The sequence below is a fragment of the Athene noctua genome, chromosome Z (genome assembly GCF_965140245.1).
Source record: "Athene noctua chromosome Z, bAthNoc1.hap1.1, whole genome shotgun sequence".
NCBI lineage: Eukaryota > Metazoa > Chordata > Aves > Strigiformes > Strigidae > Athene > Athene noctua.
Window position 1 is genome coordinate 31076043 of NC_134077.1, and position 121709 is coordinate 31197751.

General features: G+C 39.8%; 1 protein-coding gene across 3 annotated transcripts; it reads left to right on the plus strand.

Annotated features, from left to right (window-relative positions):
• The first annotated feature begins 85447 nt into the window (after positions 1-85447).
• On the plus strand, positions 85448-117743 carry SNX2 (sorting nexin 2). 3 transcript variants are annotated; one of them, XM_074931770.1, is made up of 15 exons: positions 85448-85581; positions 93585-93702; positions 101963-102126; positions 103327-103393; positions 103611-103654; positions 103744-103885; positions 106083-106161; positions 108896-108971; positions 110252-110365; positions 110593-110686; positions 112448-112653; positions 113667-113810; positions 116513-116593; positions 116701-116772; positions 117580-117743. In XM_074931770.1, exons 1-15 carry the CDS (start codon positions 85474-85476, stop codon positions 117628-117630), a joined length of 1560 nt encoding a protein of 519 aa, XP_074787871.1. In that variant the 5' UTR covers positions 85448-85473; the 3' UTR covers positions 117631-117743. The 3 variants fall into 3 exon arrangements, with proteins under 3 accessions (XP_074787871.1, XP_074787872.1, XP_074787873.1); XM_074931771.1 differs by lacking the exon at positions 116701-116772; XM_074931772.1 differs by lacking the exons at positions 116513-116593; positions 116701-116772; positions 117580-117743 and adding an exon at positions 114303-114416.
• Positions 117744-121709: the final 3966 nt, after the last annotated feature.

The following is a 121709-nucleotide window of genomic DNA, read 5'->3' on the forward strand; positions in this document are numbered from 1 at the left end:
ATGCAATTAAAGCTGCCCCATGTTACCAGAATTTTCATTACTACTGATGTATATTAATCTTGATATATGTGAAAGCAATAGTTTTGTTCCTAGCATAAGCTTTGTCTGTAATGAAAGCTTACTATACCTTTAAATGTGAAAAAAAGTACTGCTTTTCTGAAACATGAGTTTATATTCACTAATTCTGTGTTGTCTTTTCCACCCCTGATTTTCCACATCTCTTCATTCCATCTACTTGCTTCCCAGGACACATACAAATTAGGTTAAGTATATTATATGACAGAACAACTAGTTTTGGATCATATTATATAATGATATAATAATTTTGCATGATGTTTATCTTGAGGCACAGTTTTACTCCCTATGTATTTTAATAATTGTCTCCTAAATTTATATCCTATCTTTTTGACTTTATGTGTCTGTGCCTGTCTGATACTTCCAGAGTGGTGGTGGTGTGTGACAACCCTACCCTGCACCTTGTTTTCTGAAGAGCGTATCCTCTGCCAGAGCATCTCCTATGCTGGCCACAGATCTCCTTCATATCCAACACTTTAAAAAGCCCTGTAAGTCAGTTTCCACTGTTTCCATGCAGGGTCAAAGTAAAAGGATTGCAGGAAAGGTAACAAAGGGCTGTGTTTTAAGGTGTAATCAAACCCTCCCATACCAAAACCAGCAGTGAGGTGTGTTTAATTGCTTTTATTTGTTTTTCTAGGAATGGTTTATTAAAGTACCATAGTACGCAAGTCCATACCACTCAAGTATATTTTATTCAAACACATTTTTCAAAAGGGGAGAAAAGGTATGACAGACAAAACATGTGATTGCTAACAAGAGCTCATACAACTTTCAAAATACGACGTGGCAGGCATCTCTTCACACTCTGGGCAAATGGCACACGGTACCAGGAGACATTAGGTTTTTAGAAGTGAAGTTAAACTGATAAATTAGACCTCATTTATTGAACAACAGTTACAGCCAATTGCCCAGGGAGTCATTTGACACCTTTGAAGACCCTGCTAACTTAATTGGTGATAGTTTGGGGGCTGAAGGAAACATTTAAGCCTGTAGCAGCAGGGCACTGTGCAGCATGAAAATGGAGAAGACAGGCATTCTCACTGACAAGGGGAGTCATATATAGATTTTTGTGTCCATTGTTTTCGCTTATTTGTGTGTGTGCTTTAGTCAGTCAATCAAATATAATTGACACCACTGGGTTCTGTTGTTTTGTGGATGACAGGAGCTAATGCAAGGGAAAAAAGCTGGAAGTAAACTTCCCCCTGAAAGGCTGTGTAAAGGTTTTTCCACTGGGCTTGTGACATTTTTTACTCAATTGTATTAATTGATGTAGTGACAAGGCAGTTGGAAAGATGATGGATACTGATGACTACACTTTTTTTTTTTTTTTTTTTGAGGTATCTGCACATTAACATAAACTCTGCTTTTGTGTAGGCGGTAGAAATGCAGCCAGTAAGAACGTAAGATGAAGCTTTAAGCACCTGCACACCGAGTTTATGGGACTCAACAGTCACAGCTGGTGATTACTACAGAATGAGCAAGGAACGTTGTCTTGGGACAGACTTTTGCTCAGAGCACCCATGTCCCCACCTTGACTTTTCTGTTCCATTTTTCCTTGTTGTTTTGGAGCTCTCCAGGTATACCAGTTCCTTGCATCAGTTCAAAGGGTATATTTAATTAATCTGTCTCTTCCCTAGATTTTAAGTATCTCCAAATTCAAGCTGGAAACATAATTGCCCGAATGAGGTGACAGAGGAGGTCACTAGATTTTGGTTCCTACAGGTAGTTTACTACAGGTGGCTGACTTCCAGCTCTTTAAAGTACAAATGTGGATCCTTGGATTCAGGGTACAATGCAGTAACTACCCTGTGCCTTTGTGCAAGGATGCTGGCAAAATCATACACATACATTTATTATTCTGCCTAACACCTTCCCACAGAGGACACCATAGTCCAGGCACAAAAGAAATGTCCCCATGTGCAAGTGACCAAAAGCAGAGACAGTGGGAATGTGGTAACACTAGCAGAGCTTTGCCTTTGAATGCTTGATCTTGGCTAACACAGACATCAGTCAGTCAGTTTCTTACAGGACATAATCTCTGGAGTTGGCACTGTATCTAAATTGCATAATCATAACCTTAGTTTTTCTGAAAAGACACCATGTCGGTTCCTTGTTTCTGGACTTCATTCACAGGATGTGGCTAACAAGGGAGTTAGTAAGAGTCCAGACTTCTAGAGGAGAGAGTCTGAGGCCTTGGCACAAAAATGTAAGTACACCTTAAGTGAACTAACGTTAGGGGGAGCATAGGTATCATCTGTGAACACACAGGTTGAGTAAATATTGAACCATCCATACTCTTCTATTTACTCATTGCCCATGGCTCTGCTTATTAGGCGGGGGTGAAGGATGTGTTGATCTTCTAATCAGAAGCTTGGCTTTAAATGTCCCACCATCTTCTTCTGAATTCTGTTACTGGCTTAAGACCTACAGGTAAGAGGGGGCACTGTCTAGAGAAAGCAGTCCCCAAAGATCTCATTCAGATACAATGTTTCATGAAGAAAACAGGTAAATTCAGAAAGCCAAGGCATTTTTTTTTCCATAAATAATATTCCCATGGGTGACTCTGTTCCATAATATCTGCTATAGTAACTTGAAATAGAAGTTGCACTCACAGTTTAAGTGATCCGCATCCACTTCCTCCTCTACCACTGATATTGTGTATGATGGTGGCAATTTCAGGTGAGAGCCACAAAAGGACTTAATAATTTTCTCCTTCTGGAAATCCTCAGTACAAAGCAAAGCACTATTTTCCTCCCACAATGCAGAAAGCCCCATAAGAATAGGATATCCACAAAAAGGCAGACTGGGTAGGAGGAGTCCAAGTTAATCAAAAGGAATTACGTGGAGGAGAGAGACTCAGATCTGGTCTTCTCTGTGAGTCAGGGAAAGGGGGATACCTCTTTTAGACAAAACTGCAGCCAGGTACAACCTCCTTTCTCTAGATTTCTGACCCAGCTCTTCTCACAAAACATGCTTCAGTGGTACATTGGCTCACAAGACACAGTGCCTAGTTATGGGTTCACTGTCCTTTTTTCTGATGTGGAGCAATGTTTTATACCTGGACTTGGAGAAGCATCATGACCCAAGTCTGTAGGACACCAGCTGGAGGGTGTCCCACTGGCTTTTGCTGGAGCTGTTTCAGGAGGGTGGATCTGACCAGCATGGAGCCTGACTTTTGCTGGTGGTGGCTGTGGGAAGACATTCTCCTCTCTGAGCAGTGAACAGGTTGGTGCCAGGTCTTATTGTCTTGTACAGCAGCAAAAGCGAGTTAAGAGTTTTACTGGTGAACATGTGAGAGTCTGGAGACTGTCTCTTTTTGTGTTTTCAGACTGAAAAATTATGTTACCTGTATTTCCACAAGTCCCCAGGAAAAGTGCAACAAAGGGAATCCATTGTTTCCCTCTGATTTCAAGCTTCACAGATTTTTTCCCTTTGGATGCCTTGGTGTGCCTGATGATAATGCATAGTGTGCAATATGTGAAACAGTTGGGCCTCCTGGAAGGGCAAATATCTCTAGAAAAAAGGTGGAAACATTTGCAGATCAAGTGGTAGATAAACAAAAGCAGATGCTAAAACAAATTAAACAACGTCAGTGTAGAATTATCTTAATAGTTCAGCCAAAGCATAAATTGTTGTTATTATTTATTTGGTACCTATTGTTGTTGTTTGCTCATTTGGAACATGGAGATCCATCAACACAAACCTGCAGTCACTTCAAAGTGTTTGACTGTTTTAATTTCTGGTTTCTGTCAAAAGCCAGTAGTAGGCTGCATACAGTTAGACTGTTTGTATTGTGTACTTTTGGTGTAGAAGCTGATGGGAAACAAAGACCCAGAGATGCATTCCTGTTTGGAGAATGACAAGTAGCTCTCAGAGGCAGAGCCATGAGTTTCACACTTCATTGAAGGATAGGGTTGTCTACCAACCAGTGAAGACTCCTGGTATAAAAATTGATATGTTTGTATACCTATAGGAAGGAAAACCTTTGATTTTATTAGGATGACTAATGTCATGTAAGAGGTTTAAAGACATCATGTTTCAGCAAGTAAGGAAGGGAGGAGGGAGGGAACAGCAGGTCATCTGAATGAGATGCTCTTTTGATATAACAGTCTAAGCAGATTTGCTGTTTTTGTTGATTCTTCAGCTCTGTCCTTGTATGTGTAAGTGTTCTGCCTGGTTTTAGATTTTATAGACAAATACTGTACATAGCCTGCTTCAACTGTTGGCTTAAAGGGAACTGGAAAACAACACAATGTGCCTCACCCAAGAATGTGGTGAGGCTATGAAGTGGGGCTCAGGGACGCCTGAAATGTTTTAGATCCTCAGCACATCCTCCACATTCTAGCCAAAGGGTATCAGACATCTCTTTTGGGCTGCATGGGCCATGGGAGAGTGGGCATCACAGGGATCAAAGGAGGTAGAAGTTTCCCAGTGACTGCTGATGACACTGAAAGCTCTCTGCATGCACTAAAATACTAGGCTATAAGTTTGAGCCTGATGGCTCACAGAAGGAGAGGTGTCACATTTGGAGATTTGCTCACTCATGTAGGAACTCATAAAATTATGAGGAGGCTAAAACTCAGTATCTTGAAGGAAGACATAAAAGGTAAAATATTCACCCGATTAAACAGAAACTGACTGATAAGACTTCCAATTCTGATATCAACTTCGTCTAAAGCATTTGAATTCCATTAATTTCAATAAACTTTCAGTCACACTCTTGTAATGTTTAAGAATATACAACATATCTTCCACATTCAGATGGAGTATGACACAGGGAGGTGTTTTCCCTGGTCCAACATACACAGCAAACTGCTGAATCAAATCTGGAACTCACTTTTTCTGGAACCCGCGTAAAGCCTTGTGCTTTGCAATGTACTTTTACTTCAAGTGGCTGATCCTACTAGAGAATTAGTATATTACTGTCCTTGTAATTTAGTAAATAATTTCTAAAATGTGTAAAGAGAACCAGCCACTTTCTGCTGCCAGGGAAAGCATCACATAGCTGGAATTGTGGATTTCTTGCAAGATGCCATGAAACTGGTAACACATGTTGTGAAATCCCTTGGAGATCCAGCAGTACTGGTCTGGCAAAGACAAGGACCTACACAGCAAGGATCATTTGACCATGCACAGGTGAAATGGGGTTTAGAACAATTTTTATTATTTTTTACCCTTTAGATCCCTTTCAGATACTTCTGGTGTCATGATGTCACCCTGGTGTCGACCTTACTAATTAATCCTTCGGAAGTTTGATCATATATGTATCGATTTATGTTTCTGTCGTGTTGAGTCATTATACAAAGTAGGAGCGTGGCCTGGAATCACTGAAAAAATCTGTCAGTGGATGTTTTTGTGAATGTTCCATTTCAGTAGGACATTTTTGTTCCATACAGCCCTTGTATGTATGAACAGAGAGGGAGTTATTTTCAGACATTCCTGAAACTGAAATAACTCCACAGTGTTAATACAAACAGTGTGAAACAAATGTACAGACACTTCCCCTTGCAGATGTTTTTAATTTGCTGGTTAATTCTCCCAATGTAATTATGACAGTGTGGGAAACATTGGCAACAATGGATGAGTCTTTAGTTAACATCCTTTCTGTGTTTCATTATGAAGTTGAAAATACTCCTCTGTGCTAGAAAGATAAAATACAAAACCTGGAACTGTGGCTCTAAAATCTATTCATAGTGGATTGGGTTCCACTTTCAATCAAAAGCCAAGAAAACAAAAAAGGTAAATAGTGGTATTTCTTGTTGAGGTGGTGAACATCCTAACTTAAACTTCATTACAACAATTCTTTCAGTTATTCTTTCCTTGTCTGCATGGTAATTACTGGATCCTTAAGACACACAACAAGTGGAAATCCTTATGCTAAAAATAGGAAGGAAGACTGAATTAATTCACAGCAAAATGTTTCCTGGAGTACTCCATAAGCTGTCATTTGTGGGAACTGTGATGCCTTTAGAAAAGCTCACTAATGCATGGTACAGCTCATCATTCAATTCACCATCCATCTATTGAAAAAAATCCATGCAATCTTATTTATTATTCTTCTTGAATTATACTGATTGCTTCACAGAAGACATGGAAAAACATGACATTTATTCAAAGGGGCTTTCAGTGTATGGTTCAACTGTATCACAATAATTGTGACGAAAATAGAGGCAGCAGTAGATGTATCCCAGTATAAAAAATGTGTGTGATTCTTCACTGTAGTACTGAGGAATACAGTTTGATACTGCTGACAGTGCCTTCATGCTTAGTCATATATCCTATCACTTCTTATCAAACAACGTTTTTTATTTGCAAACCATCATCTGCATACTCCTTGATAAGTATGCATCCTTTGCATGCATACAATATGTATGTCATACCAACACGCAGATGGATGATGGTGCATGTTAGATAACTACAAATCTATCTACAATTGTATTTCAATGTGACTTTATCTGATGCAACTGTGTGTTTGGTGTCTGTGCAAAGCCAGATTTGTCCATTTATCCTCTAGTTGGATTTGCAGGAATGGAAAAGCTGTAGTTCTCTTTTAGACAAATTTGTATGTGTGTGACGTATGCAGAGACCAGCTCTTCCAAGTGCAGAGATGCACCTAATCTATGTGCACCTGCCAAATGAACTCATGATGTTTTGTGCTACTCCTTTTAGGTCTTCGATAGGTAAATTTTGTCTTAAGATACACAGAGATCCCGGCTAAAGCCCACTGAAATTGTGGATGTAAAAGAAACAGAGGGTTTATGTCAAATAGAGGAGGCTGAACCAGCTGTACCATAGCTGTCCATCAGGTCATTAAGGCCATGTGGCATACCTTCAGGTTATGTCATGAAGCCACCACTGCATCACTTCTTCAGTTTCTCACCCACAGCACAGCTGAATGCAGTCCTAGACTTGACTCTCCTGCTGTAAATGGCATGGAGCTGGCTTTTTAAAAATACCCACTATTGAGGTGCTTGTGTAATTAGTCTCTTCTAATAGAGTTTATCAGTAAACAGTGCCCTTTCCTACTTCATAATTAGCATTTAAATTATGCACATTAGCTCAAGATTTTAATAAGGCCTCAAAGAATAATACGTCAAGGAAGTAATAAATATTTTAAGGAGTAGCATATAGAAAACATTATGTGCATGTGGAGATTATAATGGAAGTGCATTACTTTTTATAATGTTGGGTTAAATATTCTGAAATCAGCATACCTGCAGTATAAAATTCTGGGTTTTGTAGAATTTAAAGACTACAGCCCATTAAAACACTTCACTTCTGCTTTTTCACTCATAGTCAAGGCAGGTGTTTGGATGTATATGCAAATATGTTGAAGTTAATGGGCCTTATATGAATGTAACAGCTGCTACCACTGACAGTATAATCAGAACCTTCTTTAATAAATAAGGAACAGCTTTTGTACAGATCTCTTGACACCTTTTTAATAAACATACTCTAAAAAACAAAGTAATGTAGGCAGAACAATGAAATTTAGTAACATCATAAAAACAGAGAAGTGTCAAGAAACATACAACGAAGTTTAGCCTTTCAGTGGGTTTTCTTACCCTTTTGTTTTTGCTGAGTCTCTGCCGATGTCATATGGGTCTAAACTTTGTCTAATCACCATGTTCGTGTGTATGCTTGAATTTGCCAAGCAGGATGACTTTTTTAGCTGATTCAAACCTGCTTATTGGATGATCGTTGTTAGTGTTTTACATCAGGGGAGAATGCTGCCTACAGTATGCAGTTGGCATGCTAAAAGAAAAAGCTAGGGTTTTTCTGAACTCTCTACCTTGCTTGCCACAACGAGAAGCAGAAACGTAGAGCACATCTTCCTTAACACGTTCATAGGTGAATGAAAGTGTGGTGTGCAAAAAATACTTGACACTAGATGCCGTTGGATTCATGTAATAGATACAATATTTGCAGGGTTCTCTCTAGCTTTTGACACCTGCTCTTCACTGATCAAGTCTGATTGTGCTTGCACATTGCAATGAAGCTGACAGAATACTTGCAGGCCCTCCAGGGGCTTGTGTTTTTACTTCTCACAGTAATAGATGAAAAATGAGCAGACCAGACTGTTGGTGTGCTTATCCAAAGTTCATTTTCTCTTTCTGTTTATTGTCCTGCAATTGCTTCTTTAACCCACTCTATTGATCTAGGGAGGCTTAGTGCTGTGCCACAGTCATCTGCTCCTTGGGGAAAGAATAAACAATCCCAGAAAAAGAAGGGGAAGAAAGGAAGAAAAAAAACCCAAACCTGAAGATTGACTGCAGGCCCTAGTGGATTCCTTCTTACACCAGAGCATCATTTAAGTCTATGTTCTTCCATCTACCTTGTTTGCAGTAAATAGCTGCCCATTATGTCAGGTCAGGCAAGCGCTGTGGCGTCACAGCTCAGCAGCCGTGATCAGCTTGCCAAGCGTGCAGGGGACAACCTCCAGGGAGCAGACGCATGTGTCAAGTTCTTGAGCTGTCAAGGCTCAAAGCGACAGTTTATCTGGAGGGTTTAAAACATCCTTGCAAAGTTTCCCCTTCTTCCCTTCCCCCCTTCTCTTGTTGACAATGTGCTTGAAAGAAGACAGATGCTGAAGCAGTTTTCTTTAGACTCGTTTAATTCCACAAGGTGCAATGCACCAAATACAATTCTGTCTGTCTTTTAAAAGGCCAAGTTGAGGAGGCAGACACATTGTTAGGGGGCGGGCAAGGGGTCCTTTATGCTAACACAAATATTTCCAGATTAATTTGGTGCTGTCATTGTACCTTCCTTAGGTTCTTTGCCCACAGTATACAAACTACATTAAAGTTCCTAGAGCAACCAAAGAATTGTGTCTCGGTTGACATTTTTCAAACCACCTTTCAACTGCATTTAGCTGAGTATTTTATAGCTCTTTAACACAGCACCAAGTTATCAATATGACATATTTTTCCCTTGCATCATTTCAGTCTTAGAACACAATAGGGTTGTCTCTGGATGCGTTTGCATGAAAATAAGATTTATCTTGTAAACAGAGCTGAATCACTTATGAAAGCATATCTTACAATGCCAGTTTCATATCACCACCACCTTTGCATGCTGATCCTTTTCATGCTACAAAACCAGAACCATTTGTCCTAGACATTATGTCCGGTAAAGTATGCTTTAAAAATATAACCTCTCAAAAAAAAGATAAATTATTCTGTACTCTGTAGTTTGCCATCCTCTGATCACAAGGATGGACATCTTCACTCAGGACAAACCTTTTTCTGCTTCTGAGTGCCTTTTGCCACACACAAAAGATAATTTCTATACTTGTTTCCTAAGTTGCACCTGCATCAGGAGGAGGGAATGCATACCCTTTCAAGATATCTTCTCTCTTTTTACTGTGTTTCCTTTCTGTCTTCTACAAACATAATCCAGGCAGCCAGTAATAGAAAACCTCCCTTTGAGACATCCTACCATTGCCCATCTGCATAGAACAAGAAAAGTGATAAAAGTAGTGAAGAAAAGCTGAAACATTCCTTCCTCATGACTGTCTTTGACATGTGTGATGTCCTTGAATAACTGCCTTTCTCCGTTAGAAGTTAGAGAGTTTAGAAGTGCTCCCAGCAGGGAGAGGCATAGTTTAAACCAGGGAGCAGACAGAGAGGTGCACCAGGTTTATTCTCATGCTTTCTTCATTCTCCAGGCAGGTTAGGGAGGCCCTCGAGCTGTCTGCAGACTCTAGTGACCAAATGCTTTGGAATTTTGCATGTATATCCTCAAACTCAGGGGCCAGCAAACTGGCCTGCATGTCATTCTCATTTCTCTGTATGTTTTCCTAGTACATAACATGATGCATATGCACACAGCACTGAATGAAAAAGCACTCACTCAGGTGTGGAGTTAGTATCACGACCCTGTGGTAGCTGTATTTGATTTGCATCTTCCAAAAGTCTGTCTGAAAACCTCTTCTCACAGAAGCCATATGACTAACCAGAGACGTCTGTTATAACATCCATCCATCTATCCTTTGGTATCTATTTATTCAGAAAGGGAATGCTTACAGTTAGCATATTTGCAAAAGACATCAGCTAATGTCTGGACCTCTTCTTAGAGGTTTTGTGCTAAATGCCCTTAGGTGGCTTTATTCTTTTCAGCTGATTCCTATAATTTTCTTGATTTCTACCCAAATTCAGATAAAAGAATTCTATACTGACCCTGATAGCACTAGCAATGACATCAAGTCCATTTCTCTCTTCTAGACAATTTCCTGTGCCTCTCCCAATTTTCTTAAATGTACAATATTATTGCATCCAAACATGAATTGACAGTTTAGTTACTGTCAGTAGGGCACTGTTAATCTCACTCAGATATAGCACAGAATTCCTTAGTAGCACTAAGCTTTACATGCATGGCCTGTACCATGCTGAACTTGTAGCATGCACAGCCTGGAATTGAAGAAAGCTCAGTCACTCTGGTACAAGTAATTTTTCTTTTCCCATACTATCAGCAGGCTGCTAAAATAATTTCTGAAGAATAAACCAGTGTTGTAGATCAGTTGTCACAGGTTACTTATCATTTGGTTGCTCTGCAAATCTTTTTGAGTTACCCATTCTACTTTTGCCAATCAGCTTACCAGTCACTGGATGAGCATCTTGGGGTCTTTCAGATCTGTAAACTGAGCCTGGATGTCATGGCACAGAGGTGTCACAGTATAAGTTCTCTGAGCAAGTTTCCACAGGGAAAAAAAAAAAAAAAAAGAAAAAGAAAAAAAAAAAAAAAAAGAAAGCAGGAAAGCTTCTACAGCAACAGAATTTTACTAGCAATGCAAGTATATACAGTAACTTTTAGGCTCCTCAAGCATGCTTAGCACAGCACAGGCTCAGTGGAGTACTGAGTCACAAAGTGAAGAGTTGGAGTTACATCTGGGTATGTGATATCCAGCTGGTGCTCTGTGCTGCTTGGGCAATCTCATTCCTCTGTGCAGCTGCTTCACAAGGACAGCGGAAGCTCACCGTCCAGAGCTAAACCTACATTATTTTCAGACCCAGCCATCCCTCTCTTATCTATCCTACTGCATAATGAGGTGTCAATGACTATTCTTCCTGTATGTTGTATCCAACATCCTTAATCTTTTCTTCCACTAAGTGAGTTCACATTGTGTGAGAAAGACTGAAGGAAATTGAGCAAATGCAACACTCCATGTTAGAGGTTCTTTACATCCTCTGCATAAACTGGCAAGGGGCACAGAAAAGCTCATGAGGCAATTAACCATCTTTTAATGCAATGGAAGGTGTGAAGGATATATCCTAAGCATAGGGCTATGCTCTGAAAAATTAAGAGAAAATAAAATATTGAACATGCTTTTTTTCTCTATATTGAATAATAAAATAAACCTATGAAGAATATACAATCATAATGCATATAACTGCTTGGACAACCTCATGGCTGGCATAAACAGACTTTTGAGAGCATGATGCACTATGCAAACATGATGTTATTTCAACAAAGTTTTTTGTCTGCAATACAGAAACTGAGTAGATTGTAATGATGATATTTTTTTCTTAAATGACTTTCATATTTATCTCCGTGGAGAGCAATGTTTGTTCATATCACATTGGAAAGCGGGAGTAAGATTATAGAAATTGCCAAATACTACAGTGATTGATGAATGCATATTTTAAAATTATTTTTTCCTATTACACCGAAATCAATAACCTCGATACATCTCCTAATGATTAACATGATCCCAAAATCACAATTTTTCTGTCTTTTCTATGTCTTCCAGTAAATTGAGAAAGTGATAAGCATAGCCATTTTATGTGGCATTTAGATTTCTTTTTGACATAGGCCTATGAACAGTGACCTTGTTCACAGTAACTCATGACTATGCCTTTTGAAAGAGCTCTTCTATGTTGTTTTGTGACAGCTTTGAAGGTTATATCACCATTGTCAGAAAGACTTTCTGAACTTTGAACGATGTTTTTAAAAAGGTGTACTTGATCTTAAATAGCAAAACTGTATGGATTTGGTTTTCTCCACTAAAATTCAAAATTTCAGACATGGTAAGAGAATTGAGGATGGCACTGTTAGGATTCTGTCAGTGTCCTACTGGTTATATGGTGCAGTGGAAACTTACTAAGCAATCCTTTAGGATACTAAGTCTCTATCCCTTTCAGGAATGCTCAGAATTATAACAAGGGAGCACTTCAATTCATAAAAACCAGGCTGCAATCAGGAAAAGAGGCTTTACCAGAATTAAGTTTTTAAGTGCGTTTTTTCCTGTTAAAATACATTAAATTGAATAATTGAGCTTTATTATTGCTATTCAAGAAAAATTTACCTAGTGATTAGAAAATGTCATTAAAAGGAAAATGATTGGTTGTAAAAGTCTTTCCCTCATAAAAAGTGTTGACCTAAATCATATTCTTCAAAGGTAAGTCAGAGTGTTATGTGATGTTCTCTTATCGATTGTTGATTCTATGTGTACCTCTGGGAACAGAAACCACGAAGAAATGTTTTGAAAGGAAAAGAGTGACCTTTTCTATGGAGGCATTTTAATACTATGTGATGCTGAAATAAATAACTGAAAGTATAACAAAGGGGAAAAAAAATCTTTGTGAAAAAGTGGGCATTTTTATATATTCAGGATGAAATCACAATTATAATACTGCAACTGCTATCTACATGGAAAGCGAGAATTTCAAACCAGTACTTTACATTCATGCATTCAATAATGGAGAGGTAAGGTAAAGTAGCAATCTTTTTCACAGAAAGCATGAAAGCCCCATCTAGAATGATGTGTTGCATCAGTGTCATAATCAAGAAACAGAAGTTTCTACAGTAATTGTTTTGCAATCCTCTTCCATCAAAAAAATATTTTCTGGGTTTTTTTGGTTGTTCAAAATTGTAGTCAAAGATAGTGGCATTGTTTTAGTAGCCAAGCCAACTCTCATATACTTAAAAGGTTTAGTAGATGCTATAACAGTAGAAAGAAACTAAACTACTTTCATGTAACTGAAATAACTTGAAGACCGTAATTACTTTTGGTGCAATATTTAAATCGTGTTACTGGAAAGCTTATTTCTGACCATCTGTCAGGCTGACATATATTCTGAGTTATATACAAGCCTTACAGGGAGCACCATGTGACTTACTCTTCATCAGTTTCTTTATGGTCTAAAGAGAACTAAACAATCCATCCTAAGCCTAATGTATTCCAAATCCCGAGAGGAGGAAGGAGGGTAAGTGTGGATCTATAGAGGGTTATGACCTTTAAGAGAACTCCAATTACAGGTACTGTGGGTAATTTCTCTTGGATCTTTACATGCCTCGAGCCTAAGTAGTTACTATTCTCGTGTTCAAGATATGGCTATATAAACTAACATATATCATGAAAGTATTCCTAAACATTGTAGATTGAATATATTTTGGACATGGTATTAATGAATCATAGGAACAGTTTAAAGCTGAAAATCAAACACAGCAGAATGAAAATAACAAGACATTTATATTAGAAGGTTTTGTACCATAGTGCAAATATAAATATATTTTGTTTAGACAGAATATTCCATCTGTGTTTTGTATCTTGTTATTGCTAAATTAGAGTAGTCATAAAACTGAGCAAACTGAGATGAGTAGCTGGTATTAAGAACTAAATCTAAAGGTGGGACACTAGGTCTTGACAGAGGGATGGAGTAGAGGTTTAAATCTTCACCTTTCCTTCCAACTAAAAACAAAATTTTATTTTTTTATTTTTTTTTTGGCCATAGGAAGAAAACTGGATAAATTGTTTCCAGGTACTTACATTTTTCTGCATTTTAAAAATTCTAGCTAGAATTAGAAATAAAGTATAGAAAAAATGCACAATATTGCCAATCTGTCCTTGGATAGGAAAACAGACCAGGCAAGAACAGGCTTCCAAGTATTTGGTGGAAGCTTTGTAGCTTCCTTGCTGTGGTATCAAAGGCATGCACAAATGTGTTTCTCCCCTCCAAATTTGGACAACAGAATTTGATCACTTTATATTCATCATTTGTGTAAATTTACCCACTCTTTAGTTTACCTCTGCTTCTCACCAGCATTTGAAATCAGGGGAACTATGTCACTCTGCCATAACCTGGAATTATGTCTTTTTCTTTGGGGCAAAGTCTTTCCAAACTCAGAAGCTATGTGATGATAATTTATGCTCTTCTACTTCATGACACAAAAATTGATCTCCCTGTGACTGAAGATGTTTAAATTTGAATATGCAGGGATGGGACGACAAAAACATTGTACAACAGTGCGTTGTGGTTCAGTTCATGTATTCCAGGAAAGGAGAGGAGGGAAGGAGCAAAAATCCCCAGGGCAGAAGCTTTCTGGACATCTGCCTGCCCAGCAAATCAGTTTGGCCCACAAGTTAAGAGTAAGCCAGAGCCCACCAGTACTCAACAAGGCAAATGCTTCAACAGAGGAGGAAGGTGAGAAAGGAGATACTCTCCTTGTCTGTTGGAGAAGCTGCCTGCAGGCAAGTAGGAGGAATGCCTGGCAAAGGAGAATACTGCAGACCAAAGCAGTGTTTTGATTCTAGTCAGGGATTTTCCCAGAATCTCCAGGGCTTTCTTGGGCTGAAGAGATGGATCAGGCCAGCAATATGACACCTAGCCAGTTCTTGTTCAATCACACCAGCCTTATGCCTGCTCTGTCACTAGTGCCCCCTTCAGATGGTTACTGTGCAACTCCCCCCCCCCCCCCCCAGGCTGCTCAGTGCTTGGTGCAATTTCCCCTCCCTGAGCCACATGCCAACCCCAGATGGATTAGGAAAGGCAGTGGACCAGAACATTAAGGCACCCCCTTAGCACATCTGGTTCCTGCCCCATCTCCAACCATTTGAGAACCATAATAACAAAGGCAGTGGACCAGAGCATTAAGGCACTCCCTTAGGACACCTGGTTTCTGTCCCCTCCCCTATCATTTCAGAACAATAATGACAATCAATACCTCCTGAAAGGCTAGTATATCTGTACTTGGGTTGCAGCCCAAAGGGGGTGGTACCAGAACTTAAAAATCTAGCAAGTTCTGGGCCTGTGCAACTGCTGGAAAGTATCCGAATATTCCATCATCTGGGCTGGGCTGAAATGGAAAGTCAGTTATCTCAGACCCTATAAATAGCAATTCTAAGCAAGACCCTTTGAGCTCTCCTGGATCGCAGCGGGCTGTGACCAGCATCTCCTCTGAGGTCGGGTGCCTCTCAGGCGCAGACTCCTTGAGGTCTGAAAATTGTTTGCCCACAATGCTGACAACAGGCCAGGGTGAAGTCAGACATCTTGAGGCTCAGTTATTGCCCATTGGGGAACATTGATGGATTGTGCATATTAGTTCTAAATTCAAGAAGAGGAACATTTTAACTATAGACTAGTCTCTTCCATCCACCTCCCTACTTATCTATGTGCTTGAATATGCACACTCGCCTTCACAAGTGTGGATGTCTATATATTTCACTGTATATCCAAGTATTTCCACACCATCTTGTGTGAGTGTATATTTTGAGTTTAGACATATATAGATATATATACTTTGATTTAGAATACCTTGTAATAAGTTAGTGTGAATCTTGTAATTCTCAAATCTGTAATTGTCACTGTTTTAATTGCAACATATTATACCAAAATCACCTTATTAATCTTTAAATTGGTCAACCATTAAGTGCTGCTAAAATTCAACCTTCTGATCTACCTCACACCATTAATAAACCTTGAAATTCTACTATATCACAACCATGACAAATATTTTTATCTGTGACAGCTATCCATGTTAGCCCACTTAGTCACTCACCTAAGCTCCAGCACCCTTCCTCAGAAGCCACTTGTCTGCTCCCTGCACAGCAGTATGTCTCTCACCCCCTGTCACATCGCAGTGGCCAGAGCTGCCTGAGCAAGAGGTTATCTGGTACCCTGCCAGCTGTAGCAGCCACCCTCCAGCCACAGGGCCTGTGTGTCACCCTCCAGCCCTTGCACCTTGCCCTCAGCCCTCTCTGCTCTTACTGGGGCAGTTGTTTCCTGCAGAAGCAGTTTTGGTAGTTGTTGCCATGTTCAGTGGTGGTCACTGTCTCAAGTGCCAATAGAAATTTGTATTGATATGCACATTTTGGTTTACTTCCTAAGTTTAATCTTCCTTTTATGGTACCATGAATGTTACCACCTGTGTTTTCTCAATACTAAATATTTACCCTGTGAGAATTGTCACTACCTACACAGTTGCTTGCTTTTAAAATTTTTTTAGTGTTTTATGGCTTTGTTCAATATTTTATGCAGCTTTGCTGCTGTTATTTTCATTTAATGTTTGGACATTTTTTTTAACTGTCATTGACTTTATTTGCTTTTCCAGTTTGCTCATGCAATCTGTTTGTCTTTGATTTCTATTCTTATCCCTCTTTGCGTTTGATATCATTGTTTGCACAATTCATATCAATTAAATGTTTCTGGTTCACTGAACTATTTGCACAAGCAGCCTGCCTTCCAGGTGGGAGGCTCAGGCATGAAGCAGTAGGATAGCATTAAGATCTGTGCAGAGCCCATTACCTGCCATATACAACCAGTCACACTGGGAGGGAAAAGATTGAAGGAAAAGAAATGACAAAAGAATAAGACAAGAGCAGATGGGAGATGGTGTTGGGAGAAACACAGAAAGAAGGAGCTCCAAACTCAGAAAATATGAAATGCCAAACACTTCAAGTTCCCTACAAAACAATGACTGACTTTTCTGGCTTTCATAAGCAGCAGAAGAAGTAAAATGTGTCCCACCATTCCCCCTTGAGTGTACAGCAAAATACAGCAAAACCCAAATATTTCATTGACTAAGAGTCACCCTTGAACGAGATCCAAATAGGCTTCTGCCTTTCCTTTAGGACCACCAAACACACCTTACAATGTCATGTGGAAGTCACCGAGGCAGTAACTGAGGTCCCATGGTAAGGTATCTCGATGCTTGTGAATGGTTTCGTGAAGCAGGAGGCACACAAATGTGGTGTTGCCACACATAGGTTAACTTCACAGCTCTGTTAATGTCCAGAACTCCTGTGGCTATTACAGGCAGGCCTGGCTGAGCTCAGCCTAACTAGAGCTGCAGGACACATGGGTGTTGTGCAGCTGCCCATGCTACCTGTCACTGATGATGGTCACATACCAGTGAAGATATACCATGGTCTGAAAACACAACAGTACAGTACATTTCTGGCTGAGAAAGACCTATATAGCACACAGGAGAGCAAACAGAATCAGCATCCTGTTCAAACCTCTGGTGCAGCCTTTAAAGCCCATGCACAAAATGCTCCTTGCTTTGGTACATGCATCAAATCAAGACAGTGTGGACTGTGAACATGCAAAGTGTTCTCACAGACTGCTAGGAGGACTGATGACCTTGCTACTCCAAACAGGTCAGGAAGAAAGTTGGAGCTGCCAGATGCAGTTGGCAAATGACTAGGACAGGATTTTTTTCCCTTGAAAGTAAGGGAATAGTGCGTTCATTCACTGATGCAACATACAAAGGCCAAGTTCAGAAGTGAGCCCTGCAAATACTGTCTCCCTGCCTGTGAACATCAACACCTTTTCATGGTCGTCCCCACTTTGTATCCTGAACTACAGTCACCACACCTTCCTGTTTCACGTATACAGACATGGTGTGGCAGGAGAGGGTCTGGGGAGTCATATTACCTGCTGATGGGTGTGACTGTTGCAATCCACTGGCAGCAGCATTGTGAGTAGAACATCTATACTTGAGAAAAAAAACATATCTAATCAAATAATTTCCTAGAGATCAAACAGGCTACCAAGTAAGCCAGAGTAGAAGACTAAGAACAAGAGACTACACCAACTGGTAAGGTCACCTTCCACAGCTTTCCTTGGGGAATGAAGGTGTTTTGAGTGGCATGCTCAACAATGGCACTGAAACCTACCCTGTGCTGCTAATTTCATATAGATCACACTCAACCTGGTCACGTCTTAAACTGATCCATCAAATGATCCAGTGTAATTCATCATGAAACCTCAACCTTCTCAACAGATGTGTCCTGGCTGTAGTTCTGCCCTGGCAGTAGTTCTGCCCTGGCAGTTCTAGCCAATTGGAAAACAACACTCCATATGAAGGCCTTTCCTACTAGTGACTGTTTCCCAGAGAAAGAATTAGGTTTTGGAACTGAATTTTCCAAACTTTATAAAGGAGGCTATGAGATTGTCCCAAGGCTGGTTAGTGTAAGCCCTTAATACCCTCAGGTACCTTTGCTTCAGGTTAGCAAAAGCCAGTGATGTTTTAGAAGACACTGATATTTCATGTTCCTTAAGTTAATATTAGTAATGTATTTAAAGTAGGCATCACAAACTAAGAAATATGACTTTGGGTATAGTGAAGACTTAGCAGTTGTGACTGTGAGTACCCTATAGTATATGCACATTGTACAAGATACTGTCAATGGAGAAATTTGACTGATCCCTTTATGCAGACCAGAACAACAGGTTTGTGATGAGACTTAGCTGGATAACCACAATGAACACAGTTGTTGGTGTTCAGAATTTGTATGTAAAGGGATCAGAGATCTGTTGGCAAAACATGGTTCCCTCCAACATACACTTCGTCTATGTTCATTGTCTTTGAGAATGGTCTCAACTATTTAAAGTAAAAGTGTTAGCATGGGTTAAAACCTCATTTATCCAGATTTGATCTTCTCTAAGTAACACCAGTAGAAAGGCCATTCTGAAAGGCATGGATTAACATATGTTATTAATCAGATATATTGAGCTATAGGATAATTTATAGATGAACAGACTTTCTTTAAAAAGCTGTTTTACAAAAGCTGTGTTTATTCCTTTACTTTTATATTGTGTGGCCTGGATCTTTTTTTAAAGTTCTTTCTTCAGTTATCTACCAGGCTTTCGTACATTTTAAAATCTGATATTTTCCTATGAAACTGTTGAACATTTCTAACAATAGATGCTCCATTAGCCTCCTCTTCTGAGCTTTGTTCTAATCTGTAGAAGCAATTTGCACAGTCACCTTACACCAAAATAAACTGACTCCCTGTACTGAAAGTCAGTGAAGTTACAAAAAGCTTTAATATAGAGGAATAAGGTCTGCAGATGGCTAGAAATGTAAACTTATTTTTTAGTTAATATTAATCAGATTGTTTTGGCATAGAAAGACCAGAAGGAGGGGGAGAGTAGGTGGAAGGAAGCTTCATTGTGTATTATATTTTTTCAGTCACAACAGAGAGCACAATCTCATGCTAATACTGTTCTTTAAACCTACAGGCAGTCTTCAGCAGCCAGTGGACTAGAGTCCATGCCTTGAGGAAGATAAACACAGTGTAGTGTTGCCATACAGATCTCTCTCCCTTTTTATTTTTTCTGGAGTTGTAACTAATGTTTGGGTACATCTTGATAACATCTCTCCCATGTAAGTTCTAGATTGCACAAGATCAGGATATTTTTCAGAGTCACATTTTTGCCTTACAGCAAAATGTTGATACAATCAAGACTGGCTAGATTACAGGCAATCACAATTTTTAAAAGTCGTGTTTCGTATTAACACAATAAATCTATCACCTGAGCAGATAAAATTATACACCCGATAATATCTTGTAGTTTATTTGTTTACAAAACTGCCAGGATGATTTTTAGGACCTTATTTCACTGTATCCATGTAGACACAACTGATATAAGCACTGGTTAAGATTACAGTTTTGTTCTGCTGCCAAGAAAATGTACAGTATTTTTCCTTTGTTGGGGGAAGTTGACATGGCTTAGTTTTTCTCTGAACGTACCCAGGCTGTAGACTTTCAGGCAACCAGGAGCAGCCATAAAACTATTTTAATGTGCTCATTCTTTTTAAGGTGTAGGTACTTACCCTGCACAGGGGAGGGGTGTGGGGAGGAAGACAGGTTGGGGGACAGAGTAGAATAAGCCTGTGGGACAGACAAAACTGTCATGTGGACGACGAAGGAGTAACAACATCCTCTCATCTCAGGTTGTGTTTGTTTTCACAGTGACTCACAGTGGATGGATGAGTGAGCACTTCTCATTGCAATACCTTTTGGTGAGAGAAGGCCGCTGCACAGTGTCTGGCACTGAGGACCAGGAGGCTTGTTTAGACCAAATTCTTTGGAAATCACGGGAACAAAGGCATGCAGCAGACAGTGCCTAACCATGCCTTTCTCCTCGGTGACATGACCTGTTGGCTGTCATGTTAGTCTGTCAGGCAGAGGGTTGATGCTTTTGTTTTATGGGGTTGGGTACTGGCCCTGACCAAGGGAGCTCAGCACCCAGGTTTGTTCTGGTCATGGCCCATTCTCCTCTCACATAAAAGGAACCCATTACATGGAGGTGAGCGACAGAAATACGTTGTCCATGGCTTTGGAAGCATCACAAGGGACAGCTGCATGTGCCACAGGGAAATGTCCCTAAGGTGGCTGCAGCGAAGTCTGTGAGGTCAAAGCATACCAGTGGCACCCACAGAAGGAAACCCCACCATGAGTACCTTTTTGACCTGCAAAAACCAGAGGCTGTAGCAGCGCATGCACTGATATGGATATCTGGCCAACAGGTATGTGGTAGAATTTGGGGTATATTTTCTTCCTTGGAAAAGAAAATACAGGCCAGAATATTTTAAAACCATTAAAGATAAAAAGCTTTGGATTGTTTTATTCTATGTTGAACGCTTACTCTGTATTCTGAACCAGAGGAAACATATCTACCATATAGTAGGCACAGGCCTGTATTGGTAATATCAGTAGTAATCTGAACTAACAGAAGTTTTCTTCAGTAATTGATTATTGCAGGTAAATAGGTACTTATTTAGCGCTTTTTTTTCCCATTGTAGATCTACATGAAATATGTCTTTGGGATTTTTAATTGAAAGTGTTACCAGATGACCCATTTTGCAGTTGTTCAGTACAATAGTGAAAAGACTTTGAGATTGGATTTGTACTCTTCTGCCCTTAGTCTGTATATGTTCCTATTGATTTAGGTAATGCATCCATTAGGGAAATAAAAATGTTAGGCCTTATTTAATTAAACTAAATTACTTTTGTGGCTTTTACATAGTTTTGCTTATTTTTTCCCTTCTGGGAATCCTATTAACATGTGTTGAGCTTTGCATTTTATTTGTAACCAAAAATAAGAGCAGGAAGTAACTTCTGTAAATTGAAGTTATATGTAACCTATCAGACAGCACAAATCAAAGACCATTAAGTGAACATCCTTTAAATTAACATTTAACTTTAGAAAATAAACAGATAGCTGGAGGATCTAAAATTACTTGGCTTGAATCCCCGTTGCCATATTCCTTTTGATACAAAACTCTTCATATGTTCAGAACTGCAGCTGACTGCAAAGCAAGTTCCAGATATAAAAGCTCTTAACTGGAGATGAGGAATGGGTAAACATCTGTAGATAATACAACACAATATAACTGTCAGTAGTAGTGTAATCTCATTGACCAAAGCATATGCAATCTGCAGGGATGAAGGAAAGGCTTCAGAAAATGTATTGTGGAAGACCCAGGCTTGCCACTTGTAAAAGGAATTAATAAAATTCTGTTATTACTCTTGCAAATCCATTCATGATTGTGTGAAAAGGGCTTGCTTCAATATGCATGTCTCTATGCACCTATGTGATTATAAAATAGGGGAACGTAAGTGTCAAACCTTCATGTTCTTTTGTTACCACCATTCTGTCACAGTTTTAATATTTCTGTGTCTTACATTTGCCTGGAATTGCCACAAGCAGATTTACAAGGAGCTCTAAGTAAAAGCAATGCTAAAGAAACCAATGTCTTTACTCTAGTGAGCAGTTTTTATAATATTAATAATTAGATCATCAGCCAAAATAACTCCTATCTAAATTAGAGTTTTCTTTCCTCTGCAAATGTTCCAAACTATGCAACAAAGAGTAACCTCTTTTGCCTGGGGAGTTTGTTTCAATAGTCTATTCTGAAACATAGTTTCCTGAGGGGGAAAAATAAGGAAGTCTCAAAGAGACAAATATTGAGTATCTTATAATAGCTGACAACCCTCTAATTTCTGCTTGTTTTTATTTTCATGACAACTTATAATGAATACATCAGTTACCCAAGAGGACAGTAATTACATGAAAGCGTTAATTTATTTTCAATAAGAATGTATCTGTAAATAGCTAGACAAGTACAGAGTGAAAATTTTACCATCAGTAGTTATGCAACAGCTTCCTAAGCATCCTGAGAACGTTGTAGGCTCTTTCTGATTACAGCGGGCTTTCATTTTCCTACTTGCAAATTTGGTATTACACAGAATTTCTGAACTAAATAAATATTTTTCCACACTATTTGCTAGATGATGTAACACTGAAAAACAAGCTGGGCCTCTGGGTTTAAAAACAGAGTAATTAACCCTCTTAAGTCTTTATTCCCCACATGCAACATATCTGCAGTAACAAATATACTGTTCAGATATTACTTTCATTAGTTAAGCTAAGTGAGGATATAATAATAATAGAGGCTTTAGTCATTGAAGTATATTCTGAGAAAATGTCCCCCATTAATGCCACAAGAACAAGGAGCATCTCCCCACAGATGTTAAGGAAAAGTAATAACTCTACCTCTGTCTGTTGAAGAGAAACTTATGTTTCCTGGGATGATTAATGCTCTTCATGAGTGAAAGCGCTTTTTCTTTTTGACCAGATTCCTGTTAAGACTTGTCTTAACCCTTGGCACTTTAAAAGAGTATCAAGGCCTACAAGTGAGTAGGATGGGATAGAACAGCCAGGCAAGTCACAGGAGAGTACGACACAAAATGGAAAGTGGTTCAGCACACCACTGTTGGGAGTGTGCCAGCACCACATGTAACCCAAAGAGATTGTAATCCCTATCAGACATAGTGCAGTAATGGAAAACCATCAGATTCATTCAGTATTCAAGGTGGGCAGCTGTATAACAATTTGTTTCACAACAAAAAGTTGACAGAACAAATCCAAAACAACTCTGTGTGCATGTTTACATGGGAAGCTATTGGCATCAGCAGTGCATTTGAAGGTGTGCTTCAAGTCCCTTATGCTTTTTGTAACATTTTCAAATTCATTGCTGTCTTCAAGATGACAGGAAATTCAGGTCTGCCTTCCTCCTGGGAGATCTTTATTCACAGACAAGTCAAAAACCCTTGACAAAAGGCAACCAGGGGAACTTGCTGACCTTTTAGCTGCCTGTCTAACATCAGTGCAAGTATTGCTTCCTGATAAAATGAGAAATTCAATTTAAGGGAAAACATAGCAGGCATTTGAGTAGGCTCTCATTTTATTTTACTTCTTGGGCTGTCTCTCAAACAGAAAACAAATGTAAATAAACAGGACTCCATCCTTCACTCCTGTGCAGTTACCAGAGCTAACAATGCCGTACACAAGGGTAACATCATTCTTGCACCATTGTCCAACTCTCTGTCTGCTCTCTCATTCACTCACTGATGTTTATCTCCCCAAAATAAAACCGTCATTTAGAAATCCTGCCTTTATGTTATCCCACTAATTTTTGTCCTTAATTTTAGGAAAGAGGTCTCCTTCATTGAAAACCCATCAGTACTACCTCAGTTCTTTGAAAATTACTGTTTCCTCAACAATGGTTAACCACAGTAACTTCCATAGTTTGCATAAAGCTTGCTGGGTTATAAGAGTAGTCTAACTTTGTGTCCCAACACATCCAGCACCTTTTCTGTATGAACCTCTTTTTATCTTCCTCACTTGCCCCAAATGAACTATTGGTTTCTAATACGATCAGCCTGAAAGCCTTGAGCTTTCACATGGAAAGTCTTGACTGATGAATGCATCAGGGCCTGGAGCATCTCTCCTATGAAGAAAAGCTGAGAGAGCTGGGACTGGTCAGCCTGCAGAACAGAATGCTCAGGGGGACCTTATCAGTGTATATAAATATGTGAAGGGAGGGTGCAAAGAAGACCAAGCCGGGGTCTTTTGAGTGGTGCCCGGAGACAGGACCAGAGGCAATGAGCACACATTGAAACAAAGATTCCCTCTAAATGTAATACTTTTTAACTGTGAGGGTGACAGAGCACTGGCGGAGGTTTCCCAGGGAGGTGGTGAAGTCTCCATTCTTGCAGGTATTCAAAATCCATCCAGACATGGTTTTGGACAACTGGCTCTGGGTTGCTGTTCTTGAGCAGGGAAGTTGGACCAGATGACCTCTGGAGGTCTGTTCCAGCCAGAACTCTTCTGTGATTATGTGATGCATGCAGAACATTTGAAGCCAATAGGTAAACTGGGTTCTTCAAAGGAGAAGAGATGTCTTTTTATGTATAGGAAGAAAATGGAAGGAACACTGGTCTCCAATCATGAGAAAGATAGAGTATTACATTAAAAATGCTTGCATTAAAATATTATAATTTTGAAGTATCTCCTCATTGTCAACCAAATTTTTTGTCTTCAGTGTACTAACAGTTAAAAACTGTTTCCATACACAAAGCTACCTTCTCTGTTTTGGTATTTTCATAAGAATGTATTATCATTTTTATGTATGACACAAACTACGGGAAAGCTTCAAAAATAAATTCTCTGATACTTGTAGAAACTAACGCACCAGTCTAAGAGTAAGTTGTGGTCTGTTATGAAAAGTAAATCCCAAAATGTAGAAATGTTTAAGTACAAAGTTTAATCTTAGAGATTTACACATCAGACTAGATTTGTACATATTTATAGCATACCTTTGATATCACAAGTTTAGATTTGCTAAGTTGGTCAATACAGCTGGATTTGGAAGCTATTTGAGAGTTTGTTCCCATCTTAAGGTTACAACAGAAAAAATACCCGTAGTTAAGAGACAAACAGAAAAGCAGAAAAAGTCTGTTACTAGATTTATAAAAACCTTTCATAGTAGTATCTTTTGGGGTTTTGTTATTTATAGTTAACATCCCTGTTGTAAATGGTGCTTTTAGGAACAGTTATCTTCTAGCTTAGCTAGATATTGTAGTATGTATGTACCTTGGTGTTTCTTCTGGTTTCAGCCTACTGCAAGTAGCTAAAATACACTTGTCAGCTAATTGCCTCCCTTCAAGAAATCTGTAAAATATGCATCTAATGAATGGACCAAAACAGGGATTCTTATTTCCTGTATTAAATCTCCAGGAATAAACACATGGCTTGAGAGCTATCCGCTTTCTTAATAACCCTTGCTATTTATATGAACAGCACTGTATTCAAGCACATGGGAAACATCCCCTAGCACTGGAGCACAATTATCTGTAATAGTAACTTGCTAAAATTCCCTGACACCATGCAGACCTGCCAGCCAGCACCCTGCAAAGCATGTAGAGCATTGCTGGGTCTGTTCCCTACAGGCAGTTCATGTGCATCCAGATTGTTTTGGACTTAAAGAGCATTTATATAGTTGTGGGCTGTTCTATGCAATTTAATCTTAGTTGACCCCATTTAATGTATTAGCATAGATTCAGCCTCTTATCTGGGCTCAGGCATGGCTGCTGCTTAACCATGGAAAGGGCAGTTATAGCAGAACTTGTGCATCGGCATAGCAGTTTTTGCAACACTCTCCATTTCACTATGTTCTTCTAGATGCTCTACATCTAAGATTCTCACTGCAGTTGAACAATACAAACAATTAGTAATATTTTTCTTCAGGTAATTATTAATATTAATATCTGCTGTAAAAATGCATGTAGAAATTGAGGTGACCAGCACTGTGAGACCAAAGTCTAAGAAAGTCTCTGGTCTTCTTTATGTTCTCCCCTCTCAGTAAAGCTGCAGTTACAGTGGATGTTCATACATGAGTCCCAGAACTGTTCCCCATGACACCACCAGCACAATTAAATCTGTTAGGAGGTATTTTTCCCTCATGAATACCCATGGTGACAAACATTACCGTACATATACTATATGTGCACGTCTGCAATGCTCATTTCCAGTCCTTCTGACTGAGCTGTGAAGATATTTTCTCATTAGTATTTTAGCTATGCATTACTGCCCTCCCTGCTTGGGCAGTAGGAAAGAAAACTATTTATCTGAAGTGACTGTATAAGAGGTAGGAAAAGGACAAGAAATTATGAACTAGAAATAGCAGAACTACCTCATTTCTCCTGACCTCTCAAAAGATCCAGGTAAATGCTGCAGAGATACCACAGAAATAGCATTTCAGATTGACACCATAGAGCCCTCTAGTATCCCTCCTAATTATTACATATAACTCCATATGACCGACAGTTTTCAATATGTCATTATCAAGAATCTTGGATTGCTGATGACTTTGACAACTAGAATTTGGTGATTGAAATGCTGTCTGCACGCTCCATCAAAATGCAAAAAGGCTTCTCACTGGAAACTAAAACCCACTTCCCTATGTAATACTGTCTGTTCTGCATTGCTTCAGTTGATGATGTATATATATATTTTTTTTTAAGTGACTGTCCCAGTATACTGAAGATACACTAAGGACACACAACAATCATATCTTACCAGCTGTTTCATATTCAGCCCACACATCCTGCTAGGCATGGAAACTGCCCTTTTAGAATGGCCTTAGCTTCTGTGTGGACAAAAAAAAAGGCAAAACAACATCATAAATGACAAAAATGAGCCAGCTGCCTTTTCAGGGCAAGCTGCCTCTTCAATTTACATTTGCTAAAATGGCCCACCTTGTGCACTACAGGGCATTCTCCTCCACAGATATGTATGTTCTAGTACTGTCCATTAGTATGCTTAAACTTTACTGAAGTTATGAGTACAGAGAACAGGGACTTTACTGGTGGGATAACGGATCAGTTTGTCAAACTCACATACCTGCTAGCCCTACTGCCATGGATCATCACTGAATCCCAGAAACCAAGTTTCTAAAACATTCAGGAAAATCAGTTTCTTCACATGTCAAGCTGGAAACAGAAATGCAGAAGTAATTAAGTTTTTTGATACCTCTCCAAGGTTTTTGCACTTCTTTGCAGAAGAACTTTGCTCTCTGTTCTGAATGAAATTTTGCTGCTACAGGAAACCTTGATAGTTCAGGTTACAGGAACCACAAACACATGAACTAAAATGTGGAGCTTCTGACACCTGTCTACCTATTATTTTCCTAACATGTATAGCCTCTCTAACATGGAGAGCACCAGTCAAGGTTAACAGCACAGAATCCCACACCAGGGTTTAGGAAACACAAATAATCACTTCCTTAATTCTCACTGGTGATCACTTCCTTAATTTTCACTTTGGCTGAAAACCAGGGTCATATTTACATTAAAAATTATGTTGTTTATATTTGAATTCAACTATTATGCACTACCATAGTGCTGCAACACATTAGGGCTCTGTAAGGAACAAAGCAGTGTTAGCTAAAACAACAAAACCAACAACAAAGTCAGATTAAATTACTGCACAAGATCACATACAGCCATGTATTTGATCGCTTTTTTTTTTCCAGATTCTATTTGCATACAGCAGGAATGGAAACGGGTTTTTCATGCAGATGTGCATATCATCTTTCAATAAATTCATTTGTGCAGATTAATGTTTTAAGTACTTGGTACCAACATTTTAGCTAAGCAGCATAAACTCCTACATAACATTGCCTTCAGCTATCTGTGATTATGCTGTTTATGGTAGCTCCATAGGAAAATCTGAAGGAAAGCCTTTCCCAAGGGTGAGGTGAAGGACCCTCCTCAAACCTGTAATGGTTGCTATCACTCCAGCATTCCTGAGTTCTGAATCACTGGTGCAGGAGCAGTTCAGGGGCCACCAAAGAGAGTATTCTGTACTCTCTGGGGCTGCAGCAGGTCACAGCAGTGCCCATGGTTTTTGGAAAAAGAATAATTGTACCTCTACCCCCCAAACCCCAGACATTTCCATGTGGAGGAAAGATGTAAAGTATAGAAAAGTTCCCTTGAAGCTTTTCTGTCATGCCAGAAAAGAAGGTCATACTATAAATCTTATTCTTGCCATGTCCCATTCTGCAATTAAGATATAGTAACAGTGTCATTACACAATCTGAACTATGTTAAGATAAACTGTTTTTTAAACTTCACTGTGGCATTCACTGTCTGAAAGTGTTCAGAGGTACTATATAAAACGTGGCCTCAGAAAGAAGATGTCACACAGCAGTCTCTTGGTGACATTAACTACCAGGGATGCAAGACATGGATGTGTAAACTGGAATAAGGAGAGAATAGAAGGACTAGAGGGCAGATATAGTGATAACATACTCCACATTTACTGGAGTGTCTGAGACACACTTATTAGCAGTTCATGGTGGCAAAGATGGCATTCTGCTTCTTGCAGCTTTGTTGCAGGACCCAGGAGATGCTGGCCTATTCTGCATTTTAAAACAAGGATCCTTTTGGGTTACTCTGTCTTCTTTCTTAACCACATGTGCCACATTGCTACTTTGGTCGCACCTGGCTGCCAGGCACCCAACAAATACAACCACTCCAAAGCCATTTTCTCTTTTTTTTCACAGCTGTTTCACCAAACCTGGGAGCACTGCAAACTGCTGAGTGGATGAGGAATGTAACACTGGGAGGAGATTTCTGAAGTAAGATTTGTTCAGCACAACCTGTCTGAAGTGAGTTGCCAGGTCCATTAGGTGTCATCTTTGTCTCAGCAGTGACCTCTATGAAGTATGAAACACCTAAGCATGGCAGTGTATTTCTTAAATTAGGAGGAACTTATGTAAGCATGTCTGTTTGTTATGGCTTTAGAAGAAAAATTTCTCCCATGTCTTGCTACAGTCCCTGAGTGTTGAGTAATAGGTGAGATGCAAGGCTTGCCCCTTTAAAACAAAGAGCACTGCTCTACAGCATAGAAAGAAAAGAAAGAAAAAGCACATCCCAGGCTCCCTGACACACATGTTTTCCATGCCCTCATAGCTCTTGTGCCAGGGGGCAGGACCTGTCATGGAACCAGCACTGAGATTGTCTAGTTTTTGAGACAAAAAATTTCGGTAGATCTAAAGCCAGCAGACACAATGTATCTGACAAGTCTCCTGCTGTAAAGGATGTTTTGGGTTGCAGGTAGACTGAAATGAGTCTGTTCAGGAAACATTTATCTGGCTGCTGATCCTATAGACCACTTTATTTTCAGTCTGGGCCAAGGCTGAGGATGCTGTGGCTTGAGACAAGGGAAGCAAAGCATATCCCTCAGGCTTCAGTTCTTCCCCCAGCTGTGGTGGTTTTAACCCTGCCCGGACCAGAGACCACGCTGCTGTTGCCCCTCCCCCACCCTCAGCCGGTCGGGCTGGCAGTAAGGCACAAACCCGGGTTAAAATAAGGAGAAATTTAATACAACAGTGTGATAAACAATCTGAACAACAACAGCAGCAATGATAACAACAATAAACAGCAATAACAGTGACCAAGACAGAAGATATACAGAGAAATACCGCAATGGTTGCAGAGAGCCCGCTGTGTGCTCCCCGTGACCAAAGCCACAAAGGAAAAAGTTCCCGCGCTGCCGCACTCAGACCTGACATCAGCATGTATGAATAACCCAGCTGGAGATCCCTTCCCCCTCTCTCTGCTGGGGAAACAACCCTATCCTAGCTGAACCAGGACATAATCCACCCATTTATTCTATACCATCTGCATCATGTCCAGGGGCCATTTATCAGTTAACAATAACAAAATAACAATTTACAAAGGCACAGCATAATTAACAGCACGTTTTCACCCAGAATCAAGTCCCCCTGTGGTACGCATTGGACCTCTCCATTGTCCTGCATCACCCACCGGGTGCACCCAGGTCCCTGGGCAAAAGCAATCCCGTGGATGGGTTTGCCTTTACCTTTGCCTGGCACAGGACTAAACCAGACCATTTTTCCCAATATATTCCTCATGCGCACCACAGGGACTTTATCGCCATCTACAGCACGTGGAAGTTTTGACTGAGCCGGGCCAGCTCGACTGGCAGATCCTCTTGTGTTGACTAGCCAGGTGGCCTTTGCTAGATGCATGTCCCAGACTTTGAAGGTCCCACCTCCCAGTGCTTTCAATGTGGTTTTTAACAGTCCATTGTAGTGCTCGATCTTCGCAGAGGCTGGTGCGTGGTAGGGGATATGGTAGACTCACTCAATGCCATGTCCTTCTGCCCAGGCATTTATGAGGTTGTTTCAGAAGTGGGTCCCATTGTCTGACTCAGTTCTCTCTGGGGTGCCGTGTCGCCACAGGACTTGGGTTTCAAGGCCCAGGATGGTGTTTCGGGCAGTGGCGTGGGGCGCTGTGTGAGTTTCCAGCCATCCAGTGGTTACTTCCACCATTGTGAGCACGTGGCGCTTCCTGTGGCGGGTCTGTGGCAGTGTGATGTAGTCGATCTGCCAGGCCTCTCCATATCTATATTTCAGCCATCGCTCTCCATTCCGCTGGGGCTTCACCCGCTTGGCATGTTTGATTGCAGCACACGTCTCACATCCGTGGATGATCTCTGCAATGGTGTCAGTGGTGAGGTCCACCCCTCGATCTCGAGCCCACCTGTATGTTGCATCTCTACCTTGGTGGCCCGAGGTCTCATGGGCCCACCGGGCTATGAACAGTTCACCTTTGCGCTGCCAGTCCAAGTCCACCTGAGCCACTCTAATCTTAGCAGCTTGGTCTGCCTGCTGGTTGTGTCGATGTTCATCAGTGGCCCGACTCTTGGGTACATGGGCATCCACATGGCACACCTTCACAACGAGGTTTTCCACACGGGCTGCAATGTCCTGCCATACTTCAGCAGCCCAGACAGTTTTACCCTTACGTTGCCAGTTGTTCTGCTTCCATTGCTGCAGCCATTTCCACAGGGTGTTTGCCACTGCCCACGAGTCGGTGTAGAGGTAGAGCTTTGGCCACTTTTCCCGCTCAGCAATATCCAAAGCCAGCTGCATGGCTTTCACCTCTGCAAACTGGCTCGACACACCCTGTCCCTCAGCAGCTTCAGTGACCCGTCGTGTGGGACTCCACACAGCAGCCTTCCACCGTCGATGTTTTCCCACAATGCGACAAGACCCATCAGTGAACAGGGCATATCGCTTCTCCTCATCCGGCAGCTCGTTATATGGTGGGGCCTCCTTAGCACGTGTCACCTCCTGTTCTGGTGACATCCCGGAATCTTTGCTCTCTGGCCAGTTTGTAATCACCTCTAGTATCCCTGGGCGGCTGGGGTTCCCTATTCAAGCCCGTTGTGTTATCAACACAACTCATTTACTCCACGTGGCATCAGTTGCATGGTGCGTGGAGGAGGCCTTTCCTTTGAACATCCACCCCAGCACCGGCAGTCGGGGTGCCAGGAGCAGCTGTGTTTCAGTGCCGACCACTTCTGAGGCAGCCCGAACTCCTTCGTACGCTGCCAGTATCTCCTTCTCAGTTGGTGTGTAATTAGCTTCAGAGCCTTTGTATCCCCGGCTCCAAAAGCCTAGAGGTCGGCCTCGGGTCTCCCCAGGTGCTCTCTGCCAGAGGCTCCAGGTAGGGCCGTTCTCCCCGGCTGCGGTGTAGAGCATGTTCTTAACCTCCTGCCCTTCCTGGACTGGCCCGAGGGCTACTGCTTGGGCAATCTTCTGCTTAATTTGTTCAAAGGATTGTTGTTGCTCAGGGCCCCATTCAAAATCGTTCTTCTTACGGGTTACGTGGTAGAGAGGGCTCACAATCAGGCTGTAGTTCGGGATGTGCATCCTCCAGAACCCCACAGCGCCCAGGAAAGACTGAGTCTCCTTTTTAGAGGTTGGTGGGGCCATGGCTGTTATCTTGTTTATCACCTCCATTGGGATGTGGCGACGCCCATCTTGCCATTTTATTCCTAGGAACTGAATTTCCCTTGCAGGCCCCTTAACTTTCTTTTGCTTAATGGCAAAGCCAGCCTTCAGGAGGATTTCAATTATCTTCTTCCCTTTCTCAAAGACTTCCTCGGCTGTGTCCCCCCATACAATGATGTCACCAATGTACTGCAGGTGTTCTGGAGCCCCACCTTTCTCCAGTGCAGTATGGACCAGTCCGTGGCAAATAGTGGAGCTGTGGTTCCACCCCTGGGGCAATCGATTCCAGGTGTACTGGATGCCTCTCCAAGTGAACGCAAACTGTGGCCTGCACTCTGGCGCTATCGGAATGGAGAAGAACGCGTTAGCAATGTCAGTCGTGGCGTACCACTTGGCTGCCTTCGACTCCAGTTCATACTGGAGCTCCAGCATGTCCGGCACTGCAGCACTCATTGCTGGCGTAACTTCATTCAGGCCACGGTAGCCCCCAGTTAGCCTCCATTTGCCATTGGGCTTTCTCACTGGCCATATAGGACTGCTGAAGGGTGAGTGAGTTTTGCTGATCACCTTCTGGCTTTCTAGTTGACGGATCAGCTGATGGATGGGGACCAGGGAACCTCGGTTGGTGCGGTACTGCCGCCGGTGCACTGTCCTGGTAGCAATCGGCACTCGCTGCTCCTCAACCTTAAGCCGCCCCACCACTGAGGGATCCTCTGAGAGGCCGGGTAAGGTGGACAACTGTTCAACCTCCTCCAGGGCAGCTACTCCAAAAGCCCACCGGTACCCTTTTGGGTCTCTGAAGTACCCTCTCCTGAGATAGTCTATGCCCAGGATGCACGGGGCTTCTGGGCCAGTCACAGTGGGGTGCTTATGCCAGTCCTTCCCAGTCAGGCTCACTTCAGCTTCCAGTAGGGTCAGCTGTTGGGATCCCCCTTTCACTCCGGAGATGCAGATGGATTCAAGCCCACTGCAGCTCGATGGCATCAGGGTGCACTGTGCGCCAGTGTCCACCAGAGCCTTATACTCTTGTGGGTCTGACGTGCCAGGCCATCGGATCCAGACTGTCCAGTAAATCCGATTATCCCTTTCCTCCACCTGGCTGGAGGCAGGGCCCCTCTAATCCTGCTCATCACCCCTCACTTCTTATAAGAACGATTTACTGGTCCCCTCAAGAGGGTCAGACATAACGTTGGCCATTCTATTCTGTCTGGGGGATTTCTGACTGGACACTGGAGCTGCACTCTTCTTGGAGGACTCCCCTTTTGTGATGGTCTTCCCTTGCAGCTGCTCTACTCGTGCAGCTAGGGCGGCAGTGGGCTGTCCATCCCATCTCCTCATGTTTTCTCCATGGTCACAGAGACAAAACCACAGGGTGCCTCATGGTGTGTACCTTCTGCTGCCTTTCTCTTGGGTGGGGAAACGTTTACTTCTAATGGCTGAGACATCAGCCCGTGCAGGTGGAATGCAGGACATGTCCTCTTCCATTTTCTGGATCCTCTGAGACAGTTCCTCCACAGCTGAGGCCCAGGAATGTTGAGATGAAGGGAGATTTCCCTCCTATTGCTGGAGCTTGCCAACCACTCCATCCACTGTCAGAGTGTGGGTGTCTGTCCACCAGGACACTATTGCCAATGCTTTCGAGTGTGCTTCTGGTGCACTCTTCAGGAACTTTCACCACATCAGGTGTGTGCAAGGGGCCTGATCTGGGTCCATGGGTGACTGCTCATCATTCAGATCACCACAGATCATCTCAAACACAGCCAGTTCCCTGAGATTCTGGATGCCTTTCTTAATGCTGATCCATTTGCCTAGCTGACATAGGATATCCTTGTAGGGGTGCCTCTCCCTTACACTGAGCAGGAGTCGCTTCTAAAGGCTGAGGGTTTGAGTCTGTTTCCCTATTTCCCTGTCAATGCCAGCATCCTTGGCCAAAGACCCCAGCTGCTTGGCCTCTCCTCCATCTCAAAAGCACTGGCTCCATTGTCCCAGTATCGGAGCAGCCAGGTGCAAATCTGCTCGCCTCTCAGGCGGCCGAAATCTCTCTGCATATCTGGCAGCTCAGTTTGGGATAGAGATCGGACGATCACCTCTGGCCCTTCCTCCTGTTCCCCTGATGGGCCTGGCTCATCCTCATCTCTCGCTCTGCGAACTGACTTTCTGGTATATTTTGTTTTCTGTATCGGGGCGACTGATACCGGCACTGGCTGGCTCTCTGGTTCAGTCGCTGTGCTGGTGGAGGCGACTGATACTGGCTCTGCCTGTCCCCTTGGTTCAGATATTGTTTCAGCTTCTGTGGCCTTTTCTTCCCCTTGAGGGCAGTGGGTAGTATTAAAGAGGACACAGTATGCATGGGCATGTCCCCAACACATTGCAGCGATTTGTGTCTCCTGGGTTTTACCAGATTGGTAACACACCCTTTCTAAGCACTCCATCAGCTTCTCAGGGCTCTGTATTTGTCTGGGAGTGAAACTCCAAAGCACTGGAGGTGCCCACTGACTCAGGCCTTTGCCCATCTTTTCCCACACCCCTTGCCACTCACTATTATCTGACCTCGGGGCAGGTTTCCAGGCACTGCTATTGTTAGAGAAGTGCCACATGGCCAAAATCGAAATCAGGCAGGCATTCAGAAAGCATTGTGCCACAATCACACTGGCCTGCAGGCTCCAAGGATAATTGAAACTCCCCAAAGCCGAGAGGTTCCCTTTCTTCCCCTGGCTCACCCACAGAGGGGGTGAGACCCCTAACAACAACCCAAACGGCAAACAGGTACCGGCCCACCCCCCCCCCCCAGCAATACAAAGGCAGCATAAGCGTTCAATAGCCCATATAACAACATAAGACCCTTTATGCATTTTCCACCGACAACAAACAGCAGCACTGGGAACACTCAGTGGATATAAGGAATAATCCAGCCCCACCACGCAAGCAAATGGGCCAGCATTTCAAACATTATTACACAGTACAAATACAAACAGAAAAATTACACCCAACAGATTGCTCTAACACACTCTGGTCAGGGTCTGTCCCTTTTTGATTCTTATTTCAACCCAATTTGTGCCCCACGTTGGGCGCCAATTTTGGCTGTGGTTGTTTAGGCCCTGCCGGGACCGGAGAGCATGTTGGCGTTGTCCCTCCCCAACCCTCAGCCGGTCGGGCTGGCAGTGAGGCACAAACCTGGGTTAAAATAAGGAGAAATTTAGTGCAAGAGTGTGATAAACAATCTGAACAACGATCGTAGCAATGCTAACAGCGATGAACAGCAATAACAGTGAACAAGACAGAAGATATACAGAAAAATACTGCAATGGTTACGGAACAAGCCCGCCGTGCGCTCCCTGCCACCAAAGCCACAAAGGAAAATGTTCCCGCGCTCCCGCGGACCTAACATCAGCATGGTATGAATAACCCTCCTGGAGATCCCTTCCCCCTTCTCTGCTGGGGAAACTTAACCCTATCCTAGCTGAACCAGGACACCAGCCCTCCCTTTCTCTGCTGTGTGCAGAAAGGATGAGGGAATATCCTGGAGAAAATTTACAGTCCAGTCATCCATGCAACCTACAGGATTCAAACTGAATTTAGAGATAATTCAAGGGCAATCCAGTGGGTTTTTGAAAGTTTATCCCTGTTAAGATTGTCATGCCCTCAGTATATTTATTGCTCCTGAGTCTGGTTCTGACAATGGCTATCAATGAAGCGGACAGATTTATTATTTAGTTTTAAATCATATTTGATAGAATTTACTGGTTAATATTTTATGTGTACTAACAGTTCATCTAGAAATAATATTTTTGTCCTAATTTTTCCAGACACTTTGAAGATCTCTGCCCCTGGCATAAAGAAAACATGCCGTCTGTGTGCCTGCATGAAATCTGCTTTCTGGCAGTTCCTCCAGCTGAAGTGCAGGTTCTCAGGAGACCATGGAGGAGACCAGACCACTACAAACTATTGATCACAAATGAATGGGCTGCAGTAACAAATCCTAGAGATAGCTCACCATTTTTTTTCTGAAGACCTTTTCAAACCTTTGTCTAATCACTGGGTAGAAAGAAGTAAATTAAAGCAGCAAGTTCAGGTTTTGGAAACACTTAGCAGGCAGGGTGCAGCAGGAGAACGTGTACAAATTTGAATTATTGTATACTGCAACCTTCCACGTTTATATTTGAGTCATAAGTTATGGAAGAGAGCATAAATAAGAACTAAATATCTGCAAAGTCTTTTTTTCTTCCATCCTTTGATTACAGCTTTATTTTATTTATGACTCCCAGAAGAGAGGCAAACTTCTATTATGTGACATTTCTTCTGTAAATTGTTAAAGAATCAAAAAAATGAAATACCTCACAGCAGGTTTTCCTTCTATTGCTACCAGCCTGTGGTATTGGCTTGGTCCCTGTCCCAACCCCCTCTTTAGTAGGTGACTTTTTTTTCTAGTAGGGAAGGAACTCATTATAGTTTGCCTGCCTCTTTCTGTAATTTTCTCTAAAGCTGTGTGATTTAGATGTAGTAAAGGTATTTGATGCTTCTGTTACGTTCTATAGTGGTTTAATATTTTTACTGTTAGTACCTGAAATATTAGGTTTAAATTAAATAAAATTTAAAAAAAAAAAAAAAAAAAAGAAAGAATCCTTGCATGATCATATGGAAAGTTGTGCATTGAACAAAGTTAGAGACTATATAGGTTTTCATGTTGCTGGTCAAAGCAGTGTTTTCTTGCCTCCATCGCACCTCTGGGCCATTTTTCTGGACCTCCCTTCTCTGACAGAAATGCTCCTCCGAATTTCAGCCTCAGTTTATTTATTGCTAGGTCATATTTATTTTTCCTTGTATCTACACTCTCCTTAGATAACTCTTCTCCCTCAAAGGTATTCATACCTAGTTATATATATAGAATAGTCCTTTCTACCCTTAGCTTTCATTTTGCTAGACTACACATTCCTAAAGATGTAAGAAATGCTGCAATGGAGGGCATAAATCTGAAAGTATCATTTCTAAAACTTTATAGGCTACTATACCAGCTTTTACCATTATTTATTTCATTCTTCCCCAAGCAGAGTACCCCCTTAAGTGCTGCAAGCATGATTACAGTCCAGCCCATTTCTATTATTTCTATAATACTTGGTTCCGTCTCTTCCATTGGTAATGGCTATTCTTGCAGCATGCTATCTGAGCTTCTTGTACCAGTATAAAAACATTTCAGCTATTTGTCTCTGGCCACACACAAATTCTTTGATGAATTATATTCAGACTTTTGTTGCTTTTATTTGCAAGACTTCTTTTATCCATATTAGTCTTCATTTTTCTTATTATCCTTCTTTCTCTGCTCCCTTTTTGTCTGCTGTTTTGCTCTTCCATACCTGAATTTTTTGAATTAAAACTAGATTTGGAGGATACATAACTGCTTCCCCTTGTTTTAAAATTCCTATCAGTCATGGCAGCATCCATTCCTAAAATACAGTGCCTCGGGGCCCAAGGAGAGTCCATCTGTCAAATAGGGCCACTTCTCAAGAAAACATCTGTGCATTTGACTTCCTCACCATGTCATCCTTTCCTCTAGGACAAGATGCCATTTATGAGCATCTTCCCTTTTCATTCCTGATCTTTTCCCAGAGGATCTTGTACTGTCATTTTTCCTGGTAGGAAAAGTAGCATTAGATCAAGATTATCTTCTTACCTTATATGTGATCCTACATCCCATTCTTTCTCCTGACTGTCAGTGACTCTTTCCTAGAGCTGCTCAAGTGCCAGCCTGAATTGTTCTGCTCAAGGAGTCCTTGAGCTGCAGGTCAGCCACTGCCTGCTAGTGCCAGCACAACATTTCTGCCTCCATCCTTGTAGTGCTTGTCACTGGTCAGAGGCCAGTACTCCTTACTGTCACAGCATTAAACCCTGGGCTGTTGGCCATCTTTGTTATCCTGCATTTCCCAGGGATAACAAAGGATCTTCCCTCTCCACTTTTTCCAAGAAGTAGGAGCTCAGAAGTGCCGGCAGTGAGTGGCTGCCTGGAGCAGGCAATGGGGTGCTGCCTGCAATTCCCACAGCACTGCAGTTCACACACAGCAGTGCTGGTTGCCTGTGGGCATAAGCTGGATACTTGTTCAGAGGCTTCTTGCAAATCTAAAATGAACATAACAAAATCTATAGAGGGAGATGGTGTGTTTCATCCACAGAGCAAGACTCAGATTTGCAGCACAGTGATTAAGCTGACTTGGTTTTTATTTTTAAAAAAATTGCTAACAAAAAGTCTCTGCTTAAGACAGTTTTCACTCTTCTGACAGCAAGGACTCTGTTGACTATCTGAGTAGAAGCATCTGCCTTTTCATAATTCTATCTAGGTCGTTTGATCAACCAAGTAGAGTGACTCAATGACGAGCTTTAGTAATTTTTATTTTTATATAGCTTTTGTAGTAATTTTAGTTTAATTAATTTACATGTTTATTGTTTCAGTATCCTTTTGAGAAGAGATTTATCCAATGAGTAAAGGAAAACCATGCTTAGGCAATGTTCCCAAGACCCAAACAAAAAGTAACTGCTTTATTTAATCCTGAAAATAAAATATATATTAAGAAAAATAATACAGACTGGGCTTTATAAAACCTCTCTTTCACTATTTCCTACATTCTGTCTGCTTCTGACAAAATTTCCTTCTGACCTGTGTTATAACTGAGGTTTGATCCTGCAAATCGTTAATACCAGGAATGAAGCTAATGTTTGCCCAGGCTTATTTTGAGGATCTGGCCAGGTTGCAATGGTCAAAAGGCAAACTGCTGCTTGAGCCTATAGTTGCACCTTTTCAATCCTCTCTCTTTTGTAGTAAATCATGTATACAGTGTTATGTAAAAAACTATTACTTAATAATAGTGCATATGCAGACCATACATTTTGTTAAGAACTGCTGTCTTCAGCATACAGCATTGACAGGAGATGACAGAAAAGATAACTTACCCTCTGACACCTTATATCCTCATTCTCAGTCCATTATCCTAAATGCTGGAAGAGTTTGAACTGAGACCTCTTTGCCATCTGGCTGTCCTTCAATGTTTTCTCCTACAACACCTATCTCCATTCTATTTATGGACTAAAAGGCATATATGGAGCTGGATCACCACCCCACAAACCTTTCTTGTATCTGTGTCAGCATGTGGAAACAGCGATATCTCACCACAGACTCTTGTGTACACATGACAACAGTAATACTAGCAATACTTTTAATATGTGTTTGCAAAAAAGTGAAATCTAGAGAGATCCTTTCAATCTAGAGTACCTGTTGTAACCAAATGCACAAGACAACGTGCAGCAGAGATCAATTCACCGCACGAGCCCAAGCAGTAAAGGCAAAAAAAATCCCAGTATACAGACACAGTTTGAGTTAAGCTGCACAGAATGGAGTTATTTCTACCTTCATTCATTAGTAGTATGTTATCAGTAAACTCACAAATAAGAGTATATCACACAGTCATCAGCCTTTTCTTAATGTACTTTGAAACTATTCATCTTCTAAATCTGTTTGTCTCTCAAGCCCAGCTCTGGATGTGAATCAAAAAAATTAAACAGAGTTCTCCCATCTTGGGCTTTATCATAACAGACTGACAGTGACGCTCCCTCTTCTTCCTGTCTCTTGCTCTTAAATGTTTTCATAAGTTAATTTATTGTTATTAGTTCTCATTAGCACTGCCAATTTGCAGAAACACATTGCTCCTGTTAAGATGTAGACTGTCCGAATGTTCCTTTCTGGGACTGATGTAACGGGTTTTCATAAGGATTGTGTCAGTGAAAGGAAGAGAAGAGACTATCAACATTCCTCTTTTCTTGGCCAAGAAATTTCCCCAAGATTTCTTCTGTGTGCAGGTTGAAAAAAATGGCTGTAATGCAGCTGTTGCATCAGGAATATGTTGTCTTCTCACAATGGATGTTCTGTGTCTAGATATTCTGTGCTTCCATTTTAGACTAGCCTAATCACACATTGTACAAATCTCATCAGCCTTCCAAGTGTCCAAAGTCTACAAGTGCTCTCTACATTTGCCTTCTTTTTCACATTAAAGACATATTGTCTATGCAAAATATTTATTTGCCTGTGCAGCAATGTGTTGGAGTCAAATAATTTTTGTTTGCGAATTATTATGCTGCTTTCATACATTTTTTGTCTCTCAGAAAAATAAATTTTAACCATTTTTATGCCATAGTGATATTTACTATTCTCAATGTCTGTGTTCAGCATTGTGTCATGTAAATTACTCCATATTGCTACATAATATCGTCCTCTGACAGAATCATCGTATTTTCTCTCACTTTAAGTAGATAATTGAAAGCTGCATTTTTCCATGAGCCTTTTCTGTGAATTTCTTTTATTTTTAAAGAAATTAAATTAATGTGATAGGACTCAGAAACTAAACTCCAATTCTTAAACTGAAAAAATTTATATCTTAGAACACTGATTTGTTAATTCAAGTTTTCTGTCATTATTAGAAAAGTGGTTCATTAAATACAACAGGGAGAAAGGAAGTCCATATTTTTAAAGGAATATTCTTAACAAGGATTTAAGAAAATTAACTGAGGGTTATGCATACTTTTGGGGAAACACAGGGATTTTTAAAGAAGTAAAAGAAGCAAATATTCTTGATTTCTAATGGTATGTCAGAATACTTTAAACAATAATCAGATTCAATTAGGTGACAAGGTAAATTATTATTTTATTGCTTTTTGAGTGTTCAACACTTAGGTAATGTTATACATCAGAGAACTTTTGTTATAGTCACAGCAAAGACTACATCATATCGGTTAAAAATCCAGTCCTTGGTAACCAGGAAATTCAGATTTGGGATGGGCACCCACAAAGCATTACCTCTCATCCCTGGTATTGACACTGGCCAATTTTACACACACCCACCAGCACTGGCCAGTGAATAGCTGTGTTACAGAGAGGGGAGGGTAAGATGGACCAGTTTGGCACAGTGGTGATATACAGCTAGTACAACCTGAGTATTGTAATCTGCCCAGGAGACTGCCAGTTGTAGGTTAAGCATGTATGTCCTGTGTTAACAGCAAATAAATGAATCACGGAGTAAGCCAGAAGCATTCAAAGCTACCGCCTTGCAAAATACAGGAGATATGGTGTTCTTGCCCGTGGAGTAATGAAGCAAGAAGCTCTCATACAGTCAGGCACCTCTCAAATCCCCCCTTACTTGGTCGGCATTTCTTAGCAAAGCTTAGCACTTCCTTCAGCAAACAGGTAGTGGACATGATGAACCAGCAATGGCATGTTAAACCACTGAGATCCTCTTGGAATGTCTTGTTGCTGTGATTTAATTCCCTGGGTGTGTCCAATGCTGGTGGCATCTCTTGACCTTAAAAATGTTTTCTTTAGGAGCTATGTTCCAGGAAACTCTGTCTCAAATGGTTTCAGTTTGTCTTACTGAATGTATCAGGAAATCTACCACGCAGCCTAAGGAAGTATCAGAAGAATGAGATTTTACACTGAAAATTCAAGTTAAATGTAATTTAGTAGTCATGAAAAATGGTGTACACTCTTAAGGGTCTAATCCCTCATTGTTCTGTACATATTTCACCCATTTTTGACCAGAACTCAGAAAGTGTAAAATGCTACCTAACTTGTTTGCGCTGCTCTTGAGTGAATGCTAATATATTGGAAACTAAGTGGTTCATATTCTATGTACACAGGTTTGAGACCTGACCCACTCATACGCTGAAGCTGAAATGTCTTGCTCTCAGCCATGAGGAGTAACAGCACCCTTTTCCACTGTTCGCCGCTTTGTGATTACCCCTGGCTGTTGTTCTGGCTGCTCTTCGCACACTCCTTTTTCCTCTCCTGGAAATCAAACTGGTTATTTAGCCAACAAATCTTCCTGCTTTCATGTAATCAAACACCTACACCTCTAAGGATTTAAACCATATTCATATAGCTATTGAATTGAGCAAGAGTTGAGTCTGAAATCTGAAAGGCACAGACTCTTTCCATGTTTTTCTCCCTATCTGAGCAATATCAAGAATTTTTCACTCTATGCCTCTGATGAATGACATGATCTGAATGTCTGAAGAGCAAACCGCTCCATCCCTAGTGCTGCAACAAAGCTCTTATGAAGAGATATTGTAATATCAGCCAGTTGAGACACTGAGAATGCTGGCATCCTTAGTGCTTTTAACATCCCTGTTGTGACATAAGACCCTGTACTAGTCTACAAGCATCTGTCTGCTGGGGGAAAATGTGCAGACATCCTAAGAGATTAGATATACCCATCTGAGCTTCAGAGAAATGGAAAATAAATGTGATTGAAACATGTCAAAGTCTTCAGCTTCTGTTCCTTTTCAGGGGACTCATCCCATACATGGGAACTGGCATTTCAGACGGCTTAAGCCGTGGGGACACCACTGCAAGGAGAAGCCTCTCCATCTGCCTTCCCCCATCATCCTATGCGGCACTGCTGACCCAGAGGCCTGGCTTCCCTGCACAGCGGCACTGTTCAGGGCATGAGGTGGTGCTGGGCCCACAGGGAGATAGGGGCTGATGGATGGCATGGATGGCCTAGGGGACAAGATAACAGCCTGTGACCTACCCAGCAAGTATGCAGTGGGAGGAGTTTCTCCCTGCTACTGCCATAGCTCTATCTCCCACCCCTGTTGGGGAAGGAGGTGAGGACCTGACCCTGTGTTTATTGTTACAAGAGCATTTACACCTTCCTGAATGGAAAATCTTACCTGACAAAAAGTTTGGGAAGTGAGATCATACCTTCAAAAGCCTTTACCAGGCTTCCCAACCCATGTATTTCCCCATCACACTCTGCTGGTTCCTGCTTGCTCAAGCACAATGTCCCTGATGACCACGTGTGTTTGGTAGGTAATTCCCCTGCCTTGCTGCCACTGCACACATGTCTAATTTCACCTCTTCTTGGTATTGTGATGCAGGAAAGTATCCCATCCTTTGACTGATGTTTTATAATGACATCTTTAAGAGAAGCCATTGGCTCTCAGTGTTTCATAATATCTAAAGTCATTCTTGCAACTGGCAAAATTTGGTATAACCCATCAGGAGAAAAAATGTTCTGTAATTATTTTTTAAAAAATAGTTCAAAAGTAGATTTCCACAGTCGTGTTTTCACTGGTTTTAATTACACAATTCTATCTGCTGCATTAAAAAAACCCAACCAACCAACCAACAAACCAACCAAAAAAAAACAAACAACAAAAACCCCACAACCAAAACAAAACAAAAACAACTTTCCCAGATATGGGAGTAATTCTTTGGATCTTACAATACTAATAGTTTGTTAATATTGCTGCTGTCACAAAGATATCTGTGGAGACGAGAGCTTGTTTTTTTCAAATTAAGTTAAAAAACAGGTGTTTTTAAAAATGTGAGGGCATGGAATGTGAGAAATTAAGAGCAGATCAAATTTATTGTTCTTTGAAGAGACTTTTAACATTATCAAGTAAAGCTGGTTGATGGTCTCTTTTCAGGAGTGAGGTCTCTGCAGCAAATGAGTATTTAATAATCCTCATGCTCTCATTTTTTAATCATTTCAGTCTGATATTAAATACAACTTGTTCAGATGTCTCTCTGATACAAGGTATGTGTGTCAGAGTTTGGACAGAGAATAATTGAATTCATATCTCTGTTATGCTTTCAAATTGCTAGGTCAGACTTGGGTCTCTGGCTGTAAATTCTTCAATTCTATTCTAAGTCAAAGGAATGTGACAGATTTAATACCTAGAATAAGTTATTAACTGCAATGATGCATAAACCAGTGGTACTTTCAGAAACAGTAGTCTATGCTGCTTCTGTTTTCTAAACAAAAAAATAAAATGTAATCTTATTTGTTTCTTGCAGTTTTAATAAACATTTTTCTTGATTAATCTATGAAAAACTTGAAACTGATGTGACCATAAATATAGTCTTCTGTTACTTTTTTATTGCAGTAATAATTTCTGTTGGGATTAGTTCTCCTTTCAGAATTTAAAAGTGAGAGGAATTTATACACACACAGAGCATTAAAGCATCTCTAGCTATAAACAGAAAGTGCCTGTTCCTACCATGAACTGTTTATGAAAGACTAATATAGAATTATAGGCTGTCTGAAAAGAAACCAAGAAACATTGGGAGAGTAGGGAACTTGTAATCCTGTGCATGTGTTCAGTTGAAAAATAGATAGAGTGACCTGTTGACTTTGTAAGACTGAAAATACTTGGATTTACTTCTCCTACAGGCCAGTTAGTTATGGTGTGCTTCATGCTTTATACACCAGCCTGTTTTACCCTTGCTGTTGCAGTCACTTTGGAATGGACCTCTGAGATGGAAGCTGTGGTTCCTACCCACAATTTTGCCACCAGTCCCTTGGGCTTGTGACCTGAGGGATATCTTTTTCTAACTCTCTAACTGCCATTGTTCACTTCCCTCTTTAGGCAACAGATGATCATTGGTGGTGATTATTGAAAGCTTAGGAGAATGTAACCTACTGTTTGCCAACAAATATGCTTTGTTTTCAATATACTGTCACAGGGAATTTGTCCCTGTGAAACAGTCTAAAGGATCACTGGATAACTCTGACTGTCTGTATTTGAAGGAAGGTCTCTGGGATAATGTTGTAATATTTTAATACATAAGCTGATACAACCAGAAATAAAGAATAGAGTAGCACTCCCGACCACAACCAGATCTGGGAATTTTGATACATGAAGTGTAGCTGTATCTCTCCACTGCTGATATTTGCTTAATATAAAGTAAAAACCAACCACCTTACATCACATTTCACATCCTGATATCCTCAAAAACTGGCTAGAGCACTACGCATATCATTACAGTCAGATATCTGTGTTCGCTTTCCAGCTATTTGCATGAATAACTTCAGAAACAAGCCTTCTTTTTTTTTCTTTTTTTTTTTTTTTTTTAAACAAATCATGTATTTTTTCAACCAGGACAATATTATCTTCTGTTGTTGTCAAAATGGTGGAACTAGTCATCTAAGTTACTGCAAGGTGTGGACTTGAATTTAGGGCTCCCATGTCCCAGAAGAACAGCATAATTTCAGAATTATGTCTCATTTTGAATGTAAAATTTATCCTAGAACTGAAAAACTGATGTTTTTGTAAAAAGTTTTCATCTTGATGTCTGCTTTCAGAAAAAGCTTTTACTTAAATATTGTGAATTAGCCCTAATTAGAATACAGAATAGAGTATATAGCACAGAGCAATTTTAGAAGAAACTGACTTTAATTAGTGTTATATCCTTTCTACTACAACCGTGGACTGCCTACTAGGTTAGAACCCAGAGAATTTATAAAGCTGTCATGAAAGCCTCTGAGAACCAGCACAGTTTACCTGAAAAGGACACTTTTGCTTATTAATTAGCATAATAATCACAAGACATGATGATAGTATATTGTCATTTTAGGAGTGCTCTCATGACAGTCTTCATCTTCCCATTCAGAAGCCATGTTAAATAACTATTAAATATATTTTCCCTGAGGTAGTCAATACTGGTAAATCTAACAGCTCTTAGATACTAACAGCTAAACACTAGTGATGAGGGTAAATGATTGGAAGACACTACTTTATATTTTTATGATCATGGTAATATCTTGATAACCCTTTAATGTTGCTTTTCTTTTTTTTTTTATTATGCAAAGCAATTTAATGTATATGACATCATCATGGCTAAGTGCTTGGTCTGAAGTGATAAATTATAGGAAATCTTGAAGGTCAGACTGCTGTGCTATCTTTAACTCACGATGTTGTGTCTAGTTAAAGCTGGGACCCTGAAGCAGTGGGGAACATTCTGTACCTATAAATCATGACCAGTCATGTGCACACTTATGTCCTCAGTCTTATTTTTTATGAGAATGACTTTCTGCTTTTTTAGGTACCCCTGGCATTTCTGGTGGTTTATGAATAGTTACTTTTATAGCAAATATATATACTCTGATGGAACAGTGCAATCAGAGACATTTTGTCTTCTACACATTATAACAGATTGTTGCACAGGGCACGATTTATTACTGGTGTCAATAGCGCCCTACTACTGACAGCCAGTATGAACGTAGGAAGTACACAGGACAATGGAAACAAATGTGAAAGAGTTTCACAGCATCATCTTGGTTGGAAAACACTCTCAAGATCATCTAGTCCAATCATTAACCTAACACTGACAGTTCCCAACTACACCATATCCCTCTGCACTGTGTCGACCCGACTCTTAAACACCTCCAGGGATGGGGACTCCACCACCTCCCTGGGCAGCCCATTCCAACACACAACAACCCCTTCTGGAAAGAAATGCTTCCTAATATCTAGTCTAACCTTCCCTGGAGCAATTTGAGGCCATTCCCTCTTGTCCTGTCGCTTGTTACTTGGTTAAAGAGACTCATCCACAGCTCTCTGCAACTTTCTTTCAACCTCAGCCTCCTCTTCTCCAGACTAAACACCCCCAGTTCCCTCAGCCGCTCCCCGTACGACCTGTGCTCCAGACCCTGCACCAGCTTCGTTGCCCTTCTCTGGACACGCTCGAGTCATTCAATGTCCTTTGTGTAGTGAGGGGCCCAAAACTGAACACAGGAATCGAGGGGCGGCCTCAGCAGTGCCGAGTACAGGGGTCAGATCCCTTCCCTGTCCCTGCTGGCCGCGCTATTGCTGACACAAGCCAGGATGCCATTGGCCTTCTTGGCCACCTGGGCACACTGCTGGCTCCTGTTCAGCCAGCTGTCAATCAACACCCCCAGGTCCCTCTCTGACTGGCAGCTCTCCAACCACTCCTCCCCAAGCCTGTAGCGCTGCTGGGGGTTGTTGTGGCCCAAGGGCAGCCCCCGGCATTTGGCCTTATGGAAACTCCTCCAGTTGGCCTCAGCCCATGGCTCCAGCCTGTCCAGGTCTCTCTGCAGAGCCTCCCCGCCCTCGAGCAGATCAACACTCCCACCCAACTTGGGGTCATCTGCAAACTGACTGAGGGTGCACTCGATCCCCTCGTCTAGATCATCAATAAAGATGTTAAACAGGAGTGGCCCCAAAACCGAGCCCTGGGGGACACCACTCGTGACCGGCCACCAACTGGATTTAACTCTGTTCACCACGACTCTTTGGGCCCAGTCATCCAGACAGTTTTTTACCCAGCAAAGCGTGTGCCCATCCAAGCTGCAAGCAGATGGTTTCGTCAGGAGAATGCTGTGGGAAACGGTGTCAAAGGCCTTACTGAAGTCAAGGTAAACAACATCCACAGCCTTTCCCTCATCCAATAAGCAGGTTGCGCTGTTGTAGAAGGAGATCAGGTTTGTCAGGCAGGACCTGCCTTTCATAAACCCATGCTGACTGGGCCTGAGCATCTGGTTGTCCCCCATGTGTTGTGTGATGGCACTCAGGATGAGCTGCTCCATCAGCTTCCCGCTCACCGAAGTCAAACTGACAGGCCTGTAATTTCCCAGATCATCCTCAAATCTGTCAGGGCCTCCCCAATTTAGAGTTGATGAGAACTGTTTTAATTTTTTGCATAACCAAAAACTGTAGCTGCTGTAGGGAGGCAATAGGAGGAATGGAGTCCATAAGGAATGATAAAATCGCTCAGTGAGTTGATTTAGACATAAGGGTCCACAAAATGCAAGAATAAGAATCAGCATGAAAGAAAAGGGAGTGCACTGTTCAGAAAACTCTGACTAAAATTATTCAATTGCTCCTTTGTACTACATGCAAAGGTATTGTGGTGAACTCGATGATTTGAAAGTTCTTGTGGGATTCTTTTTTAAAGAGCAGGAAAAAAATCCAGTAATTTAGGAGGTATGGTCAACTGAATTGAAATTAATTCAGTAAGTACTGAGGTTCCAAATTTTGTTTTTTAGATAAAAGTAGTAAATAACAAGCCATATCTTGGAAAAAATGTTGAAACAGTCTTTCATTTCATACTTTTTTTGATGTATTGAAGGTAGTTTTCATGATGTCATCCAGATAGTTTAAATAAACTGTTTGCATATAAGGTTAACAAGCTGCAGTGGTAGCAGGGTCTGTGTGGGATTATATTAGAATTAATTTGATCAATTACTTTTAGTTCTAGAGGTCTCCAGATGAGACAGAAGCCAGCATATACAGTTTGGCAGATGAAGAATCAGTGCAGTCAACACATGCCGTGAAGGTAATGAACATTCTTTCAAACTTCATTTTTCATCCTCAGCAGAGAAGACAACTAACCAAGACACTGCTGCTCAGAGCAGCCAAAATGATAACCATAAATAATCATAATAGAAAGCCCATGGTTTAAATGCAATTCAGAAGGATAAAATCAGTATTTTGCCATTAAAATGATGTTGTTAAATCTGGAATTTTCATTATGATTTGCCATGGAGCACATGGAGGTTCTTCTACCTTGAGATGCATCTTCTGAATTAAAAGATTGCTGAGCATTTTCTCTTGATAAACTGCTTGCAAGAAGCAGCTGGCATAAACAATATTTAGTCAAATCAGGGGAAATCTCTGTGACAGTGTATTTAATTTCTACAGCTGAACTGAAACTCAGTAGGATTGATTCTGCTGGCCAGCTCTTGTGGAAGACAGTGGGAAGCACACCTGTGAAAGGATGCCATGGACTCAGCACTGTCCAGCGCTCATGCTCTCATACACACAAACTCCAGAGGATTCATTAGGAGTTTTTAACTGGCATAGAACTATAAAGTAGGATCACAGATTTACAACATTCAAAACCAGCAGCAAGCTGTCTGCTGTCCATACCCTGAATCTGTTTCATGCTAATGAGTGAAATTTGTTACTGGCTTGAAATTTGTTAGAATCCGAGTGTAACTAAAATGATACTTCAGCAGAAATTCAAAATTGTGACAAGAAATGCAAAACTGTAATGTCATGCATTGCATCATACATATATATACTCTAGTTTCTACCATCTCTATTCTCTTTCTTTTCCTGACTCTCACTATTCTGTGAATGAGCAAGCTTGATGTACCTACAAGTCATTATCCATAGGCCCATGAATACCAAACAGTTTGATTTTTTTTAAACAAATATAATAAGGTTGCAAGGCTGTTATATATTTAAATGTCTAAGTGTAGATTTAGAATGTTATACTTTATTTATATGGGAATCTGCTATAAATATTAATTTCATTGTAGGTGCACAGATTCACATTAAGTTGAAATTGTCAGGTGGCTTGTACGTGTTAAAAATGTGAATGTTCGGGATTCATGTTTCTTATTATGTAAGATTAGGATAGAAACTATACAATTTTAGAAATCTGTCTTCATTATAAATCTGATGTATCTGTTGGAAAGAGAAATATTCTATTTCAACGCAACTTTTTAAAATACCCCATTTAAAAGTAAGATGATGCAGAAATTAAGAACATTAGCTTTGCTCAAAATTTTGCTCATCAGAATTGCTCATACCTTCAACTTCTCCTTTCCAAAAAATCTGTGATAGCAGTTTTTGCAACCTGGTAATTTTTTATTTAAACATATTTAGATAACTTCCTCTTTTATCGAAATATCACAAATAATTAAATTCATCGCCAGTCATCCTGGTTTTTGATTTTTAAATTCTGAGGTTTACAATCTGGCAGTATTTTTGCATTACCTGCACAAAAGAAAATTTAAATCATCCAAGTTCTGATGGCCAGATGTCCTGTTTCTCTCATTCCTCAGTACTCTGGTCATCTATATGCAGCTATTACCAAGTGATTCTCTTCACCTTCATGACTTGGCATTTCTCAGTCACGAAACCATTGCACTTTTTTTACCTTTGAACAGAGATTCTGGGAAGAAATCCTGCAGTTCACCTGGCACTTTGGTTACTGTTACATAAGTTTTAATCTGCACTGTAAGAGTAAAGATGGTTTTATTAGAGATTGTATTATCCCTGCCTTCTTTCTTCATATCTCCCACTGTTTTTTCAATAGCTCAAATAAATGGTCTTTCAGCCTCTTCCATTTGCAGCTCCTTGAAGAAGCAGCAAGCTGTACACAGCGCAAGTGTACCCAGCAGCAGGTGGCCATCAGGAATACAGCAAGCCAGGTCATTAAGATCTGCGGTTTTCAAGGACAGCAGGGAACTTGGCATGTGTAATCAACACCCACGGTTCATTAAATGCCTCTCGGTTGTCATAGGTGATGTTGCCTGTCAAGTAGTATCAACACACTGCAGCCAATTTTGATAACATTATTTCTGTATCAAAAATTTGGCTATCACAGATATAATGAAATGTTGACAGTAGGTGGTTTTAAATGTTTTCAGTGTTCAGGTACCAGATGATACCACTCACAATAGACAGTTGTTTTCACAATAGCTTTTGCTAGATAGGAAGTTCTACTTTTACCCTGCATGTAATGTGCTCCTTTAGGCTGTCTTGCTTGCTCTGTTTTATTTGGATACATAAGAATGCACATGTGAAGAAATGTTTATTGACTTCAGTGAGATTTAGAGTTTATATGTGTGGGAATACTCAAGAAAACTAATTCAAATTAACTAAAGGTGCGAATTTAAAGTTGTGATTACTTTAACTGCATTATGTGCACATTCTCATTCAAAATTAAAGTGGCCCTGATTTGATTTAACTACATTTACTTCCAAAGTAAATTAATACATTCTAAATGAGAGTTGGCTACACAGAAATTTAATGTGGTTTAGCCAATCCATTTTAAAAGTTAATTCAGATTGATTTTTCTGCATGTTCCAGACAAAACCATCAGCTCTTAAATCAGCTCTGCAATGGAATGTGAAATTCTATTTCATTTAGGTGTGTAGTCTAAAATGTTACTCCCTCGCTCTCCTAAGGATTATTCTGCATGTCTGCAGTCTATGCATTATATCTAGGGATATTTTTTAAAGAATAAAAATACTATTTTTGTCACCTAAAGAGTTTCTACATTACAATTCCTTTGTAATAGAGGATTCCTACAGGAATGCTACTCAGTCTCTCTGGAATTTAGATCAGTAATTATTGAGAGCTTTTAAAATGTGTTTTCATGTCAGGTTTTGTGAGCTGTTATAAGTCTTCAGCAGGAAGAGAAATTAACAAATTATTATTATTATTATATCATGAACCAGGGTAGAACAGAACTCAGGGCCATACAGAGTATGTACGTAAAAGAAGGCATACTTGGCTGACTTAGAGAAGTTATTCTAAAGTTAATACAGCATGCATACACACAAATTCAATCTCTCCATAAGATAAAAAGCAATTTATGTCTGGCTCTCATAAAACCAGAATGAAATGTAGCAAGAAACATGATTACAGATGGTTCTTGATAACAGCTACCCCTATTAATACAAAAGTAGTTAACAGTATTAGGGCATGGTATCATGTAGTATGTTTTACCTGGTTATCATATTCAGAGCAGGAGAGGAACTATTATATTTTCCAAAGCTGAAGTATGCTTTATTCTTCCAGAGAGAACCATGAGTATACCATTAGTCCATCCTTAGCTGAAACAACCCCATCTGTTGATTGACTGGTAGATGGACAAAACCCCAATATTTATAATATGTACAACTTGTAAAGATAAGTTAGAGGAAGACTTATGAAGTGCCCCAATGAGTTAGTATAACAAATTTTACTAACAGTCAATAAAGATTTGTGCTCCTAACCTTCTTGGTGATTTTGATGAGAAAGTAAAGATATGTCTGCCAAGGAAAATGCAGTTGTACCACATCTTAGTGTACTGCTTCTAATTTAATTAAGGGCCCCTGGAGAGTTTCCTTTCTGATAGCACACACTAAGACTGTGCTGCTGCAATGACTTATTGTTATCAGTGCTTGCCCTATGAAGTTGGTGTGGATAAACTATCACATTACAGTCACTTTGTTGAAGACGACAAAGCCTCTTTGAAAATCGATTACTATCTAAATTAGGTAACAAAAATTTGGGGACTGTGAAAATGAGAGGCAGGAAGAACTTTAGGTTTTTTAAAGTTTGAGTTATGAAATGTGGAACAGATTGTTCTTCTGGTATGAAATATGGAACAGATTGTTCTGGTGTTTATCTTGTATGAATACTTGATTTCACTTGCAACTGGAATAATTTAAATACCTACATTCAGTTTACAGGTATGGATTTATTCATGCTTAATATTTTCACAATTTTAATATTTGGTCTTCAAATCTTATCTTTTTCTTTCAGATCAGTTGGCATTTCAAATCTTCCAAAATCAAATATAAAATATCTAGAAAAGTGCCACATATTTAGATATAAAGCAATCTAAATCTTATCTTTCAGCACAGGTCTGTCTAGGAGCCATACAAAAATTTAGTCTCTGTGTTGTCTGTAACACAACCAGTTCTTCTGGTTTCAGCACTGCATTTTCATACTCATTTGTGGCTATTTACGGAAGGGATGTTCAATATGGAAGGATGGTCAATATTTATGGAAGACATGTTTAATATATAAGGAACTTCCTATCACCCCTTCCAAAGTCTCCTGGGAATAGGAAAAATGAAATTATCTTTGAAAAAGAATATACAGATGATAAACCTGTTATTCACATGTCATGTTTTGTGTCCTATCCCAATGAACCTCATGGTATATATGCCTTCTCCATAATTTGTTTTTTGTTGATAAAATGAAGATAATTTGATACACAATAAAACACATTGAACAAATTAAAAAGCTTACTATGGAGTAAATTGATTCAATTTTCTATTTGGTACAGACTATTTAATATTCCTCCTTGAACGTACAAAGATTTTTTTGGGACTACTGAAGCACAATAGTAATAAGTATGGCACATTTACTGAAATGCCTAAACAGCACTACCAGCTCCACGACACAGGTTTGTTTAAAGTATTGTTGGTTACTTGATCTGCTAAGGGTATTCCCATATGAGCAGTCAGCATGTTCTGGTACAAATACCTTTGCAAGCCTTATATCTAACATATACTGTATGTGTGTAAGCTGTAGTTAAGCTGCAGAAAAGCTGTACATAAAGAGATTAAAATTACACCTCCATTTGTGAAAACAAATTTTCAGTTCTGGCTGTGACAGTGAAAAGTGTTCAGGGCTGGCAGACCTCTGGCAAGCTCCAGTCCCTTGCACAGGCAGCTGGCAGCTCAGCAGTGGCAAAAAGGGCTCCCTGAGCACTCCCTGAAGTGTTTTACTGTCTTAGTGTCTAGACCCTGCTTCAGTGCAAGGGTGTTAGCTTACTACCAAATACAGTGATTTATCAGATTAGTCTATCATGGGACTGAGCTCAAACTTATGCTGCGGCTGCATAATTAGCACTGTCTGTGAGGGACAGGAATGAATGTATCTCTAATACAGTGATGGCATGGAGTAAAATTATCTTATGTGACATGTGAAGTGTAACTACAGCTAAGTCATTAGCAATGACAAAATTAAAAATGAGGAACCCATTCCTATTAGGATCAGTGGAAAAAATGTATAGATACAGAACTTTGAACTTCTCGATTTTGCTGCTTAGCCTATTATAACAAAGGAAACAAGACACGTTAATTCCTCCTATCTCTGACATCCATGAATAAAACTTAGGCCTAATTACCACTCTTCTTCGAAGATGATTAATCAGTGGGATAAAGCTTGTTTACATCCACTTGTACTGCAAGCAGCCACTTGCTCTATCTGTGGCATCTTAAACACTGAACTCAAAAATTTCCTACTTGAGTGAGTTTTGTAATTTTTGAATCATAAGTGAATTTAGGGGAAACTCCATGAAACAAGCGATTTTTTTATGGTTACTCCTTCCTTAGTCATCTGGGAGGCATGCATATACATTATACCATCAAGTAGTATTCCTTAATAGCAACTGTAGGCGCTTGCAGCTTGCTGGCTCTTGGCCCCATGTAAAGTCTGGCCCTTCCTGGCAGGATTTAACCACATTTCACCGCTGCTGCTGCTGCAGCTGCTCTCAGCTCCTGGCCCACTCATGGAAGAGGATTGAGGATCTTCCCCTCTAAACTTCAAAAGCACATTATATTTTGTAGCTCCTATGGGACACGGCAAGTAGTTTCTGATGTGTCCACTTGCTCCTCAGCATGCTCCTTCATGCCAACCCTCCTTCCTCTGTCATGTGCGTACATCCCAAGTTCTTCTCCAGTATAGCCAAAATTTTTAAAAATCTTCAAGAGGATATTTCGAGATTGCTCTACAACACCTAGCCTCTCTAAGAACATTTTATTAAGGAGTCTCTCTGCAGGCTGATACCTTATTCTGTGTCAGAGGGTTTCACTACCATGCTAAACAATAGAAATGCAAGCGCAGCATAATAGGTTCTTCTCCTCCAGTGGAAATCACAGCATCTATACATGTTTTCTTGCTGTATTTCAAGCTCATTTTTCATATCCTAAAGTGGGCAGCATACTAGTTTTCATTATACTTTTACTATTTTTCAGGATGGAAGGAGTCATTACCATAATGTAGTAAAGCAGTCCCTCTAATAGCAAGTTCTGTAACAGCCAGGTATCTTCTATATGGATCAGCAAATCTTCCACAAAGGTATCTTACAGTATTTTGATTGCCCAGTGACAGATAACAAGTCACAGCTTTTTTGGCACTGAATAAGCGCATACAGCACAGAAAGATATCCACTGCCATTAGACATTTATAGTTTAAAAATCACAAGTAAAAATAGGTAGTTTAAACAAATGGAAAAGGCTAATGAAATGGTACAGTAAACCTGGTAGACATGAAACATTAAAACAGAAATAGAAACATTAAAAACTGTTTTTCTGAAGGTCTTTGTGACATCAAAACCACCTCTGGATGGTGTCAAGGGGCTAGTGTTGCTATAGACATAATTCCTGGCTAAAGAAATTGTAAAGGGTCAGCTCTGAGGAAGAGTAGACTTTATTAAACCTGAGGATTTGTTTAAGGTATTGTAGCTGTATTCTTCACTTTCCCTTCTATTAGGAAGACTGATTTGTTGTCTACATCCCCTCAGTTATTCACACACAGACACAAATTCTTACACACCGAGAACCAAAAATTCCCTGCTTTTAGTATGATTCAAAACTCATTCAATGTTTCTATACAAACAAACAGAATTAAATAATAGTCCCTAGCAGTTGTGTTTTGAATATACACAGAATTTTTTTAATGATAACTCTAGTGAACAAAGTAGAATTTTATCTGAACATTTAAGTAGACTACTGGTGTTTTAAAGATGTTCCTATGCTAGATGTACATTTTCTGACTTCCTAGGCTTCAGTGTTAGAGCTGGTAGGAAAAAACATTGAAGTGTTTCCTCTACAGTAGCAGCAGAAATACAATTTTATTGTATTCTCCTTAAAAGTGCACACATTGATTTTGTTAAACTTTCAAGAAAAACTGACTATTCATAAGAGAACAGCATATTTCAGCCTAACAGGTAAGAATTTGATATTGTTACAGGGGTAAATAGCTCTCCAATTCAGGTATTTATACCATCCAATAAAGGCTGTTAAGGAGTTTATTTGTTTTAGAAGAATTCCTGCTCCAAGATATTTGCAGAGGAGTACATATTTGCATCTTTTATATACAGCACAGGCTTGGAAGGTTACCTATGTCAGGTTTAAATCTTCAACGGTGGCTGAAGACCATATCCACTGGTTCAAAGGAGCTGGTGGTCTCATTAAGGTGGCTTCTCCACTTTCATGTTTTGGACGAGGCACCTAACAGTCTTCTCTCCTGCTATTTTTTGAAGATGAATTAGCTCTTAGCAACCTTAGGGATGAATACAGTAGCCAAAGGTTGTGGGCACAAACAATGGCCATCCTTGTGTGCCAGGAGTCAGCCAGAATCTGACACCAGAAGTGCTCTGCTGGCTCTGTGCTGCCAAATGGTGCTTACACTGGATCACTCCACTTGTGACAGACAAATCTGCCTTTAGGAAGCCATCTGCACTAGGAGTGGAGCAATAAGGACATCTACTGTAAAGGGAAAATGAGACTTGTCTTAAATGCTCTTTATATTCTGGGGCAGAGTTATGCAGCAAGTACCAGGATGCGTAGAGTTACATTGGAAGTTGACAGCCTCAGAAAAAGCCCTCTCTGGCTCAGCCTTGCTCACTTAGACTATAAGACCTTTTGAATGGAACCAAAACATACACTGTTGGTACAGGACCTAACTCAGTGGGCTCCCAGTTGACAACATGGGCTCATATATGCTATTGCATCACAAAATACTAAGAAGTTATTTGGTTATATTATTATTATTATTATTATTATTATTCAGTGGATGCCAAAAAGTGCAAATGGTCCTTTTGAAAAGCCTCCAGAAAAGTTAATCTAGCTTTCTAGTGTTGCAGTGTAATGAACAGTCGCTTTCCAGCTAGTCAGAAGTCTAATTACAGCTCATTGAAACCAAACAAATTAATCTGCAGTTTCAGTTTGTAGTGCAGGCACACACATGCACATCGAAGTGCATGATGAATGATGATGAATTCATGATTCCCTTCTATATTCCTTTCTCAAAGCATGGGATTTGATATCTGTTCAAAGCACGAAAGGGAGGATAAACAAGCATCCGTCATTTTTAACAAGAGAAGTTCAGTAAAGGGAAGTAAACAAAATCTGTCTTCAGTTTATGCTATACATAAAAGAAACAAATTCAAATGTTGAGCTTTTGAGGGAAAGCAATGAGAAATAAACAACCCTTAAATATAAAAAAACCCAGAACAAACTAAACCAACAAAAAACCTCACCACATCTTGACAGAGTCATTTTGGAGAGGGAAAAAGAGAAAATAGACAAAGGATACAATCACTTTGCTGTATCCTCCACAAACAGACCTAGACAAAATAACCTGTTAGCTCCTCTTTCTGGTCTGGAGAGGGAAGTCCTGTTGATATCAGAATGACCCTTGTGGGTATGGGGGGAACAACCTCTCTGAACAGAGACTTCGCCCTGGTGAGAAGCATTCCAGAGGCAGCTGCCTAATGCCAGGCTTACTCCTCACTCGGTAGCAGCCAGTGTGTTCATACTGAAGTATTTTGACAGGTAGGAGGATACCATGGCACAAAGCCATCAGAGCCATAGTACCAGTGCTGAAGAGTGAGGAGAGAGGCCTTGCCAAAATATACTCCCCCAAAGCTAGCTGCTTACTGTAATCACACATCATTTATTGAATATCAAAGACAGTCTGATACAGGCAGGGTGCAATGACCTTGTAATTTATTTACCTTTTCCTTGTCACAGACAAGACACAGCTGGGTCAGACTGAGGTTCTTATCCGCTCTCTGACCAATATATGTTTTTTTCCCCACCCAGCATTAGTTTTCTTTACACAGACCAATTAGGAGAAATTCCTCTTCAAAAGTCAGCAGATCAGATACAGTGCAGGTGTTTGCACTGACCTGGCTCAACTGCTCACTGCCAAATCTGTCCAGAGCACTACCCAGTATCTCAGTGGTCTCCAGATACTCTAGGGGCCCTGCCTTGCTGATCTTGCATGTGCTTGCCCAGAGCTTGAGGGTAGACCACCAGGGCTTCTCCCACAGCCATTGCAAATAGCACTTGTCCTTGCATGGTACCTCCTGACACTTAACAGTTTGGACTGTAAGAAAACCAGTGTTGATATTTTTTTCAGATACCATTTTGGGAACATCTTAGGGTATCAGTCTGAGCTTCTCACTACTAGAATGTACAGCCCTTATTAAATATGTCTGCGTAATTCCAGGCATGAGATGGTTTTCTTGAGTTTTAACAGGTTCATTTCTTTGGGGCAAACAACATTACCATGTATAAGATATTTATACAAAGTAAGATGGAACATGTATAAAAATACTAATCGTTAGGCACCTCCATGTTTTAGATGTTGTCCAGTGTATGAGGTCCTTTTGTTTAAGTAACTGGCATGTTTTGTTGACATTATTAGGCTTAAATGACTTAGTTTAAAAGTATACATTCACCTCCTTTCAATGCACCCAAATTTCAGTCTTTTCATAGCATACAAACAGTGCTATACTCCACAGAAACTTGACTGACTTCATTTAACTGTAGACAACCAAGGTAAGTATATTATTGACACATAATCAGTTAAGAGGATATCGGCCACTTCTGGCAGGTGACCATCTAGAGACATGACAAATGTGCTGCTTTCATGCCAAATGCCATAACAACCATATATGTGCTGCCTTTATATAATCCGCAGGGCAGGTTACATAGGACAGTTCAGAGATCTATTCTTATGAAATATATACGCTATATGTAATAAAAGACTTATTTACTTAATAGGCTTACTTGCAGAAAGCCACTAACTCTTCAGGCACTCAGCAGCTTAGGATCAGAAAACACTGCACATGTGTTCATTCAGCAGGCACTGCAGCACCCTTGTGGTAAATAAACCGTTGTTTCAGCTATCTTGTAATTTTTTTATTTTAGTACTGCTCATTAATGTTCACACAGTGCTTACTATTATTCTTCCAAGAAAGCATGTTTTATGTGAATAGATCTTCCCTATTTGTTAATGTAATCTTTTCTCTTTGTGTTTACAGGGCATTAATATGGTTTGCATCTGCTTGCCTGATTTCTTGATCTGAGGTCAAAAAATTTCATAGTGCAAAATGTAGTCCAAGTATTTTTACTCATAAATGAAACAAAAGCATAGCATTCAGCTCTGTAGTGCTTTCACAAAATCAAAATAAATGAAGGACTTAGAATTCTGTTTAAAAAAAAAGCTTACAGAGTATTGAGTCAGGGATAAAGCCACATAAGTCAAAGGCAAAGAAGGTGAGAAAAAACATATACAACACATGCGGGACAACCAGATGCTCAGGCCCAGTCAGCATGGGTTTATGAAAGGCAGGTCCTGCTTGACAAACCTGATCTCCTTCTATGACAGAGCGACCTGCTTATTGGATGAGGGAAAGGCTGTGGATGTTGTCTATCTTGACTTTAGCAAGGCCCTTGACACCATTTCCCACAGCATTCTCCTGGCAAAACTGGCTGCTCATGGCTTGAATGGGCACACGCTTTGCTGGGTAAAAAACTGTCTGGATGGCCGGGCCCAAAGAGTTGTGGTGAACGGAGTTAAATCCAGTTGGTAGCCGGTCACAAGTGGTGTCCCCCAGGGCTCGGTTTTGGGGCCACTCCTGTTTAACATCTTTATTGATGATCTAGACGAGGGGATCGAGTGCACCCTCAGTCAGTTTGCAGATGACCCCAAGTTGGGTGGGAGTGTTGATCTGCTCGAGGGTAGGGAGGCTCTGCAGAGAGACCTGGACAGGCTGGAGCCATGGGCTGAGGCCGACTGGAGGAGTTTCCATAAGGCCAAATGCCGGGGGCTGCCCTTGGGCCACAACAACCCCCAGCAGCGCTACAGGCTTGGGGAGGAGTGGCTGGAGAGCTGCCAGTCAGAGAGGGACCTGGGGGTGTTGATTGACAGCCGGCTGAACAGGAGCCAGCAGTGTGCCCAGGGGGCCAAGAAGGCCAATGGCATCCTGGCTTGTGTCAGCAATAGCGTGGCCAGAAGGGACAGGGAAGGGATCTGACCCCTGTACTCGGCACTGCTGAGGCCGCCCCTCGATTCCTGTGTTCAGTTTTGGGCCCCTCACTACACAAAGGACATTGAATGACTCGAGCGTGTCCAGAGAAGGGCAACGAAGCTGGTGCAGGGTCTGGAGCACAGGTCGTACGGGGAGCGGCTGAGGGAACTGGGGGTGTTTAGTCTGGAGGAGGCTGAGGGGAGACCTCATGGCCCTCTACAGCTCCCTGAAAGGAGGTTGCAGAGAGCTGGGGATGAGTCTCTTTAACCAAGTAACAAGCGATAGGACAAGAGGGAATGGCCTCAAGTTGAACCAGGGAAGGTTTAGACTGGATATTAGGCAGCATTTCTTTCCAGAAGGGGTTGTTGTGTGTTGGAATGGGCTGCCCAGGGAGGTGGTGGAGTCCCCATCCCTGGAGGTGTTTAAGAGTTGGGTTGACATAGTGCTGAGGAAAACGGTATAGTTGGGAACTGTCAGTGTTAGGTTAATGATTGGACTAGATGATCTTGAAGGTGTTTCCAACCAAGATGATTCTCTGATTCTGTGGTTCTGTGAAAAGTTGTGTATGCCCCCTGTCTTCACAACCTTTACTCTCAAGTATTCAAGTACTTAGGAAGGTTTTAAACAGTAACAAGAAGCAGCAGATTATTCCACCTTATGATGGTCTTGAAAGAAGGAGAGGAAACTAGTTTCAGTACTAGTAGAGTCATCCAGGCAATTCTGAATTCCCTAGTGATTTGGGATCCCAGATACCACACAGTCAATGTTACAGAACACAGCCTATAGGTCCCTCCTGAGTCCCTTCTGTGTTTCGTAACACTTGAAGCCATGCAAAGAGACGACATGCTCAAAGGGTTGTAATAATAAACCCAAACTGATAGGAGAATGTGGCTAGGGATAATCAGCTCATGAAAGCCAAATCTGCCGTTAGTTTTGGACTTCACTGAATTTATCTTTTGCACAATCATAAAGTCAGCTGTTGCTCTGGGAATTACAACGTAATGTCTCTCTTCATAACCTTTATGCCATCACTTAAAGAATTCTTGGAGATTGTTACTATTTGAACAACATAAAATCTATCAAGTTTATCTGCTTTCCCATGGTGTCCAATAAGAGGATGATGGAGCCATTCTCCTAATGGAATTTTAATTCTAACAACAAAATAAATCCTGATTCACAGGCACTACTGGTGTAGATGTCCTGACTACACCTCTATGTCAATTCACGGTGCTTCTTAGAGAAAAACTCACTAAATACTGTATTTTTAGCTGCTCTCTGATGACTAGCTCATTACTTTCATCAGCTGAGCCTTATACTCTTCTAATCATCTTGACCTCTGTTTTAACAAATATATTAGATCTTTTGGGATGGATGATGTGCAAAAACTGGTGAGAATACTTTCCCAGCATCAAAGCTGACTTAACAGCTCTGAAACAGATTCGTCTCCTAGGAATGATGACAGCCCCTGCATATAAAAATAATTCCTGTGATTTTTTTTAATCAGGGAAATTAAAATTTTTCTTTTTCCAATCTGTTTTCTTCAAGGACCTGCATGCTTTCTTTCTGGTAATTACTGGAGTTCCCTTCAGCTCACTTTTCTTGCGTACAGAAAAGGAAGTTAGCTTGCATACATCTCAATATTTTGGGGAGATTTCCCAAGTGCCTCACTGAAATAGATGGGTGTCACCCAGAAAACTGCTCAGAGCAGATCATCGTATATCTTCCATTTGTACAAGCAAATGTCACGTTGCAAGTTACTATATGTTCACTAAACATTCTCTTGTTCCCTCTTTTCAGGGCAAATGAATCTTTGCTATCAGACATTCAGAAATACAAGATGTTTTTCAACTATTTTAATTCTTTTTCTTGCAAATACAGTATAAAAATTAAATATAAAAGTCTGAGCCTAATGAGTTATGTTATAAATAACCCAGTGTTTGAAATTTCTTCTTTGTGCATAATTTTTTTTTCTTCTTCTTCTTCATTTTAAATCACGTTTCATAAACTGGAGTTTCACAATCCAGCTGCTAGCCTTGGGGATCTGTTCTAGAACAGCACTGGAAAGGACAGCAGGTCATCTGGAGCAGAGGTTGTCATAGGTTCTTTCAGGTGATCCCTAACCTGACAATGGCACTAGCTGCAGAACCATGTAGATGTAGGAACAGTTACTGGAAGAGAGTAAGAGAGAACAAAATACCACAAAGGAGGTTGAAAATTGATTACAAGAAACTCTTCAAGAATTTAAATTATTGAAATCCAACTTTAGGATATCTAAACAGTTTTGGTAACACATAGGTAGACTGTACTGCATCATCATGGAGTTTAAAAAAATAGGATTCTGTTCTCCAGGTAGTTTTCATTAATTTTAAAAACCATTCTGTTTTACAGAGTTATTTTCTGCCTTCAGGTTTATATCAAGTGTGTGAGCACCTTCCAAGAAACAGGCTGGATTTTTCTCTGGGAGGTTTTTACCAACAGATCAGATTCCCATAAGAAGTACCCAGGTGGGAGGTCAGCCATCACTTTTGGCCTGGCTTTCAGTCATGATGCTGGCATCAGGTCCATGCTGAATGAGCAGAGAAGGGAATATGATGTCCAGGGGAAACAACAAGCAGCTGTCAGAGAACTGAGGGCAGGAAAGAGCTGCCTGGATGCTACACAGAGTAATGATTGTGTCCTTAAGTGGCATGTCCAGACCACAACAGAAATGTAATCAGAGTAGGGTAAAATGGACTGGGGAAGTCTTGCGATTATAATCAACAATTAAAAGCATCATTTCTGTGTTTATTGCATTTCCATTTTCTTCAGTGGAAAGATACCGTGTTGCTGATGGCTCTTCTATAGCAAGCCATTTCATTCAGTTCTCTTTGCACCATCATCCGTGGAGATAACAGAAGAAATAAGGGCAAAGAAAAGACAGAAGCTAGAAAGCAACAATTCTAGAAAAATAAGCTGTAAAATAGCAAAAGGAGGAAAAGGAAAACAAATCACATAGTTAACAGAGGAAAATGTTGGCAGGCAGGCAGGAAGGATCATTATATCGTCCCAGGTTCTGTTTAGGCATTCAGTATTTTTCCCTCTCATTTTCATCTAATTTTCATCTCAGTTTGTTCCAAAAATTAGAATGAAAAACAAAAGATTGTATGTTCTAAAAGTGGATCCCTGCATATTTTCAGATAGGAGACACATGAGCATAAGGCAGTGGGATGAACCAGAAATTTCCTGAAGTTCATTCCAACTCCATCTCCTACGATCCCATGATAACGCAGAATGTTATCACATACAGATATGTAACTGACAAAAATAAATGATTGGGCTGAACAAATGTGAGAGACAAGATGATTTTTTAAAAGAATGCTTAAGAAAATACCATACGCAGGATTTATATTGTGACATAATGATCTAAGTGATTTTGGTTTATGTTTCAGGATTACTATCTTGCTTCACATGAATTGAAACACTTGTTTGTGTTGGATGCTTCCTTTTCAAAAATTCCCTGTGACTTCTTTTTCAGATATAAATAAAGTTGAAAAAATTATGTGAAGTGTGGATGAAGGAGGAAAAACAACAGATCCAGACTCCCTGGTACCATTCAGTGGCAGCAGATGCCAAACATAACAAATATCTTTTACAAGAAGCTTTACGCACTAGTCACCTTTTTCAAGAAAACTTAGAGGCAAGAAAAAAAAAAGAGCTTGATTTTGTGCCTCTTGATAAGCATTTTTCAACAACCCATAAAACACGGATCTCTCCAGTGCAATGAGAGAATCCAAATGCAGGTTCTTGCATTTATGACTACACTCTAAAACTGAGCAAATGGAGTCAGTATGCAGAAGCTGTGTAGGTCCAGAGGTAACGGATGCCACCCTGCAACCTAGAAGAAAGGAAGTGACCCAGTCTGCTCCTTATTCTGACTAAGATCACATACACATAGACCACCCTTGAAAGACATTGTTCAGACGACTGTGTAGTGTCTCATGAAAGAGTTGATCCACACATAATCAACTCTGCATGTATTAAAAAGTTTTCTTATTACCTGCACCAAACTTTCCGATATGTGAATAAGCCTTTACTTCTTCCCACATTATGAGCGAAATAGAGAATGGTTCATCATCATTTTTCTTTCCACCGTTCTTGTCATATATTAGATTAGTATCATGTCCCTCACTGTTTTCCTCACAGATCATGTTATTTAACCTCTTGTCCTCCTTGCTGCTGTCCCTTGAAGTTCTTTTAGTTTGTCTACATCTTTCTTACTGTGCTCTGCAGACAAAATATTCTTGACCTCTTGAGTTGAGTAAAAAAAAATTAAAATAAAAACTGTCTCTCATGCCTCATGTAAAATGCTTCTGTTAATATTCACAAAATGAAAATTGTCTATATTGCAGGTGATGCCCTCAGGATCAACTTGTGTTCTGCTCTACACTCTCAATTTCCTGATGCAGTTTTGTTTCCTCATCATTTAGTTCTTGTCTTGTATTTGTGCATTTCATATTTGCTTCCTAATTGTAATACTTATTTTTTAAATTCTAACACACAGTTCTCAAGTTCTTTAATTTCAGAATTGAATCCTCTTTCAGCTGATTTTACTTATATATAAAGCATCTACAAATTTATTAAGTCTGAATCTGTTCATCAACTAAATCACAGTTGAAGGAGTGACCCAGAATAGATACCCGTGGTATCAGTTTACAACATCTTCTCATTTTGGCTGTGAAGTATTGACTATTCCTTTTTGACATGGCTTGTTGACTCCCTGTTGTGGTAGATGGATGAGACAACAACTTGCTGCCACTTCCCATCAGTTTCAGATAGCTTCTCTGGGAAGCAGATGTGTCTTTGAAAATGCATATTACGGTAATTACTCAAAGCTATCAAGTGAAACGGTTTTTCTAAAGACAACAAACTACTTAGGCTTGCCAGTCAGTGATGTGTAATGGCTTTAATTCAGTAGATTAGCATTTTTCAATATTGCAAGCCATTTCTTACTCCTTTGTTCGTACATATATTCCTCATCTTCTTGGATGGACAATGTGTGAAGCACTTTTTATCTAGATAACTGACGCACAGGATTTATGATGCTTTTCTGGTGTACATCTCTGTTACTTTTGTGACTAATTTTGGTATCCACTTTGTAAAGAAGCATGAAGACAGGCTCGTGTCATGTTACTTTCACAGTAAGTTTTGATACACATAGTTCTCTGCCAGTGTAGCTGTTTAATCAACCTAGAGAAATGGTATTATCTGGACAGTCGAGGTTAGAAGATAGCCACCAGAGGGAGTCTACCTAGCTCCAAATGTAACACAAAATACTCTGTAATTTCACAAGAAAAGGACTACTTCAGACCACGAATTTTAAAGGAGAGTCTGAGAATACAGAATATGAGGACATGAGTGGCAATCTTGAAGTATGTTCTGGGTATAAACTGTATTTCCAAGAGTAGTTTAAATACCTGTGTTAGAAAAGGAAGTCTCTTAATTTACTGAATCCATAAAGTAACACTCTGTTTATGTCAGCTTTGACATAAATGTCTGGGAAAAATGAAATCCAATGCATTGTTTTCCTTAGAGGAAGAAAAAAAAAAAATCCTTTGACTGAGACCAATGAATTTTTCCAGAAGTAATATGCTCATCTAAAATAATGGGTTTCATGTCAACATACTGACTTAGTGAAGAGAAATATATTCTTGGCAATAGCTTAGAGCTGTTATAGGAGAACAAAAAGCTAACTAGTCCAAAATAAAACTTGCTTCATTTTTTTTTTTATAATTCTGGTTAAATAACAGTATGGGAACTTCCTAAGGTTGATGGTTTATGTTCATAATTTTTGAAGAGAAGTGGCTTCTAAACAACATTTGCTCTCTAAACCAGAAAACCCACAAAGCATTCCCATCATACTGAAGTAATAATTACAAATCCACTAATGTTTTCCCTTTGATTTAATTTGGATATTCTAATGGATCTAATAAGCATACTATGTCAGCATTTAAATTTTTCATCCATCAGAACCCCAGAGAAGACTTCAAATTCCTCTGTATTTTAAAAGGCATAAGCAGAAATGAATAAGACCCTGAAAAAAATGTAAAGAAATGTATCCCATATAACATTAAAATGGGCTACACTAAACATGATCTTGACACAGTATGCATAAATTGCTTAGATTCTACCGAAAGATGAAGATATATTAAATATGTTTAATTCTACCCTGAATCCCACATTGCCTCGATGCATATGGAAAAAATAAGCAAATGGCCATATCTTTATATATCTGCCTATGTTCTCCTTTCCAGCTTTCAAGGTACTTCCTGAATGCTCCAGTTATATCCTTAGCAAGCCACAAATACAGGGGAAAGGATACACAATGCTTCAATATATGCCACCCTCCTCCAGTCCCCATCCCCTCCTCTGTACCCAGTGAAAGGATGCAAGGACCACTGCTAGACCATTTCTTGGAGCTTGGAAGGGGAAGAGTGATGAGCAGGGGTCAAATCCAGCTCATGCTCAGCCTTCCTCATCCTTTCTCCATGATCAGTCAGTGCCTAGACCTGGCAACCTGTACCAGACAGCACAGCAAACATCTGTCTTCACAGGTTCCTGCCACCTAAACTCCTGCAAACAATGCAAAAGCATTGGTGCCAGCACTGCACTTGCATTTCTCCCAGTGCTCCCAGTCCTCACCACTTCTTCAGATAGTATCACCTCTGGGACAAGCCCTGCTACAAGCCTTCTGCTCTACAAAAAGGATGTGCCAGGACAATTTTTTCAGCCTTTCCTTGATGAATAGGTACACAGAAGTCAGCCTGGCACACAGACTGGCTCAATGATGGTAAATTTTGGAGCACATACCAGGGTCACAAAATGAATAAACAGTAACTGCCAGATGTATACTCCTGCTAATGTGCTGTCAGAGAGAGCAGTGGTGTTGAGGACCACACAGACTGCCCTGAAGTCTGTTTCTGGACCACCCACCTGCAGGCACCAGCACCTTCTCCCATGGGGGCAGACAGTGTCCTGTCACTGCATGGGCTGTGCTCCACCCTTTCTTGCTCCATGTTACCATCCCTGTCATTTGGGGAAGGGATGGGACATCTCCTCTGCTCTGGACAGCATAGATGAGGCAGCTGCTTACTCTGGTCATTGCTCCTACTGCACTGAAAACCCCAAGTGGATTTTTTCCTTGATGGAGGCAGACACGTTCCCAGCAGGTGCCTATTGCTAGCACAGGAGTGTGCACTTCTAGCAAGTCTCTGGAGTGTTTAAGTAAAAGCCAAAGAATAACTAAAGGTCTATCCACACACATGTGCATGTGTGCAACCCTTTTCATCTTGTTAGGAAACAGGCACCTGAATAATCTGGGGGATGTGAGGTAAATTTTTAGATAACAAAAAGCACGCAGACAGTTGTCGATCTCACTGGATGCCTGTGCAAATCAGAGTTGTATGCACTGCCTTCCTACCTACGCTGCTGACAAAACTTAACAGAAAGTAGGAATAGAGGAGTCAACACAACAAAGAAGAACTATGGTCCTATCCCAATCACTAAAAAAATTATCCTCCCACAAAATAAAATTAATATAGGGTAAATCTTCCAAATGTCAAGAAGCAGATCATTTATATTTTAAAACATGAAGGCTAATTAACCTTATAAATGTTTAACTTAGTTTAACTGTGGGTGACACTACACCATACGAATGTCTAAGCCTTTCTCAAGGTTTCAGCTACCATGTCTATGTTCAGATATTTGTACTGAACCAGATTTCTTTAATTTTTATAAATCAAAAAGTACTGCAACTGAATAATTCAATGAACTGAATAGTTCAATCATTTGGTATGACAAAAGATATATCCTCTAAACATGAAATTTAATTCTTAACTATTGTTCCAAAATCATCATGTTTTCTTCACCACTTCTCACATGTGTTATTCATTACTTATTTGCCATGCAAGACCATTTAATATTTTTAGCCTTGTGTTTCTGTCACCAAGTATGTAGGAGTTCTTTCCAGGCTCCTTCAGATTGCAAACACAGTTGGATCCTGCCTGGGCTGGCAAAATCACTTCTGACTGCTTATCTCAGCTAGCTGGTTGGAGGACCAGCACAGCAATAATCTCCTGTAGGACAGGGCAACAAAAAATAGAGCACAATCGCATCACCTGCTAACACAGAGGGAACCGGGCCAGATTTCTGGCCAGAGCCAAGTGACCCATCTGCACAGAGCAGGTCCTGCTCCTAACCCATGCCTTCAGCTGCCCGTTGGCACCAGGCAGTTCCAAGCTTGTTGATCTTATTGGTTTGGCCATTCATCCTACAGCTTCCAACAGCAATAATTCCCACCAGCACTGCCAGCAGGTCTGTTGTGGTGAGCAGTGACTGTGGACAGTCAGGTGAGCAGCTGGAAAAACAGCTTTGAAACACCACAGGTCTGAACATCATTTGAAAATGAATGCTTCAAAATAGCACATATTTTGTAGAAACTGAATTGGTTTATGAAGAGGAAGGTGGGTATGTTTGTTGGAGGATGTTACTCAAAATAATTCGAAGAGCTCAGATACCTTGAAATAGTTCATTCCATGGACTGGTTGTGTGTCTTTCTGGATAAATCAGCTTGACAGCTGTTTATGATCTCTATTCTAGGCAGGAAGTGGGAGGCTGCTCTTCCTTCTTCCATTTTAATCTGTAAAATTGCAAACAAGAAGGAGGAACTGAAATACCAGTCCACTATCCTTATATTAATGTGCCAGCATACTAGCAGCCACAGGAAGACAACTTAGTGATCTCCAGGAAAAACAAACTTTTTTTGTTATATGCTAAAAAATTTCCTTCTCAAATGTTTGACTGATACATATATAAAAACTGAGAAAGATACATATATATATATAAAAACTGAGATATGTATATACACACCGATATATGTATATATAGTCTACATATAGAGTATATATGTAGCCTTTACATACCATATATATCTCTATATAAAAACTGTATTTACATACACACAGAGGTATCTATACATATTCTTCCCACCCTTCCACTCTCTATATATTGTTTTATAGTGGCTTTTTCCATGTGGATCTACATATTTTGTATCTAAAAGATCAAAGCTAAAAAAGCCAAAAGATAGCTTGTGTTAAAGAGGACATCCATCTGAGTTGCCCAAGGTAAAGGCCAATGTAAAGGTAAAACTTGCTACAGGTTTCCTGTATGGTCAATAGAAAGAGATAAGGGAGATTAGTGGGGGTAATCTAGAGTAAACTGGAATTGCTCTCTGATGGTGTCTATCTCTTGTCAACTAGGGAACACAGAAATTAGGATGTTTACATTAAAGAAAACTTAATGTCATGCTTAAAATTAGGTAGGACAAAGCTCTTCACAATCTGTCTTTATCTGAAAGGGAAAACTTGCCTAGAATAGAAAGTCCCTCCTTACAGTAGCACTAGGTTTTTTAAGGAGGAGTGGTTAGATGTAGTTAAGACAATCCCACCATGTGCCACTCTGGAATTCTCATGAAGAATTTAATTAGTATCACTTTAAGTTCACACTAAATTCATCTTGAACAGGTTCAGTTATTACACTAATTTACTGGCAGAATCATATTTGTAACCTATAGTATTGAAATAAGATGCTTGAAGTCCTGGGTTTTGACATACACACTACTAGGTTAATCAAAGCAAAGTAAATATATTGTAGTTTACCATATAAACTAAATAAATAAAATATTAAAAAACTGCATGCACGTTTCTGTAGCTAAATTTCTAGTTTATTCAGGTCAAGCACTTAAAAAATCCCTTCTAAGACATCAAGAGAATCTTAATGTTATTTTCGGAAGCTCACATCCCTTTATCAATGGATTCCTCACTTATGACTGCATGCTCCTCTAATGACTTTCCTGAGCTCTTGAAGCAATTTTCTTACAAAGAAATTTGAGAATGTAACTATTAACTTATTTAGACAATATACTGTTACTTGCTCCGTGCTCTTGACAGATTATTCTTTTCTTCTTACTCCATATTTAGCATCTTATCACTTGAAGCACAAACTTGAAGGAAATAGGTATCTTTTGCAAGCCCAAACTTATACCTCCAGAGGATAAATCTAGCTGGAGCATAATGAAATAAAATTTGCCAAAGGACAATGTTGTAAAGCCAGATTTTGGCTTAACGTATCTGAAAATATCTTAAAGAAAAAGAAATACATGTGCTAGATGAACAGATATATGTATTAGACACTGTATTAGCTCTAGTGGCAGCAGTGCCAGACTCTTCTGCACCGCTATTCAGTGGCTGTTCACAAGATTTACTGTTACTTATTGGGAAAGCAGCAATGAACATTAAATTGATAAACTAATTGTTATAACAACCAGAAACAGTGCTATTTGGTAGAAATCAATTATGTTAGAAGTTTTTCATTTTTCCTACTTATTTTTTGCCTGGTCTGGATATAATGTAGACAGATGCCCCAAGTCAGTTTACAGCAAAATTGTAAATGATGGAAATTACAGCTGCATTTGGGCTGTGGAAAGGAATACTGGTTCATGCGTACTCATTACAATTTTCAATGAAGATTTGCTTTCACATGCCCATACCTTACATGTTCACAAAGTGGGAAAAAAAATTGCAGTAGATTATGCCCTGAAAAAAATGACTGGAGACATTTGAAACAACTTTTTCTGGCACTTAGCTCTCTTGATCCATGCAAATGCAAACATTTTGAGAGATATTTTTAAGATTGGGGCTGGGTTTTGTTTTCTTTAATTTTAGGGCTCTGGGTTTTTTTAAAGAAACAGCAGTACATGTGTCAGTGTATCTGGAGGGAAGGGAAGTAATTTCTTCTCAGACTAATTTTGGATTGAGTATTATTAATAGTATTTTGTGTCAGGTTAATTCAACAGTCACTTTATAATTTTTATGATGATAAATATCATCATCAGACAACAAGCCACATTTAAGATTCAATAATTTTGAGTTTATAATTCAGAATATATACATATGCTTTGCTGAAGAAGATTTTGTCACCCAACTGCAGTTGTCCTAAAGTCACACATCTATCTGTGTATTTGTAAAAGCATACTCTCTAGTCAATGGAAATAGGCACTCATCAGGCAATCCATCCTAGCATAGGAGTTAAAGAAAGGTAGGATTCCAGAGAAATCATCTTTTCCTATGACTGTCTCCTTCTGTAGCCTACAAATTAAGCTGAATAACTTAGACTAGATTCCTGCCTTTTAGCCAGCTAAAGTTGTGAGTGGTAAACTGTACCCAAAATGCATATGAAAATGCCGAGAGAACTGAAGTGCAGGGTTTTGAAGGTATATGTTGGATATGCACGTTCTTAAAATTCCAACAGTGGTCTTGGAGAACAGATTTCCGTTCTCTTGCTTTCTGCTTGTACTGGGTCTGGCTGAGCCGGAATTGTTTTTCCCCTATAGCAGCCCTCATGGTGCTGTGTTTTATGCTGGGAGCTAGCAGGGTGTTGATAGCACCCTGGTGTTGTGGCTGCTGCTGAGCAGTGCTTACACAGCACCAAGGCTCCTTCTGACATTCCCCCCTGCAGTAGGACAGGGTGGGCAAGATCTTGGGAGGGGACACAACAGGACAGCTGACCTGGACCGACCAAAGGGATATTCCAGACCATATGACGTCTGCTCAGTATAAAGCTGGGAGAAAGGAGGAAGGGGATGGGGTCACCCTTGGTCCTCCGAGGAACCACTATGCGTGTTGGAGCCCTGATTCCTGAGAAGGCCCAACAGCGTCTCTTCATGGGAACTAGAGAATAAATCTCTTTTATTTTGGTTCCACGCGTGGACCTTTACTTCGTTTTGCTTATATTAAATCTGCTTTTGTTTTACCCACAAGGGTTGGTTTATCTTATTTTCTTTCCCCTCTTTGCCCTGTTGAGAAAACAAGGGGAAAAGGAGAGGGAAGTGCTAGAGCGACTTGGTGGATATCTGGCATTTATCCAGAGTCAAACCATCACAGCCTATTCTGGCACCCAACGTGGGGCAAAACAACGGCAGTTTTATATTAAATGTGCTGTAGCTATAGTAGTTATTAAGCAACAAGCTCTTCTGCTGGTCACGGGCTTGTTTATTGCACTGCTTATCTTTATTTTTGCTAAGCTCGGAACATGCTGCAAGGAATCGGGAACATCATGAGTGGTTTTATTTTGCAGGCTCCCGAGGTACTCAGTCATCCTTATGTTAGTTCATTGATACTCTTTATTGATGCTGTTCGCCTGTTGTGGGTTGTATGGAGCTCGGTATGCTTTTGGTGTAAGAGAAGGCAAATTTTGAGTGAGTCGGTACCAAAATGTGCCCTGAGGCAGCCTGTTCCTGGGTGGCAGGGAGAGTGGAAGGAGTTGGGCAGATTCCTAGGACGGTTATCACCTCCTGTAGCCTGGGATCTCACCCCTGAACAGACAAGCAACCCCACAAAACTGACACATCACCTGATAGAGGGGTGTCTTGCCTATCCCAATGAGAATCAGCAACTTCTAGCACTTTACTGGGGCCTGGCCTGTGCTTACCGAGCTGCAGTTCAGCACTCTCAAAGGACTGTGGTTGACATGGGAACTCAATAACAACAACAGAGATTGCCCCAGTAGTAAAAAAGAAACAATGGACAAGTAGAACAACAGGCCCATACCCTCGATTAATAAGGGAGGAGAAAGAGGAGGAAGAAGCTGGTCCTTCAGCAAAGGTATCAGAAGAGGGAATAACGGAACTGAAACAGGAGGCGGAAACTACCCGGTCCCTGACGTCATCAGAACTGCGAGATCTGCGGAAAGACTACTGCCGCCAGCCGAGTGAGCGGATCGCTGCCTGGCTGCTGCAATGCTGGGATAACGGAGCTGATGCTCAATAACTGGAAGGTAAGGAAGCCCAACAGCTGGGTACCCTTGCTAGAAATCGAGGAATTGAAAGGGGAATTGGAAAAGAGACAGCAATCTGCAGTCTGTGGAGACAGCTCCTTTCAAGTGTTAGAGCAAGGTATCCTTTCAAGGAAGATCTTATGGACAACACCCCAGGGAAGTGGGCTACTGCAGATGAAGGTGTCCAGTACCTGAGAGAATTAGCAGTGCTGGAAGTCATCTATGTTGATCCAGATAATGATGAAGCCCCTAAAAATCCAGAGGATGTCCTATGCACATGGGCCATGTGAAGGAATGTAATTAAAGGTGCGACATCCTCATTTTCTGCCAGCTTGGCCGCAATGTACTACCCAGAAATGGATGCAGGAGAAGGACTAAGATGTACGCCAACTGTGGAGGCAGTCTCTTCCTGGCTTCAGAACTTTGAAGAGAGTCTTGGTACCTCCTCATCTCTATGGGCGAGTGCCCTGGATGTTAGGAGCTCCCCAAGAAATCATTTCTCTTCTGTCCCAGTCAGGGGGAAAGGAAAACCAAGGCGCATGACACGTGGTGAACTTTTGTTCTTCCTGTGCGACCACGGGGAGGACATGAGGAAGTGGGATGGTCAACCCACCTTTAAATTGGAAGCTTGTGTACATGAATTGCGAGGAAAGACCCCTGCCAAGAAGAAGACATACAAGAAGGTTGTTAATGTAGCTGGTGTAAAACCACAAGAAAGTAACCAGTGATCTCGCAGATACAGGAAGACTGAGATCACCTCCCTTGACCCTGATGAAGGAACCTCCGGCCTGGCACGGCAAGAGTCAGACAGTGAGTACTCTGACCAAGAACGGGAATAGAGGGCCCCTGCCTCCAGCCAGGAGGAGGAAAGGGATGATCGGGTGTATTGGACAGTGTGGATTCAATGGCCTGGCACATCAAATCCACAGAAGTACCAGGCTTTAATCGACACTGGGACACAGTGTACACTAATGCCATCAAGTTATAGAGGGGCAGAACCTATCTGGATCTCAGGAGTGACAGGGGGCTGTCAAGAACTATCAGTACTGGAGGCCGAGGTTAGCTTGACTGGGGACAAGTGGGAAAAACATCCCATTGTAACTGGCCCAGAAGCCCCTTGCATCTTGGGCATTGACTATCTCAAGAGGGGATACTTCAAAGACCCAAAAGGATACCGATGGGCTTTTAGTGTGGCCAGTGTGAACATGGAGAAGGTAAAACAGTTGTCTAATCTGCCTGGCCTCTCAGACGATCCTTTTGTTGTGGGACTGTTGCAAGTTGAAGAACAACAGGTGCCAATTGCTATGAGGACCGTGCACCGACGGCAGTGTCGTACAAACCAAGGCTCTCTGGCTCCCATCCAAGAACTGATTCGTCAACTGGAGAACCAAGGTGTCATCAGTAAGACACATTCGCCTTCTAATAGCCCAATATGGCCGGTGCGAAAGTCTGACAGAGGGTGGAGGTTAACAGTAGACTACCGTGGCCTGAAGGAAGTGACGCCACCACTGAGTGCTGCTGTACCAGATATGGACTGGACAATATGAACTGTAGTCAAAGGCAGCCAAGTGGTATATCACAGTCGACATTGCCAATGCATTCTTTTCAATTCCTTTGGCAGAAGAGTGCAGGCCACGGTTTGCTTTCACGTGGAAAGGTGTCCAGTATGCTGGAATCGACTGCCCCAGGGGTGGAAGCCCAGCCCCGCTATTTGTCATGGACTGATTCAAACTGCACTGGAAAAGGGTGATGCCCCTGAACATCTACAATACATTGATGACATCATTGTGTGGGGCAATGAGGCAGAAGAAGTGTTCAAGAAAGGACAAACAGTAATGGAGATTCTTCTGAGAGCTGGGTTTGCCATAAAGAAAAGCAAGGTCAAGGGACCAGCACGAGAAATTCAGTTCTTGGGAATAAAATGGCAAGATGGACACTGTCATGTGCCATTGGATGTTGTCAACAAGATAGCAACTATGTCTCCACCGACCAACAAGAAGGAAACACAAGCTTTCCTAGGACTTGTGGGATTTTGGAGGATGCATATTCCAGGTTACAGTCAGCTTGTGAGCCCTCTCTATCAAGTGACCCAAAAGAAGAACAATTTTCAGTGGGGTCCGGAGCAGCAACAAGCATTTGAGCACATCAAACAAAAGATAGCTCGGGCGGTAGCTCTTGGGCCTGTTCGGACAGGACCAGCTGTGCAAAATACACTTTACACATCAACTGGGGAGCACGGACTCACATGGAGCCTCTGGCAGAAGATATCAGGTGAAACTAGAGGCCGACCATTAGGATTTTGGAGCCGGGGATATCGAGGATCAGAAGCCCACTACACTCCGACTGAAAAGAAGATACTGGCAGCATATGAGGGGATTCGAGCTGCTTCAGAAGTTGTTGGTACAGAAGCACAGCTCCTCTTGGCACCACGGTTACTTGTATTACATTGGATGTTCAAAGGAAACATCCCTTCCACACACCATGCAACCAGTGCTACCTGGAGTAAATGGGTAGCGTTAATCACGCAACAGGCTCGACTGGGGAAACCCAACCATCCAGGGATCCTGGAAGAGATCATGGACTGGCCAGAAGGTAGAGATTTTGGAGCATTGCCTGGGGAGGTGGCTCGTGCCCAAGAGGCACCGCCATATAATGAGTTACCAGAAGATGAGAGGCGTTATGCTCTCTTTACTGATGGATCCTGTCGTGTGGTAGAAAACCATTGGAAGTGGAAAGCTGCTGTGTGGAGTCCCACAAGACAAGTCGTTGAGGCCACTGAAGGAGAAGGAGAGTCAAGTCAGTTTTCAGAAGTAAAAGCAATCCAACTAGCCTTAAAGATTGCTGAACAGGAGAAGTGGCCAGTACTATATCTCTACACTGACTCCTGGATGGTGGCTAACGCCCTGTGGGGGTGGCTACAGGAGTGGAAGACCAATTGGCAGTGCAGAGGTAAACCCATCTGGGCTGCTGCATTGTGGCAGGACATCGATGCCTGAGTGGAAAATGTGGCTCTAAAGGTACATCATGTAGATGCTCACGTGCCCAAAAGCCGTGCCACTGAAGAATATCAAAAAAATGAGCAAGCGGACAAAGCTGCCAAAATTGAAGTAGGTCATCTGGACCTGGACTGGGAGCGCGAGGGTGAGCTGTTTGTATCTCAATGGGACCATGAAACATCAGGGCATCTCGGGAGAGATGCAACGTACAGATGGGCTCATGATCGAGGGGTGGACCTGACCATGGAGGCCATCTCACATGTCACTCACGAATGTGAAACATGTGCTGCAATCAAGGAGCCACACAAGTAAAGTCTCCCTGGAACAGAGGGCAATGGCTGAGTTTTCAATACGGTGAGGCCTGGCAGATTGGCTACATTGGACCACTGCCACGAACATGCCAAGGCAAGCGCTACATACTCACCATGGTAGAAGCAACTACGGGTTGGCTTGAAACGTACCCTGTAAATCATACCACTGCCCGAAATACCATCTTGGGTCTTGAAAGGCAAATTTTATGGCGACATGGTACTCCTGAAAGAATCGAATCAGACAACGGGACCTCTTTTTCGAAATAATCTTGTAAACTCCTGGGCAAAGAAACATGGCATTGAGTGGGTGTTTCACATCCCTTATTACCCACAAGCGTCTGGAAAGATTGAAAGATATAATGGACTGTTGAAGACTATGTTGAGAGCATTGGACAACGGGGGATGGAAGCACTGGGATATAAATTTAGCAGAAGCCAGTTGACTAATTAATACCAGAGGATCTGTTAACCATCCTGGTCCTACCAAAACAAACCCCCTTCATACCATGGGAGGAGATAAGGTCCCTGCAGTACACAGAGGGAAATGGCTGGGGAAGGCAGTGTGGATTGCTCCTCCCTTGGGAAAAGGCAAGCCCACTCGTGGGATTGTCTTTGCTCAGGGACCTGGATGTACTTGGTGGGTAATGTGGGAGGATGGGACTACTCAGTGTGTGCCTCAAGAACATTTAACCTTGGGGAAAGCAATCTGTGGGATGAGTTGTATGTTGCAGGAAGTGATGGAGGAAGTAGGAACGATGAAGAGTGAACCAGATACGTGCAATGACGACCCAAACCTAGCCGGTGCTGGAGTCCAACAGTCAAACATACCTCTGTCCTGAACATCCATCTTGACAGATGGGAGCCAAGTCACTGAACATCTGAAGGAGTGAAGAAAGCTTATGGAATGGATAAATGAATATTATGTGGGACCTGGGCATAATGTAAATGGTATGGAATAAGGGGCAGAGATTGTACTGGGTCTGGCTGGGCTGGAATTGGTTTTCCCCTATAGCAGCCCTCAAGGTGCTGTGTTTTATGCTGGGAGCTGGCAGGGTGTTGATAGCACCCTGGTGTTGTGGCTGCTGCTGAGCAGTGCTTACACAGCACCAAGGCTCCTTCTGACATTCCCCTCCTGCAGTGGGACGGGGTGGGCAAGATCTTGGGAGGGGACACAGCCAGGACAGCTGACCCCAACTGACCAAAGGGATATTCCAGACCATATGACGTCTGCTCAGTATAAAGCTGGGAGAAAGGAGGAAGGGGGTGGGGTCACCCTTGGTCCTCTGAGGAACCACTACGCGTGTTGGAGCCCTGATTCCTGAGAAGGCCCCACAGCGCCTCTTCATGGGAACTAGAGAATAAATTTCTTTTATTTTGGTTCAATGCGTGGACCTTTACTTTGTTTTGCTTATATTAAAACTGCTTTTGTTTTACCCACAAGGGTTGGTTTATCTTATTTTCTTTCCCCTCTTTGTCCTGTTGAGAAAACAAGGGGAAAAGGGGTGGGGGTGTGTGTGTGTGTGTGTGTGTGTAAGTGATAGAGCGACTTGGTGGATACCTGGCATTTAGCCAAAGTCAAACCATCACACTGCTTTAAAATCAAAGTGAATTATCGCAAATCTGAGAGGGGTAAACTGTTTCAAAGCACTGAACACCTATGTAAGAGCAGATGAAACACCTCCCTCTTTTTGAACATGAGTAATTGCAGCAGAGGAGTAGCTGGAACCCAAAACCCTGACCCTCCACAAGCTCTTTAGAAACCCTTTTGGCAACTTCCTAGCAATAGCTTCAAAGTCATGAGAACATACCAAATACATTGTCTCGAGCATCTAGAATATAAATAACAAATATCGTTCCTTATTTATCACAAAGAACAAGTTGCAATGTCGCCCTTGTATTTATCCACATTTTATAAATGGATGAATTAGTCAGAAGTGTAGTTTAATGTTTTAAGAATGCAGATCTTTCAGAAAAATCCTGTGATCAGTAAAACCTGCTTTTGTTCCTATGGTAACAACTGAAAACTCTCAATCACCTTAGGGATATAGCAAGGCCCCCATCACTGGGATCCCACAGCACAGGATTAGGCTGTATGTGAGTATCAGAGCCTCTGCTTTGTGCCAAGCAAGCAGGGAAATAACCTTTCTTTCCACAGGCTCAAGACTTGGCAGAACAATATAGTGCTTCCAAAGTTTAGGTTTATGATGATGAACTGAAGAGGCAATTACACCAACCTTTGTTGCACATCACTTCTATTTTCTTCCATGCTGCCATCTTATCTACCTTCAAGCTTTTGCCATGATTCTCCATAACGTTCTCACACATGTGAAAAGCTTCCTCTTCATCCATACTCCCTCCCTCCCTCCCTCCTCAAATCTTCTAAACTAAGATTAGCTTGGGAATTGTAACTCTTTGAAAGCGAAAGACAATATAAACTTTCTTCACCTACCAAGTGATAACACAAAACTACTTTGAGCTCTCATCTTACGAAGTCCTACACTAGACAGAGATAGTACTGTTGGTTGAAAGACATACACTGAGATGCAGGTCTGGTTAGAAGATTTTTTTTTAACAAAGTGTGTGCTTTCAGCAGGTGATTTTTTTATTCTAAAAATGGACATTTGGAAATGGATTCTTGGGTTTTTTTTCCTCCTGAAACTGTTTTCATTATGGTTCTGACCCTAAGATTCTCACTAGATTAAATTTTCCCTGGAGAAATTAGATAAAAATAAATGGTAATGTTAAATCCTCCCCTGATGAAGCAGTGATATGAAGAGTTAGGAGGCATTCCTGAGCAGTTCCTAATGCAGTACCAGAAACTAGCCACAGAAAAAGAGGATCATCTCTGTGTCTCCCAGGTGAGGAAAAGAAAATGGCCCACAGCTGAAGAAACTTGGAAACTATTAAAGAAAAATTGCATAACAGCTACATGAAATCTTTTCTCTGACTTGAGGGATTTTCAGATGGTAACTTGGTGTGCCACACAGGGATGGCACCAACAGAGACTGTGCAATTAGTTGTCTCTGGCACTGTGCCTTAGGTCCAGTCTCCTTCCCCACACTGCTCTGTTTTTCTAGGTAGGCTTCCTAGGTACCCCAAAACATCCAGTTTTGGATAAAAGAATGAAGATAACTCAAACCATCAGTATCACAGAATCACAAAATCATTCAGGTTGGAAAAGACCCTTGGGATCATCAAGTCCAACCATCAGCCCTACTCTGCAAAGTTCTCCCCTACACCACATCCCCCAACAGCTCATCTAAACGACCCTTAAACACATCCAGGGATGGTGACTCCACCACCTCCCTGGGCAGCCTATTCCACTCTCTGACCACTCTTGCTGTGAAAAGTTTTTTCCTAATGTCCAGTCTAAACCTCCCCTGTTGCAGTTTAAAGCCATTCCCTCTTGTTCCATCACTAATCACTTGTGAGAAGAGACCAGCACCAACCTCTCTGCAATGTCCTTTCAGGTGGCTGCACAGAGTGATGAGGTCTCCCCTCAGCCTCCTCCTCCTCAAACCGAACTGTCCCAGCTCCTTCAATCGCTCCTCATAGGATTTATTCTCCAGGCCCTTCACCAGCTTCGTTGCCCTCCTCTGCACTCGCTCCAGCACCTCGAGATCTCTCTGGTATTGAGGTGCCCAAAACTGGACACAATACTCCAGGTGTGGCCTCACCAGTGCAGAGCACAGGGGGACTATCACCTCCCTACTTCTGCTGGTCACACTATTTCTGACACAAGCCAGGATGCCGTTGGCTTTCTCGGCCACCCGGGCACACTGCTGCTTGTCAGTTCGAACCCCCAGATCCTTCTCTCCCAGACAGCTCTCCAGCCACACCTCCCCAAGCCTGTAGCCATGCAGGGGGTGGTTGTGGCCCAAGTGCAGGACCTGGCACTTGGCCTTGTGGAAACTCATCCCGTTAACGTTGGCCCACGGATCCAATCTATCCAAGTCTCTCTGTAAAGCCTCCCTGTCCTCATGCAGATTGACACTCCCGCTTACCTTGGTGTCATTGCGAACTTACTGATGATACACTCTATGTCCTTATCAAGATCATCAATAAAGATGTTGAACAGAAATGGTCCCAACACCGAGCCCTGAGGAACACCACTTGTGACCAGCCCCCAGCTGGATTTAGCTCCACTGACCACCACTCTCTGGGACCGTCCAGCCAGCCAGTGCTTGACCCAGCAGACCATTCGCTCATCCAGGCCATGGGCAGCCAGTTTTTCTATGAGAATTCTATGGGGAGCTGTATCAAATGCTTTTCGAAAATCCAGGTAGATAATATCCACAGCTTTTCCCTTGTCCAATAGTTGGGTGATCTTGTCATAGAAGGAGATCAGTTTTGTCAGGCAGGACCTGCCTTTCATAAACCCATGCTGACTGGGCCTGATCCCCTGGTTGTCCATTATATGACTTGTAATGGCACCCGAGATGACCTGCTCCATGACCTTCCCTGGCACCGAGGTCAGACTGACAGGTTTATCGTTGCCTGAATCCTCCTTTCTGCCTTTCTTCTAGATGGGTGTCACATTTGCCACCCTCCAGTCCAAGGGGACCTCCCCAGTTAGCCATGACTTCAGGTAAATCATGGACAGCGGCTTGGCGAGCACATCTGCCAACTCCCTCAGCACCCCTGGGTGTGACCCATCCGCTCCCACAGACTTGTGTGCACCCAAGTGGTGCGGCAGGACTCTGACCACCTCCTCTTCAACTGTGCTGACCTCATTCTGCTTCCCCTCCCCATCTCCCAGCTCAGGAGGCTGGGTGTGCAGGGAACAGCCAGTTCCACTGCTAAAGACTGAGGCAAAGTAGGCATTGAGCACCTCAGCCTTTTCCTCATCCTTAGCTAACATGTTTTCCTCTGCATGCAGTAAAGGACATATAAACAGATAGATCTAAAAAGGGAGTCAAAGAATATGCACCAAAATGAATTGCTATGCATATTACTCAGCAGCTAAGATTATGTATCAATCTTTAAGCAGACTGATCACTTCTGATGCTCCTACCTCTAACTGAAGGTCCTAGCAGGTTAGAGAATAGTAACAAATGGATGTTGAATTAATTGATTTGTTGTCAAAAATCTTGTAAAAATTTATGCCTCATAAAATGAGTTCAAATAGATTAATTTCATACCTTATATGGGACCAGCTGCAGACCTTCTCTGAAAGTAGGAAAGCAGGTCAAGACAGAAATTAATGAAATTGACTTAGTCATGGACCATGGGCTTGCAATTACATGACCCACAAGTTTTACTGGACTGTAGTTGAACAAATAATTACTCAGCATTTACAAGCCCTTAGCTCTTTTTAATGTGATTAAGACTATGCTCCTCTCTGTGGCCATAAGCAGATGCTTGAAGAGGGTTAGCTTCAGGCAAGTGCCTATGATGGTTCTTCCAATTATTGTCCCACCCCCAATCATTCTGGGCCTTTTAGACACATGGCTTCTACTTTGGCAAGGGATGCTTCAGGTCTACCACCTGCTAACAACATCCTTATACTTGTTTCAACATGACTCCTGTATTGGGACATGTCTTTATGAGCTTTGAGAGACAGCAGTCAGTGAAAAGGTGGCTGAAGCCCAAAGCAAATCAGGATATCTCAGAGGCTGCTGTGTGTCTCTCATCAAGTTGCAATGGCCCAGTTTAGATTTAAGGCTAGTAGTGCCAAAATAAAAGCAAAGCTTTGCTGGAAGGCATTCTTTATTTTGTAAAGCATAAGCAGTAAAAGGCAGTCCTGATAGCAGATAAATGCGTATCACAGTAATTAATGTATCACAGTAATTAATGGTTTTTGCTTAGTTTTCACCTGCCATTAGTACTATGAAGATCAAAAGAATTACTGTTCTCCTGTATCATGTTACTATTGTAACAGGGTAAACGTACCCAGCTAATGCTCCTAGAGCTTTATATTTTAGTATACTGCAACATTAGATGAACTGGGGAACAGAAACTCTCATTCCATTAACTGACTGAGGGCAGTATCTGTTACTACTCCAAAGGCAAATGAAGTAAAAGAACTGTCTCTTTCACATAAATAAAAATTAGTTTTCTCTAATAAATGGAAACATTTACCACTCACTGACAACGAATAAAACAAAGGCAACAAGAATTTTTTGTAAAATAGGAAATTAAATACCCAGATGGAAAGAAGGCATATGTTTCACAGAAGAACAGTCATCATGATCTGAAGTGTAATGTTCATTTGGCTGACTGGATGAGTGGGCACATTGTGTCAAATGCATGAATTTTTTGTAAATACTTGTGGTTTGTAATTTTTCTTAGGAAGGCTGACTCACTGCAGAGCTTTACTGCTGTGTGCAGGTGTAGGCACTACACAGTAGCACATTATTCCTTTTTTACAAATTTTATACATTTATACATTTTATAAAAGACGAAAATCAAATTTCCAAAGCTCATCTACTCTAAATCTAAGTACTCTGGTGGTTGTTGTTCCCTCACTGTACTTAGCCATTTTCTTACAACATCTTTGTGGGGAAATATTCCTTCAGTATTTCTTTAAAATTTAGCTTTTATAATATTTTAAAAGGAAGCTAATGAAACATTACATGTTAATCTAATATAGATTAGGTACAGGTACAAAACTGGGTAGAAAACAAAGTGAAAGACTATTTTTTGGTAATTACCATTTTTATGGAAGGATTCATTGAATGAAAGATGACAGTGATCTACCATAGGCCTGATGTGATTTAATATTCTCATCAGGGATGGAACAGGGATAATGCATATTATATTTGCAAGTGATACCAAACAGCTGTAGCATAGCAAGAGAATTCAAAATGGTCAAAACAGACTCAAGCAAATGTCAGTAAAGACAAAATTCAGCAGGAGATGTGAGATTTTACCCCAAGGTCTGACTAAACCACTTCAGAGATCCAAAATGAGGACCCTATCAGTTCTGAATATGATCACAAACTGAACGAGCCCCCCAACAGTGCCATGTTGCTACAAAGTCATACTTCCTATGACAATGTATAACTAGCAGGATAGTGATGGTATTTTAGGTTGGGCATGAGGAATATCTTTTCTGGTGCTAGATAGCAAAGATCTAAAGCAGCTTTTCTGCAGAGGTTTTGGGATCTTCAGCACTGCAGATGTTTAAGAAAAGGTTTGACAAATATCTTCCAGCAAATGGACTAGATAACCTCCTGTGGCTCCCTGTCGATCCAAACCACAGGGGTTGACCTTGAACTTGTGTAACTCACTATCACTCTCTCCAGAATAGCTTCTTCTTTATCTTGACACAATACTGCAGTGGCTATTACATTAGTATAATATTAAGATAGAGTCAGTGAAGTTTGACCCATCCAAGAAGCTACAAAAATCTGACATATTTGATTAGAAAACCTTGATTCACATTGCTTAGAACTTTGGCACCTTTATTATGCATCTAATTTAATTGGCTTTGGACAGACAGACAGAAGTATATTCAAGCAAAGTAATAAGTAGTATGTTATGCATACCCAAACAACTTCTAGTGACCATTTCAACACTTCAGTACCTCTGTGACCTGAACTAGGGAAATGACACGGAGCCCTAACACAGTTAGTATTGTTCCTTCTAAAAGCCATTGACAAGTTTATAATCCTTAGTGAAAACTGTTTCTGCATAAAAGGAATGGGGTTTTTTTATTGCATAACAACTCCCAGAAGTGTTTATGCAGAAGACATTTTTGATTTTCCTCTCTCCTCTGAATGTCTGGAGACTGCAAAGGCTCGTGGAGCTCACAGCCACTGTGGGCAGACACAGGAGAGGTACAGGGTGAGTTTTGTGCAACAAATGTATTGTCTTGGAGGAACTGCTGGCTGGTGTGCCAAAACCAGAAATTACCACTTTCAGAGGGTTCTCAAGGCTAATCAGGAAAGTATGGGACCTGACAAGGGCTGACAAAAGTAAAGGAAGGGACAGAATGGAGAAGGGAAGAAATAAAAGTCCATCCCTAAAAATAGGTGTAGGTAAGGCTAGTACTGTGATAATGTGGCTTGCTGCCTAGGTGAAGAAACTGTTGAAATGTTAGGTATTCTAGAAATAACCCAAATCCTAGATGCCTCAGGTTGGACATCCAAGTGAATAAATAGGTTTTAATTTTTCAGTCTCTGCTCACTGCCTGTGTAATGGGTGACATTCTCCCACAGAAATACTCTGAAGATAAAATTCATCAGTGCCTGTGAAACACTTAGACTAGGTAGTGATGAGGCTCAGAAAAAAAACTCGTGACGAGATGAATCTTTTTGTCTTCCAAGTAGGGTTGGAAGTGCATATAAGTAAAGTACAGAGATAATTGTTAGGAAACAATAAGGAAAAACAGTGTCTGTAACCATGTGGTCAATGCTCCTTGGGAAGAGGGATCCTATAAGAAACATTAGCATGTAACCAGGAAATTAAAGCAGGCACATTGTGTATACACAAATTGCTGAAACAAGTTCCATGTGTAAGCTTAGCCTTGGTATTTCATGGTTCAAGGTTAAAGTTCAGGTTCTTGACTTTGCACCTTAATATCATTCTCACATAGCATTACAGAGGTGCATTTATTGGCTACAATGGAAGAGGTGGCTGCAGTTTCCACTAGGATATGCGTGTATCTTCCTCTCCTCTCCCTTAGATTCTGACTTAGTAGCACGAGGTAGAGTTGACAGCTATTACGCATTGGTTGAATGACACATATATTAATACACTTCATTTATTTCTGCTTCTGTAGCATACTCAGTTGGTGTGACGGACTACTTCAAAGTATTTCAGAGACCTGATTTATAGTACAGCCACATGAGCATCAAAGGCAAGGGTGTGAATCTTGATGGTCTAGTGGAAAACTATTAAACACCTAAGAACTATGTTAGATTAGTATGTTTGACAGAAATCTAAAAAATTTAATACCTAAGATCTTTCTAATCACAGCAAATAAAAGAATGATGGCATATCATAACATATAATGTTAAAGGACACAGAACTATCACTGAGGTGATTGAATCATAATTTCTAGATAAAGTGTGCATGTACTTGTTATTTGGAAAGCTTCCAGGAACAGCATAGCAGAACGGGAGTACCACAAGAACTTGGGAAGACAGTAAGAACATAATGATAGAGTCATCCACAGAAATGTAGATGCCAGAGAACAGCATTTCTGGATAGAAAATATTTGCATATCTTGAACTGATTTTTTCAATTTCTTACTCTACATTTTTAAATCTTAAAAAGACATCTGAATGTAATATACTGAACAGCAAGGGGCTGAGTTCAGAGATAGAGTAAGGGGAAAGGAGTAAGTGGAGGGGGGTAAAGAAAAGCAATTTGTAGATAGTAACTTAGGGATTTGGGCCTGCAAATACTTTATTTGCAGGAGACATGTGACTTCAGTGTTTATGAATACTTCTGCACCTGGCCAAAGGACTGCTCTGCAAGGGTGGGGCATGCTAATTCTAATCCTCACTCCCTGAGGAAGAAACAGTGTAATGAGTGGATTTTCCTCACAGAAAAACAGTTCTTAATTCAAGGACTGACATGAAACAGAAAACAAAATTTCTCGAAGTTGCTCCCAACTCTATGGTGCAAGGCACACGGTGGAGGGTTGTAACGGCACGAATGTCAGCCCTGCCATACTGACCCCTCACGCAAGGAAGACAAGGTGAAACGCCGCGCAGTGTTTCAGAGGAAAAAGGTGGGTAATGGGAGGGCCAGAAGTGGAAGCGCTAAGGGCTTCTCCTCCAGCGGGAGCAGAACGTTCCCCGGCTTCGCTCGCAGCAGGCGCTTCACCTCCAGGATGTAGGCTGACATCTACTCGAGGCTGCACCCACGCCTCCCGCTGCAGGCAGGGAGAACCCCGGGATAGCCAGCTTTCCACGCCGGGCCGAGCTGCCTAAAACACAGACACGTGTGGACGCTGCCTTCACGGGGCAAAGACTTTGCGGTGGTCCGCGAACACAGACCGGCTTCACGGAACTGTGTGAGAGCAGCGGCCCACCCTCCCGGCGGCCCCTCCCGGCCTCGAACCGGCGGCCACAGGGCGTGCGCGCTCCCGCCGCCGCCCTCCCGGCCCCCTCCTGTCACGTGGCGGGAGGGGGCGGTGCGGCCGTCACGTGAGTGCGGGGGGCCGGGGCTGGCGGCCGGGGCTGGAGGGGAAGATGGCGGCGGAGAGGGATCCCCCGCCGCTGGGGGAGACGCGGCCCGCCGACTTCGAGGAGCTGGACGACGGCGAGGACCTCTTTACCAGCACCGTGTCCACTCTGGAGGTGAGAGCCCGCCCACCACCGCCGGCCCTGAGCCCCGCGGCCGGGTCGGCTCCCACCGGGCCCTCCCCTCCCCGCCAGGCCGCGCTCCTGACCGGGGCCCCCGGTTCCCCAGCCGGCCGCGGGCCTTCACCGGCCTGGCCCTCAGCTGCGGTCCCGCCACCTGCCTCTGTTCCGGGAGCGACAGCTCCTCGGCGCTTTCCTCCTGACGGGCAAGTGGCCTCGGCTCCGAGAGGACTCGGTGGTTGCCCTGAGGTCTTCTCCTGCCAGAAGAAACCGAAAACTCTTTTTCCAAATACCGCTATGCCAGGTCGTCGCTTTCCCTCGTCTTACCCCCTTCTTGTACTACCTGGGTACTAAGTATTTACACCTTTCGTCTTGTCACGACGCCAGTTTCGCTGGTCCTCCCCCTCTTAGACTTTTTGTAGATAAGTAACAACCCTTTTCCTTTCTTTGGCCTCTTTCAGAGGCTTCACCCCCTTCTAGTTTGTAAAAAACTTGAGAAACTTACTTGTCTCTAAGCCTTCTTCCTCCGGAGCCGGCGCAGTGCTTGGCAGCGGGGGCTCTTGGCGCCCCGCGGCTGCCGAGACCTGCCTGCCCAGCGCCGTCCGGCGCTCGCCTCCCAGCGTGACGGACAGTTAGTTACGGGCGACCGAAGGCGGGAGGCGTGCATACATGCAGGGCGTTGCGAAACCTGCAGTTGTTCAGAGAAATCAGTCTGGAGGATCCGAAAACTTGTAGGAGATGCATCTCTAAACCGTGCTTGCTTTTCATATCAGGAGTCTAATGAAAAAAAAACCCCAACAACCCAAACCCCAAAACAAACAGCAAACCCAGAACAACTGTATAGATAAATAGGCCCTCATTCTGAAAAATGCTTATGTATTCATTCATTATAGTGGGAGCTTTTCGTCCTGAGTTGTTGCCGTCATGTTTCACTTGTGTGTTTTGTCAGTATCTTCTGGAAGAACTTTGTTCTTCCTGTAAACAGTTACGCATTAAAAAAGAAAATTATTCCTGTTCCTCTTTCCCTGAAGACTTTCCTGTCCCTGACCTTTACAGTAATAGGATCAGTACATACTTCTTTGTTTTACTCCATTTCTTGTCCTTAACAAAAAAAGGACAATGTACAAAGAGGCTCTAAAGTGTATTTTAAAGTCATTTGCCTTGAGTCGCTTTATTTTTTTCTTTTTATAGATGCATAATCTGTGCATTGGTAGAAAAAGATCTGTGGAAAAATGCTGTGAAGGAATAGCAAATGATGTGAACCTGCAGTTGATGAGAATTGTATTAATGTACTTCTGTGAGTCTCTGTGTGATACAGTATGTATTATTGGAGTCTTGTTCTGTGCACTAAGAAAGACTGCAGTATAACATAAAAAAGGTCTTTACTGATACAGTCTAGAATTAAAGCTGCAAGAGATAAAATAGATTTAGTGTTTAATCACAGTTGCAAAAAGAGATCTTTGTCTTAATGCTTAAAAATAGTTACTGAAAACTCTTCTAACTGCAAGAACTGGTAAATAAGTGCACTTTTTAATGGGTTGTCTGACAGTTCCGTTGTGCTGCTTGCTTTTGTAGACAGTCTATTTGGAAGAAATTAAGTAAGTAGAAAGGGGAAGCCTCGTTGCTTAAAGGGAAGCTTTTAAAAGCTTTGTCAGTAAAGCTTTTTTTGACATCTAATCAGCTACAGCATTTAGGGAGGACCCTTAATCTGGTGATTTTCCTGCAAATTGGGAAGGAAGATGTCATGAAGATTGTTTTTGAACTTCTCAATAGCTTGAACATACATCATGAACTCAAGTGTATAGGACATCTTAGTCCAGAGAGGAACAATTATCTCATGTTGTGGGCCTTGTTAAACTTTTGTTGTATTGTTTTAATCCTGTAAGTAGTCATGATGTAGCCGTCTCTAAATGCCAATGGAAGTTTTGTAGTAACAATAGAATGGCTTCATGTTATTTATAGTTGGTCGTGTATTTGTTTGCTGATACCAGAGGACAGAGCACGGCAGAGGACAGTGAGGTCCAAAGCCAGTTTGTGGAGGCTGTGGTACTTTGAAAGGGTTCCCAACCGCTTTATCTTGGAGCTGATTTGCTTTTTGCATGATTAATTTCAATGCCCTTCCTATTTTTTCTTGCTTTCTTGCTTTCATTGTCTTTGCGACTTATAACATGCGTGCTGTTCCTTTCTTAACTGTGATTTGATTGTGCAGTGGAGAAGCTATAAGATTTCTAATAGGTCTTCCAAATAGCTTCCATGTTAACAAAGTCTCAATTTAGAAAACGCATGCTAACTCATCTAAGTTTCTTCTGACAAAATATAAATTCAGTGTATATTATGAGTGGCAAATATGAAATATTTGAATACAGGAAGGCTTACTGACTTCGGTGCTAATCTGTATAATTAAATTAAGAATATTGTTTATTTCAAGTTGAATTCTCTGATGTGAAGAAACTGGAGTTTTAACTTTCTTTGTGCACATACACTTAATGCCTTGAATTAAACCCTTTTAATTCTAGAATGTAGGATGTTAAAAGATCACACTGAACTGTAACACCTAGCATTTCTAGGGTGTGGTGGGAACACATTCTAGGACTTGAAAACTTACTGGGTGCCAGAGAGTGAGAATGCTTCCCCCTGTGAGCACAGAACACCTATGAACTCTGGGCACTGGGCTGAGCAGCAGTTTGTCTGAGCTAATGGGGTGCTCATTTCCTCATCGTATATCCACAGTGCATGAGAGCAGTAGAATGATTATTTGGTTTTCATTGTGCCAACCACATTGTAATGTCTGGAGAGCTGCTTCCATGAAATTCATGGTCACTGAGTGGTCTCCATTTAGCTGCCAGAATTGCTTTCATAAATGAGAACAGCCAGACTGAATCAAGCAAATGGTCTAAGCCATGACTGCATTTACAGCTATACTCTGTGGTGGATGCTGTGTGATGAATATTGCTGATGATTATATCTATGTGCTGATAGTCATCTGCAGTGCTCTCAGGTTTTTGTAGCTCAAGGACTTTCTGAGCTCTAGGTATCATTACAATATCAATAATTTTCTGTGGACTTAGCTACTTGCTAAATTTCCAAGTGCATTTTTAAATTTTTTTTTTTTAAAAAAAAGTGTCTCTGATACACACAAGAAGTTCTGGAAGTTAACTGTGCATTATGAGAAGAATCATCCCCTATTATAAGTTTGTAATCAATGACTGCTAATTTGCTGTCCATGTCCTCTTCCACTGTTAAGGAGAGACTGCAAACAATTGTATGAAAGTTACTTTTGGCAACATATATGAAAAAAGTGCATGTTAGATTTTCTGAAAAACGGTATCGTTAGTGTTACTCTCATTTCATCATTTTCTCCTCCTTTCTCCTTGCCCTAGTCTGTTTATCTGCCATTTCCCTTGTTTATCTGTTGTGCCACTTCATTTACCCTAAAATTCTCACTTACTTCTGTATTGCCTGTCTCTGTGTTTTGTAAAGCAGGTGCCATGTGAACATGTAGCTAATGAAAAGTATCTCTTCATGTCAACCAGTATTTATATTCGTGGGGTTTTTGGGTTTTGGGGGGGGTTTTGAAATGGAAGAATACATGGAGGCACTTGAAAACAATGAGTAAGCAGAGGATGAGGTAATTTAGTAAAGACTGTCATTTGGGTCAGGGTGTGTATATAATCTCATTGCCAGTTTATCAGTTTATGTCAAAGCTCTGCAATATGTATTTGTATTTTACACAGAAGGCAAAACATTAGATAGGCACAGAAGTCTAGATGTCTGTAATGATATCCATTGAATTTAACAGTGATAATTATAGAGGAAGCAATAAAGAGCCCATTGAGAGGAAGATATTAAGTCCTTCAATGTTGTACTATACTTTTCCAGAAAACTAGGTCTGTATCCAAGATTAATTGGTGTAATTCTACTGGAAGTGTGTGTCTTGTTCCTTGGTGTTAAATCCAGGCTGTAATGGAAGCATATGAACGTTCATTCTAGTGTGGTTGCTTGTGTCCTCTTACTTTCTGCTGGCAATGTTACTGCCCTACTTTGAGTCTGTTTTCTCTGCCCATGCTGTGGTTTATGAGATTTTGTAACCCTATTTCAGACAAATAGCTGGATTAATTTGAACAGCTAGAATAGTGTGATGGTCAACTTTTGTCAACCTACTGTATTCTGACTGAAGGAGGCTAGGAAGGGCTCAGACAAATATGTGAAGTGGTTTGGGGGGGACCCTACCATTAAGAGAAGGGAGGATGTCCAAACATCTAGGAATATAATTTCAGCCAATAGAAAACATGAAAACTTTTTTTTGTTTCTTCTTAAATCAAAGCTATAAAGTACTTAGTTATTGCCACTAAACATAATGCACAATAAAGGAGGAGAAAATTGGACTTGTTATTGCCATTGCAAATTAAAATGGACCCATAGGCCTCTCACCAGAAACTTGTTTTTTAGAAAACAAGTAAAGCAGAATCCTGACTATCCTGCATACCTGAATGTTCTGACCATCTTGGTTGTTGGATGCTTTGCCTGACTCTTTCAGCTCAGAAGTCACTCAGAAATTTCACAGGCACACAGCTTTCAGGAAATGGACATGTTTGTGATATTTTCTGAATTGCTGACATCAAGTAAGTTTGAAATTTCTAAACAGCTATGCTGTCTGTGTATCTGGACAATTTGTTGATTTTTTGCAGGGCAGGGAGAAACAGAAGGCCTTCGTGCTGTGTAAGCACTGTTCAGCAATAACTAAAACATCCCTGTGTTGCCAACACTGTTTTGGTCACAAATCCAAACCATGGAGCTATACAACCCATTATTAAGAAAATGCCAAACCAGCACATAGCTGAAAGGTTATTTTAAAGAAAAGGCATTTTACCTATAAATCATCCACAAAACTTAACTTTAATATATACCATTATTAAAAACAGAACTTGACATTTATAACAAACATGATTTTATTATATCTTTATATAACAAATAACACCCAGGCAGAACTTGCATTTCACTGGAAATTTTCTTATGAGTCACTTTAAGACTTTGTGTCTTGTATACAAATTATGCCAACTGCATGAATAAACTTTGCTTCTTGAGCTTTCTGAGGTGCCTGTAAGGTTTATTTGAGTCTGCTTTTGCAGGTATTCTGCAGCTGTGGTGTGGGAAACCAGGTTATATGAAATTTGGAGAAAGCTGTAACTGGTACACTAACTACAGCTGTGAAAGTTGGTATCCAGTGCAGAGTGCTTGGCTTTCTTTAACAATGGCAATGGACAGGATCTTTCCCAGCTCACTAAGAGATCCATAATCCTACCAGGATTTGATGGCATGTATTTATAGCTATCCTAGGAAAAATCTGTTAGTTTCTTCAAAGTGGCGATAGCTTTGTATTGACTTCTGGTTAACTTGTTGCTCTGGGTATGGCAATACTTGTTTTTTTGTATCATGCCATAAGTTGATCAGGTTTAAGTGTTCAGGGTGAGTTTTGTGTCTGGTAGGGTTTCTTTTTCTGATTCAAAGCCAAGTATAGTCGAAAGTCACCATCAGTAACTAAATTAGCTACCTCATAAAACTGAGAAGATAGACTGAGGAAATAGCTTGAAGATGTGAGTATTCTCAAAGAGCTCTTTTCTACTCATTTATTAACTAAGAGGATAATTAAGGAATAAAGTGGAAAACCCTCTACTATGTGCATCAAGTGTTCAGGAAGGCTTATCTTCCTTGTACCTGGCCATATTACACCTGTTTTTCATGGAGGTGAATTGAAAACACGAACTGCATGCCATTCTGTATCTGTGGTATTGTGGGGCTCCTCACTATGCCCTAAACCTCAGATCTATCAAAATGTAAGTGGGTCCCTGTTTGAAGTTGAGTACCAGCAACTGTTTTGGAATGAGTATCTGTAGTGTTTTCGTAAAGAATTGCTTTTGCTGACAAAACTTTAAGCTACTTGAACCTTATCAAGCATTTCTGCGCTCTGCTGTTCTAGCTGAAGGAAAGGATCTTGAACTCGCAGCTCTGTGCGGTGCTTCCTGACTATTTCTTCCAGCATATGCTACTTCTGAGTTCTGAAATCACTTAGAATTGCTGGCTATTATGTGTGACACATACTGTCTATACTACCATTTGTAGAAGAATTAAGCGTGTCAAGCAGTGAGATTTTCTTAAATTTCAAAGTTAATTTTGTCTAAGTTAGTTGCAAGTCTTGTGATACAACTTAAGGATCATGCTTCACAGAGTGAACAAGTACACCTTTATTATCCCTGGGCACTTTTATTTGCTGTGGAATCATTTTGGCATTGGTTTAGTATGAGATGTACATGTGACTAGCAGATTGGTTCCTTGTAAGGTTATGAACTCTGCTACCTGCATACAGTTCCTGAGTGCTTCTGCTCTGACTTTCTTTGCAGGCTCTAGGGCAAAATCCAACAAGCAGTTTGAAAGGCTGCTCCTTTCGCTGCTCATCACTTCAGTTTGTTTATTGGTTTCCCCACGTTATATTTGGTCTTTTCAGAGTGACAGTCTTTGGCAAAGGGAAGGGGATATAACTTATTCTGTCATCTGAATGGAGCAATTCCTTGTTGCAACCATAATCTGGTTTATAGAAATACAAATTTTTGGTGTTCTTGTATTTGTTTTCATCTTCCATCTATCTTCAGCAGGGAAAGCCTTGAGCTAACACCTTTTCTAGGTCAAGAGAGTCTTGATTTCATACGTCCTTCGAAAAACTATTTTGTATTGTGTCTGAACTTGTCTGGCAGCATTTTAACTGTTTCTTGCTTACTTCCTCTGTACCAGAATTTCAAGTGACTGAGCTGTGGGAAGATATGGGAGCCAGGGTCTTGCTCTGTGCTGCTTGAAGTAAAGCAAGCTATAAGGAAGGCTTCTCCCTTAGACCTGTTGCCTCTGATACATTTATGAATGTGAAAATACAATCTGGATGGTCTTTTTCAGTGGCTGTTGAGTATTTTTCAGGCTTTTAAAAGTCTTTTGTAGCTTGTGGTATTTGTTGAAATGTAGCCTGAAATGTTTACTATCTGTTTTGATTTGTGGTTCTGAATTTAAATTATGACAACTGTATGCAAAACTGGGAAGCAAGTAGTGACACAATTTACAGATGCTCCTTTTAAAGTGCCTGCATTCATAAATAAATATGCTGTTGTTGAAAACTGCTTAGCTGGGTATTTTGGATGACTTTGAGAAGTGAATCCTGCAAATTTTCTAGTACTATGGCAGTAAACGTAGTTGATAACTTACTTAACACGGATTTTCCATCTGAAGCACTTATCTTCAGTTAGATGTGTATTTATTTTGTGAGCTATACATTTGGTAGCCCAGCTTCAGGTTGCTTTAACTTTCCTGAGTGTCTTTAAGTATTTCCCTTTCACAGAGCAGGTTCAAGTCTTCAGTAAATTAGAAGAACTGTATCTATGGCAAGCCTAGCTTCCATGTACAGAACAGTGTGACCCTCTGTGGCGATAATCTCCAAATTCAACTTGTTGCAAAGCTATCAAAATTTCTTATGGCTGCAAGCAGCCTTGAATTATTTGGCTAGCATTAACACATTCTTCTAATCTCTGAAAAAACTAGTATAAAGTACTGGGACATTTCCTTTATTATTTTTCTATATACAAATCCAGATTTAAAACCAGGCCTTTCCAAAAGGAACTTAATAATCAAATTACAGTTTGCAATACCAATAAACTTACTTTAGAAATTTCTATAGCAGTTTTTGTTTTCATGTTAATTAAACCTGAGGAAATGGGTGACTTTTTTTTTTCTCTGACAAAGAAATGAAAAGAGCTGTTGACTAGCTTGTATCCTTTGTTCATTGTTCCCATGCTAGGAGTAGGAAATGGAAATAGCTGACATGGTTTCCTTTTTGTACATCTTGCCTTGTTTCTTTGCAATGAAAGAATGTTTGTTGCAATAATTCTTATGTATGCCATGACACATGGCAACTGGTTCTCTGCTAATTCTGCTAATTATTTCACTTTTTTTTTTTTAAACAGTCAAGTCCTTCATCTCCAGAGCCAGCAAGTCTTCCTGCAGAAGACCTCAGCACAAATTCCAATGGTCCAAAGCCAGCAGAAATCATGTTAGATGATGACAGAGAAGACCTCTTTGCTGGTAATTACTTTCTTCTTCTAATGTGTCAGCATAAATTCTTTTGCTCTTGGGCTGAAAGCAACTTGTTTTTCTGGGAAGGAGGGTTAAAGCCTTTTAAGTTGTTTGACAATGATGTACAGATTTTTCCTGTGGTACTGTATAACATAAGTTTGTTTATTAAATACAAGTTTCTCAGTGGTGTGTACTGTCAGTGCGTAATGTGGCAGTGTTACCTGGTTAGTAACGTGTTCTGCTGACAGTAATAATAGTATTTATCATTATGTAATTAATAATATTCAAATCTGTGTATAAAAACATGACTTAAGTTGCATCCTTGTTTTCTACTCAATAACCATACATAAGCTGTCCCAGTCTTTTACAATTATAAGGAGAAATAATTTAGATCATATGGTAAGCTGGAGGGTATTTCCTTTCTCTTAAGACTGTCATAATGAAAATGTAACAAACTGACATATGGGACCAGTCCTGTCATTTCACTAGTGAATGATTCTGTCTCTGATACTTGACAATACTGCATGTTTTGGAGAAAGGTGTGTGAAAGTTCTGATAAGTAATCAGTCAGTAGATGACAGGTTTCTAATGCTTCATTAATCAGTCACTGTTGGTTTTTGACTGTCCTAACATGTTATGGTTGCTGTCAATCACACATGTAGGAGCATTAACTATTCAGGAAAGGAGGTGTAATATTTGGAGTATATTATGTACATCAAAAGATGGTTCTGAATGCTGCTTCTCAATACTTTTCCTATTGCTGCATACTGAGTTGGCAGCTGGCAGTCTGCTTAGAATACACTCTTCATCTCATCTTCGTTGATTCACTGATGTAATCATTCAAAAAGAAACTTTATGGCTTTTAGTTCAGGGCTGTTTTGTATAGATACATGTATATGCATGGCCATTACATTTGTTCTGAATTTGCTAAATTTCTGTTTGCATATACTTGAACTTATATTTGCTCATGACAGTGTTAGAATGTATTGACTAGTTTGCTAACTCAAAGTGTTTTAAGAGGGAGAAAAAAGAGTAGGGGTGTAGTCTTTTTTTTTTTTGTATTTGTATTACCTGATCTTATGACTTATAGAGACCAACAGTGCTTTAGTGATGAAGCTTTTTAGTACTAGTAATTTGGTTATTTCACATCAGTGTATAAAGTGGCTTTTTGTAACCAGAGAGCTATCTGGAATGCATATTTTAGGAAAAACAACTCTCCTTTTGATAATATTGAGAAAAAAAATGGCTGGAGTAAATATTGAGGGGAACCAGACAGAAGGAACAAATGTTAGCAGCTAGATTGTTTCATATGAAATGAATGCTGTGAGGAAAACACCCAGAACTGATTTAATGAGTTTGAATTTTGCTATGGAAGACATTCTCTTAAATGCATGCAGCACTGAACCGAAAGCATCTAACATACTGCATGTCTAACACAAATAATACTGGTCTTTAAAAAGTCAATTTATATACAGACTGAGGCTAGTACAAACTCAAATGGGGGAATAAAAGTGTGATTTGTGGAGCCTAAGACAAGATATTTCGCAGTGTCCTGTTCTACAGAGGAAGTTTGCATAATACAGTTGTACCCTACTGGTGAACTTCTGTCTTTGTGTCACTGTCAGCATAGGCATTCTCATAAACTATGTCTGATTTATGTACTCACAAGTATAATTATTTTTTTCTCTCTTAGAACTGTTTTGCTTGACAATTATGTTAATCCATACAATTAACTTTCTGATACTGATTCGCAATAAATAGAAAATGTGAGAAGGCAACATGAGATATCTATTTTATTGCTTCCAGCATGAATGTGTAAGACTGGTTTTCTATGAAAGCAGGAATTAAATTACAAGTGAGTGTGACTGGACCTTTTTTCTTCAACATGCTAAAATTCCAAAGAAACCTATCTTGTCACAGCTTACAAGAAGAGGAAGAGAATGAAGTTCTACAGCTTTCTAATTTACGTTGTTATTTCATTTTGTCCTGGTTCAGCTAGGATAGGGTTAAGTTTCCCCAGCAGAGACAGGGAAGGGGTCTTCAGCTGGGTTACTCATACCATCCTGACTGTCAGGTCTGGCGTGGCAAAACTTTTTCCTTTGTGGCTTTGGTTGCAGGAAAGTAGGTGCAGGCTGGCTGTGTCCACTGCAGTATTTCTCTGTATATCTTTTGTCTTGTTCACTGTTATTACTGTTTATCACTGTTATCATTGCTACTGTTGTTCAGATTGTTTATCACACTGTTGTATTAAATTTCTCCTTATTTTAACCGGGGTTTGTGCCTCACTGCCAGCCCGACCAGCTGAGGGTGGGGGAGGGCAACAGCAACGTGGTCTCCGGTCCCAGCAGGGCCTAAACCAGCACAATGTTAGATTATGACACTATAAAATCCAGGTAAAGGAAGTCCTATGGGTGGCTTCTGAAAGGAGGGGGGCTTAAACAACTCAAGTTTTCCAGACATATTTGTAAAAAATGTGATTGTATGCCTATTGTAGACTTGATATATCTTCATTATTCCAGCTAACAATACAACCTAATGGAAAACGAGATGAAAGAGAATAAATTGTATGATTTCCTGTGCTGTTTTAATGCAGTTCAGAACCTGGGATTTTTTTAGGCTTTTTTTGACTATACCTAAAACCTCTTTGTGCTTCTGCAGCAGTTACAGGATAGTTTGTGTTCATTACTCTGTGGTGACTCACAAATGAACTATTAAAACTGGGTTTCAAAGGTGGAAGTCATTGAGTTTACCAGCTCTCATTAGAGACCAGTAACTTTTGCTGCTGCATTCATTAGTATTGTGATTCTTGGTTCTGTAAAAAAGCAAACTGTCTTGCTAGGCCCACTTAAGCCCTTTCACTCTAAGAATAGAAGTCAGTGTGTTGATTATTTGGCCAAAAATAATTAGTTTATCTTACCTTGTAGAACTCTTGCATGTGGAGACCATAATGGTCCGTGCTCCAAACTGGCTAGCATTAAGAGTATCCTGAGAGGCTTTGGGGTGTGTCTTAAAACTTGGCTGTCCATAAGCTTTTACTGTAGAGTGAAGAACTAGAAACAAATTAATCTTGCAAAATTTTGGCGTAAAATTCTGTGTATAACTGCAGAAACATGCTGTGGACTGCCTGTGTAGGATATAGCTATTTGTGCCCTTTGCCTCTAGTGCTCATAGCTGATGAGCATGTCTGTGAAGTTGTATCAGTGCTGTGTCACCTTTTTCAGAAAAATGGAAAAATTACAATTTTTCCTCTAAGTCTGATAAAAGATTACTTTTTATATTATTTTTTCAGCTCTGAAACATGTTTGGCAATGCATCATCTTATGCAAGTATCTAGCTACTGCGACCTGGGGAAAAATTGAGGCATTGAGTGATGGGGTCTTGATGGGTTTTTTATTGGTTTTTTTTTTTTTTTTTGCTTTTCTTCATGTTCTGATAGGTTTCTTAGACTTTTTTCATGGGAGTTGATACAGAAAAGGAGATGCTAATTCTGTGGACCAGACAAGATATATACTTTAAGACTAGCTGAACAGCAAAAGTTACCAGCTGATGGTGTTGTCATGTGGTGTGTCTGATCAGAAGAGTTTGGTGCAGATGCCTTGCTGCTTTTTAGAAACTGATTGTTCAGTTCTGGGTCTCTTCTGCAAAAAACAAATGCACAAAAGCATGTGAACCTATAGTTTTGAAGTCAGAAGAAGGCCTTATTAGTAGCTGACTGTTCTGTTAAAACTATCTCTGCTCTCATTAAGAATATTCTTAGTACTGCTTGTATAACAGTAAGGGTCATGGGATATGGCTTAGGTGTAGTAGTTCTCTCAGTTCTGTTAGGGTATCTGTCTTGAAAATACTGCTATGCCTGGAGAAGCCTCTTTTAATAGCTTGTCCTCTGTCCTGGACAACAGTTTCTACTTTAGTTTACTTTCATGTGTATGTGATTACCTGAGTAAACTTTCAAAGATGATAAGCCAATTTAAGCACTCTAGCCATGTCAGGATGTTAGAGGTCTGAAATTTGTGTGTGTGACCAATAAAAATAACTTACTCAGTTGAAGTGAACTGCTAGTGAGGAATTGCAAACTTGAACTTCCTAAGATGATGTTTGACAAATGCTGGTAGTGAAAAGTAAAGAAACAAGAGCTGTCTAATGCTGAGATTGAGCCCTATGCTTGAGTGCTGATGGAAACTTTGCGTAGCTGGTTGCAGAATGTTAATTAAGCATAAATAGTTGTCATCTTCAGCAGGATGAGATGTTTTCATGTTCTTCTGGAGTTACGCATCTTGACAGAGATCCATAACAAAGACTGTTTATGGATCATAAAGTAGACATTTATGTGTAGAATCTTATAGCATTAGATTGGTGGAAGTGCTTAGTATGTGCTGGTAACTGCCTTAGCTGATATGAATGTTGGATCTCCATGTTTTCTTTCTAAAAATTGGGCAGAACAGTTGCCTCTCTTTGTGCAAGAATAACTTATGCTTTTGAGAACTACCCAGGAAACCAAAACATCTAGATTTCATTTTTCATACAAATACTAATACAGAATATTAAAAACCAACCAACCAAACAAACAACAAACCCCACCAAAAATCTCACACAGAACCACAACCTATTACCTAAGTTTTCAGGGGATAATCTGAAATTAATAAATCAAGCAAATGTTTCTGAAAGTGACATAGTTTCTACTCTGAAAATGTAGCAAATTAATCTTTCCATGAAAAAAAAAAGCCACAAAACAAACAGAAGAATTGTCAAGGAGTCTTTTTAATCTAGACCATGTCATTTGTTTTCTCAAAGTGGAAGAATGTATGTGGAAAGTGTAAATGCCAGAGTTCATCAGAACAAATCTGTTTCTTGGGAAATAGATTGTCAGTTTATGTACTAATCAAAGACTGCTTTTCTGAGGGGAGAAAAATAGCTAGAAAGTGTAAGAACCTGCTGTTTTATATAAAGCTAATACTTCTTTTTAAATACTTTTGTTTTAAATAAAAAGTACAACCTCCTTGTCTCTGTTCTGCACTGTCCCACCACTCCCTTCATCTTCTCCCACCACTCTTTTCCTTTTAACTATTCTAGATTTATGTAATGTGCAGGATGCATGCAAAGCTGGGGGTAAGAGGTAATGGGAGGGAAGATGGCACAAGTTCTCCTTTCTTCCTAAAAGAACTGACCTGCTGCTATCAAACAGATACTATTTTCTCTTGGTAAATTCCTCCAGGAAAATAGAAAAGGAGGGCTAGTAGGCAGCACCTTTAAAAATTTGCTCATGTCCAACCAACCTGAGGTTGCATAGCTTTAGAAATACTGGTGTGCATTAAGTCTAATGTTGCTGGCTTTACTGAAAGGAAACCTCCATGACTTTCCAACTGATTGTTCCTGCTGCTTTCTCTTCTACAGAAATAATGCACCAGCTTAGCAGTAGCTTCAACTATCTGCTGAACAGTAGCAAGGGGGCTAGTCCTGGTTGGATTTCATGATACTAATGGGTGTATGAATACAAGCCTGAAAAAGAGGAGTGCTGGGAAGGAGTAGGCTCCTGTTTCATGTGATAGCAGTGCTGGTTTCTTACATTGAATTCACACATTTTTCATTAATTCATACTTTTATGGTAACAGGAATGTTTTCTGAGCTGATGGAAGAGAAAACTTTGAATTGTTTCATGACTTATTTTGTAAGTCTGTCTAAAATTTGATAGTACAGAGAAGTACTTAATGGTGATTAGTGGTTTGTTTTCCAAACACACATGCTGGAATATAGCTGGTTATAGAAAAATTAATAATTGATTGGAGTGGCTTTATTTTTTTAATATTTTATGTCATATTAAGTTACATATGTATATATATGTTCTGATAAATGTTTCTGTGAAATAGTCATTTGTGTTAACATATAACATACATGTTGAATGCTGTTAGCCACTGAAGGAGAGGACTACCTCTTTTCCATGTTTATGGAAACCAATCTAAAAGGGGGTTTTTTGCAACTGCCGCAGCATAACTTCCCACCTGATCTGAGGTTTTGAACTAAAGATCTTTATTGGTTTAAGATGCAGTATCCTTCCTGTGGCATTTGAGGGCAGAAGGCATCAGCAGGGTTCTTCAAAAAGATTTAGCTTTAAGCAATGGTAGGGAAAAAAATGTTTTCAAAGACAGCTTTTAGATAATCCTTGTTCATATTAAAAATGGGAAATACCAAAAAGGGCTTGCTTTTAATTTTAGTTTGAAAATACTATGGAAATCTGTAATTTGAAATTGGGAAGAGCATTGCCAGCTGGTTGAGGGAAGTGATCATTCTGCTCTGCTCAGCCCTGGTGAGGCCATCTCAACACCCAACCCCACCAGTTCCCACAGTTATATACTGAGCATGACATCATATGGTATCAAATATCCCCTGGGCTAGTTCGGGTTAGCTATCCTGGCTGTGCTCCTTGTCAGTTTCTTGTGAACATGAACTCTATCCCAGCCAAACCCAGGACAGAAAAAAAGTTGAGGTTTGTGGTGGTTTTGTTGGGGTTTTGTTTGGGTTTTTTTTTAGTGGTGAGGGTGGTCAAGGACTGCATGCATTGTACAAGGAGGAGGTGCTTTCTCCATCCTTGGAGATGCTCAAAACTCATCTGATTGGTCAGCAATTCTGTGAACATTCCAGAACATGTGATAACAGCAGATCTGGTCAGCCTCAAGCCAGAATGAGGCTTTAAACGAGGTTAAGGCATAGTGACCTCGAAGTTTGTTTTTTCAATTTATTTTGAGCTTCAGTATCAAACAAAATTTAAGCACACAGTCATTTTCATCTCTGAGGTAGAGAAACATGGTTTTATTCATTTATGAAAAACATCAAGGGTCGGCAGAAAAAGTTTTACAGAAGAATGGGAAACAGAATAGCTATGTATAGAATATAAATAGAATGGCTAATAGAATATTTCTAAGTGGCAACAAGGATAAACCTGAATGGATTTGATATGTTGATTATGAAAGATCATAATATTGCTTTTTGCAGTAGTAAATGATATTGTTCATTGGATATTATTTCCACTTCTGTTTTTATGTTGCTAGTAGATTACAGGCTGTTCTGGAGAAGCAAACAATCCTATGTGAGACAAAAATGAGACTTTTTTACATGCAGTATAACTGTTTCATAAATTTTAAAGTAGATCTGATCTTTAAAACTCCTCTTTTCTTAGTTGTTGAGTAAGGACTAGTTATATTCATTATATGCACTACGGTTTAAAAAGAAGAAAGTTGGTGTATTTTCTTTCAAAAATTCGGCATTTCATATAGACAGAAGTTGCAAGCACAGATCTCTTCCAAATTGGGTAGTAAATGTTTTTGGTAACTTTGTATAGCTCAGAGTGGATCTGTTTAGTGCCTTTCTACCTCCTTGGTAAAGTACTTGCCACAGGAAGTCTAGTTTGTAACAAGATGTGGGACCAGTTGGGAAGTCAATTTTGGTATCAAATGTCTGTCCTGTGGTCAATGTTACCTGTTAAGGAGCTAGAATTCTTGAAAATGAATGCTTAGCAAAAACCCCAGCATTTGTTATTTAAACTAGAATGGGTACTTCTCTATACCCAGGAAGTAGTTTGCCAGTGGTAAAACCAGTTAGTGGAGGAAAGCATGTGGGATTTGTAGAGCAGAGGCTTACATTCCCTTTTAATGATAGATCAGCTGGCTACAATCTGAAGAAAGTATTCAGTTTCTAGTGAACTGTTTTAAGCCCTAAAAAGACTGAAGATAAATAGAGACTAAAGTCATACTAGTCAGAATGTCTCATGTGCTAATATTTTACAGGTTGTGGGCTTTTGGCAGCGTTGAGGGTGGATTATTGTCATGTAACTTCATTTTACACATGACTTAGTCTACTCAGTTACTGATTTATATGACTGAATCAGCTGTTGTTTGGAGTGCAAAAACTAAAATTGGTACAGGTGCTGAAAAAGCTGCTGTGCTAAAAGAAATTAAATAGTTTTCATAATATTACATGCAGAAGTAAGTGACTTATCACTTGTGACTACTTTGAAAAACTCTTTATCTAACAGTATATTTTTAAAAAAAGCAATATTAATCTCACTTTAACCCACTATGCACTAGAAGCTCAAATGTCACATCTAGTTTTAGCTATGTGTTGAAAGAAATTATCTGGCACAGATGGATTCTATTTACAGGTGATCGTATTAAACTTGTATATTGTCATCTTTTATTGTGTGTGTTTGTTATCTTTGTGATGCATATCCATCTCTACTGCACAAAAGCTACTTTGCTAACTCAGAATATTTATCTAGAAGCAACAGAAGAAGTTTCATTGGACAGTCCAGAGAGGGATCCAATACTTTCACCGGAACCTACTCCTGCAATCACTCCTGTAACACCTACTACATTAGTAGCTCCCAGGATGGAATCAAAAAGTGTAACAGCCCCTGTGATTTTTGATAGATCCAGAGAAGAGGTATGTAATGAACTTCTAAATTCCTTGGGTTTTAAAATTTTTTATTCTAAAATGACAGTTCTTTAATGTTGACTCATGGGATCATCCTTTGCTAAGGAGAAGGATGTAAAAGAAATCTGTTTACTTGGCATACAAAGTTTTGTGTGAATTTGACTCAGAAAAATACCGTAAGAATTCATTACTTTGATGATTATACTGGAGACCTATAGTGTGAGGAGTAAGAAGCTCCATTCCTTCAGAATACATACGGTGAAAGTGTATGTAGGAGCAAGCAGTGAACTTGATACAAGAGAATTGTTAATGATGTAGAACTACTCATATGAGCATGTTACAGGTTTTAACTTAAATTTCTGAAGCTGTTGTTAATAGGGAAATGGAGGAAGCAGTTTTTAGCATTATCCTGCATGCTAACAAACAGCTGAGGCTAATGGTACTTTTAACATTGCTATTTACACTTGACATTCCATTCAAAGCCTGGGCATTGCTAATGCCATTCATTCTGGACTGTTCTCTTACTAGACAGTGGTTCTGTTAAATGAGTTTGCAAACAAAACTTGTCTGTGAGTCGGTGGCTGCTCCCCCAGATACCACGAGATGGCATTTTATTCTGAGTTCTACCCCCTTCAGCCCTGGTGCATGGTCCCTTCTGCCATGGTATTTCTTAAGACCTCTGTTTTTATCAAACGTATATTATATGAAAGATTACAAAACTCTGCATGATTAGAGCTCAGGCAAGTATCAGAAAATTCTCTATCTGTTACTTTTCTGTTCCCAAGCTCTTCTGCTACAGATAACATTAATAAAAAGGAGATACAATGAACATACCCCTAAGGTAAGTATTTCTAAAAATTTTGAGGCCAACCAGTCCTGAGAAAAGTCTGCCATACTAAAAGCTTTTGCAGGACGACTTAAAACGAAAATCGTAGAATAATAGACTCATTTAGGTTAGAAAAGGCCTTTAAGATCATTGAGTCCAACCGTAAATGTAACAGTGCCAAGTCCACCACGTGACTTTTGTTGCAGTGACAATCAATGTTAGAAATTATATTCATTTAACATTGGATGGTGAGTCTGAAAGGGGTTTTTAATCGTACAAACATACTGACTTTTCCTCCTCCTTCCTCTTATACCCTTACCCTTGTAACCATACATAATATGAATTCACGTTACCATGTTAAATATGGCATATCTTTTTCCTAGATTGAAGAGGAAGCAAATGGAGATTTGTTTGATATAGAAATCAATGTATCAGACCCAGAGAAAGTTGGTAAGTTCTTTGAGCCTAGTAAGTCAGATGGTAGACTGTCTTATCCCTTGAAGACTATTTTAGCATGAGATTTTAGCATGATTTCTTATTTAGGTATCTTTTGGCAGTTTTTAGTATCTAAATAGGAAAGCTATTTAATGTATGTTTTGGAACAAAAAGTGTGGGGAGGCATTAAAGTAACTTGCTTTAGGATTTAAGTATCTTAATTTTCTTACAGGAGATGGCATGAATGCTTATATGGCATACAGAGTAACAACAAAGGTAACTAGTGCAACAAATATTTACAGATAACTTTGTATCATAGCTGAGTAGATGGATCAGTAATGCATAACAATTTTTTTTTTTTTAAGACATCACTTTCCATGTTCCACAAAAATGAATTCTCTGTTAAAAGAAGATTTAGTGATTTTCTGGGTTTGCACAGCAAATTAGCAACAAAGTACATGCATATTGGTTACATTGTGCCTCCAGCTCCAGAAAAAAGCATTGTAGGTAAGTGTAGTTCCTGTAAGGTTGAATTTCAGCATGTCATTTAAGTATTGTAGTACAAATTAAGTATCTTAATATCTGTTTGGCTTGTAAAAGAAATACTTTTCTGTACAAGTATTACTTATTATCTGTTGCTCCAACCTACTGAATATTCTTCCTGTTCTGTATTGTAAAAAAGTTCAGGTTAAATTGGAAACTTATGTACTGGCCTCTTCCTAACTCAAACCAGTGTTGATAATAAGAAGGACATTTGTCTTGATACATAGCCTTCTGTTTCTTATCTGTCATTCTTTCTTCACTGATGCCCTTCAAGAGCTGATTAGTCTATCAAAACAAAGAACTTAAATGAAAGCATATTTTTAACTTGAGCTGTTATCAGTTGCCTGCAATATACAGAGCTTCATACATACTCCACCTCTCTAATACTTCAGTGTTTCTTTTGGTTATGGTGAACACTAAAACCTCTAGTTAATTCTTCGAAGATCTAATTCAGTAAACACTTCTAAGTGATGGCTTGAAGGATCAGATCCTTTCTACATAAAGTAAGAAGCATACCTGATGCACCTTTAGTTTTATGAGCTCTAAGCAGTAGAGGTTCTTTCAAAATAGCTAAACATTTAAAACAGTAAAACCTGTTGAAGTCTATGGCTTACCTGTATAAATAAGTGATTGGACTCAGTCTGTAAAGCTTATCAGAGCAGCAGCTTTTGATAGAAGTATGCATCAGCATTAGATGTAGGCAGCAGAAAGCTTTGGAAAATCATACTTTTAATTCTGTGAAAAGACACTGCATTTTTCAGTCTGTAAGATTGAAATTTGATCTGAATTTTTGGTAGTTCTTGAAAGTAATGTATGGTTCTGTAATAACCAATTTTTTATGTAACAAGTTTAATTATAAATGCTAACAGGGCTTATAAAAATGGAATGAGACTTCTAGTCATGTCTTTTAGATGATACAACATTTAAGACCTTTATGACAGCGTGCAGTTACATGGAAATATAGTACTTGCATCACAGTCAAATTCATCTGTAAGACAAAGCTTGGACTGGTTTGAAGTACCACTTGAACAAAACCAGCATAAATACTGTTCCACCTGGAAGTGTGTAAAATGGTGAGACTTACTGCAGCGCAAGCAAGCACTGGCTGTCACCAGATCCTTGTAGAGAGAGACAGTTAAGCTGCAATAGGTGGGGAAAACTCACAGAATGTGTAGGACATTTTCTAAAGAGCATGAAAGTCTTGCTTTAGACTTGAACTTCACTGCACAGGTGGCATTTAGTTCTGTCCAAAAATACATACTCCATACATTTCTAATTCTGGAGAAAATAAGGGATTCTAGGATCATTTAAAATGAGGCATCTTAAAGCAGAGATCTATCAGAATGGCTGAAAGGAAGATGACATATTTTGTTTACATTACATGAGTTTATTTTAAATTCTTAAGACAAAATATCATACATTCAGTTTTATGCAGTGTGTATTGTACAAAAGTCCTTAGTCTGTTCATTCTGTTACACTGTTGATAACACCTGGAGTTTTAAGGTCCAACTTTATTTTGATGATGGGTGGGAGGAGCTGACATTTCAGACTCTAGCCACAAATTGAAGTGGCCAGTTACTGGCTGTGGAACAGAATAAAACTGAGTCAGTGGTGAGCTAGAGTTGGACATTCATCCAGACAGCCTCATTACTTACTTATGTGTGCTGGAAAATCACACTTTCTGTTTTTAACAAAATAATCTATTAAGTCATAGATCATTTCCTGTGAAGGATTAGAGTGCTTGGGCTACAGAAACTGCCTTTACACTTGCTTTTAAATAGGCTTATATTAGCAGAGAAAGAAACCTGACAATATCTAGAAATAACTGTCAGTATCACAAGTTAGGAATTGCTTATATTGGTCATTTGATTACATATTCAGTTTTTTCTCTATGAATATCTGTAGCTATCAAATGTGAAAGATCTTTTGTTTTAAACTGCAGCATTTCATTCTTTCCGCATTGAAATATTAATGAGTAGTAGTACTCCAATGCAAAAAAGATGAGTAATATTGATGTCTTTTGTGTTCCTGTGTAGTGTTTTTTATTGTAATTTGACTTGAATACATAAAATTAGATGAGCTTTATCTTCTAATCACATCAGTTATGTTAATGATTTTTTTCTCATAAAATAAAATCAGTATTATTCTATTTTCTTCAAAGGGATGACCAAGGTTAAAGTAGGCAAGGAAGATTCTTCATCTACTGAATTTGTAGAGAAAAGAAGAGCAGCTTTAGAAAGGTAATGTATGTATCTCACTAAAACTTGTTTAGCCTCATAATGACTTGTAATATACTACACGGGCTCTGTAATTGATGTCTAGGTCAACTATACTTAGGTGAATTCTGGAGACTGTATGCAACTGCCAAATATTTGTGTAGGAAACGAGTATCACAGAATCATCTACGCTGGAAAAGACCTTGAAGATCATCGAGTCCAGCCATAACCTAACACCAAACGTTCTCAACTACACCATATCCCTCAGCGCTGTGTCGACCCAACTCTTAAACACCTCCAGGGATGGGGACTACACCACTGTCCTGGGCAGCCCATTCCAACACCTAACAACCCCTTCTGGAAAGAAATACTTCCTAATATCCAGTCTAAACCTCCCCTGGAGCAATTTGAGGCCATTACCTCTTGTCCTGTCGCTTGTTACTTGGTTAAAGAGACTCATCCCCAGCTCTCTGCAACCTCCTTTCAGGCAGCTGTAGAGGGTGATGAGGTCTCCCCTCAGCCTCCTCTTCTCCAGACTAAACCCCCCCAGTTCCCTCAGCCACTCCTCGTACGACCTGTGCTCCAGACCCTGCACCAGCTTCGTTGCCCTTCTCTGGACACGCTCGAGTCATTCAATGTCCTTTTTGTAGTGAGGGGCCCAAAACTGAACACAGTAATTGAGTAGTTTCTGTTAGTAATGGGAAATGTAGCCTTATTCATAGGATTCTAGAGCTAATTCTTTTCAAACTTAAAAGAAGTTGGTGCTTAAAATTAAGATTGCAGAGATTCAGTAAGTAAAACTTTCTTCATCAGCTTACTTGGGCATTTTGGGTTTAAGGAATTAAGGCACTTCAGCAGTATACCTGTTCCATAGAAAATCATCTGTTGGGTAGGGAGATGGGTGAAGGAGACCTTTAGTAACTTGAGAGTAAAATGGCCTTCCAACGTCTTGCAATACCTTGATGTAACTAGGTGAACTTTGATGTAAAAGGTGTTATATCTCTGTACTCAGCACTGCTATCCAACTAATATTGATCAAGTATCTTTGCTGTGGAAGGGTATATATTGATATCACTGATATACTTCATCTTTTCCCCCTGTTGACATGAGTAGTAAAGCCTTTAGAAAGCAACAAGTAGAACTTACACAAGTATACAGCCTTAATTTTGTTACGATTTTATAGTATGCCCATTGCTGTGATAACACGTGCATCATATAAGAAGAATACACCACATAACAGTTTCAGTTAAACTAGAAAATTAACAAAAATCAAAGGTTTTAGACTGTATGTTGAAAGACCCGTCTAATAGATAATGTATGAAGCTCTTGAACTTCTGGATTTCCAGAGCCAATCTTAAACAAAAAATATCACTTCAGAATTCCGTTGCTAGTATCTTTCCATTTCCTAAGTAACAGAAGAACATCTGAAATTATATTGAACCCCAAAATATTGATAGGTTAGTTAGTCTATCTTAGTTATCTTTTACTGAAAAGATAATGGAGGATGGAAAAAATACATTACATTTACAATATCAATATACTCAGACTTTCAGTTAAAAGTCTCAGCCTACATCATTTTTTAGGATAGTTTCTAAGCAATTGGTGAATGTGACATCACTATTCTGGTATTTTGCAACTTAGGCTTAAGTAACACTAAAGCTTTGCAAGTAGTAGATTGTGCTGTTGATAGTATTCTGTCACTGCATCTTAATTGGCAATAACACATACTCTGTTATATTCCTGTGATATTTTGGGGTACTAGATATCTATAAAGCATTCATGTAAATGTCATACTTTCTGTTAATATATAATGTTTAAATCAGTTATGACAAACTTGCAGCAGTTTTTAGGGGAAGAATGCTATTGAAATTTCTCTCTTCGACCCATATTTGTTCAATCAGCAGTTTTTAGGTCTAAGTAGAAACAGAAAATTGAGAAGGGAAGGAGTTGCATTGGTTTTTTGGGGGGTTGGGTTTGGTTTTTTTTTGGGGGGGCGGTGGGTAGATGAGTCCTTTAGAACTAATATGGATTGAAGGCTTTAGTCTAGCCAGCAAACAAATAAGTCATACCTACAACATAATCAGCTCACCTCTTAAAGATTTTCTTTAATCTTAAAATAAGTCAGCCAGAATTATCTGTAACAAGAAGTCTGTCCACTGCACTGTACAAGAATGTTTAAACAAGCTCATCTATTTTTTTTTTCCTGTTGTAAATTGGCTGTTAATAGAGGAGGAGAACTTCACTCAGCTGTTGAAAATATGAAGTGTAATATTTTATCACTGTGCAATGTACAGTTATGCCACATCCCACCTTAAGGAGTTTCTGATGTAATCAAATGATGTTAGAAACCACTACTCACACCTTTGTTATGTTGTAGTATGGAATGCCTGGGGCTGTGTTACTTTCAGCCAGAAGTTCCAGGTTTTGTGGCAGTCTTACTGGAGTAAGGCTTCAGTGAATGTTTCGACTTTGTGGTCCTAGCTTGTGACTGTTTAAGACTTAGCCTGTTTGTTGGAGGAAGGTGACAGAATGCATAAATCTCGTTTAAGGAGTCAGCAGAGAGGCAAAGGATTGAAGGGGTATGGAGACTGAACTATCATCTGACCCTTCAGAAATTACTTTTTAAGAGTGTTCAGGCCCCATTAGATAATGGGGGAGGTTATGTGCTGCATTGTACCTGTTTTTTAGATGAAGGACACTTTTCAGTGTTGTCATATTAAATGTTTTGTTATCTAATATTTTAATTTTAATATCATAGGTATCTACAGCGAACAGTAAAGCACCCAACTTTGTTACAGGATCCAGATTTAAGACAGTTCTTGGAAAGTTCTGAGGTATTTAAGTTTTTTTAGGTTCTATTTGTTTTTAGATATGGTAACCTACAAAGCAATATATTCTCTTTGTATTGAGATCTAATCCCCTAAATTCATATGAAATTAAATTGGATTGTACCTTTCACGGGACAGAATGGCAGAGGTTACTTAGGTAATGGTGTGCCTCTGCCTCTGATAAAACTTAAAGTGGTAGTGACCAAAACCTAACTGCGGTTCAGTAACTTCTTCAGTGAGTTGGTCTGTCCAGTTCAGAGTGAAGCGTGTCATACATGCTGAAAATCCTTAATTGATGTTACTGATTGTTAAGTAAGATCCAGAATTAAAATGGCTTGGAAGCATCTCTCTTGCCTCTAGGAGTCCAACTTGAGGTACCTTGGTAGGATAATGTGAAAACACAAGCAGTGCTCATGGTCAGGCTAGATGTTTTGTGAATAGACAACTTCTGCTATCTGTGCTATTGATCTGGCACCTTTCACAATATTAAATATATTGTTAAAGATACATAATATCTCTTTATACATGTGCATAGTGGATTCACTGTAATACTGAACTGATTTTTGGCCAATGTCAAGATCTTGGTTAAACTAATAAGTCACAGAGACCTCACTACTGACAAAAGCATCGTTGGTAGATAACTTTCAGTGGATTTGTCAATCCTGCTAACAGACAAAACATCACATGAAGGGTAGATGGTCAGACACAGGGACCACTTTGTATGACATATCCAGACTAGCCTGAGTAAAAATATCAATTAAATTTAAAGTTTGTTAACTTGCCCCAGAGGATTTTTAAGTACCTAAACAAATACACAGTTCTCTTGGTACGAATGAGTTAGGTTTTGAAATCTGTCCTATACTGAAAAGCAAAAAGGCATCAACCTTTTATAATCAGCACACAGTGCAAATCTTGCATTGGAATTATATGTTTTGCAGAATTTCTTTCATTTAATTTTTGGTAAAGCTAAGCTTTTCTGTTCTTGTAGTGGCACTTTGTAGTGTATAGGTGACTAGTTAGGACCTTTGGCTAGTTCATAATAACTTTGGACAAGTGGGTTGTTTGTTCTATTTAGCTGTAGGGTTGTAGAAGAAAAGTAAATAGTCTATATTTTTAAGTTTTCCTCTTGAGAATGTAAAAGTAGTAAATCTGAGAAATTAGATTCAACTATATTGAAACACATAGGAGTAAAGAAAACACTATATCCTTTTCTTTCCCCCTTGTGCGCAGTTAAACCTCCATCCTTTTAAGCAGTCTGTTTGCCCTTATTTGTCATTCAATTCCAGCTGCCGAGAGCGGTTAACACCCAGGCTCTGAGTGGAGCAGGAATATTGAGGATGGTGAACAAGGCTGCCGACGCTGTCAACAAAATGACAATCAAGATGAATGAATCGGATGCAGTAAGAGCTGATTTTTCGGCTTGAATAATGAGATGAATTAATGAGCCTCAACAATTGCATTTTAAAGCTGTAGAAGTAGAAAATGGGTTATTAATTTGCTTACTGTCTTGCATTCTTAGCTATATCAGTTGACCACCCTAGCAGTATGTGGATAATTTGCTTCTTTAAAACCAGAAATGTTGTCAGTAGTCTGATTTGTAATGCTTGAGTCTTTCATCTTTTGTCAGTGGTTTGAAGAAAAACAGCAACAATTTGAGAATCTGGATCAGCAACTTAGGAAACTTCATGCCAGTGTTGAAGCATTAGTCTGCCACAGAAAAGGTAACTTCACTTTTATGTGGCTGCATGAACTGAAGTGCTTAGAACTTTAGGAAATGGTGGTGCAACAAGAGCTTAGTATGCCAGAGCTCTTACCTATTTAATACTTATTCAGTCTATTTTAATGCAGAAATCTTCTAATCATACCTTTTAGTTTAAACTGCTCTAGCATTTTTGTACACCTGTTTTCAATCTTAATTTTAACCAGAATATCTATCATTCTTAAAATTACCATATTGTTTTAGCATAATTTTTTTTTCTTGAAGAGGTTGAACATTATACGTATCAAGTGATTCTACTGCAGTAGATATCCATAGATGTATATCTAGGTCTCATGGCAAGAGTTATTTCCTGAACAAAAAGTGGCTTCATAAATCCATTTAAACATCTTTTGTCTTAGTATTGCTCTGTTAACTGAGTTTGAGCTCTTAAACAGGAATTTACTATTCTTAATTTGGTCCATATAATGATACATCATCAAGCTATTGTTAAGGTAAACTTTTCTGGAAGGACACATAGTCTCAGAATATCAGCTTTTGGTTTACTCATTTTAGAAAGTAAAGCCTCTAAGTTTGTATTTTAGACACCTGTGCTGCTCTTTTGTCAAAGATTGTTTTCAATCAGATGATTTTTAAAAAAAACAAAACACCAAAATTTTGATTTGTTGTTCAAGGAAGACCATAAATGTGCCTTCTGACAGTACTGTATTATGTGAAAATATGAGGTCAACTTTCAGATCTACTTTCAAAAGTACATGACAATGTCATAGACTGGTTTCTCATAACTCTATCAGGAATTACTCTCTGCAGTGAAAAAATCTTTGGCCAGATGTCCTCAAGATTAAAAAGTATTTTAAGAAGTAATGGAAAACAGAAGTCTTCATTTACTGTTGATTTGACACCTGCTCATATATTTGAAGAAGTTTTTAGTTTGTTTGTTTTTAAAGAGTTGTGTAAGGGTTTTAAATATCTGAAGGCATTTTGCTTCTACAAACATTTGTGGTGTTCTGATGATTCCACAGAAGTGACACAGTTCTAAACAAACCTGCACTTTTAATCCTGAAGTAATTTGGATTAAATACTCATTCAAAGGTCCTTCATAGGACTTATTTTTTCCCGGGATGACTTACATGGGATTTGATGAGACAATTGCCCTATATTTGTTAATAAATAAGCTCAAAACTTTACCTTTATAGGTGCCGGCCATACTGGTATGTGTGTTGTGGTTTTATTCCTTTTTTAAGGCATGTCAAAATGTGGCAATACATTACATTTAAAGGTACTTTAGTCAACAGAACAGTCCAACAGAAATAAATTCCACTTATGGGGGTGGTGGTTTTGTGAAATAGTTGATTTTTTTTCCACTCTGAACTGCATGGAACAACTGTGCTACGGCCCTTTTAAAATTGTTTTGAATTTGCTCTGTAGGTGACTTAGCTTTTGTTTTGTGGACTTGCGTTTTCTCTGAACCAGGCAGTTGGATACTACTGAAGTGACAGTTTTTTCCATGTCTTTTGCTAGAAAGACAGGCATTAACAGACTCAGCAAAACATTTACCGATGGAAAGGGTTATTTTGTGCAGAAGTTTGTCTCCCTAAATGTGGATTCACAGTGATGTCCTTGTGTATCTTACCATGAACTTTAGGAAATACAGCATATATTTTTCAGGTGAAGTTAGGGTTGAAATAGGGCAGAGGTCTACTGATCTGTGCTGCAGAGTAACATAACAAATTACACTGTACTGAGTATTACTCCTGTGTTTCAGAGCTTTCAGCCAACACAGCTGCATTTGCTAAAAGTGCTGCCATGTTAGGTAACTCTGAGGACCACACTGCTCTATCTAGAGCTTTGTCTCAGCTTGCAGAGGTTGAGGAGAAGATAGATCAATTGCATCAGGAACAAGCTTTTGCTGATTTCTATGTGTTCTCTGAACTGCTTGGTGACTACATTCGTCTCATTGCTGCAGTAAAAGTGAGTACTACTAGGAAAAATGCTGATTTTTGTATTTAAAGTCACATTCCTCAACTTGTAGATTTAGTGTAAATGAATGTGTGCGTTTTCAGGTCATAATACAGATGAGACTAAGATTTTGCCTGAAGTTCCAGATGAGTAAAATGAATTTATCCATGATCAGTTATTCCAATGATAAAAACGGTTGTGATCAAAAATGGGAATGGATTAATAAAAGACAAAATGTAAATGGTGAATGTCATCTGCTTTGAGCAGTACTAATTGTGCACACTGTTTGGGACACCATACGCTACTATGTCTAAGTATACTGTACTTGTTTCTTTCAGGTTACTTATTTTTACAGTATGCTTATAAAACTTTTAGAACATAATTTGACCATATTTGATAGATAGCCAGCCGTTTCTGTAAATAAGAAACATACAGTTTGTGGATCTGCATCTCATTAAAGAAAATACTCAGTTTTGGTTTAAGTCATGCTGCACAGCATAATTATGTTTTGACATGGCAAGGGGTATCTATGAATTTTATCCAGAAATATCTTTGAACTTGCCAAGTTGGTGGGAGTATATATTTTTCTTTTCATTTTCTTTCTTTTTTTTTAAATATCTATATTTTAATTCTGCTACCTTAGTCCATGGCTAATGAAAATGTATTGCTGAATATGCTTGTAATCCATATGCATGAAAGGTTTGCTAGAATCTGCATTTAGAGAAGTATTTGCACAATAGAGCACTTTCTAGTGGTTGTTCTGGTTGTGTTTTGATGAAATGAGGAACATAATGGTTTGGGTCACTAAGGTGTCTGCTCTGAAAAGGCTTCTTGAATACTGTTATTTATTGAAAGAAATCGAGCTATCCAAGCATGCTGTCAAATGAAATATAAAAAGATGTGGTAGACACAGTGAGGTTTCTTTGAGTTATACCTGTTTCAGTTTTATGCAGAATTACCTTTTCCTACAAGAAATTTAGATAGCTTTAACAATTCCACTTTAATAAATTTGTCTATCCTTACAGGGTGTGTTTGATCACCGAATGAAATGCTGGCAGAAGTGGCAAGATGCTCAAGTCACTTTACAAAAAAAACGTGAAACTGAAGCAAAGCTCCAACTTGCCAACAAACCTGATAAATTGCAGCAAGCTAAAGATGAGATAAAAGAGGTAATGTATCAAACATTATTTTGGAGGTCAGACTTTCTGCATTAACTCACTCATTTTGCATTAATGCACTACTTTATACCATTTTTATTTACAAATCACTCATTTGCTGTTTTCCATATTTACTGAAATTGTTAAAAGGAGTTTATTTAAAATAATAAATGTGCACAATTGTTACTCATTGTAAGACCTGTAAGGCAGTTAATGCTGTCTCTACAGAGTCTGGGAAATGGGAGGAGGGGAACATGGGCAATTTAATGCTTTTAACTGTTAACAGATCACTTGGCTAGGCAGGGGAGCATCTCTTGGCCTCTAAAGCTAAAATCCAGCTAAGATAACTAATAGAGAACTGTTCCCATGCTTTGCTTAATTATACAGCATATCTACCCATATATATATATATATGAATGTATATATGGTGTAATTTCAGTAAAAATAAATCTTAACATGTTGAAGTTCATAATTTATACACTTTTTCTATCATGCTTCACTAAGGAAATTGAAGAGGTAGGACAACTTAATTATTTAACATTAATGCATTCTAATTATGCACCAGTATTCTTCCATTAAATAATGGGAGAACATCATTGTAGATTTCAAGCTCTCTTACGCAGTTACTTTGTTTGGCTTCCTCATTGATCACTAACCACATGCTGCTTTGTTCTTTCTGCCCTTCAATATATTTTTCATCTAGTGTTGAAGTTACTCCTTAACTTGTCTTTCTTTTTCTTAAGAAAGGCCTTTGTTGACTGGGAAACTTAGTGTCAGTCTTGTGTGACCACATTCTTGCTGGTTGCCTCTTTTGATGTCACCCATCCATCCACAATACAAGTGAGCTGGAACTCCTTGTTGAAAATACTTCCTGAGTGTTGGATGTAGTAGAAAAACAATGATCCTTTCTAAGTTCCAATATTAAAAGTATTAATTATCTTAATTCCTTCCTGAAGGATTTATTTTTCTTACTTTATTGGGTAATTAGAGAAGGTTGTTAGTAAACCCACAATTTGAATGTGATTGAAAGTTATAGCTGCCATTGAAACATGTTCAGAGTTGCTGAATTCTGTAGTAGTAGTCCTTCTGGCAGAGAAACTGCAGAATAGAAGCCTACCCAGCTTGAGCTTTGTCCATGACTTGCTTGCATTTTGCAGATAAAAGGCCAAAGAACAGTCTTAGAAATACATTATTGAATAAGGAGAAATTTCTCCTTGTCAGAAACTATAACATGGCAGACTATTATCCAGTGATAATTTGTATGGGACCTGGCATTTGGGTGTGATGAAACTGGAATGTTAGATCTGTTAGGCCTGTAAAGGCTTTCACTGAAGTCTCAGGCACCTCTAGTTGCTTCAGTAGGGAAGGCACAGAAGCAGTCTTAATCTACCCTTCCTTTGGCTGAATTTTGTATTGTTTCAGTTAATAGATAAGTCTTCGGGCTGTTCTCTGTGAAGGACATCTCATTATGGCTTATTGGATATCTTCATAATGTATATCTGAAAAGACAATAAGAGGACTTTAATAAATAGCAACTAAAAAATATGTAGAAATTTATTGGAACATAGATGATGTTCATCTCTTATCACCATAGTAACTTGACACTGCACCACAAAATGTTTTTTGTGAATAAATAGCACCACTGAATTGCAAACAGGAATATGCTATATTGAAGTATGTTGCTTCCCTGCTGCCTTTTTCTGAGAAAGATAAATGTTACTGGATATATTGGCTGCGTGACTCAGTATGTTGAGATTAACAAATACAACTGCATTTTAAATATCTGTTAGCCTGAATGTATCTAAAAGTGTGAGGCTGATAGCTTTTTTTTCATAGTATATCCAGCTAGCTTAAATTTAACAATACAATGTGTGTAAAATAGTTTTATAAGGTAGTGTAGATGATGATGATCTATTGTTGCGTAGCTGGATGTCTTTTCCCATAAACTGAGGAGAAACATAACCTAGTTTCATGTATTGTTACATGAATGCCACGCTCCGAATGTGGCAAAACCCCACAAGCAACATTGCTTCCTCTGAATTTTCCTTCTGGGCTCATTTTACTTGCAGTAACTTGTCTACTCCCACTTTCTATGAAAACAGATCCCACTGAAAAAGAAAGCATGTGCTTTGGCTCACTTAAGCAACATTCGTTCTTCCTGGAAAGCCAATGAACAAGTCCTCAGTAGCTTGTCATCTGCAACAGAAATGATAGAGATAATCATATATTTTACCATAGCCAGTTATGGAGATTTAATAATCTCTTCTGGGATTAGGGAACTAACTTTTGAGACTTTTTTGACACTTGATTGGTCAGGTAGTCACAGAAAGCTTACAGGTTTAGACTTCTTTTATAGTGGTGTTTGTAAATGGAACAGCTGGTAGAGCTTTAGAGATCCTTTTTATTTTCTAAAGAATGTTTAAAAAATGTTATTAAGTGTTCCTTAATAGAATTACTAAGATATTTTTACATTTTAACTATAGATAGCATTACCTTAGAGATACCATTGTTTTAATTGATCGAATGATATCCTACTATGCAAGTTGTTACTTTGAAATTGTTATTGTAAGATCTTCCCTTGAAAATGCCAAAAAAACAAATAGATAATTTTCAGCTCTTGAATGACTATCACTGATATACTAAAAAAAGTTCAGATACTGGTAGACTGAATGGACAACACAAAGTCTTATATCTGCATGTCTTTCCTTTGCCAGTGGGAGACAAAAGTTCAGCAAGGGGAAAAAGATTTTGAACAGATCTCCAAAACCATTCGCAAGGAAGTGGGAAGATTTGAGGCACGTATAATTTTGTCCAAGTAAATGACAGTTTTACTTTAGATGATATTGACATTCCAAGTAACATTGGTTAAGAGGTTAATATTCCGTAATTTATTTATTAACAGAAGGAACGAGTGAAAGACTTTAAAACTGTTATTATCGAGTACTTAGAGTCATTAGTGCAAACACAACAGCAGGTAAGATAAATTTTAAGTTTTGTACAAGTTAATATTGAATATGTTCAATATTAGGTTAGTTTAAAAAAGATGGGATTTAAGTATAGCAGTTTCTAAAACATTAACTACTTCTACTACTACTGTACTATATTGGAGAATAACATAGTGATTGCAGTTTCCCACCTATTGCTATGCTCCTTGCACAGCTCTATTTCAGGGAAGCCCGGGTGAAGCTCCCTGAGAGATATGGGCAGGTGGAGGGTCTTATCTTCTGAAACTGAAGTACTACTTTCACTTATAGACTGGAGTAAATTGTAAAGAATATGTACTTAGACCTACTGAAGAAACTTGAATACTTAAATCTTTACTGATCTTTTAAAAAAGTACAAAATTTTACTAAATATTTTAAAGCAGTAGAACAGGTTCCAGTGACTCAGAAGTAAACCTTGTTCCGAATAGAGCATCTGGAGTCTTTCCTTTGTTCATTTCTGGGAATATAACCCCTCTGGCTTTGTTTAATTAAAAAAAAAAAAAAAAAGGTGACCTTACAGATAACAATAGTAAACTGAGCTAGCAAACAAATTATGTATAACTGTATTCTGTAGCATTGTGTTCAATATGTGGTAACAACTCTGTTGCTGTGAGCAGATTTGTGTATTTATTATTTGTATTTTTTTCTTGTATTATGTAATAATGTGGATAGACAATCCAAAGCACCTATGTTCTTTGTCCGGTGGAGACAAGTTTACCACAAGAGGAGGAAAGTATATGTGTTTCCTTTTTCAACATTTAGTACTTAATAATGAGTGTTTTTCCCTTCTCTTTAAGCTAATAAAATACTGGGAGGCATTCCTACCTGAAGCCAAAGCCATTGCCTAAAAGAATATTCCAAAAGACAAGACAGTCTGGATGTTTGTCCTGGATAAAACTAAATTCCACAGTGAAATCATTTTAAATCATCCAAATAAACCACTATATATTTTATGAATTAACATGTGGCTTTTTTATATACTACAGCATTTTATTAACAAGCTGCATGTCCTGACCCTCTTTGAAGTGGACTGTGGCATGATGTTCTGCAATACATTGCTGAATTGAACACTATTGTGTCTTAATACTTGCACTAAAATGTGCACTGCAAGGCCAGAAAGCTGATATTTTTGTTCTTTACAATACAATGTTCTGTAGTATGTTTACCTGATCTTTATGAAACAATTGCATCAATTAATGTTCACTTAAACATTCCTGTACAAAATCATGTTTTTGTGATTACAGTAATAAAGGGATGTACCTTGTGAAACATTAAATGCTCTGGTTTTGTGTGTGTAGATATTCACTGGTGTTCTCAGAAGTAGCATATAGAATAAATTGAGATTATATAAAGGCAGAAACAACATTTAGTAGAGTGCTGGAGATGGTATTAAAAATACACAAACGAGTATTTGTGGTAAATTATTCTGATTTTAATTCTGAATCTCTTTATTATGGGTAGTCTTTTCACCTGAAGTTATCACTGCCTTGGTATACTGTAATGCGTTAATACTCATAGGGTCAAAAGACTGGTGCTTGCGCAGTGGACAGGCATAAACCAAAATATCTTCTAGGTGTTTTACAAAGCTTCTGAAGGGTTAAGATTACCTGCATGGTCAAATAGCCATGTCCTACTAGACTTATAAATTTAATGAATTGTCTTCGGTGGTCTCAGGATACAAAAAGAAAAAGAATCTTGCAATAATTCTGATAATCGGGGAAGAATAAAGTAGGTAGTTCAGCTGAGTGTGAGCTAGTATAAGGTCTAGCATTCTACTTGGAGAAAATACATTTGCCGGGACTGTTTCTGTCCTCTGTAAGAAATCAGAACAGCTAAACATTTTTCTGGAATACACAATATTAACATAGGACATGCTGCTCTGTTATTTTAATGACATATTGAGCTTGTCAATGGTATGTATTAATATTAATGGGATATATCAATAGTAACAAATTTTAGACAAATGCTAATCATATAAAATACAAGCAAAGCTGTTGCTTTCAGCTAATCATAAGGCCATGAATTTATATTGTTTGTGGTCAAGCATAAAGAAGCACCCAATAATATTTCTGAATAGAATGGAAACCTAAATTCAGCTGGAAGATCCTATGCTCCATTTCAGGCAATTAAATTAATGTAATCTTTTCAGATTAGTGTCTGCTCTTGTTTCTGTACAGAGTTCTATTGCCTCAGTCTTTCTAGGAATTTTCAAGAAAACCAGTACAGAAACTTATTTAAAAAAAAATTATGAAGCCTTTATTAAACCTCTTTTTAAATGGTGAAATGCAAAAACCTTAAGCTTGTAATTCCTTATGTATCAGTGTTTTTTATAACTGCTTTTTGAAAAACTGAAGTATGCAACAGGTTTATGATGAAGAAATCGATCTAGGCGTAACAGTCTACTGTTAAAATATACTTGACTTTGGCTTGCTTGGTACTAATGAAAACTGATCAACAGTTCAACGCTAAACTTCAGATTTATTCCAGTGAGAGTGGGTACTTCCATAAAAGACTCAGTTTGGACATGCAGACCTCAAAATGGGTAAACATATACTTCCATGATCTTTTTTCTTTATGTTTTTTTTATCCAGCGTTTTTAGCTTTTAATGTTTTTATTTTGTTTTCAACTATCAGGATTAGAAGTCAGTTGAATTATAGATCGAGTTCCTTGTGCCTGTGTGAGAGAATGAGAAATAGCTTTCACATTAGTCCCCTAGCAGGGATTAATGTGACTTTGTCTATACTAGATAAATGAAAAGAATGAGTTGTATAGAGTTTTTTTACTTAAAACCAGAAGCCTGTTGGAGAACAAAAGGTTAATAGCATTTCTGGAGCTCAGTGTCACAAAGGGTTGCTAATACCAAAAAAATGTAGTCTTTTTTTCATCATAAAGTCAATTTGAACAGAACACCAGGTCAGCTGTTCTATTTGGCAAGCATAAAACTCTTGTTCCAAGAATCTGTTAATTTATTTTGTGTGTATTCCCCTACATTGTTTTGCTTATTGGCTTTCCTAGTACAATTAACATCTGTATTAGCAGATGTTTCTCAAACCCAAGTGAATGGAAGTTTTGCTGAACTCTTTTCTCTGTGGAGCTCACTACAGGATCTTGTACTGAATTTTTAACTGTTGTTTCCTTGAAACTCCAAGCCAGCCTACCACTGAGGAATCACTAGCATGAACAAAATGAATGATTGCAAAATGGTGGACTACATTTGGAATACTGTATAAAAGATAAGGTGCTACTGAAGTCTAATTTACTTTTTGGGTTAAAATAAACTCCGTAAATGTTTACAGCAATTTTGAATTGTCCCCATTCTTGTATCCATCATGTACATGGTGCTTTTTGAATTAAAAATATATGATGTGATGTGTCTCCAATTGAAGACATTGTTACCTCTTTTTTAAATTGACATTCAGTCTACAATAAGTTTCTGATTCTTCAGTCATTGTCCCTTTTAAAATGGAATATTTTGCTTTCCTAACAGTTATTCCTCCTTTTACCTCTCCTAAATTACTTCCTTCTGAAGGCCTCAAATGGGAGTTTGTGTTTCGGCATCTCTGGAGTTCATGCCCTAGATATGTCAGTTTCTCTCAAATTCTGGTGGATATGAGCTGCTGGCTAGTATATCCTGTGCATTTAAGTGAACAGCCAACATCCACGAAAATTATGTGTACAGTGAAATGATTGTCTTAAAAAAAAACCCAAAAACCCACAACCTTTTTTTCTGTCCTACTTTAGAGCAGAACAGGCTGTGTACTCATTTGAATCTCTGGGAAAACATTACAACCATCTGAGGAAAAAAAAAAAAAAAAAAATTAAAACATGTAAGGAGCTGAAGTTTCAGGTGGTTAAAAATGTTACTTGTTACTTGCTAAGGGGTGGCTGCCTTTTCTTAAAATTCTTCCATAGTTGAATGGGGGGGGGTGAGCTTGCTACTAGGTAAAATAACTTTTGACTTCATTACTAAAATGTTTTGGGTTTTTTTCCCAGATCAGTGAAGAAATGACTAACATAGGGAAAGGATATGAAATAATGCAAATCTGTTTTCTGTCATTAAAAAAATCTGTCATTAAGAAAGAGGGTCTCAGAAGAGTATGCAGGGCAGCTTAGGCAGAATCCTTCTAGCAGAATATTTGTATGAAAACTGAAGTAAAGCAAATATACAATGAAAATGGAAGGGTGAGAAAAGATTTGAGATAAACCATGTATCTGTGATTTAGAGATCAGGATAAGATCACAAGGAAGGAAGATAGCACAAATCATGAGAAAGGAAATGCTTTATCTTAGCCTCACATCTGATGTGGAACTTCCAGGGCAGGTCTCAGTAGGGTAGAGGAGCACTGCAGTGTATGAATACCTGCAGTTGTCTTAACACCATACTGACACTGTGGTTTTTTTTTTTTTCCCCTTGCCCCACCCATCCATATGTACACACACTGAAGCTGTTCAGAAACCCACCTCCTTATCAGTTCCAAATACTGTGGCTGTGAGGTTTTTATTTGATTTTGTGAACTCATATAGAAAACTAGCTGATGTTTCTAGAGTTGATTCTGCCCGTCTTCTTTCCAAGTGGTGTTTTTTGTACTTCACTGGCCGATACAAGTGCTTAGATGTTTTAGAAACAACTACACCACTTTAAGAAAAAATACAGGTAAATCTTCAGAGGACTGAGGAAGACATTAACCCCTTAAAAAGCAAATGCTGTTTTACTCAAAGTTTTATCAAGTGTGTTGAATTGTGCTACTATTTACTTAGGAGGCTACTATCTGTAGGAGTACAGTGAGGTGGAAATTTACTTAAAACCAGACTTTCTGGTAGCAAACTGAAAAATGAGCAAACTGAGTTTGTGATCTTTTATCCTTTTTTTTAATCTCGCCTCTTTTTTTGATATGTACTTATCACTGATTAGAATTTTTATATGCA

Bases quoted from the DNA above. Each gene is read 5' to 3' on its own strand.
- SNX2 (XM_074931770.1), top strand. From the start codon at position 85,474: ATGGCGGCGGAGAGGGATCCCCCGCCGCTGGGGGAGACGCGGCCCGCC. The intron at 103,655-103,743 runs GTAACTAGTGCA...TTTTTTTTTAAG, and splicing joins CATACAGAGTAACAACAAAG to ACATCACTTTCCATGTTCCA. The intron at 106,162-108,895 runs GTAATGTATGTA...TTAATATCATAG, and splicing joins AGAAGAGCAGCTTTAGAAAG to GTATCTACAGCGAACAGTAA.